The following is a 144,179-nucleotide window of genomic DNA, read 5'->3' as shown; positions in this document are numbered from 1 at the left end:
GATAGGCAGTGGACATTTTGTGGGTAACTCCGTATAGATTCATCAATTTCATAAACTGGGTGTTACAGAAGTGTGTGCCTCTATCACTTATTATAGCGCGTGGAGCTTCGAATCGGCAGAAGTGTCTCTTCAAGAAGTTGGTGACGACGTTGGCATCATTGGTTAGAAATGCTTGGGCTTCGACCCATCTGGAGACGTAATCTACTGCTACGAGGACATATTATTTCCCGTTAGACTTAGAGAATGGCCCCATAAAGTCTAATCCCAATATATCTAAGATCTCGCAAGCTTGGATATTAGTCCGAGGCATCTCATTCTTCATAGAGATAATGCCTTGCCTTTGGCATGCATCACAACACTTTACAAGCTCTTGCACATCTCGGAATATAGACGGCCAATAAAATCCTGATTCGTAGACTTTTCTTGCGGTTAAGTTTGCCCCATGATAACCTCCATTTGTTCTGTGGTGACATTGGTGAAGGATCCATGTTGCTTGTTTCTCATCTGTGCACCTCCTGATTATCTGATCAGGGCAAATTCTAAACAGGTACGGATCTTCTCAGTAGTAGTGCTTAGCGTCCCTGAAGAACTTCCTTCTTCGGGATGCTCTCATTCCTTTTTGTACTACTCTAGCAACTAGGTAGTTGGCTATGTTAGCGTACCAAGGGGTATCAGTAAATTGCGATCGTATGTTAGCTTCTCCTAAGCTCATAAGTTGTTCTTCCAAAAATTTGCCTCTGATATCTTGTTCAGCAAGTTGTTCCATCGATGGGTTCTCCAAATGACTATTTGTAGGAGTAAGATCCATCGTAGGAGTCTCAGTTTAGCATCTTGCTTAGTGAATAGATATTTAAGGGTTGAGTGATCTGTGTAAACCATAGTTTTGGACAGGATGAGATAGGAACAGAATTTGTCGAAGGCGAAAACTACAGCTAGCAGCTCCTTTTTTCGTGGTGGTATAATTCTCCTGAGCTCCAGTCAAGGTTTTGCTGGCGTAATAGATTGGATGAAAGTGTTTATCTTTCCATTGTCCGAGTACAGCTCCAACTGCAAAGTTGCACGCATCAAACATGATTTCGAACGGTAGACTCCAATCAGCAGCAATCATGATGGGTGCATGTGTGAGCTGTTCCTTCAGATAGTTGAATGCTTGCACACATTCTTCATTAAAGACGAACAGAACTTCCTTTCTGAGGAGATGAGTAATAGGTCGAGTGACCTTTGAAAAATCTTTGATGAAGCGTCAGTAGAAACCGGTGTATCCAAGGAAACTCCTTACCGCTTTTACTGTGGTAGGTTTTGGAAGTTTAGCTATGGTCTCAATCTTAGCCTTATCAACTTCTATTCCTGACTTTGAAATCTTATGTCCTAAAACTATACCTTCTTTTACCATGAAGTGACATTTTTTTCCAATTTAGAACTACATTTGAATCTTCACATCGGGTGAGCATCTTGTCAAGGTTAGAAAGGCACGAATCAAAGGTACTACTAAAGACTGAGAAGTCATCCATGAAGACTTCCATACAACGTTCAATCATGCCATAGAATATTGCTATCATGCATCGCTGAAATGTAGCTGGTGCATTGCATAACCCAAAGGGCATGTGTCGATAGGAAAATGTTCCATAAGGACATGTGAAGGTTGTATTTTTTTGGTCCTTTGGATCGAGAGGAATTTGAAAGTAGCCGAAAAAACCGTCAAGGAAATAATAGAATTCATTTCCTGATAGACGTTCCAACATTTGATCGATGAAAGGTAATGGAAAATGATCCTTCCGGGTTGCATCGTTAAGTTTACGTAATCTATGCAAACCCTCTAACCGGTGACCTCCCGTGTTGGAATAAGTTCATTATTCTCATTTTGGATTACAGTAATTCCTCCTTTCTTAGGTACGACTTGAACATGACTGACCCATGGCGAATCGAAAATAGGATAAATCAGACCGGCGTCCAGAAGTTTGATTACTTCTTTCTTGAGGACTTCTTGAATCATAGGGTTGACCCTTCTTTGCCTCTGAACTGATGGTCGGAAATCATCTTCCATGAAGATCTTGTGGGTGCAATAGTTGGGACTGATTCCTTTTATGTCAGAAATCTTCCAAGCAATTGCTTTCTTATATGATTTCAGAACATGAATTAGTTTTGCTTTCTCATGTAGTGTGAGGTCTTTCGAAATGATTACTGGGAGTTGCGATTCTCCTTCTAAGAATGCATACTCCAGATGTTCGGGTAACTTCTTCAATTCCAATTCCGGAGGCTCCTCGATAGATGGCTTCATTCTCGTTATTTCTGCTCTGTCTAACGAGTCATACCTCTCCTAGAATTCTGATTCTTCATCCTTAATAGCAGTCACTGATGCTATCTATTCGTTAGTTCTGGAAATTGTCCTTCTTAATGCTTCTTCTTCAGAAACGTCTTCTTTAGTTTCGAAGATCGGTTCAGGAATCTCCACACATTCCTCTTCTGACTGGGGTTCCTGAAATACCGTAATGAAAACTGTTTCTTCATTTGGTCTTCTCCTTAATAGAGGTAGGGGAATGCCTTGACCTAGTGGTGCTATTTGGATAGTTTTGCCGAGAAAGTTACTTTCAGAGAGGGGAGATTTATTTTGACCAGGATCTATGGCTGAATGGGTGTCGAGATTTTCTTTAGGAGGTGTAAAAAATAGATCCTTAGAAATTTGATCTTGACTGCATATAGCCATGGTATCCTCCAGATATTCGTTGACAAGTTCTTGAAAAGAATCAGTGAGATTGATATCTTCTTCGCGGGGGTGGCTCATGAGTCGATCGACATTGAATGTGACTACTTCACTTCCAACTCTTAATTTCAACCATTTTTCGTGAACATCGATTACGGCCTTGGCAATATTTAGGAATGGTCTGCCAAGTATGAGTGGGACCTTCGTGTCTTCCTCAATATCTATAATGACGAAATCGACGGGGAATGCGAACTTATCCACTCTGACTAGGACATCCTCAGCTATTCCTCGAGGAATCTTAACTGATCTGTCCGCGAGTTGGATAGTCATTCTGGTTGGTCGTAAGTCTTTTAATCCTAGCTTTTTGAATAACGAATAGGGCATTAGGTTTACACTGGCTCCTAAGTCTGTTCACACATTGCTAATCTGGACATCTTGCAGGTAGCAAGGTACCGTAAATCATCCTGCATCTCCTAACTTAGGGGGAATACCATGTTGTAACACTAACGAGCATTCTTCATTTAAGGGCAAGCTAACTATCTCTCTTAATCTCTCTTTGTTTGAAAGTAGTTCTTTGAAAAATTTAGCATAGTTTGGCATTTCAACTAAAGCATCTACTAGTCGTACATTCAAATATAAATTCTTAATAATATCCCAATACTTAGCGAATTGCGCTTCTTATTTTTCCTTCCTAAGCCTACCTGGGAAAGGTATGCGGGTGCGCGGAATGATTTTCGGGGCCTTAGGAGAGATAGGTTCCGGTGGATTGACAACTGGGTCAATTTGCACAGGTTCCTTATCGGAAAAATCTTGTATGGGTATGTTAACAGTTGTTACCTTCCCACCTCTAGTGACTACTAGGGCATCAAACTCACTACACTCTAATTCAACTTTAGTGGTTAATCGTTTAAGCGTAAGCTGAAAATTGATTATTAACTCTTCAAAAGTTTTTATCAAGGTATCAAACTTGTTTTGGCATTCTATGACTTGAAGGTTTATCGTGTATTGCTTTTTTATAAATTCAACTAAAGTTTCCTTAGAGAGGGTAGCAGGTTGGTGTAGTGGGAGGAGTATATTAAAGTCCGAGCTATTCTGCTGTTTATATGCCCATCTAGGTTAAGGATACCTTAGATTGGTTCTATTAGCATTGGTACTTTTAGGAATTGGTAAACTTTGAAGAGTGAGGGTGAGATCTTGTAACCAGGTTTCCAGGAATTCTACCGTATGAGCAAAGACATCATCCTTTTCAGCAGCTTCATTGTTCCAATATTCCTGTTGTGCGGCTATTGTGTCCAAAAGATCCCATGCTTCGTCTGCTATTTGTGACATGAAATTGCCTTGCGAGGCCATGTCTAGGAGAGATTTATCATCCTTGGTAAACCATTGTAGAGTGTGCAGATTATGTCTGCCCGACTTAACAAATGATTCGGACATCTTTTAAGCAACACTTTTACTCTATTCCATACTAGACACAATGACTCGTTTTCTTTTTGAGAAAAGTTGGTGATGTCATTTCTTAAACAGGTTTGCAGGGAAGGTGGATAAAATTTATTTATAAACTTAGTGGCCAATTCTTCACATGAATGTATTGAATTTGGTTTAAGCTCATCAAACAATGTTAGTTTCAAAAGTTTTTTCTCGTTTTCTTCCTTCTTAAAAGAGTCAACCAGACTGATAAATTTGTCTAAGTGAAAGTTTAGATCTTCAGTTTGTAATCCTTGAAATTTACAAGTCATACTGACCAGCTTGATCATAGGTGAACAGATTTCAGGAGTTCCTTTGGTTCCTAAGGTGATCGGTCCTCCTCTTTCTTCTAAGCATGATTTTGCATAGAAGCAAGGGTGTTTTGTTGTTCCATTTTTATGATTTTCTGTTTTAAAAAGAAAGACTCAAAAGTAACTTTTAGAAAATATTAATTGACTAAAAGGAACGATAATTTAATAAAAATAATTATTCTTAAAAGTCGGTCGCTAACCTTATCGATATTCCAATTGATAGGATTTCTTACAGATTACTGAGTATCTAGGTGGCCAGTCCGATTACGGAGAGGCAGGATGCTTTTGGTTCCAATATAATTGGAGGCTGTTCGGAAAATTCAACAATCAAGTTCGCGTATAAATGTCATTCTTAGACACCACTAAATGTTTGTGAATGAGTTTGATAAAAAGCAGTATTATCTGATACCAGTTCCCCGGCAGCGGTGCCAAAAACTTACTTACCTCCTGATACGGCCGAAACGGACGGTTTTATTTGTGCGGTGTCGTTAGGTCGCCACACATCAGAATCAGGCATAAGAAAGGGTAATGGTTTTAAATTTATATTTAGCGGGGCCTAAATCGTACTACTCCTTATTATGAGTAAGGGAAGTATGACCTAAGGTCGTATTTTAAGATATCAGTAGAATCAAACCTATATCTAAAGCATAAGATAATTCTAAGGTGGAGGAGTAGTGGTTACCTAATTTTGGGTTTTTTCTAGTTTATAAGACAGATAAAGTAAATGCATTAAAATTTGTAATTCAGATAAGGTTAAGAAAAGCGCATACTATGATTTCACCAGTTACTCTGCCAGGATTATGGAATGTTGGCTCATGAATAGGTAGGGACCTTGTATTCATTACGCTGGTCCTAAACGCCCCTATCATAAGACATGTCATTGGGTAATGCGATAGGCTTGAAGATTCTGAATAGACAGCAACGTCCTTTACCCCTGACGCCCTTGCAGTCTGACTACAGGCATACACGTTCAGACGGCTCATCTAATTGAGTGACTCGGTTGGGTGACGTATTAACATTCCACAAAGGTCTAAACTTTCTTAAGCATAATGGAATACAGGGTTTTCCGTATTCGAGAGTTGTGATGTGTTTTGATGCTTTCGTTAATGATTGGGTTTAAAAGATAGTTAGGCCCTTAAAAAGACTTCAACCATAAAGAACACCATGGCCAAGTCAAGTTTAACTTCCATGAACACGTTCGGTTATCCTAACGGTCCAATCCTTCATGTGTTTAAACAAACATTTCCTTAATTTTCCAAGAATCCCTCAAACGGGGTGCAATGCTTGAGACCGCATTATGGTGAAGTGTACTAATCAGCACTGACTGTGTTCCATGGCCTTACTTAGCAGAGGTACAGCTTACAACAACTGTTGTGCTTTAGTATGCACGTACGAAGTTTCTATGCTTGGTGACTACCCTAGCATGAGACCGACAATGTACTAGGGGTCTAGTTAGATGTTTCACTACGAAAGAGTCCTCAGTCGAAATCCAAAGCTTGATAGACTTACTACAACCGGTGTGCCTCGGTCGATCTCGCGTTGTATCTGATAGACTTCTCTTACCAAGGGGTGACACAGATAGTGTACTCTGGTTCGGGGTTCGCGACTTCCAAATAACAGAGCCAATAACTACATTCTATTTGTTGGAAAAGCGATTGAGTTTAAAGCATAATCGGAAAGAATCTTGTCAACATACACAAACCATTATATTATTTCGGCATTATAACTGACTACATCATAACATACACTAAAGATAACTACTCGCTAATCATGGTAACAACATCACAAAGCATAATGATGAAAGACATTGTATAAAGATAAAGGATAGAAGTACCAGTAGATTAAATGAGTTCCGAATACAAAAGTGACAACTTCAAACTCCAGACCTCTCCTAATACAATCTTCGACGTTCTTCTCCGGGTACTAGATTTCCCGCACGGAGTCGAATACCTTGAAAGTATGACTAATATTATAGAAAGAGAAAGAAAGAAGTGAATTGAAGTGTGTTTTGAAATGGATGACAAAGACCCTTTAAATAAGACTAAAATTTGCCTACAAACGGCTGGCATGCCGTTTGGCAAGTCGTTTGCCAAGCCATTTGCAGGGTCGGTTTGACCAGATTGCCCATTTGTTGTGTCCGTTTGCTTGGCCCGTGTGGCAAGCCGTTTGCCATAGTGACAGGCCGTTTGGCAGCCCATTTGGCAAGCCGTTTGGCTTGCTGATTTGCTAGATCGTAACTTGATTTCTTGTCTTTCACCATTTTCACTCTAGAATCTCCGTTTTAGCTCCGATTCTCTTGATTATTTTTGCACCGTCTTCATAATTACTTGACTTTCAATTTTAACCGATGGAGCGAATATTTTTGCCGATAAAGTTTGAAACTTTATTATTTTTGGGCCTTTGTACCGAGGTGAAAATGTGACTTTTAGCCGATATCAACCATTCCAGGATGTGCATTTAGTCCCGGAACAAACACTTGACCCCGGACAGGCACGTAGTCCCATAACAAACGCACAAACCAGTTGAACGCTATGTCAGCCCATGAATCTAGGAAAGTTTGTTATACCAATGAAAGGGACAGGTGCCACGTCAGCCCTAGAATCTGGTGAAGTTTTTCATAACCATGAAAGATATATGTGTCACGTCATCATTCCCTCATAACACCTATAATTACACGCATAGGATCATTCATTACACAACACTGGATGCATTAATATTACTCTGCCCAAATTTCTTACAGTAACATTCTCCAGCCAAAAATATAACTCTAATAGAGATTCCGATCGATATCGGAGTTAATCTTTAAGATATTAACTTATTTGATCCAAATCGAGTAAGGTTAATCCCATCGTTTGTTTTACGCCCTTGAAATCCAGATTTCAAATCGGGGTTTGCACAGTTATTGGAGATAAAACATTCGATCCACTCTTTTCCACAAATCAAGCACTCAAATCTAAAATCCACTTCATCAGTTTTGATTTTGGTTTGATCATATACAGATGGAGATTGTAAGTTCATATTTTACTTTTTCACATGTATTATATATTTCTATATGTGATATGTATTTTAACCTATGCATTTATCTTATTTACATAGATTATTCACCTAGCTTTTGCAATAATAATGTATCTAAATCAATACTTTCAAGATGACATTCACTCTGTACACGGATTTGATATTCAGCCTGTGTATAAATTTTTAATTCAATATGTACTCAAAGGAATGACTTTATAATATAAATGTGTTCAAAGTGTTTTCCCCTCTCGGCACGGATTGACATTCAAGCTTTGCACAGATTAACATTCTGTTTACCTTTCTTGTTTTAAAAAGTTTATAGTTTTAGATAAAACGAATTCAAATATATTCACAGACTGAATGTGAAACGGTCAATATGTAATATGTATTTTTAATCTATGCATTTAGCTTATTTCACCTATCTTATGCACTTATAATTGTGTTGTATTATTTGTTCTTATTATGTTCAACTTTGTACATTTATAGGTGTTTATGTCCGAGAAAACTATTGTATTGGTGTTCAATCTTTAAAATCTTATGGTGTAAGATTTTGGACTCCTACTGTTGCTCCTAGTGTTAGACCAGTAGTGGGAATGGTCTTTGATTCTATTGATAGTGTGTTTATATTTTATAAAGAGTATGCTATCTTTGGAGGTTTCGAAGCAATTAAGTCATCTTCAAAATGGTTGACTGATGATTGATGATTCAGGAAATTATTTTTGTTAGTCACCAATACTTTTTGTGTAGCAAACATGGTTTTAAAGAAGATAAAAATAAGAATCCAACAAAAAGACTTGTTATCTAGTGCTGAAGTTTCTGATGTAGACTTTGGGGAAGTGTCAACTCTTAATAAGGATATCAAGAAAAAGAAATGATAGAAAAGGAAAAGTCCATCACAGAAAATTGGTTGTTGTCCTTGTTTTGTCATAAATCTTAATTCTGATAATAAATATCAGCTTTTTAAGTTTTCAAAAAAACAAAACCATATTTTGGTTCCTCCTCAACATATTAAGCATTTGAAATCTCAGACGAGTCTTTTCAATTCTCAATCGGGTATCAGACCTAATGTAGGTTACAGAGTCTTGACCAGTGTTCATGGTAGTCATGAGCTAGTTGGGGCTTCTAAGAATGATTGCAAGAACTTTAAGAGAGATGTTAACAAGTATATTTTGAAAGCGGATGCAGAGATGTTATAGTTGGAAGTCTTAGAGATGAGGAAATGGATACGTAGCTCAAAAATGAAGCGAATGATGAATACGAGGATAACATATATGACAATGGCTATTATGAAGATCTTGAAGAGCATCAACAACAAAAATTGAAGAAGGTTTATTTGTTCTATATTGCTTGATACTTGATTCTTTTTATTATGTTAAATAATGTATTCTAACTTTCATTTTCTTTTACTGTTATATGCATGCCAATTATGCGAGTAAAGAATTAAATGTGAATGATATAAGTTTGAGAGATGAGCAACAAACAAGACAAGAACAAGATGAATCAGGTTATTTTTAATTTTTCTAATTTGATTTATTTATTTGATTTGTATTATTGTAATTGTAATGTGGTGATCAATATTATGTTTTATATTTGATATTTGTTTTGTAAATTAAAATTTTAAAATTATTGTAATTGTATGAATAATACATTGATGCATCAAAAGAAAACTGGATCCGAACTGGGCCCAAAAGGCCCAAATAGTTAAATCAGGCCTGAAAGGCCCAAATGGCTGAATCTAGCCCGTAAGGTCCAAATAACGTTACTGGGCACAAAAGGCCCAGTAAGCTTAAAAGTGGTGACAGGCCCAATTAGCAAAACCGGACCTAAAAGGCCCAATTGTCTGAACTGGAGTCAAAAGGCCCAGTTACCATAACCCGGCCCAAAACCCGAAATGGACTCGCTCCTATTACTTGTTAGGATGCTTTTTTGTGGTACTAAAAAAACATCTACTTATATTAGGACCCCTTTTTGTGGTACTTAGGACCCCCTTTTGTGGTACTAAATTAACATCTAGTTATATTAGGACCCTTTTTGTGGTTGATGTGTCAAAAGTGTGTGCAGTAATGCGTGTCTTTTAATCTAACTTTTAAATTTATAATATCCTAGTTTGCGGTTTACTTTTAACACCCAAATGAGCAACAAAAGTCGATCAGATGTAGTTTATTATTTAGTAAGTTAAGGTTCGTCCCAAGAGAACGAGTAGATTTAGAATATACGCTTTGATTTTAAGACTTGGTTGCTTTAATTAACAATGAAATGAAGAACAAATAAATTGCAATAAATAAATTAAAAAGATAAACAATAATAAATAAAACACATGTTTGAACCTTTCACACCTTGCTCACTGTTTCCTTTTAAATTAAACAAAACTCAGATGTATTAATGACCTAAGAATATCTAATCCAAGACTAGTTGATCATGTTAATCCTAGAATAGATGTCTAGATTGACTGTTTACTTAAGACCTGATAGTAGATTTAGTATGATTAACCAAACCCTAATTATAGTTACCAGCTATAATCCTCACTATTAAAATAATCTGATTTTGTTATATTTAAGTTTACCAAGTTTTAGACCTAGTGATGTTCTAGTTAAAACTTAATAGTAATTGATTAACATAAATTAGACTAATCAAACAATGGTGTTTTAAACAGATATAAGACATAACAAAGAATTCAGAGATTCTCTCAAATTTAACTATTTCTGTAATTATAGGATAAAGCCGGCGGCTTAGTCAACGAAGTTGGTGGCTTCGTTGACTCTGTTGAACAATTTTGCCGAATACTATTTTATTTTATCTGAGTATAAATTACAATCAAATAGCATAATATTATGATAAAGTCGGCGGATCTGGTATATGAAGTCGGCGGCTTCATACACCAGATCCAGTTTTCTGTTTTCTTTTATACAGTTCGAATAGTTAAGCATTGTTCACAAGGTGTTACATAGCTCAAGCATATGTAAGGCTATTAGCGCATAACTAAAGTAAAAACAAATAAAAGACTAGAATTAATAAAACAAATCATACCGACATAAAAGGAATTAAAAAAGAAAATACTTGATTGAATAACTTGAGTGTTTGAAATGAGCAAAGCCCTAACTAATTCGTATTTTGCCTCTGCATGCAGAGTACAAAAATTCTGGAGTGCATAAAACTGACCCCAAAGGCCTCTATTTATGTAACATCCCATTTTCCTTGGATATGACTTAAGGTGCGTAATTAACCTTGTGTACGTTTATTATTGCATCTATGATCGTTTATTTTAGTTTAATGTGTGAAAATATTGGAAAATGGTTTGATTAGGCCTTCTGTCGCGTCTGAGTGAGTTTCATCGCGTCCTGGTGCGTCGCGATACACGTCAAAGTGGGTTGGAACGCGACAGCTCCAGAACCCCCAGTTCTGTCGAGGTTATCGCGTTATGTTGTGGTTTGTCGCGTTTGGACGTCGCGTTACGTGACAGGTTGTCTCGAAACACGACAGATGTCGCTGTTTGACAAATTTGACCCAATTTAAATGGCATCTTTGAGGGTGTTTAAGTCTTTTCACTTGTGGACGGTTTTAGTTCTAGAAAACTGACAAATGAGTTATCCTAACTCATTTAACACATCTTCACCTACACCACATTCAATTTTAGAGAGAGAGAGTTAGGGTTTAGTGAGAGAAAGTTCACTTGGAAAAGAAGGAGACCAAATCTCACCCGAATCCAAGTTTTAAAGTTGTTCCCTACGTCTCTAGCTACGTTGTGATTGTATTGGTAAGTCTTAACTCTATGTTTTGAGTTTTAATTTGTTTAAGCTAGGGTTTGGTTCATGTGGGGTATGTATGACCCATTTGAGGGTAAAATGGGTGAATTTGGGTTATGTTATTGTTATGAAACCCTAATGGCCACAATCTAGGGATTTGGCCTTGTGAATTGAGGTTGTAAGTGTCAATTGGTGTTGTTAGTCACTAATGCACTTTAAGATTTATGAAAGAAGGGTTAATGGGTAAGTTTGACTTGATTGTGAGTTTACGTGAGATAAAATGGGTCAAAATGTACTAGTTGACCTAATGGGATGAAATGGGTAGGGATTACCCTTAGTTTTGTGTTAATTGAAGTTAATAGACTTTAATTCACTAGTCTTAGTGATTAAAGTCGATTCTTGGCCATGTATGGGCGGTTGTGAGCAGTTGAGTCATTTAATGCAATTTGTGTCATTAAATGCTCAAGTGGGAGTATTGTGGTTAATCCCACTAGTTGTGGAATTGAATGTGCACTTAATGATTTAGGTACATTGCATTGAAGCTTGGAAGTACTAGATCATCATCCTTGTGACAAGGTGAGTGGAATAATTATATATGCATGTATATGATTTATTTGCTTGTGGGGTATGGGTTAAAGTTCGATGTTGACGATACCATACCCTAGAGTATATTATGTTGTGGATGAGGGTTTAAAGTTCGTTGTTGACGATACCTCATATGTATGGAATTAAAGTTCGATGTTGACGATGCCATACGACTATTGTAGTGAGTTGATGAGGGTTTAAAGTTCGATGTTGATGATACCTCATATGTGGGTTTAAAGTTCGGTGTTGACGATACCACAATAATGTAGACGAATGGGGTTTAATTTTGATGTTGACGATACCATTCGTTGGGTTAGCCTTGAGATCTTGAGCACTTTGGATGTTGTGAACATCATCGTTATACTTGTATTTTAGCATGATGTATCGTTGTGTTATATGCTATTGTTATACTAGTCTTGTTATCGTGGTACTTAGCGTTATACATGTGAAAGGTATGCTAATTATGTAACTAGTATGTATGCGGATTTGGTAAGTGTTTGCAAGTAAGTAGGTTATATATATGTATGTATAATTGTTACACTCACTAAGCCTTGCTTACCTTCTCGTTGTTTACCATTTTATAGGTTCCGTCTTGGACAAGGGTAAGGGCATACGGTTGGATTAGTTTGTCTCCCGTTTGTGTTGACAGGGGATGCTTTTGGGATAGCTTTTGAAGTGGCCGAACGTTTTGGATAGTTTAGCCCCAAACCATGCTCGAGTGTCGTTTGGATTATAAACTATCATTTGTTGTTGGTCAAACTTGTATCACATTCGTTAATAGGCCTTTGTGCCTTTTTGTAAACATTAAACTCGTAATATGTTTTGACGAATTGTGTGGAATGGGTTACATATTTAATTGGCGCGTAAATGTGTATTATATAAAAAAAATTAAAATTTATCGTACGGAGTACGGGTTGGGTTGTTTCAATTTATAGTTTCTTAAACCATCAACCCAAGCCGGCGACTTGGATAGGAAGCTGGCGGCTTCCCTTGACTTGGATTGGGGCCTACGTAAAACTTGAACTTGAAATAATACGTCGTATCCTTCCGTATAACTTAAGTCGGTGACTTCAGTGTAAAGCCGCCGGCTTGATTTCTTTCGAATCAAGGTGAGAATATCTTTCAATTTTAACTTGAACTTGAACAACACGAAGTTTAAACAGTGTGAATTAAGCCGACGGCTTCAGTGTGAAGCCGGCGGCTTGGCTGTATTTTTCTTGGTCGCCAAGTTCATCAATTTCTGCGATCAAATCTGGAACATTATGAAATTCTGGAGGGAAGCCAGTGGCTTCAGTGCCTTCAGCCCGGCGGCTTCATCATGTTTTCTTGCATTTTTGACTATTTTTGTACCTGTTTGATACATAACTTCAACAAAATATTAAAAATACCTATTTCCCAGTTTTTACCCATTTTAGTGTGTTTTAGAATTAAAATGGCTTTAAAATACCAAGATAACTCCTCAAAATGTTATCAATAAACTGTATAATTTAGGAGTTATCAAATACCCCACACTTGAGCTTTTACTTGTCCTTAAGTAAACTATTAAATCATATCAATTTAAATGGGTATATAAATTTGACGTAAACTGCAAAGTCAAAAAGATTTCTAATTACTTTGAAAATTAGCTTTTATTATTATAAGAACTAGTCTGAACCAGACCAAGGAGCACAAGTGGTCCTAATGTTTATTAATTCAGATTTATACAAGTTGGTCATGATTGGACTCTTTTGTTTTCTAACTATAAATTTTTAAAGTGTATGGTTCTCATTGGAACTCTTTTCTCTGGCTCTCATCACTCTTATTGGCCTTCATTGGACTCTTTTAACTTTTCCAGTTCTTTTGCTTTCATGCTTAGCATTAGCTTTACATTTGGAATTTTTTTTCTAAGTTGGTCCTCATTGGGACTCTTTTGCTGCTTCAGTGGTCCATGCTTATTATGCCATATGGTAGTGGCTATAAGTTTGCAATCGTTTTACAATATTTGGCATTTATTTCCTATCTTAAACAAGTAGTCTGGTCTCGAAGTTGAGAGTAGTTCTATGTATTATTTTAAAGACTAAGTTAGTAAAAAGAAATAAATTTGACTAAGAATTTATACTTCTAAAAAAAATTAAGTTGTACCCATTTTTACATTTGTTTTGGCTGAAAAAATAATTTATTTTTAATCATATCTCCCACCCCACACTTAGAAAGTTGCAATGTCCTCATTGCATAAAAATATATAAAAAGAGATAATAATTATGAGCGAGAAAAGCAAATATCCCCCTTTCAAGCTTTAATGTAATCGAGATGCATCTTTAATTGATTCATCTTTAATTGCTTCATCACCTATCCATTCTTCAAGCATCATCACATACTTATACAACATAATCAACCATAGCAAAATATATATATATATATAATCATAATAAGTTCCACACATACGATAATTAAACATAATCAAAGTTATTACAAACCATCATAATAATGTCTAAAATAAACATAGCATAACATAACCAATGATCATCCTGGGAACCTCCTCATCCCTTCCTCTTCTTCCTCATCATCCTCATTAACAACAGGCTAAATCTGCGCCATAGCATAAGCACGTTTATAACGCGATGGTGGGAATGTAACATCTGGAGCATACGGTGGTGGTGCCTCATAATAGGTAGCGTCAAAAGGTTCGGTACCAGGGTAATGACTAGAAAACCTCTCATCATTATGAACTCCCCACTAAATTGAGTAGTCCATACGCCCCCGCTCATAAGTAGACTCCTTCCTATAATCATCAAACTCAGTTCTATCCTCCTGGCGTTTAGCCATTAACTCATTATGATGAGTCCCCATCCTATCTAACATATCACCCTGACGAGTGTTCAGGGCAGTCATCATCTCAATCACACGAGCCAGATCATCCCATGACCACCTCTACGACTACCCCTAGAACGGATGCTCGAGGCCTCAGTATGAGGCGCATGCTGCGGATGCTCAACATCCATTAACTGACCAACCGACGGATTATATGGAACAAAACTCTCACCCGACCCTCGCTTAGCAACCTTAGCATTCAACCTAATCCTCGCATTAATACGACCAATCTCAGTCGAAAGAGTACCCAAACCAATAAGCGAAATCCCTAACCACCTAGCAATCAAAGTCATAATATGACCACCATAAACAGCACTGCCCTGCGTCCTACCCCTGGCCGAACTACTCAAATAATCGACTACACAATAAGGAATGTTAACTGGCTAATGGTTAAACATCTGAGACAAGTACCAACAATCGGGATGAGTCAAATTCCCAGTATTCTCCTTTCGCAAAGAGATAGTGTGAGAAAGCAAGACATGAAAGTAGCGCATGTAAATAAAAGCAATGTGTTTCCTCCTCAAATCATTATTAAGAAAATAAAGAGTAGGGATACCAATCTGACTCCATGCAGCATTATAATCAAAAGCACCCAGGTTAGGGCTCGAATAGCCCTGTCTAGCAGTACCAGCAAGAAAATCTCCAAACCAAATAGCCTGAACAAAATCCCCATAAATCCCTAAAGCATGAGCAAGATTAAACATACTCATCGACTGCTCACGTCCACCCAGTCGAAACCTGAAGAATGAAGCATTTGTCACACTCTGAGCGTGACAGGAATAAGAAGTAATTGCCAATAACTCATAAGTCAAACTCGGATAGATCGGCACACGAATGTTGAACAAATTAAACCATTCTTCCATCACCACACTCATACCTCCTCCATTGGCCAACGGTACCAAATAGTTAGTCTGCATTACCTCCTTATAGGCAAGAGTTAACCCGACAGAGTTTAGAGTTGACCAATAAATCTCATAGGGAGCTAACATCTCCTTTCGCAACATCCTCTTAAGTTTAAGGGCCATGGTCTGGAACCTAGGGTCGTTCTGCGGAAACCTTAACCACTCATGTAATGAAGCCCAATCAATTCGAATTTCGACTGGCTCAGGCTCCTCCCTGTTTCTAACTCTCTGTGTCACCACAATTCAAACAAACATTAGCAATAAAAAAATTGAATTTTAAGCAGCAATTCCAACCTGTTTAAGCAGCAATTTCTGATTCGTAATTAATTAAAATGATGCCAGCGGCTTAATTACAAAGTCGGCGGCTTTATATGTATAGGAATCATATTCAGATTTTTAGAATTTTGCATTACAATCTTAACAGCAATTATCATAACAGTGATTTCTATGCAATTCTTAGAAATTCCTAAACTAGCAAACTAACAAATATTATCAATTTTAACAGAGGCAAACGAAGGAGGCCGACAGCTTCAATGTAATGCCGGCAGCTTCATGGCATGGTAGAGGAAGTATAACAGTTTTGTAGAAAATAAAAGGATTTGAACAACTCAGAAATAAAAATTGAAACTTACTCTTCCAGCCATGCTTGTTTTGAAGGTAAATGAAGAAAACAATGATTATTTGATTTTGAGAGCATTTTTTGGTGGTTGTAGGTGTAAAAATGAAAAAGTGAGGTGGTTTAGGGTTTAAAATCCATCTGCAGTGTAAGATGGCGGCTTCATTAGCCAATTCGTTGACTTCGTGGTCAAAAAGCATTTATGATTTGACACGGTTACATCTTTTTCTGGCATAATTCGGGCTGGTGGCTTCAGTAGCCAAAGCCAGCGGCTTCCTTTTTAATTTTTTTATTTTTAAATATTTCGAATTTTAAACGGAGTGTATAGCTAATTTACAAACTCTACGGTAATTTGTTTAAATTATCAACCTTTAATGGTAGTAAGGGAAATTACTTCCCCTACTGGTAACGCATCTTTCTCAAAGTAAATTTTTAAACGATGGCCATTTATTTTAAAGGTTTCTCCTTTCTTATTATATAATTCAACATATCCGGTGGGAAAGATTGTTTAACTATAGAAGGGCCCATCCATCTAGATCTTAACTTCCTAGGAGAAAATTTGTATTTGGATTGAAAAATTAGAACTTTATCCCTTGGTTGAAAACTTTTACTATTTTTAATACGAGCATCATGCCATCCTTTTGTTTTCTCTTTATAAGTTATTGAATTTTCATAAGCAAAAAGTCTAACTTCATCAAGTTGATTTAATTGGAGAATTCGATTCTCTCCTGTTTCTTTAGGATTTAAATTACATTGTTTTGAAGCCCAATATGCATGGTGTTCAATCTCAACAGGTAGATGACAAGCTTTTCTATAAACCAACCTAAAAGCAGTAGTTCCTATAGGTGTCTTATATGCAGATCGGAAAGCCCATAATGCATCATCCAATTTTTGAGACCAGAGTTTTGGATTGTTTTCAACTGTTCGCTCGAAAATCCTTTTTAATCCTCGATTAGTGTTTTCAACTTGACCACTCATTTGAGGATGGTAAGCTGTAGAGAAATGGTGATTAACTCCATATCTTTTTAGAACTTTCTCGAGTAGTTGATTAGTGAAATGGGTTTCACGGTCACTAATTAAAGCTTTAGGAAAACCAAATCGACAAAATAGTTTTTTTAGAAAATCAACCACTACTCGTGAGTCATTAGTAGGAAGAGTTTTTGCTTCATCTCATTTAGAAACGTAGTCAACAGTTACAAGAATATATTGGTTTCTCTCGGAAGAGGGGAATGGTCTCATGAAATCAATACCCCACACATCAAATATGTCACATACTTGAATATTTTGACGGGGCATTTCATCACGTTTAGAGATGTTTCCTCCTCTTTGACATGCATCACAAGACTGGAGTAACTTATGTGCATCTTGGAATATGGTAGGCTAATAAAATCCTGCATCTAAAACTTCACGAGCAGTATAGATAGGACCAAAGTGTCCTCCTGGAGCACTACTAAGGCATTCTAATAGGATTTCATGTGCTTCTTTACCATGAATGCAACAACGAATAATTTGGTCAGGACCTACTTTAAATAAGTAAGGATTTTTCCAAAAGTAATGTTTTAAATCGGTGAAGAATTTTTTTCGTTGTTGATATGTTAAATCTTTTCTTAATTCTTTAGCTGCTAAGTAGTTTTCAAAGCCAGCAAACCACAGGTATGACTCATCTGAGATCATCATGAGACATTCGTCAGGGAATGTATCATGAATTTCATCTAAGTTATCTAGATTAGGATTCTCTAAATGTGAAAGATGATCTGCTGCGAGATTCTCAGCTCCTTTATTATCTATAATTTGCATATCAAATTCTTGTAGGAGTAGAACCCATCGTAAGAGTCGAGCTTTAGATCGGGTTTGTTAAGTAAATATTTAAGAGCAGAGTGATCGGTGTAAACTATTACTTTATTCATAGTTAAATATGGTCAAAATTTATCAAGAGCGAAGACTATTGCTAACAGTTCCTATTCAGCGGCTGTATAATTTAATTGAGCACCTGCTAGTGTTTTACTAGCATAGTAGATCGGGTGAAATTTTTTTCTTTTCGTTTCCCTAAGACAACTCCTATTGCATAATCACTAGCGTCACACATGAGTTCGAAAGCTCTTATTGCATAATCACTAGCGTCACACATGAGTTCGAAAGGTTTAGACCAATCGGGTGATATAATAATAGGTGCATTAGTGAGTTTTTCTTTTAAAATAGAAAAAGATTTTTTACAATCTTCATTGAATTCAAAAGAGGAGTCTTTTTCTAAGAGTTTAGTTAATGGTCGAGCAATCTTCGAGAAATCTTGAATAAATCGTCTATAAAATCCATCGTGCCCTAGGAAACTTCTAATTGATTTAACATTAGTAGGTTCGGAAGGTTGGAAATAACATTTTTTTTTGCTTTATCAACTTCAATTCCCTTATTAGAAATTTTATGGCCAAGGACAATACCTTCTTTTTTGTTCAGAAACTAAAATGACTACTGATTCAATGGAAGCGTTAATGAAAGCAGGTCGGGAAGGATTAGGTCATGCTATTACTCAGCCAGTTATAAAAGAAAACTTTGATATTAAAGGTCCTATATTTCACTTGCTTAAGGATAACCAAAAACTGTCACCTTTTAAATTTCTAACTCGATTCTTTCCCGCATCAAAAACTGTCACCCTTCAAATCGAAATTGCTATTTTTCGTCAGAAAACTAACGAGTCTCTTTATTCTGCTTGGGTTCAATTTGGACAAATGCTTAGGGGTTGTCCACAACATGGTTCGCATAAGTTTAAAAAGGTAACTACTTTCTATAATGGTTGTGATATTGCTACAAGAAGAGAGATTGATACATCTGCTGGAGGAAACATTTTGAGTAAAACTGCCGAAGAAGCTGAAACATTAATCAATAAGTTAGCTGCTCATTTCCATGAATGGCATCAAGACTTAGACATTTCTTGTTCGGTAAATTCTGTTAGTTATGATTCTGAAGATATGGTTAAGGCTATGAATGTGCAGTTGGGTAATCTGGGAAGGTAAATTGAAAAGCGTACCAAAGAAATGCATATGATTAAGGTAGGTTGTGAAAAATGCCAAGGTCCTCATGCTACTAAAGATTGTGTTGCTAGTCTTACTATGGAGCAAGTAGAGAATGTTTCTTATGTGAATCAATATCAAGGAAACCCGAATTACCGAAATAATTATAATACACCTTATCCTACTAATAATAAAAATCCACCAGGTTTCTTTCCTGTTAGAGCACCAGTCATTCCAAATTCATCTTCTAATGCTCAAACTGAAAAGAAGTCTAATCTTGAAGAAAGCATCCTAAATTTTATCAAGAATCAAAATGAAGCGAATGATAACATAAAGGCTCAACTTTCCCAAGTGCAAAATAATCATCAAGCGTCCATTCAAAACTTAGAACGTAATGTTGTTAAGTTGTTCAAACTTGTCAAGGGAAAAGTTCCTGCTGAATCCGAAGTTTCTAAGGAAGTTTGTTTTGAAAAGGTGAATGTGATTAGAGAAGTGAATAAGGTTGATATTTATGAACCTGGTTTAAGGTACTTCTAGGAGTTTGAAATGGTAGAGGAAGAATATGATCAAGAAATAAAGAAGTTGACTGCTAATGAAGAAGATAAATCAAAAGGTACTAAAGTACGAGGTCTTGATCGTGATGAGGTAATCTTTATGCATGAGTTATTTGATGAGAAGGAAGAGGGGGTTGATAAAAAGGTTGATGAAAGTGATGAAGTTACTACTGAAAAATCTAAAAAATCAGAGTGTGAAAATAAAGATGATTGGTTAGCTGAAACTATGAAACAGTTGGAAGAAAGAAGAAAAGAAGGTTTCCACCCTCTTTATTCATTCACAATTGATCTCATAGACCCATATGCAGTACCTAAAACTCCTCTTATGCGTACTGATCTCGGGGAATTCCAAATCCCTTGCTTAATTCGTGGTCTCATTCCTATTATTGGATTAGCCGATACTGATTCTAGCATTAACGTTATGCCATTATCTGTCTACAATCGCTTAGGATTGCCATCATTAGAACCTATCAAAGGGAATGTGTGCTTTAAAGATAGTCGTTTACATGAATCGTTGGGGGTTGTTAAAGAAGTTGAAGTTATCATCAGTTATGCTTTCTATAGAATTGATTTTGTGGTTATGAACATGAAAGAAGATCCGATAACTCCTTTAATCTTAGGATCTCTGTTTCTAGCTACTGCTCGTGCCACCATTAACTATGCCGATAATACTTTAACCATTCGTTATGGGGCTATATTTGAATATATTCTGTTAGTCCCGAGATCTAAAGTTCCTCGCTCAAATGTGAAAATGGTTAAAATTGATAAAGAAGATGATGATGAGCTTATCGTTGATAAAATGGTTGTTAGTGCATTTTACATTAGTCCCTAGACATCTTCTGTACGTTTGTGATCAGTACTTTAGTTATCAGGTTACCATGATCACTCGTTGTTATCCTATCTATGTTTACATGCATATATAGGTACTGTAGGAACAAGATATGGATATTTGACTAACTTAGACTCAGTCAGACGTACGAGTGAAGCCTCACTCTATGGATGACAAGCTCATATGCACGTGGGTGCTAAGCTGAGTCACAAACCTAATCTGATGACACTTACACGAGTGAGTGATCAACCGTACGCTTAAGTGTGTCCACTCATACGAGTAAGACCTGACACGCGCAGTTGACTTAACAGCTGAGGTATATAAGTGTTATGTTCTTCATTTTAGGTTAAGCCTCTCATTTGTGTATCACTCAGATCTGGTAACCTGTCCAATTCTCTCTCTGTGTTCAAGCACAAATCCTTGCAAAAGGTGAATAATAGCTCAAGGTGTTCATCTAATCACACAATCCATTGTGTGACTTGACTAAATCAATCCTAAAAGGTAAAACCGATTCACTAGAAGGTTTGATTCACTTGTTCTGCCTTTGTGTGTGTCAAGTCAGTTGGATTCGAAGATTCAAATCATGTTTCATTAGTGGTATCAAAGCATGTGTTAGAACGAGAAGACAAGTTCAGTTTGATGGTCAAGTTGATCCTCATGTGACGGCTGCTGCTTACTTCGAGTACTCATGTCATATTTCCAGAATAGAACTAAAGACAACAAAAGAAGCTTTGAAGCATGTTGATTGGGTTATGGCCATACAAGAAGAGATTCAACAATTCAACCGTTTGGATATTTGGAAGTTGGTTATTAAACCGCATGGAGCCAAATTCATTGATCTCAAGTGGGTTTGCAAGTGCAAATTTGACGAAGATGGCAATGTTATCCGTAACAAAGCAAGATTAGTTGCTAAAGATTATCAGCAAGATCCTAAATTCGATTACGATGAAGTTTTTCTTCCTGTTGCCAGATTGGAAGTAAATCGTATTTTCTTGACTTTCACCTCATTCATAAAGTTCAAAGTGTATCAAATAGATGTCAAGAGTGCATTTCTTTATGGCAAGCTTAATGAAAGAGTATATGTCAGTCAACCACCAGGTTTTGAAGATCATCTTCATCCTGACAAAGTTTACTGTTTACAGAGAGCCATTTATGGACTACATCAAGTCCCAAGAGCTTGGTATGGACGTCTATCAAGTTACCTGATCGAAAAAGGATATCAAATGGGCACGATAGATTGTATCCTGTTTACAAAAGTAAAAGATGATGATATTATCTTAGTCCAGATTTATGTAGACGACATTATTTACGGTTCTACTAAGCAGGAACTCATTGACGAGTTTGAGCAGGTGATGAAGGACGAATTCGAAATGAGCAAATTGGGTCTCTTACAATATTTCCTTGGTTTGCAAGTCGAACAGACTAAAGATGGATTTTTTCTTCACCAAGTAAAATATGTAAATGATATACTCGAAAGTTTTGGTATGACTCAAGAACGTCCTGTGTCAACCCTGCTAGCTGTGAATCACAGAATTTTGCTAGATTGTGAAGGGGAGCCTGTTGATCCTACATACTATCGAGCAATCATCGGATCGCTCACGTATCTCACTGCATCTAGGCCGGATACTATGTTCGCAACATGTCTGTATGCATACTATCAAGTTAATCCGAATACAGTTCATCTTACAGCTTCTAAAAGAATTCTACGTTATCTAATACAGTCTCCAAATCTCGGTATCTGGTATTCGAACGAAGACAAGTTTGATCTTATAGCATACAGTGATTCACGCAGGTTGCAAAATCAACAACAGGTCTACTTCAGAAGGATGTCAGTTTCTAGGTGAAAGGCTGGTGACCTGGCAATGCAAGAAACAAACTGCAGTTGCTCTTTCCACATGTGAAGCTGAATATATTGTTGCTGCTTGTTGCTGTTCGCAAGTTGTCTGGATTCAACAACAACTTCGCGATTACGGACTAAGAATCTCTTTCTCTCCTCTTTATATTGATAATACTACTACTATTGCAATTACTAAGAATCATGTTCAACATTCTAAGACTAAGCACATAGGAGTTAAGTATCACTTTCTTAGAGATTGCCATGAGAAAAAGATAATTGAGGTTAAGAGAATAGGTACTAAGGACCAGAGGGCTGACCTCTTCACTAAGGCTTTTGATAAACCTAGGTTCTTGCTACTATTTGAGATGAATGGCATTGTTGATCGAGACAAAGTAATTTCGGATGTCGTATGTGAGGTTTAATCAAACTTTTAGACTTTGCATGTAGATTGCATGACATATAGATATTTGGTTTATGTTATCTTTATTGCATATTTATATTTGCTGTCTGCATTTCCTTGCATGATCATCTTCATGTTTGCATGCTAATCTGTAGATATTTCCTGTTCAATTTTGTTTAAAATGCTAAAAGTCAAAAAGATTTTATGTTTTAGTATTTTAGGGGGAGTATATGTTTCAACTAGAAAATACTTAAAAAGTGTAAAATGCCTCATCAGAAAATCTTAAAAGTTGAAAATTCCGAAAATGAGCTTGTTTTGATTATTATGTTGGAGATGAAGAAATTACTGTACTGAGAATTGATAATTGACTAATAAGGACTGATTTGAACGTTTATGTTTATCTGTTGTGTGATGTTGTGACTTATGAATTTTTGGCATTAGACAATCATTATAAGAATAACAATTATCTAAGATTTAGAAGTCATGGACGATCTGTAGCGTTTGAAGGTAATCACCTAATTATCTCCGAATCTGTATGAACTGATAATTGTTGAGGAACTCAACAGTCGATTGAGGGTATCCCCTATCATAATTGATAATCGTTAGAGAAAGTTGGTGTTGGATGTCCCCAAGAAATATTCAAACATTGCTCTACCAATTCAGCCTCACAGCTATGATTAGGACATTCAATAGATCATTTAAGGGGATGAGGATTATCTGTTTGGCTGGTGCATACCACGTTGTCACAGGCCTAAGACTTAATAATTGAAACTAAACCCGAAAATACAAAGAACATTAGTGTATGTTGAAGTAGGTATTCCTTCTTGCTCAAAGTTGAAAAGCATGATTCTTTATTGCGGACCGTTCAAACATTTAAGGGAGAATACCTTCGAGTGATCTAAGCACACAACAAATAAACTTGATTTCATGCATAAAAATGGAAAATCCATTCATGATGGCGTTCAAAATCAATATATCAAAAGACAGTGATATGTTGAAAAAGGTAAATATCTAAAGAAAATCAATGTTAATAATAATTGGTGTATCAAGATGGCAAAGACCTGAAAGTATGAAGAATGCTGATTCATAATGTGCTCATAAAGAACTCAGATCATTCTAAGTGTGACACCCCCGTGCAGCCTGAATTGTTTAATCACGACGTTCACACTGAGCTATCAAGATTCTTGTCGTCGGCGATTTAGAGTTATACCCATTAAGACTGTAAGTTGGAAAGATACTTACCTAGATATACTATAAATAACATATAAGTGAAAGTTTAATTTTTGATTCCTTTTTCCATGACAAGTTGAACATAAAGAAGTTAAGAGCCCTGAGATTCATTTCGTGTGACGACTGGTCATCAGGCAAGTCTACTTTAACTGTAGACCAATCCCGTGGTAAATAATGCCCCTATTTAGATAATCCAATATATTCTGAGATCAGCCAAGCCATCTAGATTGAAGATTGTTAACACATTGGTAGAAGCCAAAGGCTAAGAGGATTATTCATAATGCCGTGAGAACCATCCTGTTCAATTTGAATGAAGTACATGGATAGAGATAACAGAAAGTTACTTGTAATGAATTGACAACCTAATAAAAACGCACAATCATAAGTGATGAAAGAATCAAGGATTAATGAACTTAGCGTGATCTGAAAAATCATTGCGCTTTAGTGTTCAAGCAACTAATGCCAACATGATTGTCGAAGTGTCTGGAAAGAATATGTTCATGTTTAATGAGGATAGATATCAGTGATTGTATGATAATAGACATAGACTAGACAATTGGGAATGAACAATGGAAGTTGATTCAATATGTCAGTTCTGATCCATTTTTAAAATTGTTAGTCATGTTGCTCACAAAAAGAATGTGGATTTGTATGTTTTGTTTTACCTTTCTATTGCTTATGTTAAATTGCTTTCATTGAAAACTGTAAAACAACAAAAAGATTTTGGTTTTGCATGTTTTTGCATTTCATGATAGAATGTCTTTCTTTTGCATAATTTTAGTTGCATGATATTATATCTCAAAAAATTTATAAAGATTTTATACTTCACTTATTTTCTAATTATCCTCTGAAAGCGCAATAACATCTGAAAGAACCTTGTTGAGATCAAGATATTTCTGGCTACCAAATCCATAAGATAGAAGTTTATAGAGCTTGTGATTGTTTAAAGGATTTAAATGTTTTTAAGGAGTTAGTTACCTTAAGATGACATTACACTGCAGGATATACCTTTTGTGAAAAATAGTGTATGGAGAAACAACCTCGTTTTGGTTAAGATGTTGGGATTGCCTAAGTGTTAATGTTCATTTCTTGAAGGATTAGTGATTTTTGACTCAAATTGAAGGTGCCAGTTAGCTCTAAGATTGACAAATGAGTCGAAATCCTAAGTTGTAAAATTTTGCAATTGCCAAAGTGGCTCACTCGCACGACTGATATGTGAACCGTACGTGTTACCACAAGTTTGAGGCTAACCATATGCATGACCAAATCTTAGGGTAGTCTTTTAGACTTCTAGGTCAAACGCACTAGTGATAGGTGAGACGCACGGTTGGATAGTGAATCGTTCGCTTAACCGTACGGTTGAGCTTGAGAGTATAAATATATGGAGGATGAACACCGACCTTCAATATTACACTCTACACTCAATTTTACTCTCAAAATCGATCACTGCCATTTACAATTTCCACCGTAGGTTTTGATTAGCATACCTAGCCGACTCTATCGCCACTCTTTTGGTAAGATTTCATCAAGTTTTCGTTAGTTAATTCGTTGTTTAAGTGGACCGAAACCCTAATGGGTTACAAGTCCAATTTTGCACAAATGTGATGTGTTTTGTTTGATATTTGCTGTTGTTTTGTGTTAAATGAACCTTGTATATGCCATCACGATGTAAATCGAGCACTTTAACACTCGACACATGTGACGACCTCCCAATAGGGTCTGGAAGGAACGTCACTAATATCAAAATATACCAACATATTATAATACGAGAACAATTCTAAATGATAAAAAAATAAGCTTTATTGAGTACGCAACGGAAAAAATGAAATGTTGTTACAATAATGGAAATTACAATAAAGTAATTGTTTCAAATGCAAGAGTAATAAATGCGATAGTTCTTGATCCTAAGTCCAAGTAGCATCACATAAGCAGTAGATAAGTATACTTGATCAAACAGCACCTGAGACAAAACATGCTAAAGTGTCAACCAAAAAGGTTGAGTGAAGTTCATAGGTTTAACAAAAGTAGGAATAGTTTTTTTTAGACCACAAGATTTAGTTTGTAAAGTTGATCTCCCGCAGGATCATAAAGTTATGCCAAAGTGTGATATTTAGACTAAACGTTCAAGTTTGCCCCATGATAAGTTGTGTCTGTCCTTGTCGGTTTTAATTTCAATATCAAGTAATACAAAGACTGAGTCAAATGTATCGGGGACGTTACTCCCGATAGGCCTACTCCCAATAATTAAGCATGCAGCAGCAATTAAAAATATCACTGTAGGGACTTAGTCGGACATAGCCGGGTATAGCATAGTTTAACAGTTTGGTACTTCTGTCTAAAGTGTAAAAAGTAAAAACAGCATGTGTCTCACCTCAAGTAAAGTAAGTAAGTTTGCTAGCAGTAAGGAGGGGCTATGAATTCACCTTAGTAAGTAGAGAGAGTTATTTCTCGGAATAGAGAGTTGAACGAGTGAGCAGGAAAGTCAACCTATTGACATTTAAGAGTAGTTAAGTGTTTTGCCCATGTTTGAGTTTAAGTACGTGTTTATGTATAGTTTGTTTCACTAAGTTTCTATTCTTAGTAAGTTTCTATTTTTAGAAAGTTTCCATTTTTAGAAAGTTTCTTATTTTAGTAGGTTCCCTATTTTAGTACGTTTCTATACTTAGAAAGTTTCTACTTAAAGAGTATTTTCCATTTTAGGATACTTGTCGTATTAGATAAGCTTCCAATCACCCCTTTCCCTTCGAATGGCCATTTTAGATCTAGGGGCTTGAGCCATAGGACCCTTTAAATCGAAAATCCAAGCCCTCTGCCTAGAGTCTCGTAGAAACCAATCGTCCAGAAAGTTCAAAGATCTATACATCTCTAATACATATCCCAAAATGTCTTTACGTGTCATAATATAAGTAATATGTTTTAGATGTTAATAATAGTAACAGTGTATACATGTTAATTAATAGTATAAATAGTATTAGGGTTTCATTAATTAGGGTTAGTTAATTAAAGTGGTATTTTAATGATTAGGGTTTGTAATAAATGACTAGGGTTTAATTTAATGTCCTAGGGTTTAGGTTTAATTAATTAGGTTTGGTTAAAGTTAATTTAGAGTTTTAATAATATATGTACAATATATGTGTCGTGTATATATATTGTAAATTTATTTAAACAAGATAACTTTAAAATATAAATTTATTAATTTAATATGTCTAATAGTTATCTTATTAAGTAAGTTAATGATTTTTATAAAAATTTATAAAAAAGTTTGGATTTATTTTATATGGAAACTTCAAAAATTGTTTTAACCATATCTAACTCAATTTTAATCCAAATCGCATGATATTTATATGAATTTTGGTTGGTTTTGAAAGGGGAATCCAAATATGAACTCAAAATAAGAGAATAAGACTTTTTCAATTTCTGAAAAATTAGTGTTCTAATAAATACGAATTTAGTCATACTTAAAACAAGGTTAGCAAGCTTAATAACTAAAGATACTTGGTATACTCTAATTAATTTTAATAAGTGACTATATATTCAATTAATGAGATTTGATTAGGTTTAAATAAATTAGGGTTAGATATTTAGGGTTTGTAGATCATACATTATATATATTTTTTTAATTAACATATATGTATGTATATGTATATATTTTTTTTTACATGAACAATATAATTGTATATGATCTAGTATGAATGTAATTATGAATATAACATGAATTGAAAGTAAACTTTAAGAGTTTTGGATCTAGGGTTTTACCTTGATGAAGATCTATGAAGATTAACAAGAAAAAGTTGATGAACACTTGAAGATGAAGATCAAACCCTTGAAGATTTGAAGAACACCTTGAAGATCTTGATGACCACGAAGAACACGATGAAGATTGCTTGAAAACCCTTGAAGATCTTGTTGAAGAATTTCGATGGTGATGGTTGGGGATTTCGGTCCTGTTGGCCGAAATTAAGAGATAGGGGAGAGAGATTTGGGAGAGAGATTTGTGAATGAGATTTGGTACATGTTTAGCTTTAACCTAGGCCTGTATTTATAGGGAGGATTGGAGCATTCTAGAATTAGGGTTTAGTTAGGTTTTCTTAGGGAATAAGTTAGGGTTAAATGAGGAGGTGGAGGAGGTATTTTGGGCCGAAAATATGGAGGGCAAAAGGGTAATTATACCCCTTAAAATTTCGGCTAGGGTTTAGGGGAATTAGGGTTAACTTTTTGTAACATCCCGTTTTTCATCATACATCTTCGAGGCACGTGATTGATCTTTAGAATGTTCATATTTGGTTGTATAATTGTATAAAGATGATTGTATGATGCGTGTATGAAGGGTACCAAGCATGTATGCGTTGCTTGTTCGAATGTCGAAGAAAACTGGACGTTGATTGAGTTACAAGGTGTGTATGTACCTTTTTAACCCTAAATAAATTTTAGTTAATATTTCAAAACCTTACCATTAGAAAGGAAATCTTGTTACATTTCCAACGATATTTGATTCATCGAAAACGGAGTTACGGTCAAAAAGTTATGGCCAAAACAAGTTTGCTGAAGTTTGGATGAAACAGGCAAATGCCGCGGCACGACCAGAATGGCCACGGCGCGACAAATGCCTATTTTGAAGGTCAGAAATCTTAAAAAAAGTGATCTAAAATCACCCTTTGGGCCACGGCGTGACAAATCTGCTCCGCGGCGCGACAATAGGCACGTTCTGGTACTTTTCAGCCTTTTAATGAGTTAAATGAGGGGCAAAGTTGGTATTTCACATATGGACGGGTCTTTGGCCATAAAACTGATCCTAATCTTATCTAAACCTCATTTTCTTCTCATTTCTTCCCTCCCACTCACACCCCAAACCATAGAGAGAGAGTAAAGGGTTTAGAGAGAGAACGCTCGAATCGGGGATGAAGAAGAGTGATTCGGGTCGGGTCTCAAGAGTTAAAGTTGTTCTCCTCGTTCATGGCTACGTTGTGATAGTAATGGTAAGTTCTAACTCCGAAATTCATCTTTATGATTTGGTATTCAAGTTGGGGTTTTTAGCTTTTTAGTTGTAAAACCCATTTAGATGATGAAGTGGGTTTATGGAAACTAGTTATTTTTGATACATGGCGGGTTTTGGGTTGATTGACATTTAGACCATGATTAGGCTTTGGTTTTGGGTGTAATCACTTAGTTTAGTGATTTTGGAAGCGTTGGAACCCTTTTGGGTGTATTTGAGTTGACTAATTTTGAAATGGGTTAAGATTAGGGTTTATGTGTCAAAATGGGTTTCGAATGATGGAATTATGAGTTTGGGTCTTGCGTGTGTTGGTTAAACGTTAGAACACTTGTGTTGACTTGGTTTTTGGGTGTAAACCCTAATTTAGGTCAAAATGGGTCAAATGGGTATTTCGGGACAAGTAAGCTCGATTCGTTGTCAAATTAAGTTTTAAGTCAAGTTTTGGTAAATCAAGTAGGTAAATACTTGATTTAAGTGTTAGTGGTTGTGTTGGAAATATAATCACTAGTCGTTAGTGATTTTGGGGCGTTTTATGACTTTGGTCAAAATGAGCAATTTGAATTGGGTCAAAATTGAGGATGACACTAATTTGGATTAATTGGATGTTAAACGCTTTTGTTGAGTGTTAAATGATGCTTTTCATGTAATTACTCGCGAGAAGTGATTTTAGGTTAAAATTTGGTGTTTTAGCAATAAAGTCAAACTTGGTCAACCATGGAATGGGTTTTGTGTAAAATACGAGCTAGTATGCGTTTAAAGGTTAAAGTTGACATAATTGGGTATTTCGAGAATGCGGGAACTAGTCTCATTAGTTTTGGACCTTCGGGTAGCGTTAAAAGTGCAAAAGGGTATATTTTGCACTTGTTGTTCATTTGGGCGGGTCGAGAGTCCAAATGGGATTATATGTTGATTATGTGTATACCCATATGCGTATTATAGGTAAAAATCTTGCTCGGTTGCGTGTGGTGAAGATTTCGTGCATGGTTTGTAATGCTCGAGTTCACGAGGTGAGTGGAATGATTATGCATGTGTGTATATAATGTATTTACTTGTACGAGGTTCGATGTGGGTTTAAGTTCAGGCGTTCGATACCACATCGGGTCGATATATGATATGGGTTTAAAGTTCGAGCGTTCGATACCATGTCATATATGTGTGTGTGGGCGTGTAGTGTGGGTTTAAAGTTCAGGCGTTCGATACCACATTACGCGTGACGGGTGAAATGTCCCGTTCTTATTAATTAAAAACGTTCCATATTAATTGATTTCGTTGCGAGGTTTTGACCTCTATATGAGACGTTTTTCAAAGACTGCATTCATTTTAAAACAAACCATAACCTTTATTTCATCAATAAAGGTTTAAAAAGCTTTACGTAGATTATCAAATAATGATAATCTAAAATATCCTGTTTACACGACCATTACATAATGGTTTACAATACAAATATGTTACAACAAAATAAGTTTCTTGAATGCAGTTTTTACACAATATCATACAAGCATGGACTCCAAATCTTGTCCTTATTTAAGTATGCGACAGCGGAAGCTCTTAATAATCACCTGAGAATAAACATGCTTAAAACGTCAACAAAAATGTTGGTGAGTTATAGGTTTAACCTATATATATCAAATCGTAACAATAGACCACAAGATTTCATATTTCAATACACATCCCATACATAGAGATAAAAATCATTCATATGGTGAATACCTGGTAACCGACATTAACAAGATGCATATATTTAAGAATATCCCCATCATTCCGGGACACCCTTCGGATATGATATAAATTTCGAAGTACTAAAGCATCCGGTACTTTGGATGGGGTTTGTTAGGCCCAATAGATCTATCTTTAGGATTCGCGTCAATTAGGGTGTCTGTTCCCTAATTCTTAGATTACCAGACTTAATAAAAAGGGGCATATTCGATTTCGATAATTCAACCATAGAATGTAGTTTCACGTACTTGTGTCTATTTTGTAAATCATTTATAAAACCTGCATCTATTCTCATCCCAAAAATATTAGATTTTAAAAGTGGGACTATAACTCACTTTCACAGATTTTTACTTCGTCGGGAAGTAAGACTTGGCCACTGGTTGATTCACGAACCTATAACAATATATACATATATATCAAAGTATGTTCAAAATATATTTACAACACTTTTAATATATTTTGATGTTTTAAGTTTATTAAGTCAGTTGTCCTCGTTAGTATCCTACAACTAGTTGTCCACAGTTAGATGTACAGAAATAAATCGATAAATATTATCTTGAATCAATCCACGACCCAGTGTATACGTATCTCAGTATTGATCACAACTCAAACTATATATATTTTGGAATCAACCTCAATCCTGTATAGCTAACTCCAACATTCACATATAGAGTGTGTATGGTTGTTCCGAAATATATATAGATGTGTCGACATGATAGGTCGAAACATTGTATACGTGTCTATGGTATCTCAAGATTACATAATATACAATACAAGTTGATTAAGTTATGGTATCTCAAGATTACATAACATTGTATACGTGTCTATGGTATCTCAAGATTACATAAAATAAGTTACAAGTCGTTTTTATAAAGGTAGTCATTTCAGTCGAAAGAACGACGTCTAGATGACCATTTTAGAAAACATACTTCCACTTTGAGTTTAACCATAATTTTTGGATATAGTTTCATGTTCATAATAAAAATCATTTTCTCAGAATAACAACTTTTAAATCAAAGTTTATCATAGTTTTTAATTAACTAACCCAAAACAGCCCGCGGTGTTACTACGACGGCGTAAATCCGGTTTTACGGTGTTTTTCGTGTCTCCAGGTTTTAAATCATTAAGTTAGCATATCATATAGATATAGAACATGTGTTTAGTTGATTTTAAAAGTCAAGTTAGAAGGATTAACTTTTGTTTGCGAACAAGTTTAGAATTAACTAAACTATGTTCTAGTGATTACAAGTTTAAACCTTCGAATAAGATAGCTTTATATGTATGAATCGAATGATGTTATGAACATCATTACTACCTTAATTTCCTTGGATAAACTTACTGTAAAAGAGAAAAATGGATCTAGCTTCAACGGATCCTTGGATGGCTCGAAGTTCTTGAAGCAGAATCATGACACGAAAACAAGTTCAAGTAAGATCATCACTTGAAATAAGATTGTTATAGTTATAGAAATTGAACCAAAGTTTGAATATGATTATTACCTTGTATTAGAATGATAACCTACTGTAAGAAACAAAGATTTCTTGAGGTTGGATGATCACCTTACAAGATTGGAAGTGAGCTAGCAAACTTGAAAGTATTCTTGATTTTATGTAACTAGAACTTGTAGAATATATGAAGAACACTTAGAACTTGAAGATAGAACTTGGGAGAGATCAATTAGATGAAGAAAATTGAAGAATGAAAGTGTTTGTAGGTGTTTTTGGTCGTTGGTGTATGGATTAGATATAAAGGATATGTAATTTTGTTTTCATGTAAATAAGTCATGAATGATTACTCATATTTTTGTAATTTTATGAGATATTTCATGCTAGTTGCCAAATGATGGTTCCCACATGTGTTAGGTGACTCACATGGGCTGCTAAGAGCTGATTATTGGAGTGTATATACCAATAGTACATACATCTAAAAGCTGTGTATTGTACGAGTACGAATACGGGTACATACGAGTAGAATTGTTGATGAAACTGAACGAGGATGTAATTGTAAGCATTTTTGTTAAGTAGAAGTATTTTGATAAGTGTATTGAAGTCTTTCAAAAGTGTATAAATACATATTAAAACACTACATGTATATACATTTTAACTGAGTCGTTAAGTCATCGTTAGTCGTTACATGTAAGTGTTGTTTTGAAACCTTTAGGTTAACGATCTTGTTAAATGTTGTTAACCCAATGTTTATAATATCAAATGAGATTTTAAATTATTATATTATCATGATATTATCATGTATGAATATCTCTTAATATGATATATATACATTAAATGTCTTTACAACGATAATCGTTACATATATGTCTCGTTTAAAAATCATTAAGTTAGTAGTCTTGTTTTTACATATGTAGTTCATTGTTAATATACTTTATGATATTTTTTCTTATCATAGTATCATGTTAACTATATATATATCCATATATATGTCATCATATAGTTTTTACAAGTTTTAACGTTCTTGAATCACCGATCAACTTGGGTGGTCAATTGTCTATATGAAACATATTTCAATTAATCAAGTCTTAACAAGTTTGATTGCTTAACATGTTGGAAACATTTAATCATGTAAATATCAATCTCAATTAATATATATAAACATGGAAAAGTTCGGGTCACTACAGTACCTACCCGTTAAATAAATTTCGTCCCGAAATTTTTAAGCTGTTGAAGGTGTTGACGAATCTTCTGGAAATAGATGCGGGTATTTCTTCTTCATCTGATCTCCACGCTCCCAGGTGAACTCGGGTCCTCTACGAGCATTCCATCGAACCTTAACAATTGGTATCTTGTTTTATTTAAGTCTTTTAACCTCACGATCAATTATTCGACGGGTTCTTCGATGAATTGAAGTTTTTCGTTGATTTGGATTTCATCTAACGGAATAGTGAGATCTTCTTTAGCAAAACATTTCTTCAAATTCGAGACGTGGAAAGTGTTATGTACAGCTGCGAGTTGTTGAGGTAACTCAAGTCGGTAAGCTACTGGTCCGACACGATTAATAATCTTGAATGGTCCAATATACCTTGGATTTAATTTCCCTCGTTTACCAAATCGAACAATGCCTTTCCAAGGTGCAACTTTAAGCATGACCATCTCTCCAATTTCAAATTCTATATCTTTTCTTTTAATGTCAGCGTAGCTCTTTTGTCGACTTTGGGCGGTTTTCAACCGTTGTTGAATTTGGATGATCTTCTCTGTAGTTTCTTGTATAATCTCCGGACCCGTAATCTGTCTATCCCCCACTTCACTCCAACAAATCGGAGACCTGCACTTTCTACCATAAAGTGCTTCAAACGGCGCCATCTCAATGCTTGAATGGTAGCTGTTGTTGTAGGAAAATTCTGCTAACGGTAGATGTCGATCCCAACTGTTTCCGAAATCAATAACACATGCTCGTAGCATGTCTTCAAGCGTTTGTATCGTCCTTTCGCTCTGCCCATCAGTTTTTGGATGATACGCAGTACTCATGTCTAGACGAGTTCCTAATACTTGCTGTAATGTCTGCCAGAATCTTGAAATAAATCTGCCATCCCTATCAGAGATAATAGAGATTGGTATTCCATGTCTGGAGACGACTTCCTTCAAATACAGTTGTGCTAACTTCTCCATCTTGTCATCTTCTCTTATTGGTAGGAAGTGTGCAGATTTGGTGAGACGATCAACTATTACCCAAATAGTATCAAAACCACTTGCAGTCCTTGGCAATTTAGTGATGAAATCCATGGTAATGTTTTCCCATTTCCATTCCGGGATTTCGGGTTGTTGAAGTAGACATGATGGTTTCTGATGCTCAGCTTTGACGTTAGAACACGTCAAACATTCTCCTACGTATTTAGCAACATCGGCTTTCATACCCGGCCACCAAAAATGTTTCTTGAGATCCTTGTACATCTTCCCCGTTCCAGGATGTATTGAGTATCTGGTTTTATGAGCTTCTCTAAGTACCATTTCTCTCATATCTCCAAATTTTGGTACCCAAATCCTTTCAGCCCTATACCGGGTTCCGTCTTCCCGAATATTAAGATGCTTCTCCGATCCTTTGGGTATTTCATCCTTTAAATTTCCCTCTTTTAAAACTCCTTGTTGTGCCTCCTTTATTTGAGTAGTAATGTTATTATGAATCATTATATTCATAGATTTTACTCGAATGGGTTCTCTGTCCTTCCTGCTCAAGGCATCGGCTACCACATTTGCCTTCCCTGGGTGGTAACGAATCTCAAAGTCGTAATCATTCAATAATTCAATCCACCTACGCTGCCTCATATTCAGTTGTTTCTGATTAAATATGTGTTGAAGACTTTTGTGGTCGGTATATATAATACTTTTGACCCCATATAAGTAGTGCCTCCAAGTCTTTAATGCAAAAACAACCGCGCCTAATTCCAAATCATGCGTCGTATAATTTTGTTCGTGAATCTTCAATTGTCTAGACGCATAAGCAATCACCTTCGTTCGTTGCATTAATACACAACCGAGACCTTGCTTTGATGCATCACAATAAATCACAAAATCATCATTCCCTTCAGGCAATGACAATATAGGTGCCGTAGTTAGCTTTTTCTTCAATAACTGAAACGCTTTCTCTTGTTCATCATTCCATTCAAATTTCTTCCCTTTATGCGTTAATGCAGTCAAGGGTTTTGCTATTCTGGAAAAGTCTTGGATGAACCTTCTGTAGTAACCAGCTAGTCCTAAAAACTGGCGTATGTGTTTCGGAGTTTTCGGGGTTTCCCACTTTTCAACAGTTTCTATCTTTGCCGGATCCACCTTAATACCTTCTTTGTTCACTATGTGACCGAGGAATTGAACTTCTCCCAACTAAAATGCACACTTTGAAAACTTAGCGTACAATTCTTCCTTCCTCAATACTTCTAACACCTTTCTCAAATGTTCACCGTGTTCTTGGTCATTCTTTGAGTAAATAAGTATGTCATCAATGAAAATAATGACAAACTTGTCAAGGTATGGTCCACACACTCTGTTCATAAGGTCCATGAACACAGCTGGTGCATTAGTTAAACCAAACGGCATGACCATAAACTCGTAATGACCGTAACGTGTTCTGAAAGCAGTCTTTGGAATATCATCTTCTTTCACCCGCATTTGATGATACCCGGAACGTAAGTCAATCTTTGAATAAACAGACGAGCCTTGTAGTTGATCAAATAAGTCGTCAATTCTCGGTAGTGGGTAGCGGTTCTTGATGGTAAGTTTGTTCAACTCTCGGTAGTCGATACACAACCTGAATGTACCATCTTTCTTCTTGACAAACAAAACAGGAGCTCCCCACGGTGATGTGCTTGGTCGAATGAAACCACGCTCTAAAAGTTCTTGTAATTGGCTTTGCAGTTCTTTCATCTCGCTGGGTGCTAGTCTGTAAGGAGCACGAGCTATTGGTGCAGCTCCTGGTACAAGATCTATTTGAAATTCAACGGATCGATGTGGGGGTAATCCTGGTAATTCTTTCGGAAATACATCGGGAAATTCTTTTGCGACGGGAACATCATTGATGCTCTTTTCTTCAATTTGTACTTTCTCGACGTGTGCTAGAACAGCATAGCAACCTTTTCTTATTAGTTTTTGTGCCTTCAAATTACTAATAAGATGTAGCTTCGTGTTGCCCTTTTCTCCGTACACCATTAAGGGTTTTCCTTTTTCTCGTATAATGCGAATTGCATTTTTGTAACAAACGATCTCTGCTTTCACTTCTTTCAACCAGTCCATACCGATTATCACATCAAAACTCCCTAACTCTACTGGTATTAAATCAATCTTAAATGTTTCGCTAACCAGTTTAATTTCTCGATTCCGACATATATTATCTGCTGAAATTAATTTACCATTTGCTAATTCGAATAAAAATTTACTATCCAAAGGCGTCAATGGGCAACTTAATTTAGCACAAAAATCTCTACTCATATAGCTTCTATCCGCACCCGAATCAAATAAAACGTAAGCAGATTTATTGTCAATAAGAAACGTACCCGTAACAAGCTCCGGGTCTTCCTGTGCCTCTGCCGCATTAATATTGAAAACTCTTCCACGGCCTTGTCCATTCGTGTTCTCCTGGTTCGGGCAATTTCTAATAATGTGGCCCGGTTTTCCACATTTATAACAAACTACATTGGCATAGCTTGCTCCGACACTACTTGCTCCGCCATTACTCATTCCGACACCATTTGTTCCTTTCGTTCTATTAACCCCTGGTCCGTAGACCTCACACTTCGCCGTGCTATGACCATTTCTTTTACACTTGTTGCAAAATTTGGTGCAGAACCCCGAGTGATACTTTTCACACCTTTGGCATAGCTGTTTCTGATTGTTGTTGTTGTTGCAGTTATTCTTGTTGTTGGGATGATTGTTGTAGTTGGTGCTGTTGTTGTTGTTGTTGTTAGGCCGTTTGTTGTAGTTGCGATTGATGTTGCGATTGTTGGGATAATTGTTGCGATTGCTGTTGTTGTTGTATTGGTGATTCTTATCACCATTTTCCTCCCACTTTCTTTTGACTTGCTTCACATTGGCCTCTTCAGCAGTCTGTTCTTTAATTCTTTCTTCAATCTGGTTCACTAGTTTATGAGCCATTCTACATGCCTGTTGTATGGAGGCGGGCTCGTGTGAACTTATATCTTCTTGGATTCTTTCCGGTGATCCTTTCACAAACGCGTCGATCTTCTCTTCCTCATCTTCGAATGCTCCCGGACACAATAGGCACAATTCTGTGAATCGTCTTTCGTACGTGGTAATATCAAATCCTTGGGTTCGTAAACCTCTAAGTTCTGTCTTGAGCTTATTGACCTCGGTTCTGGGACGGTACTTCTCGTTCATCAAGTGCTTGAATGCTGACCACGGTAGTGCGTACGCATCGTCTTGTCCCACTTGCTCTAGATAGGTATTCCACCATGTTAACGCAAAACCTGTGAAGGTATGCGTAGCGTACTTCACTTTGTCCTCTTCGGTACACTTACTTATGGCAAACACCGATTCGACCTTCTCGGTCCACCGTTTCAATCCGATCGGTCGTTCGGTTCCATCAAGTTCCAAAGGTTTGCAGGCAGTGAATTCTTTGTAGGTGCATCCTACACGATTTCCTGTACTGCTAGATCCAAGGTTATTGTTGGTATGTAGCGCAGCCTGTACTGCGGCTATGTTTGAAGCTAGAAAAGTACGGAATTCCTCCTCATTCATATTCACTGTGTGTCGAGTAGTCGGTGCCATTTCCTTCAAAATAGTCAAATGGAACAAGTTAATCATACAGAATATTAAGAGTAGTTAATAGTATTTCGTAGCATAATATGAACTCATTTATAAAAGCTTTTTCTTCATATTAGCGTTTTATAAGTTTAAATTCGGGTAGTACCTACCCGTTAAGTTCATACTTAGTAGCTAATATACAATTCAACTACTACAATTCTATATGAAAAACTGATTATAATAATATTTCGCGTTCAAACTTTTACACAATATTTTACAAACTTACAATACCGCTTATTTTACATATAGCATGAAATATAGCACACAATAAATTTGATACAAGATGGTTGTGAAGATAATTCTAGCTAGTACACAAGTCGTTCAGCAAAGGCAATAAAGACACGTAATTCATACATCCAGAAACAAGTCATGCATTCTGGTTTTACTAGGATTACTTCCCATCCTTGGTCTTGTGGAACATAACCGTTATGGCCGTTGATAAGACAGCGTGTTGTAACGTCGTCAAAGGGACGAGGGTTACGTAATGTCCAACAGTCCCGTAACAATCTAAAAACCTCATTTCTTACCCCAATTACCGACTCCGTCACTTGTGGGAACGTTTTGTTTAATAGTTGTAGCCCGATGTTCTTGTTCTCACTTTGGTGAGAAGCGAACATTACTAATCCGTAAGCATAACATGCTTCTTTATGTTGCATGTTAGCCGCTTTTTCTAAATCACGAAGTCCAATATTCGGATATATTGAGTCAAAATAATTTCTTAACCCATTGCGTAAAATAGCATTTGGGTTCCCCGCAATATATGCGTCAAAGTAAACACATCGTAACTTATGGATTTCCCAATGTGATATCCCCCATCTTTCGAACGAAAGCCTTTTATAAACCAAGGCATTCTTGGAACGTTCTTCGAATGTCTTACAAACTGATCTCGCCTTAAATAGTTGTGCCGAAGAATTCTGACCGACTCTAGACAAGATTTCATCAATCATGTCTCCGGGTAGGTCTCTTAAAATATTGGGTTGTCTATCCATTTTGTGTTTTTATACTGTAAAATAGACAAGAGTTAGATTCATAAAAAAAATACTTATTAATACAAGCAATTTTTACATATATCATAAAGCATAAGCACACTATATTACATATATTACACCACACGAATACAACTATCTTATTCCGACTCGCTTGTTTCTTCTTCTTTGGTTTTGATTCGTTTTGCCAAGTTTCTAGGGATATATGATGTTCCCCTAATACGAGCCGTAATTTTCCACATTGGTTTAGAAAAACCTGGTGGTTTAGAAGTTCCCGGGTCATTGTTACAACTTAAGGACTTCGGGGGTTGACGATACATATAAAGTTCATCGGGGTTGGAATTAGATTTCTCTATTTTTATGCCCTTTCCCTTATTATTTTCTTTTGCCTTTTTAAATTCAGTTGGGGTAATTTCTATAACATCATCGGAATTCTCGTCGGAATCCGATTCATCGGAGAATTGGTAATCCTCCCAATATTTTGCTTCCTTGGCGGAAACACCATTGACCATAATTAACCTTGGTCGGTTGGTTGACGATTTTCTTTTACTTAACCGTTTTATTATTTTCCCCACCGGTTCTATTTCTTCATCTGGTTCCGATTCTTCTTCCGGTTCCGATTCTTCTTCCGGTTCCGACTCTTCTTCCGGTTCCTCTTCGGGAACTTGTGAATCAGTCCACGAATCATTCCAATTTACATTTGACTCTTCATTATTATTAGGTGAGTCAATGGGACTTGTTCTAGAGGTAGACATCTATCACATAATATCAAACGCGTTAAGAGATTAATATATCACATAATATTCACATGTTAAAAATATATAGTTTCCAACAAAATTTGTTAAGCAATCATTTTTCAAGTAAACACGGTCGAAGTCCAGACTCACTAATGCATCCTAACAAACTAGATAAGACACACTAATGCAAAATTCTGGTTCTCTAAGACCAACGCTCTGATACCAACTGAAATGTCCCGTTCTTATTGATTAAAAACGTTCCATATTAATTGATTTCGTTGCGAGGTTTTGACCTCTATATGAGACGTTTTTCAAAGACTGCATTCATTTTAAAACAAACCATAACCTTTATTTCATCAATAAAGGTTTAAAAAGCTTTACGTAGATTATCAAATAATGATAATCTAAAATATCCTGTTTACACGACCATTACATAATGGTTTACAATACAAATATGTTACAACAAAATAAGTTTCTTGAATGCAGTTTTTACACAATATCATACAAGCATGGACTCCAAATCTTGTCCTTATTTAAGTATGCGACAGCGGAAGCTCTTAATAATCACCTGAGAATAAACATGCTTAAAACTTCAACAAAAATGTTGGTGAGTTATAGGTTTAACCTATATATATCAAATCGTAACAATAGACCACAAGATTTCATATTTCAATACACATCCCATACATAGAGATAAAAATCATTCATATGGTGAATACCTGGTAACCGACATTAACAAGATGCATATATTTAAGAATATCCCCATCATTCCGGGACACCCTTCGGATATGATATAAATTTCGAAGTACTAAAGCATCCGGTACTTTGGATGGGGTTTGTTAGGCCTAATAGATCTATCTTTAGGATTCACGTCAATTAGGGTGTCTGTTCCCTAATTCTTAGATTACCAGACTTAATAAAAAGGGGCATATTCGATTTCGATAATTCAACCATAGAATGTAGTTTCACGTACTTGTGTCTATTTTGTAAATCATTTATAAAACCTGCATGTATTCTCATCCCAAAAATATTAGATTTTAAAAGTGGGACTATAACTCACTTTCACAGATTTTTACTTCGTCGGGAAGTAAAACTTGGCCACTGGTTGATTCACGAACCTATAACAATATATACATATATATCAAAGTATGTTCAAAATATATTTACAACACTTTTAATATATTTTGATGTTTTAAGTTTATTAAGTCAGTTGTCCTCGTTAGTAACCTACAACTAGTTGTCCACAGTTAGATGTACAGAAATAAATTGATAAATATTATCTTGAATCAATCCACGACCCAGTGTATACGTATCTCAGTATTGATCACAACTCAAACTATATATATTTTGGAATCAACCTCAACCCTGTATAGCTAACTCCAACATTCACATATAGAGTGTCTATGGTTGTTCCGAAATATATATAGATGTGTTGACATGATAGGTCGAAACATTGTATACGTGTCTATGGTATCTCAAGATTACATAATATACAATACAAGTTGATTAAGTTATGGTTGGAATAGATTTGTTACCAATTTTCACGTAGCTAAAATGAGAAAAATTATCCAATCTTGTTTTACCCATAACTTCTTCATTTTAAATCCGTTTTGAGTGAATCAAATTGCTATGGTTTCATATTGAACTCTATTTTATGAATCTAAACAGAAAAAGTATAGGTTTATAGTCGGAAAATAAGTTACAAGTTGTTTTTGTAAAGGTAGTCATTTCAGTCGAAAGAACGACGTCTAGATGACCATTTAGAAAACATACTTCCACTTTGAGTTTAACCATAATTTTTGGATATAGTTTCATGTTCATAATAAAAATCATTTTCTCAGAATAACAACTTTTAAATCAAAGTTTATCATAGTTTTTAATTAACTAACCCAAAACAGCCCGCGGTGTTACTACGACGGCGTAAATCCGGTTTTACGGTGTTTTTCGTGTCTCCAGGTTTTAAATCATTAAGTTAGCATATCATATAGATATAGAACATGTGTTTAGTTGATTTTAAAATTCAAGTTAGAAGGATTAACTTTTGTTTGCGAACAAGTTTAGAATTAACTAAACTATGTTCTAGTGATTACAAGTTTAAACCTTCGAATAAGATAGCTTTATATGTATGAATCGAATGATGTTATGAACATCATTACTACCTTAATTTCCTTGGATAAACCTACTGAAAAAGAGAAAAATGGATCTAGCTTCAACGGATCCTTGGATGGCTCGAAGTTCTTGAAGCAGAATCATGACACGAAAACAAGTTCAAGTAAGATCATCACTTGAAATAAGATTGTTATAGTTATAGAAATTGAACCAAAGTTTGAATATGATTATTACCTTGTATTAGAATGATAACCTACTGTAAGAAACAAAGATTTCTTGAGGTTGGATGATCACCTTACAAGATTGGAAGTGAGCTAGCAAACTTGAAAGTATTCTTGATTTTATGTAACTAGAACTTGTAGAATATATGAAGAACACTTAGAACTTGAAGATAGAACTTGAGAGAGATCAATTAGATGAAGAAAATTGAAGAATGAAAGTGTTTGTAGGTGTTTTTGGTCGTTGGTGTATGAATTAGATATAAAGGATATGTAATTTTGTTTTCATGTAAATAAGTCATGAATGATTACTCATATTTTTGTAATTTTATGAGATATTTCATGCTAGTTGCCAAATGATGGTTCCCACATGTGTTAGGTGACTCACATGGGCTGCTAAGAGCTGATTATTGGAGTGTATATACTAATAGTACATACATCTAAAAGCTGTGTATTGTACGAGTACGAATACGGGTGCATACGAGTAGAATTGTTGATGAAACTGAACGAGGATGTAATTGTAAGCATTTTTGTTAAGTAGAAGCATTTGGACAAGTGTATTGAAGTCTTTCAAAAGTGTATAAATACATATTAAAACACTACATGTATATACATTTTAACTGAGTCGTTAAGTCATCGTTAGTCTTTACATGTAAGTGTTGTTTTGAAACCTTTAGGTTAACGATCTTGTTAAATGTTGTTAACCCAATGTTTATAATATCAAATGAGATTTTAAATTATTATATTATCATGATATTATCATGTATGAATATCTCTTAATATGATATATATACATTAAATGTCTTTACAACGATAATCGTTACATATATGTCTCGTTTAAAAATCATTAAGTTAGTAGTCTTGTTTTTACATATGTAGTTCATTGTTAATATACTTTATGATATTTTTTCTTATCATAGTATCATGTTAACTATATATATATCCATATATATGTCATCATATAGTTTTTACAAGTTTTAACGTTCGTGAATCACCGATCAACTTGGGTGGTCAATTGTCTATATGAAACATATTTCAATTAATCAAGTCTTAACAAGTTTGATTGCTTAACATGTTGGAAACATTTAATCATGTAAATGTCAATCTCAATTAATATATATAAACATGGAAAAGTTCGGGTCACTACAACGGGTGGGTTTAAAGTTCGGGCGTTCGATACCACCCAGGGGTTAGTGATATAATTCGTTGTACACTGACGGTTGTTGGGAACACCGATGGGAAATTCGAAGTACCATTCCCTTGTACGATTGGTTAACCATGATTATTGTGTTGTAGTGTAGCATACTATATTGTTCGGGTTATATATATGCTATTGTTGTGCTAGCTTGTGGTATTAGAGGTTTATAGCTTTGTATTGTGATGATAAGCTTTTGTGTTGCTAGCATGTATGCGGTATGTGAGTAAGTGTTTGCAAGTAGGTATATTATATATGTATGTGTATAATTATTGCATTCACTAAGCTTTATGCTTACCCCTCTCGTTGTTTACCTTTTTACAGGTATTGTGATTATGAAGCTAGCTAGTTGTAGACTAGATGCTTAGGAGCGCTTGGGCTCGACGGGGTAGCTTTTGGATATTTGGACGCGGATGGGGGATTTGGTAGTCCCCGAGATTATGCTCTTGGTATTGGGTTGGGTTATTGAGTCTTAACCCGTATTTCTTGTGATCGGGTCATTATTACAAATGATTTTGTAAAGTGTAATTTGTGTGCCAAGGGTCATGATAGATTGTTAAACGTATCGTTATGATGTTATGTTTCGATTAAAACAGAGTTGAAAATGTATTATATTAATGGGACCTAACTAAAAAAAAAATGTACTCCGTTTTTGGTTAAACGGATTTGGGTTGTTACAAGTGGTATCAGAGCATGGTCTAAGGGAATTAGGTGACCTTGGAATAGGTGCCTAGTCTTAGACTTATTGATAGTGGTGCGTTAATTGCGGGACTTGTAGGATTACGGGTCGGATTGAGATTTGTTAGTGCCTTAGAGTAGGTGACTAACTAGGACTTGTGATTGTCTAATGTGAAATTTAGTGGGGCCCTATTTCGTGTGTAAATTAGTGCCTTAGATCGCTAGTGCCTAATGTAAGAAGAACTTAGATGTTGTTTTAGTGATAGTCACCTAGGTTGTGGGTTGACTTGTTGTTGTGGTGTACTTGTGTACGTTTATTATTATTGTATATTGGTGTATATATACAGGTATCTTTTGGTGCGGTGTCCTAGGGACGAATCTATTGTAGAGATTCACATGTTTGGTGGTTTGAGTGATCAAGTTCACAGTAAGGACTTGGGTCATTCGGGTACTAGGAGTTATCGCGTGTTATTTTGTGTGAATGTTGCGTCAGTCCGGGTAAAGTACTTTGCATGACCATGTGGAAATGGTAAGGTACGAATTTGTAATAGTGATTGATCACCATTATTACGAAAGTGTATCTTGACATCGAGCATGACATGACGGGTACCGAGCGGAGGAAACGTGGCATGGTTGAGGTAGATTCGGGATGAATGGGGAATCTTTTAATGGTTCCTAGGTTATAGTTGTCTCGGGTGATGTGTGTAGTGACCCGAACTTTTCCATGTTTATATATATATTAAATGAAATTGTTATTTACATGATTAAGTGTTTCCAACATGTTAAGCAATCAAACTTGTTAAGACTTGATTAATTGAAATAGGTTTCATATAGACAATTGACCACCCAAGTTGACCGGTGATTCACGAACGTTAAAACTTGTAAAAACTATACGATGACATATATATGGTTATATATATAGTTAACATGATTTTATTATAAGTATGTATCTCATTAGGTATTTTAACAATGAGTTATATACATAAAAATGAGACTATTAATTTAAGAAACTCGAAAACGATATATATAACGATTATCGTTATAACAACGTCTTACTAGGTACATATGAATCATATTAAGATATTGATACACTTGGTTAATTATGTTAAATTTTAAGTAAATATATTATTAAGTGTATTAACAATGAAATACATATGTAAAAATAAGACTACTAACTTAATGATTTCGAAACGAGACATATATGTAACGATTATCGTTGTAACGACATTTAACTGTATATATATCATACTAAGATATATTATATATCATAATATCATGATAATATAACAATTTAACATCTCATTTGTTATAATAAATAATGGGTTAACAACATTCAACAAGATCGTTAACCTAAAGGTTTCAAAACAACATTTACATGTAACGACTAACGATGACTTAACGACTCAGTTAAAATGTATATACATGTAGTGTTTTAATATGTATTCATACACTTTTGAAAGACTTCAAGACACTTATCAAAATACTTCTACTTAACAAAAATGCTTACAATTACATCCTCGTTCAGTTTCATCAACAATTCTACTCGTATGCACCCGTATTCGTACTTGTACAATACACAGCTTTTAGATGTATGTACTATTGGTATATACACTCCAATGATCAGCTCTTAGTAGCCCATGTGAGTCACCTAACACATGTGGGAACCATCATTTGGCAACTAGCATGAAATATCTCATAAAATTACAAAAATATGAGTAATCATTCATGACTTATTTACATGAAAACAAAATTACATATCCTTTATATCTAATCCATACACCAACGACCAAAAACACCTACAAACACTTTCATTCTTCAATTTTCTTCATCTAATTGATCTCTCTCAAGTTCTATCTTCAAGTTCTAAGTGTTCTTCATAAATTCCAAAAGTTCTAGTTTCATAAAATCAAGAATACTTCCAAGATTGCAAGTTTACTTCCAAGTTTTCTAAATCCTTTCCAAGTAATCATCCAAGATCAAGAAACCTTTGTTACTTACAGTAGGTTATCTTTTTAATACAAGGTAATAATCATATTCAAACTTTAATTCAATTTCTATAACTATAACAATCTTATTTCGAGTGAAAATCTTACTTGAAATTGTTTTTGTGTCATGATTCTACTTCAAGAACTTTCAAGCCATCCAAGGATCCTTTGAAGCTATATCTATTTTTCTCATTTCCAGTAGGTTTATCCAAGGAACTTGAGGTAGTAATGATGTTCATAACATCATTCGATTCATACATATAAAGCTATCTTATTCGAAGGTTTAAACTTGTAATCACTAGAACATAGTTTAGTTAATTCTAAACTTGTTCGCAAATAAAAGTTAATCCTTCTAACTTGACTTTTAAAATCAAATAAACACATGTTCTATATCTATATGATATGCTAACTTAATGATTTAAAACCTGGAAACACGAAAAACACCGTAAAACCGGATTTACGCCGTCATAGTAACACCGCGGGCTGTTTTGGGTTAGTTAATTAAAAACTATGATAAACTTTGATTTAAAAGTTGTTATTTTGGGAAAATGATTTTTATTATGAACATGAAACTATATCCAAAAATTATGGTTAAACTCAAAGTGGAAGTATGTTTTCTAAAATGGTCATCTAGACGTCGTTCTTTCGACTGAAATGACTACCTTTACAAAAACGACTTGTAACTTATTTTTCTGACTATAAACCTATACTTTTTCTGTTTATATTCATAAAATAGAGTTCAATATGAAACCATAGCAATTTGATTCACTCAAAACGGATATAAAATGAAGAAGTTATGAGTAAAACAAGATTGGATAATTTTTCTCATTTTAGCTACGTGAAAATTGGTAACAAATCTATTCCAACCATAACTTAATCAACTTGTATTGTATATTATGTAATCTTGAGATACCATAGACATGTATACAATGTTTCGACCTATCATGTCGACACATCTATATATATTTCGGAACAACCATAGACACTCTATATGTGAATGTTGGAGTTAGCTATACAGGGTTGAGGTTGATTCCAAAATATATATAGTTTGAGTTGTGATCAATACTGAGATACGTATACACTGGGTCGTGGATTGATTCAAGATAATATTTATCGATTTATTTCTGTACATCTAACTGTGGACAACTAGTTGTACGTTACTAACGAGGACAGCTGACTTAATAAACTTAAAACATCAAAATATATTAAAAGTGTTGTAAATATATTTTGAACATACTTTGATATATATGTATATATTATTATAGGTTCGTGAATCAACCAGTGGCCAAGTCTTACTTCCCGACGAAGTAAAAATCTGTGAAAGTGAGTTATAGTCCCACTTTTAAAATCTAATATTTTTGGGATGAGAATACATGCATGTTTTATAAATGATTTACAAAATAGACACAAGTACGTGAAACTACATTCTATGGTTGAATTATCGAAATCGAATATGCACCTTTTTATTAAGTATGGTAATCTAAGAATTAGGGAACAGACACCCTAATTGACGCGAATCCTAAAGATAGATCTATTGGGCCTAACAAACCCCATCCAAAGTACCGGATGCTTTAGTACTTCGAAATTTATATCATATCCGAAGGGTGTCCCGGAATGATGGGGATATTCTTATATATGCATCTTGTTAATGTCGGTTACCAGGTGTTCACCATATGAATGATTTTTATCTCTATGTATGGGATGTGTATTGAAATATGAAATCTTGTGGTCTATTGTTACGATTTGATATATATAGGTTAAACCTATAACTCACCAACATTTTTGTTGACGTTTAAAGCATGTTTATTCTCAGGTGAATACTAAGAGCTTCCGATGTTGCATACTAAAATAAGGACAAGATTTGGAGTCCATGTTTGTATGATATTGTGTAAAAACTGCCTTCAAGAAACTGATTTCGATGTAACATATTTGTATTGTAAACCATTATGTAATGGTCGTGTGTAAACAGGATATTTTAGATTATCATTATTTGATAATCTACGTAAAGCTTTTTAAACCTTTATTTATGAAATAAAGGTTATGGTTTGTTTTAAAAATGAATGCAGTCTTTGAAAAACGTCTCATATAGAGGTCAAAACCTCGCAACGAAATCAATTAATATGGAACGTTTTTAATCAATAAGAACGGGACATTTCAGTTGGTATCCGAGCGTTGGTCTTAGAGAACCAGAAAATTTGCATTAGTGTGTCTTATCGAGTTTGTTAGGATGCATTAGTGAGTCTGGACTTCGACCGTGTTTTCTTTAAAAATGATTGCTTAACATTTTTGTTGAAAACTATATATTATTAACATGTATATATTATGTGATATATTAATCTCTTAACATGTTTGATATTGTGTGATAGATGTCTACCTCTAGCACAAATCCCATTGACTCACCTAATAATAATGAAGAGTCGAATATATATTGGACTGATTCACAAGTTCCCGAAGAGGAACCGGAAGAAGAATCAGAACCGGAAGAATAATCAGAACCGGAAGAGGAGGAACCGGAGGAGGAAATAGAACCGGTGGAGGAAATAATAAAACGGGTAAGTAAAAGAAAATCCTCAACCAACCGACCGAGGTTAATTATGGTCAATGGTGTTTCCGCCAAGGAAGCAAAATATTGGGAGGATTACCAATTCTCCGATGAATCGAATTCCCACGAGAATTCTGATGATGTTATAGAAATTACCCCAACTGAATTTAAAAAGGCAAAATAAAATAATAAGGGAAAGGGCATAAAAATAGAGAAATCTAATTCCAACCCCGATGAACTTTATATGTATCGTCAACCCCCGAAGTCCTTAAGTTGTAACAATGACTCGGGAACCTCTAAACCACTAGGTTTTTCTAAACCGTTGTGGAAAACGACATCTAGTATTAGGGGAACATCATATATCCCTAGAAACTTGGCAAAACGAACCAAAACCGAAGAAAAAGAAACGAGCGAGTCGGAATAAGATAGTTGTATTCGTATGGTGTAATATATATAATATAGTGTGCTTATGCTTTATGATATATGTAAAAATTGCTTGTATTAATAAGTATTTTTTTATGAATCTAACTCTTGTCTATTTTACAGTATAAAAACACAAAAATGGGTAGACAACCCAATATTTTAAGAGACCTACCCGGAGACATGATTGATGAAATCTTGTCTAGAGTCGGTCAGAATTCTTCGGCACAACTATTTACGGCGAAATCAGTTTGTAAGACATTCGAAGAACGTTCCAAGAATGCCTTGGTTTATAAGAGACTTTCGTTTGAAAGATGGGGGATATCACATTGGAAAACCCATAAGTTACGATGTGTTTACTTTGACGCATATATTGCGGGGAACCCAAGTGCTATTTTACGCAACGGGTTAAGAAATTATTTTGACTCAATATATCCAAATATAGGACTTCGTGATTTAGAAAAAGCGGCTAACATGCAACATAAAGAAACATGTTATGCTTACGGGTTAGTAATGTTCGCTTCTCACCAAAGTGAGAAAAAGAACATCGGGCTACAACTATTAAACAAAACGTTCCCACAAGTGACGGAGTCGGTAATTGGGGTAAGAAATGAGGTTTTTAGGTTATTACGAGACTGTTGGACATTACGTAACCCTCGTCCCTTTGACGACGTTACAACACGCTGTCTTATCAATGGCCATAACGGTTATGTTCCACAAGACCAAGGATGGGAAGTAGTCCTAGTAAAACCAGAATGCATGACTTGTTTCTGGACGTATGAATTACGTGTCTTTATTGCTTTTGCTGAACGACTTATGCACTAGCTAGAATTATCTTCACAACTATCTTGTATCAAAGTTATTGTGTGCTATATTTCATGCTTTATGTAAAATAAGCGGTATTGTAAGTTTGTAAAATATTGTATAAAAGTTTGAACGCGAAATATTATTATAATCAGTTTTTCATATAGAATTGTAGTAGTTGAATTGTATATTAGCTACTAAGTATGAACTTAACGGGTAGGTACTACCCGAATTTAAACTTATAAAACGCTAATATGAAGAAAAAGCTTTTATAAATGAGTGCATATTATGCTACGAAATACTATTAACTACTCTTAATATTCTGTATGATTAACTTGTTCCATTTGACTATTTTGAAGGAAATGGCACCGACTACTCGACACACCGTAAATATGAATGAAGAGGAATTCTGTACTTTTCTAGCTTCAAACATAGCCGCAGTACAGGCTGCGCTACATACCAACAATAACCTTGGATCTAGCAGTACAGGAAATCGTGTAGGATGCACCTACAAAGAATTCACTGGCTGCAAACCTTTGGAATTTGATGGAACCGAAGGACCGATCGGATTGAAACGGTGGACCGAGAAGGTCGAATCGGTGTTTGCCATAAGTAAGTGTACTGAAGAGGACAAAGTGAAGTACGCTACGCATACCGTCACAGGTTCTGCGTTAACATGGTGGAATACCTATCTAGAGCAAGTGGGACAAGATGATGCGTACGCACTACCGTGGTCAGCATTCAAGCACTTGATGAACGAGAAGTATCGTCCCAGAACCGAGGTCAATAAGCTCAAGACAGAACTTAGAGGGTTACGAACCCAAGGATTTGATATTACCACGTACGAAAGACGATTCACAGAATTATGCCTATTGTGTCCTGGAACGTTCGAAGATGAGGAAGAGAAGATCGACGCGTTTGTGAAAGGATTACCGGAAAGAATCCAAGAAGATATAAGTTCACACGAGCCCACCTCCATACTACAGGCATGTAGAATGACTCACAAACTAGTGAACCAGATTGAAGAAAGAAATAAAGAACAGACTGCTGAAGAGGCCAATGTGAAGCAAGTCAAAAGAAAGTGGGAGGAAAACGGTGATAAGAATCACCAATACAACAACAACAGCAATTACAACAATAATCGCAACAACTATCCCAACAATCGCAACATCAATCGCAACTACAACAAACGGCCCAACAATAACAACAACAACAACAACAACAACAACTACAATAATCATCCCAACAACAATAATAACCGCAACAACAACAACAATCAGAAGCAGCTATGCCAAAGGTGTGAAAAGTATCACTCGGGGTTCTGCACCAAATTTTGCAACAAGTGTAAAAGAAATGGTCATAGCGCGGTGAAGTGTGAGGTCTACGGACCAGGGGTTAACAGAACGAAAGGAACAAATGGTGTCGAAATGAGTAATGGCGGAGCAAGTAGTGTCGGAGCAAGTTATGCCAATGTAGTTGGTTATAAATGTGGAAAACCGGGCCACATTATTAGAAATTGCCCGAACCAGGAGAACACGAATGGACAAGGCCGCGGAAGAGTTTTCAATATTAATGCGACAGAGGCACAGGAAGACCCGAAGCTTGTTACGGGTACGTTTCTTATTGACAATAAATCTGCTTACGTTTTATTTGATTCGGGTGCGGATAGAAGCTATATGAGTAGAGATTTTTGTGCTAAATTAAGTTGTCCATTGACGCCTTTGGATAGTAAATTTTTACTCGAATTAGCAAATGGTAAATTAATTTCAGCAGATAATATATGTCGGAATCAAGAAATTAAACTGGTTAGCGAAACATTTAAGATTGACTTGATACCTGTAGAGTTAAGGAGTTTTGATGTGATAATCGGTATGGACTGGTTGAAAGAAGTGAAAGCAGAGATCGTTTGTTACAAAAATGCAATTCGCATTATACGAGAAAAAGGAAAACCCTTAATGGTGTACGGAGAAAAGGGCAACACGAAGCTACATCTTATTAGTAATTTGAAGGCACACAAACTAATAAGAAAAGGTTGCTATGCAGTTCTAGCACATGTCAAGAAAGTACAAACTGAAGAAAAGAGCATCAATGATGTTCCCGTCGCAAAAGAATTTCCCGATGTATTTCCGAAAGAATTACCGGGATTACCCCCACATCGATCCGTTGAATTTCAAATAGATCTAGTACCAGGAGCTGCACCAATAGCTCGTGCTCCTTACAGACTCGCACCCAGCGAGATGAAAGAACTGCAAAGCCAATTACAAGAACTTTTAGAGCGTGGTTTCATTCGACCAAGCACATCACCGTGGGGAGCTCCTGTTTTGTTTGTCTAGAAGAAAGATGGTACATTCAGGTTGTGTATCGACTACCGAGAGTTGAACAAACTTACCATCAAGAACCGCTACCCACTACCGAGAATCGATGACTTATTTGATCAACTACAAGGCTCGTCTGTTTATTCAAAGATTGACTTACGTTCAGGGTATCATCAAATGCGGGTGAAAGAAGATGATATTCCAAAGACTGCTTTCAGAACACGTTGCGGTCATTACGAGTTTATGGTCATGCCGTTTGGTTTAACTAATGCACCAGCTGTGTTCATGGACCTTATGAACCGAGTGTGTGGACCATACTTTGACAAGTTTGTCATTGTTTTCATTGATGACATACTTATTTACTCAAAGAATGACCAAGAACACGGTGAACATTTGAGAAAGGTGTTAGAAGTATTGAGGAAGGAAGAATTGTATGCTAAGTTTTCAAAATGTGCATTTTGGTTGGAAGAAGTTCAATTCCTCGGTCACATAGTGAACAAAGAAGGTATTAAGGTGGATCTGGCAAAAATAGAAACTGTTGAAAAGTGGGAAACCCCGAAAACTCCGAAACACATACACCAGTTTTTAGGACTAGCTGGTTACTACAGAAGGTTCATCCAAGACTTTTCCAGAATAGCAAAACCCTTGACTGCATTAACGCATAAAGGGAAGAAATTTGAATGGAAGGATGAACAAGAGAAAGCGTTTCAGTTATTGAAGAAAAAGCTAACTACAGCACCTATATTGTCATTGCCTGAAGGGAATGATGATTTTGTGATTTATTGTGAGGCATCAAAGCAAGGTCTCGGTTGTGTATTAATGCAACGAACGAAGGTGATTGCTTATGCGTCTAGACAATTGAAGATTCACGAACAAAATTATACGATGCATGATTTGGAATTAGGCGCGGTTGTTTTTGCATTAAAGACTTGGAGGCACTACTTATATGGGGTCAAAAGTATTATATATACCGACCACAAAAGTCTTCAACACATATTTAATCAGAAACAACTGAATATGAGGCAGCGTAGGTGGATTGAATTGTTGAATGATTACGACTTTGAGATTCGTTACCACCCGGGGAAGGCAAATGTGGTAGCCAACGCCTTGAGCAGAAAGGACAGAGAACCCATTCGAGTAAAATCTATGAATATAATGATTCACACTAACCTTACTACTCAAATAAAGGAGGCGCAACAAGGAGTTTTAAAAGAGGAAAATTTAAAGGATGAAATACCCAAAGGATCGGAGAAGCATCTTAATATTCAGGAAGACGGAACCCGGTATAGGGCTGAAAGGATTTGGGTACCAAAATTTGGAGATATGAGAGAAATGGTACTTAGAGAAGCTCATAAAACCAGATACTCAATACATCCTGGAACGGGGAAGATGTACAAGGATCTCAAGAAACATTTTTGGTGGCCGGGTATGAAAGCCGATGTTGCTAAATACGTAGGAGAATGTTTGACGTGTTCTAAGGTCAAAGCTGAGCATCAGAAACCATCAGGTCTACTTCAACAACCCGAAATCCCGGAATGGAAATGGGAAAACATTACCATGGATTTCATCACTAAATTGCCAAGGACTGCAAGTGGTTTTGATACTATTTGGGTAATAGTTGATCGTCTCACCAAATCAGCACATTTCCTGCCAATAAGAGAAGATGACAAGATGGAGAAGTTAGCACGACTGTATTTGAAGGAAGTCGTCTCCAGACATGGAATACCAATCTCTATTATCTCTGATAGGGATGGCAGATTTATTTCAAGATTCTGGCAGACATTACAGCAAGCATTAGGAACTCGTCTAGACATGAGTACTGCCTATCATCCACAAACTGATGGGCAGAGTGAAAGGACGATACAAACGCTTGAAGACATGCTACGAGCATGTGTTATTGATTTTGGAAACAGTTGGGATCGACATCTACCGTTAGCAGAATTTTCCTACAACAACAGCTACCATTCAAGCATTGAGATGGCGCCGTTTGAAGCACTTTATGGTAGAAAGTGTAGGTCTCCAATTTGTTGGAGTGAAGTGGGGGATAGACAGATTACGGGTCCGGAGATAATACAAGAAACTACCGAGATTTTCATCCAAATTCAACAAAGATTGAAAACCGCCCAGAGTCGACAAAAGAGCTACGCGGACAGTAAAAGAAAAGATATAGAGTTTAAAATTGGAGAAATGGTCATGCTTAAGGTTTCACCTTGGACATGCGTTGTTCGATTTGGTAAATGGGGGAAACTAAATCCAAGGTACATTGGACCATTCAAGATTATAGATCGTGTCGGACCAGTAGCTTACCGACTTGAATTACCTCAACAACTCGCAGCTGTACATAACACTTTCCACGTCTCGAATTTGAAGAAATGTTTTGCTAAAGAAGATCTCACTATTCCATTAGATGAAATCCAAATCAACGAAAAACTTCAATTCATCGAAGAACCCGTCGAAATAATGGATCGTGAGGTTAAAAGACTTAAGCAAAACAAGATACCAATTGTTAAGGTTCGATGGAATGCTCTTAGAGGACCCGAGTTTACCTGGGAACGAGAAGATCAGATAAAGAAGAAATACCCGCACTTATTTTCAGAAGATACGTCAACACCTCCAACTGCTTAAAATTTTGGGACGAAATTTATTTAACGGGTAGGTACTGTATTGACCCGAACTTTTCCATGTTTATATATATATTAAATGAAATTGTTATTTACATGATTAAGTGTTTCCAACATGTTAAGAAATCAAACTTGTTAAGACTTGATTAATTGAAATAGGTTTCATATAGACAATTGACCACCCAAGTTGACCGGTGATTCACGAACGTTAAAACTTGTAAAAACTATACGATGAAATATATATGGTTATATATATAGTTAACATTATTTTATTATAAGTATGTATCTCATTAGGTATTTTAACAATGAGTTATATACATAAAAATGAGACTATTAATTTAAGAAACTCGAAAACGATATATATAACGATTATCGTTATAACAACGTCTTACTAGGTACATATGAATCATATTAAGATATTGATACACTTGGTTAATTATGTTAAATTTTAAGTAAATATATTATTAAGTGTATTAACAATGAAATACATATGTAAAAATAAGACTACTAACTTAATGATTTCGAAACGAGACATATATGTAACGATTATCGTTGTAACGACATTTAACTGTATATATATCATACTAAGATATATTATATATCATAATATCATGATAATATAACAATTTAACATCTCATTTGTTATAATAAATAATGGGTTAACAACATTCAACAATATCGTTAACCTAAAGGTTTCAAAACAACATTTACATGTAACGACTAACGATGACTTAACGACTCAGTTAAAATGTATATACATGTAGTGTTTTAATATGTATTCATACACTTTTGAAAGACTTCAAGACACTTATCAAAATACTTCTACTTAACAAAAATGCTTACAATTACATCCTCGTTCAGTTTCATCAGCAATTCTACTCGTATGCACCCGTATTCGTACTTGTACAATACACAGCTTTTAGATGTATGTACTATTGGTATATACACTCCAATGATCAGCTCTTAGTAGCCCATGTGAGTCACCTAACACATGTGGGAACCATCATTTGGCAACTAGCATGAAATATCTCATAAAATTACAAAAATATGAGTAATCATTCATGACTTATTTACATGAAAACAAAATTACATATCCTTTATATCTAATCCATACACCAACGACCAAAAACACCTACAAAAACTTTCATTCTTCAATTTTCTTCATCTAATTGATCTCTCTCAAGTTCTATCTTCAAGTTCTAAGTGTTCTTCATAAATTCCAAAAGTTCTAGTTTCATAAAATCAAGAATACTTCCAAGATTGCAAGTTTACTTCCAAGTTTTCTAAATCCATTCCAAGTAATCATTCAAGATCAAGAAACATTTGTTACTTACAGTAGGTTATCTTTTTAATACAAGGTAATAATCATATTCAAACTTTAATTCAATTTCTATAACTATAACAATCTTATTTCGAGTGGAAATCTTACTTGAAATTGTTTTCGTGTCATGATTCTGCTTCAAGAACTTTCAAGCCATCCAAGGATCCTTTGAAGCTAGATCTATTTTTCTCATTTCCAGTAGGTTTATCCAAGGAACTTGAGGTAGTAATGATGTTCATAACATCATTCGATTCATACATATAAAGCTATCTTATTCGAAGGTTTAAACTTGTAATCACTAGAACATAGTTTAGTTAATTCTAAACTTGTTCGCAAATAAAAGTTAATCCTTCTAACTTGATTTTTAAAATCATCTAAACACATGTTCTATATCTATATGATATGCTAACTTAATGATTTAAAACCTGGAAACACGAAAAATACCGTAAAACCGGATTTACGCCGTCGTAGTAACACCGCGGGCTGTTTTGGGTTAGTTAATTAAAAACTATGATAAACTTTGATTTAAAAGTTGTTATTCTGGGAAAATGATTTTTATTATGAACATGAAACTATATCCAAAAATTATGGTTAAACTCAAAGTGGAAGTATGTTTTCTAAAATGGTCATCTAGAAGTCGTTCTTTCGACTGAAATGACTACCTTTACAAAAACGACTTGTAACTTATTTTTCCGACTATAAACCTATACTGTTTCTGTTTAGATTCATAAAATAGAGTTCAATATGAAACCATAGCAATTTGATTCACTCAAAACGGATTTAAAATGAAGAAGTTATGAGTAAAACAAGATTGGATAATTTTTCTCATTTTAGCTACGTGAAAATTGGTAACAAATCTATTCCAACCATAAATTAATCAACTTGTATTGTATATTATGTAATCTTGAGATACCATAGACACGTATACAATGTTTCGACCTATCATGTCGACACATCTATATATATTTCGGAACAACCATAGACACTCTATATGTGAATGTTGTAGTTAGCTATACAGGGTTGTGGTTGATTCCAAAATATATATAGTTTGAGTTGTGATCAATACTGAGATACGTATACACTGGGTCGTGGATTGATTTAAGATAATATTTATCGATTTATTTCTGTATATCTAACTGTGGACAACTAGTTGTACGTTACTAACGAGGACAGCTGACTTAATAAACTTAAAACATCAAAATATATTAAAAGTGTTGTAAATATATTTTGAACATACTTTGATATATATGTATATATTATTATAGGTTCGTGAATCAACCAGTGGCCAATTCTTACTTCCCGACGAAGTAAAAATCTGTGATAGTGAGTTATAGTCCCACTTTTAAAATCTAATATTTTTGGGATGAGAATACATGCAGGTTTTATAAATGATTTACAAAATAGACACAAGTACGTGAAACTACATTCTATGGTTGAATTATCGAAATTGAATATGCCCCTTTTTATTAAGTCTGGTAATCTAAGAATTAGGGAACAGACACCCTAATTGACGCGAATCCTAAAGATAGATCTATTGGGCCTAACAAACCCCATCCAAAGTACCAGATGCTTTAGTACTTCGAAATTTATATCATATCCGAATGGTGTCCCGGAATGATGGGGATATTCTTATATATGCATCTTGTTAATGTCGGTTACCAGGTGTTCACCATATGAATGATTTTTATCTCTATGTATGGGATGTGTATTGAAATATGAAATCTTGTGGTCTATTGTTACGATTTGATATATATAGGTTAAACCTATAACTCACCAACATTTTTGTTGACGTTTAAAGCATGTTTATTCTCAGGTGAATACTAAGAGCTTCCGCTGTTGCATACTAAAATAAGGACAAGATTTGGAGTCCATGTTTGTATGATATTGTGTAAAAACTGCATTCAAGAAACTGATTTTGATGTAACATATTTGTATTGTAAACCATTATGTAATGGTCGTGTGTAAACAGGATATTTTAGATTATCATTATTTGATAATCTACGTAAAGCTTTTTAAACCTTTATTTATGAAATAAAGGTTATGGTTTGTTTTAAAAATGAATGCAGTCTTTGAAAAACGTCTCATATAGAGGTCAAAACCTCGCAACAAAATCAATTAATATGGAACGTTTTTAATCAATAAGAACGGGACATTTCAATGTGATTGTTGTCACGTCGAGTTCATTGCGATTCGGGAAGTGTTACGGTGGATCTGGTTAGCTAAGGTGTGTGAGCAACTCACGAGTTTGGTACGTGCTTAGTCACCCTAAGTAGTGGGTGCACTGTTGAGATTGTTATTGGTTTTAGTTACCCATCGTAACTAGGATGACCGATTTATTGTATGCGTGTGTGTGCGTCAAGGATTTAAATTCCGTAATAGAATGCGACAAGTCTAATGATTGTAGTTTTGAGTTACACTCGGTAGAGTGTGTGGTTAGAGAATCGTGTTAGGATTCTAGTTGTGAGTCGCCTTGGAATTGGCGAATCGAGAAGTCTTCGGGTCGTTAAACTCATTGGAGTGGGACCCGTATGATGATGATTGTGTTAGTGTGTTGTGGCTTATAAGGTAACATTCCTAATGGAATATCCCTTGTAGTAGTGGTTTTTTTTTTGAGATGTGCGGAAGAGTGTAAGACTTGGTGTTTCCAAGCATCTCTTTAGCGTTAGATGAAAGGTTTCGTGTGGCTATATCGTTTGGCCTTGCAGAAATTGCGGGTAGCGTGTGATCGCTAGGAAATTTCGATAAGATGATAAACCGTAAGGTTTTGTCAGGTGGATATGACTTCGGGTCATTACTATAGAGAGATAGAGGACATCGGGTGTATGGAACCTAAAGGTCGAGTTTCTAAAATTCGGTTGATTATGGTGGGAGTCTGCATGACACGGCGTCAGGTGCCTTCTTATACCTGCTAGTGTAATGATCAACTCCGGTGATGGTGTGATCACTTTGTGCTTAGGGTGCCTGTGAGATACCCTTTGGAAGCATCAAAGATTTTAAATAGTGATCGACGGGTGAGAGTAATTCGACGGTTGCAAAAGTCGAAGTTTAGGAGCATTGCAGTAAATACTTCTTATGAAGTGGCAGATGAGCGAATCTTGTTGCCCTTATGTGATGGACGAGTAAGGATGACCGGTGAGCCGGTGATGGGCTTAATGGGCGATTAGGTCGAAGGTTATGATGAAGCGTTGATATTGCGGTCGATGCAATTATTGTGTCGGATTGGTCACTCTTCCCCATGAGAGTGAGCAATTGTTGATAATGGTTCGTTGCGTAGAAGGTCGGGTGATCTCGACTGTGATGCACGACTGATTAAGCGGAGTGGCATATGCCTAGTCATAGAGGCGTGTGTGGGACTTTGGTGGAGTTCGCTTTGTGAACGATGAAGAGCTATAAATTATGATTTGTGGTATGACGGTGCGATGTCGTCGCGTGTACGACGTCTCAAGTGTTAGTACATGTCGGCTCTAAGAGCCTAAAGTGAATTTCCGGTGATTTGATGTTTATGACCAACGGTGAGAATGGTCAGGTGTGACGTGAAATTAAAATTCCGCGGGATGTTATCATCTTGGCGGTGAGAATGTGAAGATGAATCCTAAGTGGGGGAGTTTTTACTGTCGCCCGAGGAATCTCCGGTGGTGTTAGATCAAGTGAAGCGTAAGTCTTCTTGTATAAGGTGGTCGTGCAGTACCAAGTGCGGTATGAGACCAAGTGTGAAGTTTGAGATCACGGACGTGAGAGAAGGTAACTGTCATTGCGGGTGCTCTTGTGAAAAAAAAAAAAATTTGGGTTGGTGCAAAACCCGGATAGTGCTGTTGAGTAGGTACGAGTTCGATTTCGGTATGGATACTATATATTCCCTTTCGGGAAACGTGATCGTGGAAATCGTCAGTGGATTATTCCATTTTATGGACGATTGTGAGGCGTGGAGTGCCGGTTCCGATTGTCTCACATAGAGACACGCGGATATTGTTTCTTTGCGGGGGTGTGTTCCCTAGTGATGTGACGTGTTGGTTGCATTGAAATGTCGAGGCTATCCTTAACGGACGGTCTAGGTAAGAGGATTTACCGAGTGTTGGTGAATACTTTTGAAGGTCACGTGACGAATTGCGAATTATTGGGATGATAATTCGCTATTGACAGGATTCTAGTACACAAATAGTTTCCATGCTAGTGCTAGGAAGCCGTTTTGTATGGATGTGTTGTTGGGTTTAGGGGAGAAACCCTGTGTCGAGTGTTGATGTTTTGTTTAGCACGTGGTGTATTATTGTTGTCCTGGATTAATCCAAAGACTGATGATCGTGTACGGATTAATTCATGGGAAAGTTTGTATCCCTAGTGTGATTAGTTGGTGATACCGAGATTTCTTCATTGAAGAAATGACCTGGTGGTGCAGACAGGGGAAGTTGGTTCTTGATTCGGAGAACATTCATGATTGACCGGTTGAGTGATGTGTTTATGAACCAACGAAGTACGGAGTTTTAATGAGGCCTGGATCCTTCTCGATTGGATTAATGCAAGACTTAGTTCATGGCGTAGTGAATTTAGTAGATCGCGTTGGGTGATATGGTTATGGATGTAGCTTGTTGTGAGTTGTAACCGGGAGAATTTGATGGAATATAATGGTGTTTTCCGTATTTTGACGTTGAGTGTATGAGATACCGCTGGTTGCGGTAATGCACGCTAGTGATTATTAGCGTGTGGGGAAATTTTTCAGATTACGGAAGATATTATAGATGACGAGCGTGGTTATGTTTCGTAGGATCGTAGGGCGTGGTCCCTGTTGTATGTAAGGGTTATTGGGATTTGTTATGGACAACGAGTTTAGAGGGTGTCGGAGGACCGTTGGGTGTAGGTCTGGATTAGTTAAGTAACGAGGATCACGAGGACGTGATCGAAATAAGTGGGGGAGAGTTGTAACATCCCGTTTTTCATCATACATGTCCGAGGCACGTGATTGATCTTTAGAATGTTCATATTTGGTTGTATAATTGTATAAAGATGATTGTATGATGCGTGCATGTACGTGTTGCTTGTTCGAATGTCGAAGAAAACTGGACGTTGTTTGAGTTACAAGGTGTGTATGTACCTTTTTAACCCCAAATAAAGTTTTAGTTAATATTTCAAAACCTTACCATTAGAAAGGAAATCTTGTTACGTTTCCAACGATATTTGATTCATCGAAAACGGAGTTACGGTCAAAAAGTTATGGCCAAAACAAGTTTGCTGAAGTTCGGATGAAACAGGAAAATGCCGCGGCGCGACCAGAATGGCCACGGCTCTACAAATGCCTATTTTGAAGGTCGGAAATCTTAAAAAAAAGTGATCTAAAATCACCCTTTGGGCCACGGCGCGACAAATCTGCTCCGCGGCGCGACAATAGGCACGTTCTGGTACTTTTCAGCCTTTTAATGAGTTAAATGAGGGGCAAAGTTGGTATTTCACATATGGACGGGTCTTTGGCCATAAAACTGATCCAAATCTTATCTAAACCTCATTTCCTTCTCATTTCTTCCCTCCCACTCACACCCCAAACCCTAGAGAGAGAGTAAAGGGTTTAGAGAGAGAAAGCTCGAATCGGGGATGAAGAAGAGTGATTCGGGTCGGGTCTCAAGAGTTAAAGTTGTTCTCCTCGTTCACGACTACGTTGTGATAGTAATGGTAAGTTCTAACTCCGAAATTCATCTTTATGATTTTGTATCAAGTTGGGGTTTTTAGCTTTTTAGTTGTAAAACCCATTTAGATGATGAAGCGGGTTTATGGAAACTAGTTATTTTTGATACATGGCGGGTTTTGGGTTGATTGACATTTAGACCATGATTAGGCTTTGGTTTTGGGTGTAATCACTTAGTTTAGTGATTTTGGAAGCGTTGGAACCCTTTTGGGTGTATTTGAGTTGACTAATTTTGAAATGGGTCAAGATTAGGGTTTATGTGTCAAAATGGGTTTCGAGTGATGGAATTATGAGTTTGGGTCTTGCGTGTGTTGGTTAAACGTTAGAACACTTGTGTTGACTTGGTTTTTGGGTGTAAACCCTAATTTAGGTCAAAACGGGTCAAATGGGTATTTCGGGACAAGTAAGCTCGATTCGTTGTCAAATTAAGTTTTAAGTCAAGTTTTGGTAAATCAAGTAGGTAAATACTTGATTTAAGTGTTAGTGGTTGTGTTGGAAATATAATCACTAGTAGTTAGTGATTTTGGGGCGTTTTATGACTTTGGTCAAAATAAGCAATTTGAATTGGGTCAAAATTGAGGATGACACTAATTTGGATTAATTGGATGTTAAACGCTTTTGTTGAGTGTTAAATGATGCTTTTCATGTAATTACTCGCGAGAAGTGATTTTAGGTTAAAATTTGGTATTTTAGCAATAAAGTCAAACTTGGTCAACCATGGAATGGGTTTTGTGTAAAATACGAGCTAGTATGCGTTTAAAGGTTAAAGTTTACATAATTAGGTATTTCGAGAACTCGGGAACTAGTCTCGTTAGTTTTGGACCTTCGGGTAGCGTTAAAAGTGCAAAAGGGTATATTTTGCACTTGTTGTTCATTTGGGCGGGTCGAGAGTCCAAATGGGATTATATGTTGATTATGTGTATACCCATATGCGTATTATAGGTAAAAATCTTGCTCGGTTGCGTGTGGTGAAGATTTCGTGCATGGTTTGTAATGCTCGAGTTCACGAGGTGAGTGGAATGATTATGCATGTGTGTATATAATGTATTTACTTGTACGAGGTTCGATGTGGGTTTAAGTTCGGGCGTTCGATACCACATCGGGTCGATATATGATATGGGTTTAAAGTTCGGGCGTTTGATACCATGTCATATATGTGTGTGTGGGCGTGTAGTGTGGGTTTAAAGTTCGGGCGTTCGATACCACATTACGCGTGACGGGTGGGTTTAAAGTTCGGGCGTTCGATACCACCCAGGGGTTAGTGATATAATTCGTTGTACACTGACGGTTGTTGGGAACACCGATGGGAAATTCAAATACCATTCCCTTGTACGATTGGTTAACCATGATTATTGTGTTGTAGTGTAGCATACTATATTGTTCGGGTTATATATATGCTATTGTTGTGCTAGCTTGTGGTATTGGAGGTTTATAGCTTTGTATTGTGATGATAAGCTTTTTGTGTTGCTAGCATGTATGCGGTATGTGAGTAAGTGTTTGTAAGTAGGTATATTATATATGTATGTGTATAATTATTGCATTCACTAAGCTTTATGTTTACCCCTCTCGTTGTTTACCTTTTTACAGGTATTGTGATTATGAAGCTAGCTAGTTGTAGACTAGATGCTTAGGAGCGCTTGGGCTCGAAGGGGTAGCTTTTGGATATTTGGACGCGGATGGGGGATTTGGTAGTCCCCGAGATTATGCTCTTGGTATTGGGTTGGGTTATTGAGTCTTAACCCGTATTTCTTGTGATCGGGTCATTATTACAAATGATTTTGTAAAGTGTAATTTGTGTGCCAAGGGTCATGATAGATTGTTAAACGTATCGTTATGATGTTATGTTTCGATTAAAACAGAGTTGAAAATGTATTATATTAATGGGACCTAACTAAAAAAAAAAATGTACTCCGTTTTTGGTTAAACGGATTTGGGTTGTTACACTTTTTCACTCTAGTCCTTGTACTTTAATTTAGCTTAAATGGTTCCTTAATTATCCCAATTTAATTATTTAAATGTACAAAGTTTAAGGTTATTTATTTTATTCACAAAGGTTTATTAACCCTTTATTTTTGTCTTTTATTAACTTGTCGTTTATCACACAAAGTTAATTATACATTTTTATAATTTTTTTAACGCTTAACGGTTATTGATTATAGTTAAATCGTTAAGTTTAATTATATTGTTTGGGCAAATTAAATGATGAAAGGATATATAAATGTTGGAAATTTGAGGGTCGTTATAGTACCTCCCCGTTATTAGAAACTTCTTCCCGAAGTTTTAGGTAAAGCTCTCGTTTGCATCAACAGTTGAGAATAGATAGAGGTATTTCCGTATTGTTTGCTCTTCGCGTTCCCATGTATGTTAGGGGCTGCTAAAAGAATCCCAATGGATTTTAATAGAGTTTGATTTTCACGTTCCCTGGTACAATCGGGGCCCTTTCGTGAATTCCAATGAGTGTTAACAATAAGTATATTGTTTTGTTTACACGTTTGATCTCATGATCCTTAACCTTATTAGGTCGTTTACAAAGTGCATTAAATGCGGAGATTTTTCCAAGGAATAACAAGAGTGTCGTCTTACTAGTTTTCCTTTAAAAGGAAAGATGATGCTATATCAGCATGAAATGTATCGTTGAGCTAATTAAGATTTTGAGTTTTTATGCCGCAATAGTAAGGCATATAAAATAGAGTAGAGTACGTAAAGATTTTAGTTACGTGGTTTGATGTATGGCTGGTGTTTGTTAGAGATAGTACCAGCTTCAAGTTGCAAAAGGTAACCATAATACCTTTAGTTTTCAAGAGATGTCTAATAGATAAATGAGACATTAGTTGAGGATTCATTGACCTCAGGATAATACGAGTGATTAAATGAAAGACATCATTCAGTATACATGAGAACTTGTCTTTAGAAATTGTTTCAAAATGTAGCTTCAAGATTTATGATTTTAGCTTCATGTCGAATCATAGATCTAGACTTTACTAGAATAACATCTAGTTGCAATCCAAGAAGGAAGAAATGTGTAGAGTATCTTCATAAATGTTTAAGGTAACTCCTTCAGAGTAAGAAAAGTGTTTTCGCACAAATGGCGAGCCAGTCTATTATTTACTTACGAGTTTAAACGCGGATTCGAATAAATGTGAATCATTATTTATAGGATGAAGGAACCTCTGCTTCTTTGTTCGAAAGATCGTAGAATTGATGTTTACGAGAGCGTTGTAGTTTATCCATGAAATACTGGAAGTAGAAACTTCTTAATGATTAGTATAGCAAGGAAGAGATGACGTATGTAAAGAGGTAAGTCTCGTTCTTGCAGGGAGAATGAGAATAAAGGTGATCCAAACGCATTGGAGAGCAATACGAAAGTTTTAATAATGAGCCAAAGTAATTTTTGAAAAGTTGTGACGTTCGATATAACAATATAAATGAAGCGGAGCTATTAGTAAGACTTGAGTTATGTACATCACGTACTATTTACGTGAAATAATTTGAACAATACGAAAAAGAGTTGATTAAAAGAATGTTTAATTTGATAAAACAAAGGTAAATTGATAAAAATGTGAAAGTGTTTATATAATTAGTGAAGGTAATTTTAGAGGAGTTGACGAAATGATGTTCGTAGTAAAACTAGGGTTACGTAAAATTTGTAAAGTAATTTTGATTTAATCAAAGTGGAAATTTGTAGAAGCGAAAGTATAATTTGATATGTACTAGTCAAAGTACGTAAAGTTAAATTTATGTATAAGATTTTATAAATCGCATAAGTGAAAAATCATTTTTATAAATTCCGAGATAGCTTGAAAATAAAGACTCGTGTAAGAAATCTTTGGAAAACAGGATATTTGTATTGATTGAAGATTTTAAAATTCCGGAGGATAAATGTGTAATAATTGTTTCGAGGTAGTGAAAACTAATGAATTGACTTTTATCAGGGTATGAGTCCTTGGACTCAGAATGTTAACGTTAAAGTAAGAAGGATGATAATGTGATTATCATCAAATGAGTAAATCCCTCGGATTTAGAGTTATGTATGAAAGGATTTCAAATAAGATTTACAACTTTGAATCGTTCGAGTGATAGTGAGAGTTCGAGAACTCGGCATGAGAAATCTGACAGTCGTATAGTCAGGTATAAATAAATGCTAAAGCAGTGGCTTTCAACTATGTAATGATCGTTTGAATTCAGCCGTAATCGGCACGAGAGGAGGATACGTTAAAGTATGATGGAATCATTTCAGTTGCTACAACAGTTCTTCAGAGGTAGTGGTTATAGCTCAAGTCACAACTTGAGATGGTGTATTTCACCCTTGATTTTCGAGTTGACAATAATTGGTTATTGTTTAAGTATGACACCATTACTTGCATGGTGCCAAGTAGTCTATTATAAGCGCACGAGTGCAGAAGTTTCTTGACTATGATAGTCAAACGTTACACATATGGAGATTCTATTCTTCAAATAGAAATTGTAATAGCGAACATGGGGTTTGTGATATCGACGTTTGAGGGTTCAAAAGTCGTACCAAAAGTGTAAGGATAGAGAGGATCTGGATTTAACAAGTGATGATTAAGTATCCATGATCAGGAGATATTCATTTAGGATAAATGAATGTAAAATTTCAAGATTTGTTTGTTTACAATTTTCATGGTACATGAAAGTTTGTTAAATGAGTATGAGATAGATATATAGTTTGATTAGAATGTATCTACTAATATCAAGATGATCATTTTTCTCCTTTCATGCCCTTGCATTTGGGTTTATGGACAGATAGCTTGAGAGTTTTTCTTTGATTCACTTTCTATTCCATACGTCATGATATTGGAATATTCCTATGAATTACCGGAATATAATCACGTTGGCCACCGTCATTATATTTCACTAATTCATATTTCCATTTCAATATCACTTCATAAGGTCAGGATATGTGATCAATGATGATTTATAGTGTGTTAAGGATAGCAGTAATCTTAGCTCGATCGACAACATGTCGGTTTTAAGCCAAAACTTGCACTTGGAAAAGTTTGCGTATAGTTGTTATTTTTCTTAAGAGTTCAAGAATAAATTTGCAAATGTTGCTCATGTTCCTTCTCACTCTTGGAGTAGATCGAAATGTCATCCATGAACACAGTTACGAACTTGTCGAGTTATAGTTGGCTAGTTTTAAGTTGCAGTCTTTATAGACTTGGTCAACCTTCATATCTTTGAAAGTTATGGAAGTCGTGAAAGTTAGGAAATGGACGTAGTTAGACATCGTGGTAAGAGTTGGTGCAGTTGGGCGAACCATGATTCTTCACTACATAAGGGTGTATAGAAGTTTGATAAATCTGATAGGTCATAAGTTTGAAAATTTTTTAAGCGAGATAAAGATGAATATGATATTAACAAAACACTTTATTTTATTAAGAACGAGGCATTAAATAAGCCTTTATTACATGAGTTGGAAATAGGAATAGTTAAGGCATAGCCTTTACATGGATAAGATTTTGGAAAGATAACTTAGGAAATATTAATATTGAAGTAGTCTTCATATTCCTTCTTCTCGTCCTCAACCTTTTTCGTAAACTTCTCAACTTTCTCATTCTTCGCCTTTTGTTTCTCATGCAGGAACTCGAGATTATCATAAAGATTAGAAACTTCATTGTTGATTACATGGTAATTGTGGTCCTTTATAGAAAGTCGATTATTCACGTGGTTTTCCTCCATCATTAATCTAAGGTTAACATCTTCTCTTAGGTAGGAGAGAGAATGCTTCCCCCATCGGGTATTTATATCACCTTCATACTTCACCAACTTTATCTCTTTCTTTAATTCAACATTTTCCTCCATGAACTTCTTGATTGCTAGGTCTTTTTCCTTTATTTGAACATCGATCCTTGCAATATGACGAATTAGGTCATCGGTAGTTTTTCGCAGATTCATGAGCTCGTACTTGGCATCAACTTCATCGTAGGAAGGAGATCGGGGTCTTTTCTTTGACGGGCCGGTTTCTTCAAGACGTTTCCCCTTGCCTTCCGGTCTTGGAGTCAGGTGGTGATCTGGAGAATTAGGTAAAGTATCCGGACTATAGTTTGGTGAGGGAGGACCACCAAAGCCATAAGGTGGACTTTGGACTGGTCTTTCAGTGGAAGACCTTTCAGTATCTTTTTCGGTTGGCTTGAAAAGATTCATTTTGGTCGCTTGGTAAGAATTAGACATCCTAACATTAGGAAGGAGATTTTTGATCAGTTTTAAGATAAGATTGTAAAGCATATGTTTTAAGATTACAAGGCAATCCTAAGTGCTTTAAAGTCTAAGGCAGGAAAGGTTATAGTTTCCTAGATTTCTAAGGCACCCTAGCTAACAAGTAAGGCACACATAAAAATGCAATCCTGCTTCTCTATAACAGCCTGTTTATGCTCTGATACCAATCTGTGAAGACCTCCCAAGAGGGTCTAGAAGGAACGTCACTAATATCAAAATATACCAACATATTATAATACGAGAACAATTCTAAATGATAAAAAAATAAGCTTTATTGAGTACGCAGCGGAAAATGAAATGTTGTTACAATAATGGAAATTACAATAAAGTAATTGTTTCAAATGCAAGAGTAATAAATGCGAGAGTTATTGATCCTAAGTCCAAGTAGCATCACATAAGCAGTAGATAAGTATACTTGATCAAACAGCACCTGAGACAAAACATGCTAAAGTGTCAACCAAAAAGGTTGAGTGAAGTTCATAGGTTTAACAAAAGTAGGAATAGTTGTTTTTAGACCACATGATTTAGTTTGTAAAGTTGATCTCCCGCAGGATCATAAAGTTATGCCAAAGTGTGATATTTAGACTAAACGCTCAAGTTTGCCCCATGACAAGTTGTGTCTGTCCTTGTCGATTTTAATTTCATTATCAAGTAATACAAAGACTGAGTCAAATGTATCGGGGACGTTACTGCCGATAGGCCTACTTCCAATAATTAAGCATGCAGCAGCAATTAAAAATATCACTGTAGGGACTTAGTCGGACATAGCCGGGTATAGCATAGTTTAACAGTTTGGTACTTGTGTCTAAAGTGTAAAAAGTAAAAATAGCATGTGTCTCACCTCAAGTAAAGTAAGTAAGTTTGCTAGCAGTAAGGAGGGGCTATGAATTCACCTTAGTAAATAGAGAGAGAGTTATTCCTCGGAATGGAGAGTTGAACGAGTGAGCAGGAAAGTCAACCTATTGACATTTAAGAGTAGTTAAGTGTTTTGCCCATGTTTGTGTTTAAGTACGTGTTTATGTATAGTTTGTTTCACTAAGTTTCTATTCCTAGTAAGTTTCTATTTTTAGAAAGTTTCCATTTTTAGAAAGTTTCTTATTTTAGTAGGTTCCCTATTTTAGTAAGTTTCTATACTTAGAAAGTTTCTACTTAAAGAGTGTTTTCCATTTTAGGATACTTGCCGTATTAGATAAGCTTCCAATCACCCCTTTCCATTCGAATGGCCATTTCAGATCTAGGGGCTTGAGCCATAGGACCCTTTAAATCGGAAATCCAAACCCTCTGTCTAGAGTCTCATAGAAACCATTCGTCCAGAAAGTTCGAAGATCTATACATCTCTAATACATATCCCAAAATGTCTTTACGTGTCATAATATAAGTAATATGTTTTAGGTGTTAATAATAGTAACAGTGTATACATGTTAATTAATAGTATAAGTAGTATTAGGGTTTCATTAATTAGGGTTAGTTAATTAAAGTGGTATTTTAATGATTAGGGTTTGTAATAAATGACTAGGGTTTAATTTAATGTCCTAAGGTTTAGGTTTAATTAATTAGGTTTAGGTTAAAGTTAATTTAGAGTTTTAATAATATATGTACAATATATGTGTCGTGTATATATATTGTAAATTTATTTAAACAAGATAACTTTAAAATATAAATTTATTAATTTAATATGTCTAATAGTCATCTTATTAAGTAAGTTAATGATTTTTATAAAAATTTATAAAAAAGTTCGGATTTATTTTATATGGAAACTTCAAAAATAGTTTTAACCATATCTAACTCAATTTTAATCCAAATCGCATGATATTTATATGCATTTTGATTGGTTTTGAAGGGAAATCCAAATATGAACTCAAAATAAGAGAATAAGACTTTTTCAGTTTCTGAAAAATTAGTGTTCTAATAAATACGAATTTAGTCATACTTAAAACAAGGTTAGCAAGCTTAATAACTAAAGATACTTGGTATACTCTAATTAATTTTAATAAGTGACTATATATTCAATTAATGAGATTTGATTAGGTTTAAATAAATTAGGGTTAGATATTTAGGGTTTGTAGATCATACATTATATATTTTTTTTAATCGACATATATGTATGTATATGTATATTTATTTTTTCTTACATGAACAATATAATTGTATATGATCTAGTAAGAATGTAATTATGAATATAACATGAATTGAAAGTAAACTTTAAGAGTTTTGGATCTAGGGTTTTACCTTGATGAAGATCTATGAAGATTAACAAGAAAAAGTTGATGAACACTTGAAGATGAAGATCAAACCCTTGAAGATTTGAAGAACACCTTGAAGATCTTGATGAACACGAAGAACACGATGAAGATTGCTTGAAAACCCTTGAAGATCTTGTTGAAGAATTTCGATGGTGATGGTTGGGGATTTCGGTCCTCTTGGCCGAAATTAAGAGAGAGGGGAGAGAGATTTGGGAGAGAGATTTGTGAATGAGATTTGGTACATGTTTAGCTTTAGCCTAGGCCTCTATTTATAGGGAGGATTGGAGCATTCTAGAATTAGGGTTTAGTTAGCTTTTCTTAGGGAATAAGTTAGGGTTAAATGAGGAGGTGGAGGAGGTATTTTGGGCCGAAAATATGGAGGGCAAAAGGGTAATTATACCCCTTAAAATTTTGGCTGGGGAATTAGGGTTAACTTTTTCACTCTAGTCCTTGTACTTTAATTTAGCTTAAATGGTTCCTTAATTATCCCAATTTAATTATTTAAATGTACAAATTTAAGGTTATTTATTTTGTTCACAAAGGTTTATTAACCCTTTATTTTTATCTTTTATTAACTTGTCGTTTATCACACAAAGTTAATTATACATTTTTATAATTTTTTTAACGCTTAACGATTATTGATTATAGTTAAATCGTTAAGTTTAATTATATTGTTTGGGCAAATTAAATGATGAAAGGATATATAAATGTTGGAAATTTGAGGGTCGTTATAACACATGTGATTTAGAATTTTTGAAAAACTCATTTAATGGTTTTCGTTCAGGCATGCACGAGTGACATCCACTCGCACGCGTGATACATGACTCGCACGAGTCAGTGTACGGTTGATGCTCAACCGTGTAAACACTTGTGCTTACTCGTGTAATTATGCTTGGTGTTTTTTTGGTTGCTTACTCGTACATCTGAGCTGACACGTGTTCTTAAACGCATGAGTCATCACACGGTTGACCTTCACTCGTCTGAGTATTACCTCAACCGTATACCTTGTCTGAGTCATATGTTCTTGCTCAAATGTGTTAACAGTGACACGAGTGACCTTATGAACCTCACGTCTGACTTGTTAGCCGCACGTGTGACCATGTTACTCACACGTTTTGTCCTGTTAATTTGATTATAACACTTTGTTGCAAATGTTTTGATTATTTAAAGTATCTGGTTTCTGTTTCTAACTTTTCTGTTAAAATTTCAGTTTGTTAAGATTTTCATTGATGGCAGAACCACAACCAAATGCTTCGGTAGTTAATCCAGAAGCTCAGGGGGAGTACATTCAGAATCCTCCAGTTATCCAGTCAATCCACCTGTTCAACCCGAAATTATTTTGGAGATGGGAAAACAGAAAAATCAGGTTGCTTTGTACAATACAGAACTTGAAGAAGGAAGCTACTTTGTGGAGATAATCAAGTTTCTTAAACGATCAAGGATTCATACTACTATCTCTACACCGTGTACAGCTTACTACAGTCATCAAAGAGAGTTCTGGAACCGAGTACAGTTTGATGTGTCTGATACTGAAGCTAAATTGATCAGTTCAGTTGGTGGTAATGAAGTTATTGTCTCGAAGTCTGTAATTAGAAGAATACTGGGTTTCAATGATGAAAACTGTTCCCTCATGACCTTGAATAGAGAAAGGATCCACGGTTGTTTTAAACGATGTAGATATTCTGGTGCCTTGATAGGAAATTCTGAGTTGATGAAGACACTACTGCCACCTCAATACAGATATCTTGCTCATGTATTGATACATTGTATTAGAGAAAGAAAAGCCGGTTTTGATAAGCTGAATGAGAAGATGCAGAGCATGTTCACTGCTCTTGTACTTAAGGCTCCATATGACTTCTCTAGCTTTGTGTTTCACTACTTCAAGGCCAACCACTTCAGCACAACACAAAAATATATCATCTACGCAAGATTTCTTCAGCTAATCATTGATGATGCTGCTCCTAGTCTACCAAAACTTGAATTTGATGTTATTCTGTTGGAACCGATGAATGTTGTGACCTTTAAGAGAATGAGGCAGACCAGGAATGAAGATCTAAGGCCTGATTTCAATCGAGTGCTTTTCTGTCATCTGATTAAGAAGAATTACAGGTGTCCTCCAGGTAATGCGTGGAGAAATGATAACTCTGATTCTGACTATGAGGTGACTGATGTAGAAGAGGAGGAATGAGACAATTAAAGAAATGTTAGTGGAACTCAAGAAGGTAACCAAGGTGATGATGATAATGATGATGATGATGAAGCTACTGAGGAAGATACAGGTTTGGTTCGAAGTAAGAGAAAGGGGAAGCAGCCCCTATCATCTGAGCAACCCAAGAAGAAAGAAAGAAGAACCAAACACCACAATGACTCACCAAAAGATCATCAAATGGAGGTTCTAGGCAACAAACTCAATGCCAACCTTCCGGTTTCATGAAAGATGCTAGAGCTGCTATTACACCATCTCACGTTACACCATCTGAATTCAAGACACAGCAAAACCATTTAATGTTGTTGATTACCAAGATAACTAATCTTGAGAATCAAGCTGTTGAGGAGAGGAAGGCGAGTGCGGATAAGATTGAGTTGTTGGAGGAGGATAATAAGAAGTTGTGAAGGCGTGTTAATCGTGAAAAGGAAAAGATGGAAAAGTTGAAGAAATAAATTGTTAAAGTTAAAAGTGAAAGTGAAATCAAATTGAAGGAAATGAATGATAATATCAAACAACTCACGTCTATTAAAACAAAGTTCATTACCGATGGAAGAGAACTAGTTCTCTCTGATTTGGGAAGTGATGATGAGCGTGATCCTGAGAGTGAGGAACCCTCTTTTGAATATCCGTTAGTTCTACCTATTCGAAGTTCAATGAATATGGTGAGGTGTTTACTGCTGAATATTATATGAATTATTCAAATATTTTTTATTATGCAGAAAAGGGGGATCTTCCACCAAGTGATTTCTCGACAGAACAACTTACTGCACTGGCATACAATAGTGATTATGATACAGAGGATGCAGGTGCATTTGAAGCTGGAGACAAAGCTCCACAAGAAGAGCCAGTTGATGAAGTTACTCCCGAATCAATCCAAAATATCGATTTAAGTGATGTGGAAAATCTGTTTGAAGATGAAAAGGGCCAACGTTCTGTTGGTGAAGAAAGTTTGAAGGAAGATGTTATTATTAAATCTGAAGAAGTTGAGATTGTTATACCTTCGCTCGAGCCATACTCGAATCCATCACTCAATACTTTAAGTGACTTCTTTAATTTGAGTAGTGAGGTGAAAAAGAAGAATTTGATTGAATTAGAAAAGGTAAGGAAGGTATACAAGAGAAAAATTAAGAAAGTTGATAATTTGATGGAGAAAAACATGAGAATCTGACATAAGAAACTGCTTCATGAAAGAGAGAAAAAGGAATTTGAGAAGAAAAGAAAGAAAACTCAATCCGAACAAGCTAAAGCCGAGGGATGGGAAGAGATTAAGCATTGGTTTGATTATGTTGATAGGGTTAAAGTGAGTCAGAATGTTAAGGAAGATGAAAGCCGACAAAGCTGGTGGAAACAAAATGTTGTAAACCCTGATCAAGTCAACAAGCCTGAACTCGAGGCAAAGTTTGTCAGTTTCTATGAGAAAGGAAAGAGAACCAAGAAGTATGCCAAGGATAAGATTTTGATCTGGGGCTATTTTAAAGAGATTAATTGTTTTGCGATCAAAAGGGAAGGAGGAGTTGACAACATGGCTTGGCCAAGTCACTTCAAAATTCTACCTTACTTTGAGATCATGCAACTTGCGAAGCTGAAAATGTTGAACGCTGAGGATAGTGACATTTCCAGATGGTTTCAAAGAAAACTCAGAAGTGAGTACAAAACAGGGAAGTGAGATGTCTTCAAGTCAACAGCCGCCAGGTTTTCCATGCACCCGACAAAGCTAAACTCTAAAGGTGGACCTGTTCATGTTGTTAAGTTCCGTCTAGCTAAGTATATGAAACAATCTCCTTTGATGCCATTACCCAAGGACATTTGCAGAAACTTCAGATGGTGGTTCTATGATGAGTTGTCGGAAGAAGCAGTGATTCTTACTGCAATTGAAAAGGATGATGGAAACATACAGTTCAACAATGTTAGGATCTTGGATCCTATGTGGCTGAGGAACTTGTCGAGATTTAATGTGGAGATACTTCACCGCCATCACATTACTTTTAGAGAAGATAAGAGAGAGGAAGCTATGAGATATCAGCGTGTGATCGATGTCTACTATGCCTACCTCAACAGAGAAAGTAATGCTCAAAGCTCAAATCAAGCTTAAGTCAACTGAAACATATCTGATACTGTGTTGCATGTTTGTATTTTGTTTGTGTTGTTTTTTATGTGAGAGAGAGTTTCTGGATATGTAATGATGTTAAACTGATGTTACTTTTGAACTTTTATTTTTCACGAACATTTACTTAATTGTAATAGATGTTCTAGGTCCTAGGGGGAGTTGTTAGTGCATTTTGCATTAGTCCCTAGACCTCTTCTATACGTTTGTGATCAGTAATTCAGTTATCAGGTTACCATGATCACACATTGTTATCTTATCTATGTTTAAATGCGTATATAGGTACTGCAGGAACAAGATATGGATGTTTGACTAACTTAGACTCAGTCAGATGTACGAGTGAAGCCTCACTCGTACAGATGACAAGCTAATACACACGTGTGTGCTGAGCTAAGTCACAAACCTAATCTGATGACACTTACACGAGTGAGTGATCAACCGTACGCTTAAGTGTGTCCACTCGTACGAGTGAGACCTGACACGCGCGGTTGACTTAACAGCTGAGGTATATAAGTGTTATGTTCTTCATTTTAGGTTAAGCCTCTCATTTGTGTATCACTCAGATCTGGTAACCTATCTGATTCACTCTTTGTGCTTCAAGCCCAAATCCTTGCAAAAGGTGAATAATTCCTCAAGTTGTTGATCTAATCACACAATCCATTGTGTGGTTTGACTAAATCAATCCCAAAAGGCAAAACTTATTCTCTAGAAGGTTTTATTCACTTGTTCCGCCTTTGTGTGTGTCAAATCAGTTGGATTCGAAGATTCAAATTATGTTTCATCAATAGTGTCCGAATTCATAAAAGAGCAATATAAACTTAGCACCGAAGTGAGAAAGCAAATCCATGAGTTAAATGTCACATTTGAAATGTCTTTTCATAGAGGTCTTGACACCACATTGAATATCTTACAACAAATTAAGATGTTAAATGAGTATGAAAATAATAAGTCTGGGGAGAATAAGCCTGAGTAGTGATCCCGTCAGAAGATTGAGTCGCGCAACCAACTCTATAATCTAAACTACCTATCCCTATATATTTATTAAGATTATGTTTTTCTAAGTGTTTTATTATTTGGTTATTTGTTTAATTATGAATGTAAGAGCAATATAGCTCCCAAGTGTTTAAGTGTTTAAGTGATGAAAGTTATTAATAAAATATTATGTTTGTCTTATATTTTGTATTGTTTAATAATATCTGGTCGGTTATTTATATTCAATTCAACAGAAGTCCGCAAAGTGCTCTGTAGTCGTTCTATGATCCTACAATCAAGTAACATCACTCTTTCCCTTATTTTATAATTATGTCTTTCATTTATTTCTATCTTTTATTATAAATGCAATGAGGACATTGCATAATCTAATTGTGGGGAGGGGAGTGATTACTCACTTAAAAAGATTAAAATATACTTTAATTTTCCCGAAAAAGTTGAAAAATGGATACAAATTAATTTTTTTAAGTATAAATTCTTAGTCAAACTTATGTCTTTTTAACTAATTTAATCTTAAAAGTAATAATAGAACTACTCTCAATTTCGAGATCGGATTACTTGTTTAAAATAAGAATTTGAAAGCTAAAAATTGTGAAACTATTACAAACTTATAGCTACTACTATATGGCATAATAAGCATGGACCACTGAGGCAGCAAAATAGTCCAAATAAGGGCCAATTTAGAAAAAATTGCCAAGTGTAAAGCTAAATGCTAAGCATGGAAGCAAAAGAAATAAAAAGGTAAAAGAGCCCAATGAAGGCCTACAAAATAAAAAGGTAAAAGAGCCCTTGAGGATAAGTAAAGTTTTAAGCGTGGGGAATTTGATAACTCCTAAATTATACAGGTTTTTGATAAATTTTGAGGAGTTATCTTCGTATTTTAAAGGCATTTTAATCCTAAAACACACTAAAATGGGAAAAAGGTAATTCTAATGATTTTATCAAAGTTATGTATCAAACAAGATCAAAAACAAGGGAAATTGTAGAAAAGGCTATGAAGCCGCCGGCAAGGGTTCATGGAAGCCGCCAGCTTTGTAGTGAATGTGCCAGAATATTCTAGAATTGCTCGCTGAATTGGATGAACTTGTTGACCAAGCAAAAAACATGTAAAGCAGCCGGCTTCACCCTAAAGCCGCCGGCCAATGGACACGATTTCTTTACTTGTCGACCAAGTTCAAGTAAAAATGGAAACAAAATCAAAAAGATTGCAGGCTTCACCAGTCCAAGCCACCGGCTTGACTGGAACAATGCCGTCGGCTTCGTGTGCTTTATTCGTACAGTTTCTGGTTATTTTCCAGATCTGTATGGTCGAGTTTCTGTAATGATGTTTGAACTATTTTGAATCTGTTTTGCTTTAATATACTTATTTGTCATGCTTAATGAATAAATAACATTATTTTAGGATTGATTAGTACTTGATCCGATGATCTATTATTCGATTCATGCTACTTGTTTAGATCTAGTCCATAAAACTTGTCAAATTGAATTGCATGCAACTAGGTTAAACAGCATAATAGTGATAAACTTGTTTAATTGGAATTACGCTTATATAATAGAGTTTGGTATTGTTAGGCTTAATCGAAGAACCTTCGTTTGGATTTGTTTAATTAATGATTGCATGAGAACTTAGTAGTAATTGACTTTCAGCTAGTAACTTGAGTTGATCTACTTGGTGTTTAATAGCTTATATAATTTGTTAGTCTATTTGCATGTTGATCCTCATCACAAGATTGATATGTATCATGTAATTGAATTAAATATGAAGAATTGAAATGTTAGTCATGCACATCATGTGTCTAGCATATGCTTTAAGTTCTACTTGTTGAATGATATGCAACACTTAGCTTAAACCTATTAAGGGATAATAGTTGGTGTATGATTGTTATTCTGGTTTGTGTTAATGTAAGTTATGAAACTTGGCTAATATGATTCCCATATGAGTTATTTGTTCATGTAACTGCTTTCACTTTTATCTAGTTATTTTGAATCTTCAATTCATTATTTTGTTTTATTATTTTGTTTATCTTTAAAGCATCTCTTTCCTAAGAGATAAGAATCTATCTTATAAAAGACATAAAAATCTATCTTTAATAAGGATTAAACTATTTAAATAAAATAAATCTTATCCGCATCTACGCTCTCTTGGGATGATAACCTAAAATACTACATCTGATCGGGTTTTGTTGCTCGTTAGGGTGTTAAAGTGTAATAATAAATGTTTTATAAATTTAAAAGTTGAAATAAAAGATTAAGCACTACTACACACACTTTTGACACATCAAGTTTTTGGAGCCGCTGCTGGAGAGCGCGGTAAATACGAAAGTTGGATATACTTTGGTTATTGATATTTCTTGAAAACGGGTGATGACTGTCTTCCTTTAGGGGAGGGTTGCTGGGGTTCTGATTTAAAGGCTCCTGCCAGAACCTAGACGCTAACGGGACACTTAAGTATTGAAAGATTCAATAGGCCGTGTATGTTTGATTATTCGTTGTTATGCGATAATAGTTGTTACTTAATATTTATATTATTAATTATGTCATTCATTAATCATTATTATTATATTTATCAATTTAAAATTTATTAATATACTAACATACTTCCTAAATATAAAAAAACGAATTAGAATAAATTTAAAATTAAATTATATATATCCGTTTCGGTCTAAAACATTTTCTCCTAAAATATTTCTTTTTATGATTTTAGATCACATGAATACCCGATCCAAGAAACCCATCTTACAAGACATGTTACCAAATCCCGATATATTATTTAAACCTTCTAAGGATTCGAATATTGTTAAAAAATTAAATTTCGATGAAGGAACTACTTCTAATGATAACTCATTATCTAGTCCACCGTCTAGTCCAGATTCTAAATTGGGATCTCGTTTTGGTTCAGAAACTGAAATGACTACTAATTCAATGGAAGCATTAATGAAAGCAGGTAGGGAAGGATTAGGTCATGCTATTACTCAGCCAGATATAAAAGAAAAGTTTGATATTAAAGGTCCTATATTTCACTTGCTTAAGGATAACCAATTTAGGGGCACTGAAAAAGAAGAGGCTAATGCTCACATTCAGAATTTTAAAGATATTTGTAATCTGTTTAATATTAATAATGTGGAAAGTAATGTCATTTATCTTCATTTGTTTCTGTGGTCCATAAAAGATGAAGCTAAAGAGTGGTTAAATTCGTTGCCCGAAGGAGATATTACTAGTTGGGATACTATGGTTGAAAAATTTCTAACTCGATTCTTTCCCGCATCAAAAACTGTCACCCTTTAAACCAAAACTGCTAATTTTTGTCAGAAAACTAACGAGTCTCTTTATTCTACTTGGGTTCGATTTGGTCAAATGCTTAGGGGTTGTCCACAACTTGGTTTGGATAAGTTTAAAAAGGTAATTACTTTCTATAAAGGTTGTGATATTGCTACAAGAAGAGAGATTGATACATCTGCTGGAGGAAACATCATGAGTAAAACTGCCGAAGAAGCTGAAACATTAATCAATAAGTTAGCTACTCATTCCCACGAATGGCATCAAGACATAGACATTTCTCGTTCGGTAAAATCTGTTAGTTATGATTATGAAGATATGGTTAAGGTTATGAATGAGCAGTTGGGTAATCTGGGAAGGCAAATTGAAAAGCTTACCAAAGAAATGCATATGATTAAGGTAGGTGGTGAAAAATGCCAAGGTCCTCATGCTACTAAAGATTGTGTTGCTAGTCTTACTATGGAGCAAGTATAGAATGTTTGTTATGTGAATCAATATCAAGGAAACCCGAACTACCGAAATAATTATAATACACCTTATCCCACTAATAATAAAAATCTACCTGGTTTCTTTCCTGTTAGAGCACCCTTCATTCCAAATTCATCTTCTAATGCTCAAACCAAAAAGAAGTCTAATCTTAAAGAAAGTATCGTAACTTTCATCAAGAATCAAAATGAAGCTAATGATAACATAAAGGCTCAACTTTCCCAAATGCAAAATAATCATCAAGCGTCCATTCAAAACATAGAACGCAATGTTGTTAAGTTGTTCAAACTTGTCGAGGGAAAAGTTCCTGCTGAATCTGAAGTTTCTAAGGAAGTTCGTTTTGAAAAGGTGAATGTGATTAGAGAGTGAATAAGGTTGATATTTATGAACCTGGTTTAAGGTACTTATGGGAGTTTGAAATGGTAGAGGAAGAATATGATCAAGAAATAAAGAAGTTGACTGCTAATGAAGAAGATAAATCAAAAGATACTAAAGTACGAGGTCTTGATCGTGATGAGGTAATCTTTATGCATGAGTTATTTGATGAGAAGGAAGAGGAGGTTGATAAAAAGGTTGATGAAAGTGATGAAGTTACTAGGGAAAAATCTGAAAAATCGGAGTGTGAAAATAAAAATGATTGGTTAGCTGATACTATGAAACAGTTGGAAGAAAGAAGAAAAGAAGGTTTCTGCCCTCTTTATTCATTCACAATTGATCCCATAGACCCATATACAGCACCTGAAATTCCTGTTATGCGTGCTGATCCAGGGGGATTTGGCAAATCCCTTGCTTAATTTGTGGTCTCATTCTTATTATTGGATTAGCCGATACTGGTTCTAGCATTAACGTTATGCCATTCTCCGTCTACAATCTCTTAGGATTGCCATCATTGGAACCTATCAAAGGGAATGTATGCTTTGCTGATAGTCGTTTACATGAACCGTTGGGGGTTGTTAAAGAAGTTGAAGTTATCATCGGTTATGCTTTCTATAGAATTGATTTTGTGGTTATGGACATGAAAGAAGATCTGATAACTCCTTTAATCTTAAGATCACCGTTTGTAGCTACTGCTCGTGCCACCACTAACTATGCCGATAATACTATAACCATTCGTTATGGTGCTATATTTGAATCTATTCCATTAGTCCCGATATCTAAAGTTCCTCGCTCAAATGTGAAAATGGTTAAAACTGATAACGAAGATGATGATGAGCTTACCGTTGATAAAATAGTGACCGATTTCATGAAAGAGCAATATAAGCTTAGCAACGAAGTGAGAAAGCAAATACATGAGTTAAATGTCACATTTGAAATGTCATTTCGTAGAGGTCTTGACACCACATTGAATTTCTTACAACAAATTAAGATGTTAAATGAATATGAATAAGTGTGGGGAGAATAAGCCTAAGGAGTGATCTCATCAGAAGAATGAGTCAAGCAACTAACTCTATAATCAAAACTACCTATCCCTATATAATTATTAAGATTATGTTTTTGTAAGTGTTTTATTATTTGGTTATTTGTTTAATTATGAATGTAAGAGAAATATAGCTCCTAAGTGTTAAAGTGATGAAAGTTATTAATAAAATTATGTTTGTGTTATATTTTGCATTATTTAATAATATCTTGTCGAGTTATTTATATTCAATTTAAAAGAAGTCCTCAAAGTGCTCCGCAATCATTCTATGATCCTACAATCAAGTAACATCACTCTTTCTCTTATTTTACAATTATGTTTTTCATTTATTTCTATCTTTTATTATAAATGCAATGAGGACATTACATAATCTAAGTGTGGGGAGGGAAGTGATTACTCACTTAAAAAGATTAAAAGATACTTTAATTTTCCCGAAAAAGTTGGAAAAATGGGTACAAACTAATTTTTTTTTTAAAGTATAAATTCTTAGTCAAACTTTTGTCTTTTTAACTAACTTAATCTTAAAAGTAATAATAGAACTACTCTCAATTTCGAGATCGGATTACTTATTTAAAATAAGAATTTAAAAGCCAAAAATTGTGAAACGATTGCAAACTTATAGCCACTACCATATGGCATAATAAGCATGGACCACTGAGGCAGCAAAAGAGTCCAAATAAGGGCCAATTTAGAAAAAAATTGCCAAGTGTAAATCTAAATGCTAAGCATGGTAGCAAAAGAAATAAAAAGGTAAAAGAGCCCAATGAAGGCCAACAAAATAAAAGAGTTCCAAGGAGAACCATACACTTATAAAAGCTTTAGTTAGAAAACAAAAGAGTTCAATGATGACCAATTTGTATAAATTTGACTTAATAAACATTAGGACTACTTGTAATCCTTGGTCTGGTTCAGACTAGTTTTTACGAATAATAAGTTTTTACGAATAATAAAAACTAACTTCTTATTAAGATATATTTTTGACTTTGTAAATTTTACTTTAACTGTATACCCATTTAAAGTGATATGATTTATAAGGTTTACTTGAGGACAAGTAAAGGTTTAAGTGTGGGAAATTTGATAACTCCTAAATTATACAGTTTTTTGATAACATTTTGAGGAGTTATCTTAGTATTTTACAGGCAGTTTAATCCTAAAACACACTAAAATGGGTAAAATGTGAAAAAAGGTAATTCTAATAATTTTTCAAAGTTATGTATCAAACAGGATCAAAAACACGGGAAATTGCAGAAAAGGCTATGAAGCCGCCGCCAAGGGTTCAAGGAAGCCGCCGGCTTTGTAGTGAATGTGCAGAATATTCTAGAATTGCTCACAGAATTGGATGAACTTGTTGACCAAGCAAAAAGCTTGTAAAGCAGTCGGCTTCACCCTAAAGCCGCCGGCCTAATGGACACGATTTCTCGACGTGTCGACCAAGTTCAAGTAAAAATGGAAACAAAATCAAAAAGATTGCCGGATCACTGAAGCCTCCGGCATGCTATCAAAGCCGCCGGCTTAATTATGACGGTTACGCATTTTATGCTTGCAGATCAAAGTTTACTTGCAAAAGGTACTGACCTAAGGAAGCAGCCGGCTTAACCCGAAGCCACCGGCTTGGCCACCGATTTTAAATGGTATAAATAGAGGGCTCATGTTACTGTTTTCAATGTACAACTCAATAAAATTCAGTTTAGTTTCGTTTTTCTTTTAGGGTTTTCTCTAAAACCCTTAGATTAGATTTATTTTTCATTGTAATCAAGATTCAATCAAGTTAATTATTCAAGTTCTTTTCATCTACCTTTTTAAGGTATGATTCTATCTTTACTTTATTGTTTAGTCTATTTTATTTACTTTTACTATTTATGTTCGTCTTCTGTTATGAGCTAAACGTTCACAGTGGTTACGTGGACAAAAACTGAAATTCATCTGGGAATCAGATTTTCATACCTCGTCCTAATCCATCTGGACGAAGTCACCAACATCTGGTCCCATTGCGATGATCGACTCCAAATGATGTTTTTTAAAATGAGCAAATGCACAACGGATGATTTTATTTCATACCTGAGAATAAACATGCTTTCAAGTGTCAACCAAAATGTTGGTGAGTTCATAGGTTTATCATAAAACAATAAAATTAATCATTTTGATAGACCACAAGATTTAAATCCTGCATGGTACAAATGGGCCCGAATCCTATACCCACCTGTAATGTACATGCGATATCTTTTAAATACAGTACACCTTTCTCGTGTACGAAATTATCTTTCATAAATCTTACTAACCGTACACATATCTCGTGCACAAAAATAACATACACATAACATGGGTATAAAATCATTCTCTCGATACATAACTTTCACTTTTCATTGCTTTCATAGCTTGGCTTGGTAACCGACCTTGACATATAATGCGCATAATAATATCCCCAAAACAGAACATCTCGTCTGTATAATAATCATATAAACTTCGAAGTACTAAACACCACGCCCACTAGCCCTTCCGTCTAGTGAACATTCTGGGTGAGGGTGTTAAACTCGGTAGCTACCTTTAGGATTCGCGTCAATTATGAAATGTCCCGTTCTTATTGATTAAAAACGTTCCATATTAATTGATTTCGTTGCGAGGTTTTGACCTCTATATGAGACGTTTTTCAAAGACTGCATTCATTTTAAAACAAACCATAACCTTTATTTCATCAATAAAGGTTTAAAAAGCTTTACGTAGATTATCAAATAATGATAATCTAAAATATCCTGTTTACACACGACCATTACATAATGGTTTACAATACAAATATGTTACAACAAAATAAGTTTCTTGAATGCAGTTTTTACACAATATCATACAAGCATGGACTCCAAATCTCGTCCCTATTTAAGTATGCGACAGCGGAAGCTCTTAATAATCACCTGAGAATAAACATGCTTAAAACGTCAACAAAAATGTTGGTGAGTTATAGGTTTAACCTATATATATCAAATCATAATAATAGACCACAAGATTTCATATTTCAATACACATCCCATACATAGAGATAAAAATCATTCATATGGTGAACACCTGGTAACCGACATTAACAAGATGCATATATAAGAATATCCCCATCATTCCGGGACACCCTTCGGATATGATATAAATTTCGAAGTACTAAAGCATTCGGTACTTTGGATGGGGTTTGTTAGGCCCAATAGATCTATCTTTAGGATTCGCGTCAATTAGGGTGTCTGTTCCCTAATTCTTAGATTACCAGACTTAATAAAAAGGGGCATATTCGATTTCGATAATTCAACCATAGAATGTAGTTTCACGTACTTGTGTCTATTTTGTAAATCATTTATAAAACCTGCATGTATTCTCATCCCAAAAATATTAGATTTTAAAAGTGGGACTATAACTCACTTTCACAGATTTTTACTTCGTCGGGAAGTAAGACTTGGCCACTGGTTGATTCACGAACCTATAACAGTATATACATATATATCAAAGTATGTTCAAAATATATTTACAACACTTTTAATATATTTTGATGTTTTAAGTTTATTAAGTCAGCTGTCCTCGTTAGTAACCTACAACTAGTTGTCCACAGTTAGATGTACAGAAATAAATCGATAAATATTATCTTGAATCAATCCACGACCCAGTGTATACGTATCTCAGTATTGATCACAACTCAAACTATATATATTTTGGAATCAACCTCAACCCTGTATAGCTAACTCCAACATTCACATATAGAGTGTCTATGGTTGTTCCGAAATATATATAGATGTGTCGACATGATAGGTCGAAACATTGTATACGTGTCTATGGTATCTCAAGATTACATAATATACAATACAAGTTGATTAAGTTATGGTTGGAATAGATTTGTTACCAATTTTCACGTAGCTAAAATGAGAAAAATTATCCAATCTTGTTTTACCCATAACTTCTTCATTTTAAATCCGTTTTGAGTGAATCAAATTGCTATGGTTTCATATTGAACTCTATTTTATGAATCTAAACAGAAAAAGTATAGGTTTATAGTCGGAAAAATAAGTTACAAGTCGTTTTTGTAAAGGTAGTCATTTCAGTCGAAAGAACGACGTCTAGATGACCATTTTAGAAAACATACTTCCACTTTGAGTTTAACCATAATTTTTGGATATAGTTTCATGTTCATAATAAAAATCATTTTCTCAGAATAACAACTTTTAAATCAAAGTTTATCATAGTTTTTAATTAACTAACCCAAAACAGCCCGCGGTGTTACTACGACGGCGTAAATCCGGTTTTACGGTGTTTTTCGTGTTTCCAGGTTTTAAATCATTAAGTTAGCATATCATATAGATATAGAACATGTGTTTAGTTGATTTTAAAAGTCAAGTTAGAAGGATTAACTTTTGTTTGCGAACAAGTTTAGAATTAACTAAACTATGTTCTAGTGATTACAAGTTTAAACCTTCGAATAAGATAGCTTTATATTTATGAATCGAATGATGTTATGAACATCATTACTACCTTAAGTTCCTTGGATAAACCTACTGGAAAAGAGAAAAATGGATCTAGCTTCAACGGATCCTTGGATGGCTCGAAGTTCTTGAAGCAGAATCATGACACGAAAACAAGTTCAAGTAAGATCATCACTTGAAATAAGATTGTTATAGTTATAGAAATTAAATCAAAGTTTGAATATGATTATTACCTTGTATTAGAATGATAACCTACTGTAAGAAACAAAGATTTCTTGAGGTTGGATGATCACCTTACAAGATTGGAAGTGAGCTAGCAAACTTGAAAGTATTCATGATTTTATGTAACTAGAACTTGTAGAATTTATGAAGAACACTTAGAACTTGAAGATAGAACTTGAGAGAGATCAATTAGATGAAGAAAATTGAAGAATGAAAGTGTTTGTAGGTGTTTTTGGTCGTTGGTGTATGGATTAGATATAAAGGATATGTAATTTTGTTTTCATGTAAATAAGTCATGAATGATTACTCATATTTTTGTAATTTTATGAGATATTTAATGCTAGTTGCCAAATGATGGTTCCCACATGTGTTAGGTGACTCACATGGGCTGCTAAGAGCAGATCATTGGAGTGTATATACCAATAGTACATATCTCTAAAAGCTGTGTATTGTACGAGTACGAATACGGGTGCATACGAGTAGAATTGTTGATGAAACTGAACGAGGATGTAATTGTAAGCATTTTTGTTAAGTAGAAGTATTTTGATAAGTGTATTGAAGTCTTTAAAAAGTTTATAAATACATATTAAAACACGACATGTATATACATTTTAACTGAGTCGTTAAGTCATCGTTAGTCGTTACATGTAAGTGTTGTTTTGAAACCTTTAGGTTAACGATCTTGTTAAATGTTGTTAACCCATTGTTTATAATATCAAATGAGATTTTAAATTATTATATTATCATGATATTATCATGTATGAATATCTCTTAATATGATATATATACATTAAATGTCTTTACAACGATAATCGTTACATATATGTCTCGTTTAAAAATCATTAAGTTAGTAATCTTGTTTTTACATATGTAGTTCATTGTTAATATACTTAATGATATGTTTACTTATCATAGTATCATGTTAACTATATATATATCCATATATATGTCATCATATAGTTTTTACAAGTTTTAACGTTCGTGAATCACCGGTCAACTTGGGTGGTCAATTGTCTATATGAAACATATTTCAATTAATAAAGTCTTAACAAGTTTGATTGCTTAACATGTTGGAAACATTTAATCATGTAAATATCAATCTCAATTAATATATATAAACATGGAAAAGTTCGGGTCACTACAGTACCTACCCGTTAAATAAATTTCGTCCCGAAATTTTAAGCTGTTGAAGGTGTTGATAAATCTTCTGGAAATAGATGCGGGTATTTCTTCTTCATCTAATCTTCACGCTCCCAGGTGAAATCGGGTCCTCTACGAGCATTCCATTGAACCTTAACAATTGGTATCTTGTTTTGCTTAAGTCTTTTAACCTCACGATCCATTATTTCGACGGGTTCTTCGATGAATTGAAGTTTTTCGTTGATTTGAATTTCATCTAACAGAACAGTGAGATCTTCTTTAGCAAAACATTTCTTCAAATTCGAGACGTGGAAAGTGTTATGTACAGTCGCGAGTTGTTGAGGTAACTCAAGTCGGTAAGCTACTGGTCTGACACGATCAATAATCTTGAATGGTCCAATATACCTTGGATTTAATTTCCCTTGTTTACCAAATCGAACAACGCCTTTCCAAGGTGCAACTTTAAGCATGGCCATCTCTCCAATTTCAAATTCTATATCTTTTCTTTTAATGTCAGTGTAGCTCTTTTGTCGACTTTGGGAGGTTTTCAACCGTTGTTGAATTTGGATGATCTTCTCGGTAGTTTCTTGTATAATCTCCGGACCCGTAATCTGTCTATCCCCCACTTCACTCCAACAAATCAGAGACCTGCACTTTCTACCATAAAGTGCTTCAAACGGCGCCATCTCAATGCTTGAATGGTAGCTGTTGTTGTAGGAAAATTCTGCTAACGGTAGATGTCGATCCCAACTGTTTCCGAAATCAATAACACATGCTCGTAGCATGTCTTCAAGTGTTTGTATCGTCCTTTCTCTCTACCCATCAGTTTGTGGATGATAGGCAGTACTCATGTCTAGACGAGTTCCTAATGCTTGCTGTAATGTCTGCCAGAATCTTGAAATAAATCTGCCATCCCTATCAGAGATAATAGAGATTGGTATTCCATGTCTGGAGACGACTTCCTTCAAATACAGTCGTGCTAACTTCTCCATCTTGTCATCTTCTCTTATTGGCAGGAAGTGTGCTGATTTGGTGAGACGATCAACTATTACCCAAATAGTATCAAAACCACTTGCAGTCCTTGGCAATTTAGCGATGAAATCCATGGTAATGTTTTCCCATTTCCATTCCGGGATTTTGGGTTGTTGAAGTAGACCTGATGGTTTCTGATGCTCAGCTTTGAGCTTAGAACACATCAAACATTCTCCTACGTATTTAGCAACATCGGCTTTCATACCCGGCCACCAAAAATGTTTCTTGAGATCCTTGTACATCTTCCCCGTTCCAGGATGTATTGAGTATCTGGTTTTATGAGCTTCTCTAAGTACCATTTCTCTCATATCTCCAAATTTTGGTACCCAAATCCTTTCAGCCCTATACCGGGTTCCGTCTTCCCGAATATTAAGATGCTTCTCCGATCCTTTGGGTATTTCATCCTTTAAATTTCCCTCTTTTAAAACTTTTGTTGCGCCTCCTTTATTTGAGTAGTAAGGTTATTATGAATCATTATATTCATAGATTTTACTCGAATGGGTTCTCTGTCCTTCCTGCTCAAGGCATCGGCTACCACATTTGCCTTCCCCGGGTGGTAACGAATCTCAAAGTCGTAATCATTCAATAATTCAATCCACCTACGCTGCCTCATATTCAGTTGTTTCTGATTAAATATGTGTTGAAGACTTTTGTGGTCGGTATATATAATACTTTTGACCCCATATAAGTAGTGCCTCCAAGTCTTTAATGAAAAAACAACCGCGCCTAATTCCAAATCATGCGTCGTATAATTTTGTTCATGAATCTTCAATTGTCTAGACGCATAAGCAATCACCTTCGTTTGTTGCATTAATACACAACCGAGACCTTGCTTTGATGCGTCACAATAAATCACAAAATCATCATTCCCTTCAGGCAATGACAATATAGGTGCCGTAGTTAGCTTTTTCTTCAATAACTGAAACGCTTTCTCTTGTTCATCATTCCATTCAAATTTCTTCCCTTTATGCGTTAATGTAGTCAAGGGTTTTGCTATTTTGGAAAAGTCTTGGATGAACCTTCTGTAGTAACCAGCTAGTCCTAAAAAATGGCGTATGTGTTTCGGAGTTTTCGGGGTTTCCCACTTTTCAACAGTTTCTATCTTTGCCGGATCCACCTTAATACCTTCTTTGTTCACTATGTGACCGAGGAATTGAACTTCTTCCAACCAAAATGCACACTTTGAAAACTTAGCGTACAATTCTTCCTTCCTCAATACTTCTAACACCTTTCTCAAATGTTCACCGTGTTCTTGGTCATTCTTTGAGTAAATAAGTATGTCATCAATGAAAACAATGACAAACTTGTCAAGGTATGGTCCACACACTCGGTTCATAAGGTCCATGAACACAGCTGGTGCATTAGTTAAACCAAACGGCATGACCATAAACTCGTAATGATCGTAACGTGTTCTGAAAGCAGTCTTTGGAATATCATCTTCTTTCACCCGCATTTGATGATACCCGGAACGTAAGTCAATCTTTGAATAAACAGACGAGCCTTGTAGTTGATCAAATAAGTCGTTGATTCTTGGTAGTGGGTAGCGGTTCTTGATGGTAAGTTTGTTCAACTCTCGGTAGTCGATACACAACCTGAATGTACCATCTTTCTTCTTGAAAAACAAAACAGGAGCTCCCCACGGTGATGTGCTTGGTCGAATGAAACCACGCTCTAAAAGTTCTTGTAATTAGCTTTGCAGTTCTTTCATCTCGCTGGGTGTGAGTCTGTAAGGAGCACGAGCTATTGGTGCAGCTCCTGGTACAAGATCTATTTGAAATTCAACAGATCGATGTGGAGGTAATCCCGGTAATTCTTTCGGAAATACATCAGGAAATTCTTTTGCAATGGGAACATCATTGATGCTCTTTTATTCAGTTTGTACTTTCTCGACGTGTGCTAGAACAGCATAGCTGTAGTGACCCGAACTTTTCCATGTTTATATATATTAATTGAAATTGATGTTTACATGATTAAATGTTTCCAACATGTTAAGCAATCAAACTTGTTAAGACTTGATTAATTGAAATAGGTTTCATATAGACAATTGACCACCCAAGTTGACCGGTGATTCACGAACGTTAAAACTTGTAAAAAAAAACTATATGATGACATATATATGGTTATATATATAGTTAACATGATATTATGATAAGTAAACATATCATTAATTATATTAACAATGAACTACATATGTAAAAACAAGACTACTAACTTAATGATTTTGAAACGAGACATATATGTAACGTTTATCGTTGTAATGACATTTAATGTATATATATCATATTAAGAGATATTCGTACATCATAATATCATGATAATATAATAATTTAAAATCTCTTTTGTTATTATAAACATTCGGTTAACAACATTTAACAAGATCGTTAACCTAAAGGTTTCAAAACAACACTTACATGTAACGACTAACGATGACTTAACGACTCAGTTAAAATATATATACATGTAGTGTTTTAATATGTATTTATACACTTTTGAAAGACTTCAATACACTTATCAAAATACTTCTACTTAACAAAAATGCTTACAATTACATTCTCGTTCAGTTTCATCAACAATTCTACTCGTATGCACCCGTATTCGTACTCGTACAATACACAGCTTTTAGATGTATGTACTATTGGTATATACACTCCAATGATCAGCTCTTAGCAGCCCATGTGAGTCACCTAACACATGTGGGAACCATCATTTGGCAACTAGCATGAAATATCTCATAAGATTACAAAAATATGAGTAATCATTCATGACTTATTTACATGAAAACAAAATTACATATCCTTTATATCTAATCCATACACCAACGACCAAAAACACCTACAAACACTTTCATTCTTCAATTTTCTTCATCTAATTGAACTCTCTCAAGTTCTATCTTCAAGTTCTAAGTGTTCTTCATAAATTCCAAAAGTTCTAGTTTCATAAAATCAAGAATACTTTCAAGTTTGCTAGCTCACTTCCAATCTTGTAAGGTGATCATCCAACCTCAAGAAATCTTTGTTTTTTACAGTAGGTTATCATTCTAATACAAGGTAATAATCATATTCAAACTTTGGTTCAATTTCTATAACTATAACAATCTTATTTCAAGTGATGATCTTACTTGAACTTGTTTTCGTGTCATGATTTTGCTTCAAGAACTTTGAGCCATCCAAGGATCCATTGAAGCTAGATCCATTTTTCTCTTTTCCAGTAGGTTCATCCAAGGAACTTAAGGTAGTAATGATGTTCATAACATCATTCGATTCATACATATAAAGCTATCTTATTCGAAGGTTTAAACTTGTAATCACTAGAACATAGTTTAGTTAATTCTAAACTTGTTCGCAAACAAAAGTTAATCCTTCTAACTTGACTTTTAAAATCAACTAAACACATGTTCTATATCTATATGATATGCTAACTTAATGATTTAAAACCTGGAAACACGAAAAACACCGTAAAACCGGATTTACGCCGTCGTAGTAACACCGCGGGCTGTTTTGGGTTAGTTAATTAAAAACTATGATAAACTTTGATTTAAAAGTTGTTATTCTGAGAAAATGATTTTTATTATGAACATGAAACTATATCCAAAAATTATGGTTAAACTCAAAGTGGAAGTATGTTTTCTAAAATGGTCATCTAGACGTCGTTCTTTCGACTGAAATGACTACCTTTACAAAAACGACTTGTAACTTATTTTTCCGACTAGAAACCTATACTTTTTTTGTTTAGATTCATAAAATAGAGTTCAATATGAAACCATAGCAATTTGATTCACTCAAAACGGATTTAAAATGAAGAAGTTATGGGTAAAACAAGATTGGATAATTTTTCTCATTTTAGCTACGTGAAAATTGGTAACAAATCTATTCCAACCATAACTTAATCAACTTGTATTATATATTATGTAATCTTGAGATACCATAGACACGTATACAATGTTTCGACCTATCATGTCGACACATCTATATATATTTCGGAACAACCATAGACACTCTATATGTGAATGTTGGAGTTAGCTATACAGGGTTGAGGTTGATTCCAAAATATATATAGTTTGAGTTGTGATCAATACTGAGATACGTATACACTGGGTCGTGGATTGATTCAAGATAATATTTATCGATTTATTTCTGTACATCTAACTGTGGACAACTAGTTGTAGGTTACTAACGAGGACAGCTGACTTAATAAACTTAAAACATCAAAATATATTAAAAGTGTTGTAAATATATTTTGAACATACTTTGATATATATGTATATATTGTTATAGGTTCGTGAATCAACCAGTGGCCAAGTCTTACTTCCCGACGAAGTAAAAATCTGTGAAAGTGAGTTATAGTCCCACTTTTAAAATCTAATATTTTTGGGATGAGAATACATGCAGGTTTTATAAATGATTTACAAAATAGACACAAGTACGTGAAACTACATTCTATGGTTGAATTATCGAAATCGAATATGCCCCTTTTTATTAAGTCTGGTAATCTAAGAATTAGGGAACAGACACCCTAATTGACGCGAATCCTAAAGATAGATCTATTGGGTCTAACAAACCCCATCCAAAGTACCGGATGCTTTAGTACTTCGAAATTTATATCATATCCGAAGGGTGTCCCGGAATGATGGGGATATTCTTATATATGCATCTTGTTATTGTCGGTTACCAGGTGTTCACCATATGAATGATTTTTATCTCTATGTATGGGATGTGTATTGAAATATGAAATCTTGTGGTCTATTGTTACGATTTGATATATATAGGTTAAACCTATAACTCACCAACATTTTTGTTGACGTTTTAAGCATGTTTATTCTCAGGTGATTATTAAGAGCTTCCGCTGTCGCATACTTAAATAAGGACAAGATTTGGAGTCCATGCTTGTATGATATTGTGTAAAAACTGCATTCAAGAAACTTATTTTGTTGTAACATATTTGTATTGTAAACCATTATGTAATGGTCGTGTGTAAACAGGATATTTTAGATTATCATTATTTGATAATCTACGTAAAGCTTTTTAAACCTTTATTGATGAAATAAAGGTTATGGTTTGTTTAAAAATGAATGCAGTCTTTGAAAAACGTCTCATATAGAGGTCAAAACCTCGCAACGAAATCAATTAATATGGAACGTTTTTAATCAATAAGAACGGGACATTTCAGTTGGTATCCGAGCGTTGGTCTTAGAGAACCAGAAAATTTGCATTAGTGTGTCTTATCGAGTTTGTTAGGATGCATTAGTGAGTCTGGACTTCGACCGTGTTTTCTTTAAAAATGATTGCTTAACATTTTTGTTGGAAACTATATATTTTTAACATATGAATATTATGTGATATATTAATCTCTTAACGTGTTTGATATTATGTGATAGATGTCTACCTCTAGAACAAGTCCCATTGACTCACCTAATAATAATGAAGAGTCAAATGTAAATTGGAATGATTTGTGGACTGATTCACAAGTTCCCGAAGAGGAACCGGAAGAAGAGTCGGAACCGGAAGAAGAATCGGAACCGGAAGAAGAATCGGAACCGGATGAAGAAATAGAACCGGTGGGGGAAATAATAAAACGGTTAAGTAAAAGAAAATCCTCAACCAACCGACCAAAGTTAATTATGGTCAATGGTGTTTCCGCCAAGGAAGCAAAATATTGGGAGGATTACCAATTCTCCGATGAATCGGATTCTGACGAGAATTCCGATGATGTTATAGAAATTACCCCAACTGAATTTAAAAAGGCAAAAGAAAATAATAAGGGAAAGGGCATAAAAATAGAGAAATCTAATTCCAACCCCGATGAACTTTATATGTATCGTCAACCCCCGAAGTCCTTAAGTTGTAACAATGACCCGGGAACCTCTAAACCACCAGGTTTTTCTAAACCAATGTGGACAACGACGGCTCGTATTAGGGGAACATCATATATCCCTAGAAACTTGGCAAAACGAACCAAAACCGAAGAAGAAGAAACGAGCGAGTCGGAATAAGATAGTTGTATTCGTGTGGTGTAATATATGGAATATAGTGTTCTTATGCTTTATGATATATGTAAAAATTGCTTGTATTAATAAGTATTTTTTTTATGAATCTAACTCTTGTCTATTTTACAGTTTAAAAACACAAAATGGATAGACAACCCAATATTTTAAGAGACCTACCCGGAGACATGATTGATGAAATCTTGTCTAGAGTCGGCCAGAATTCTTCGGCACAACTATTTAAGGCGAGATCAGTTTGTAAGACATTCGAAGAACGTTCCAAGAATGTCTTGGTTTATAAGAGACTTTCGTTTGAAAGATGGGGGATATCACATTGGGAAACCCATAAGTTACGATGTGTTTACTTTGACGCATATATTGCGGGGAACCCAAATGCTATTTTACGCAACGGGTTAAGAAATTATTTTGACTCAATATATCCGAATATTGGACTTCGTGATTTAGAAAAAGCGGCTAACATGCAACATAAAGAAGCATGTTATGCTTACGGATTAGTAATGTTCGCTTCTCACCAAAGTGAGAACAAGAACATCGGGCTACAACTATTAAACAAAACGTTTCCACAAGTGACGGAGTCGGTAATTGGGGTAAGAAATGAGGTTTTTAGATTATTACGTGACTGTTGGACATTACGTAACCCTCGTCCCTTTGATGACGTTACAACACGCTGTCTTATCAACGGCCATAACGGTTATGTTGCACAAGACCAAGGATGGGAAGTAGTCCTAGTAAAACCAGAATGCATGACTTGTTTCTGGACGTATGAATTACGTGTCTTTATTGCCTTTGCTGAACGACTTGTGTACTAGCTAGAATTGTCTTCACAACTATCTTGTATCAAAGTTATTGTGTGCTATATTTCATGCTTTATGTAAAATAAGCGGTATTGTAAGTTTGTAAAATATTGTATAAAAGTTTGAACGTGAAATATTATTATAATCAGTTTTTCATATAGAATTGTAGTAGTTGAATTGTATATTAGCTACTAAGTATGAACTTAACGGGTAGGTACTACCCGAATTTAAACTTATAAAACGCTAATATGAAGAAAAAGCTTTTATAAATGAGTTCATATTATGCTACGAAATACTATTAACTACTCTTAATATTCTGTATGATTAACTTGTTCCATTTAACTATTTTGAAGGAAATGGCACCGACTACTCGACACACCGTGAATATGAATGAAGAGGAATTCCGTACTTTTCTAGCTTCAAACATAGCTGCAGTACAGGCTGCGCTACATACCAACAATAACCTTGGATCTAGCAGTACAGGAAATCGTGTAGGATGCACCTACAAAGAATTCACTGCCTGCAAACCTTTGGAATTTGATGGAACCGAAGGACCGATCGGATTGAAACGGTGGACCGAGAAGGTTGAATCGGTGTTTGCCATAAGTAAGTGTACTGAAGAGGACAAAGTGAAGTACGCTACGCATACCTTCACAGGTTCTGCGTTAACATGGTGGAATACCTATCTAGAGCAAGTGGGACAAGATGATGCGTACGCACTACCGTGGTCAGCATTCAAGCACTTGATGAACGAGAAGTACCGTCCCAGAACCGAGGTCAATAAGCTCAAGACAGAACTTAGAGGGTTACGAACCCAAGGATTTGATATTACCACGTACGAAAGACGATTCACAGAATTGTGCCTATTGTGTCCGGGAGCATTCGAAGATGAGGAAGAGAAGATCGACGCGTTTGTGAAAGGATTACCGGAAAGAATCCAAGAAGATATAAGTTCACACGAGCCCGCCTCCATACAACAGGCATGTAGAATGGCTCACAAACTAGTGAACCAGATTGAAGAAAGAATTAAAGAACAGACTGCTGAAGAGGCCAATGTGAAGCAAGTCAAAAGAAAGTGGGAGGAAAACGGTGATAAGAATCACCAATACAACAACAACAGCAATTACAACAATAATCGCAACAATTATCCCAACAATCGCAACATCAATCGCAACTACAACAAACGGCCCAACAACAACAACAACAACAACAACAACAACAACAACAACAGCAACTACAACAATCATCCCAACAACAATAATAACCGCAACAACAACAACAATCAGAAGCAACTATGCCAAAGGTGTGAAAAGAATCACTCGGGGTTCTGCACCAAATTTTGCAACAAGTGTAAAAGAAATGGTCATAGCGCGGCGAAGTGTGAGGTCTACGGACCAGGGGTTAATAGAACGAAAGGAACAAATGGTGTCGGAACGAGTAATGGCGGAGCAAGTAGTGTCGGAGCAAGTTATGCCAATGTAGTTTGTTATAAATGTGGAAAACCAGGCCACATTATTAGAAATTGCCCAAACCAGGAGAACACGAATGGACAAGGCCGTGGAAGAATTTTCAATATTAATGCGGTAGAGGCACAGGAAGACCCGGAGCTTGTTACGGGTACGTTTCTTATTGACAATAAATCTGCTTACGTTTTATTTGATTCGGGTGCGGATAGAAGCTATATGAGTAGAGATTTTTGTGCTAAATTAAGTTGTCCATTGACGCCTTTGGATAATAAATTTTTACTCGAATTAGCAAATGGTAAATTAATTTCAGCAGATAATATATGTCGGAATCGAGAAATTAAACTGGTTAGCGAAACATTTAAGATTGATTTGATACCAGTAGAGTTAGGGAGTTTTGATGTGATAATCGGTATGGACTGGTTGAAAGAAGTGAAAGCGGAGATCGTTTGTTACAAAAATGCAATTCGCATTATACGAGAAAAAGGAAAACCCTTAATGGTGTACGGAGAAAAGGGCAACACGAAGCTACATCTTATTAGTAATTTGAAGGCACAAAAACTAATAAGAAAAGGTTGCTATGCTGTTCTAGCACACGTCGAGAAAGTACAAACTGAAGAAAAGAGCATCAATGATGTTCCCATTGCAAAAGAATTTCCCAATGTATTTCCGAAAGAATTACCGGGATTACCCCCACATCGATCCGTTGAATTTCAAATAGATCTTGTACCAGGAGCTGCACCAATAGCTCGTGCTCCTTACAGACTCGCACCCAGCGAGATGAAAGAACTGCAAAGCCAATTACAAGAACTTTTAGAGCGTGGTTTCATTCGACCAAGCACATCACCGTGGGGAGCTCCTGTTTTGTTTGTCAAGAAGAAAGATGGTACATTCAGGTTGTGTATCGACTACCGAGAGTTGAACAAACTTACCATCAAGAACCGCTACCCACTACCGAGAATCGACGACTTATTTGATCAACTACAAGGCTCGTCTGTTTATTCAAAGATTGACTTACGTTCCGGGTATCATCAAATGCGGGTGAAAGAAGATGATATTCCAAAGACTGCTTTCAGAACACGTTACGGTCATTACGAGTTTATGGTCATGCCGTTTGGTTTAACTAATGCACCAGCTGTGTTCATGGACCTTATGAACCGAGTGTGTGGACCATACCTTGACAAGTTTGTCATTGTTTTCATTGATGACATACTTATTTACTCAAAGAATGACCAAGAACACGGTGAACATTTGAGAAAGGTGTTAGAAGTATTGAGGAAGGAAGAATTGTACGCTAAGTTTTCAAAGTGTGCATTTTGGTTGGAAGAAGTTCAATTCCTCGGTCACATAGTGAACAAAGAAGGTATTAAGGTGGATCCGGCAAAGATAGAAACTGTTGAAAAGTGGGAAACCCCGAAAACTCCGAAACACATACGCCAGTTTTTAGGACTAGCTGGTTACTACAGAAGGTTCATCCAAGACTTTTCCAGAATAGCAAAACCCTTGACTGCATTAACGCATAAAGGGAAGAAATTTGAATGGAATGATGAACAAGAGAAAGCGTTTCAGTTATTGAAGAAAAAGCTAACTACGGCACCTATATTGTCATTGCCTGAAGGGAATGATGATTTTGTGATTTATTGTGACGCATCAAAGCAAGGTCTCGGTTGTGTATTAATGCAACGAACGAAGGTGATTGCTTATGCGTCTAGACAATTGAAGATTCACGAACAAAATTATACGACGCATGATTTGGAATTAGGCGCGGTTGTTTTTGCATTAAAGACTTGGAGGCACTACTTATATGGGGTCAAAAGTATTATATATACCGACCACAAAAGTCTTCAACACATATTTAATCAGAAACAACTGAATATGAGGCAGCGTAGGTGGATTGAATTATTGAATGATTACGATTTTGAGATTCGTTACCACCCGGGGAAGGCAAATGTGGTAGCCGATGCCTTGAGCAGGAAGGATAGAGAACCCATTCGAGTAAAATCTATGAATATAATGATTCATAATAACATTACTACTCAAATAAAGGAGGCGCAACAAGGAGTTTTAAAAGAGGGAAATTTAAAGGATGAAATACCCAAAGGATCGGAGAAGCATCTTAATATTCGGGAAGACGGAACCCGGTATAGGGCTGAAAGGATTTGGGTACCAAAATTTGGAGATATGAGAGAAATGGTACTTAGAGAAGCTCATAAAACCAGATACTCAATACATCCTGGAACGGGGAAGATGTACAAGGATCTCAAGAAACATTTTTGGTGGCCGGGTATGAAAGCTGATGTTGCTAAATACGTAGGAGAATGTTTGACGTGTTCTAAGGTCAAAGCTGAGCATCAGAAACCATCAGGTCTACTTCAACAACCCGAAATCCCGGAATGGAAATGGGAAAACATTACCATGGATTTCATCACTAAATTGCCAAGGACTGCAAGTGGTTTTGATACTATTTGGGTAATAGTTGATCGTCTCACCAAATCAGCACACTTCCTACCAATAAGAGAAGATGACAAGATGGAGAAGTTAGCACGACTGTATTTGAAGGAAGTCGTCTCCAGACATGGAATACCAATCTCTATTATCTCTGATAGGGATGGCAGATTTATTTCAAGATTCTGGCAGACATTACAGCAAGCATTAGGAACTCGTCTAGACATGAGTACTGCCTATCATCCACAAACTGATGGGCAGAGCGAAAGGACGATACAAACGCTTGAAGACATGCTACGAGCATGTGTTATTGATTTCGGAAACAGTTGGGATCGACATCTACCGTTAGCAGAATTTTCCTACAACAACAGCTACCATTCAAGCATTGAGATGGCGCCGTTTGAAGCACTTTATGGTAGAAAGTGCAGGTCTCCGATTTGTTGGAGTGAGGTGGGGGATAGACAGATTACGGGTCCGGAGATTATACAAGAAACTACCGAGAAGATCATCCAAATTCAACAACGGTTGAAAACCGCCCAAAGTCGACAAAAGAGCTACGCTGACATTAAAAGAAAAGATATAGAATTTGAAATTGGAGAGATGGTCATGCTTAAAGTTTCACCTTGGAAAGGCGTTGTTCGATTTGGTAAACGAGGGAAATTAAATCCAAGGTATATTGGACCATTCAAGATTATTGATCGTGTCGGACCAGTAGCTTACCGACTTGAGTTACCTCAACAACTCGCGGCTGTACATAACACTTTCCACGTCTCGAATTTGAAGAAATGTTTTGCTAAAGAAGATCTCACTATTCCGTTAGATGAAATCCAAATCAACGAAAAACTCCAATTCATCGAAGAACCTGTCGAAATAATGGATCGTGAGGTTAAAAGACTTAAGCAAAACAAGATACCAATTGTTAAGGTTCGATGGAATGCTCGTAGAGGACCCGAGTTCACCTGGGAGCGTGAAGATCAGATGAAGAAGAAATACCCGCATCTATTTCCAGAAGATTCGTCAACACCTTCAACAGCTTAAAATTTCGGGACGAAATTTATTTAACGGGTAGGTACTGTAGTGACCCGAACTTTTCCATGTTTATATATATTAATTGAAATTGATGTTTACATGATTAAATGTTTCCAACATGTTAAGCAATCAAACTTGTTAAGACTTGATTAATTGAAATAGGTTTCATATAGACAATTGACCACCCAAGTTGACCGGTGATTCACGAACGTTAAAACTTGTAAAAAAAAACTATATGATGACATATATATGGTTATATATATAGTTAACATGATATTATGATAAGTAAACATATCATTAATTATATTAACAATGAACTACATATGTAAAAACAAGACTACTAACTTAATGATTTTGAAACGAGACATATATGTAACGTTTATCGTTGTAATGACATTTAATGTATATATATCATATTAAGAGATATTCGTACATCATAATATCATGATAATATAATAATTTAAAATCTCTTTTGTTATTATAAACATTGGGTTAACAACATTTAACAAGATCGTTAACCTAAAGGTTTCAAAACAACACTTACATGTAACGACTAACGATGACTTAACGACTCAGTTAAAATATATATACATGTAGTGTTTTAATATGTATTTATACACTTTTGAAAGACTTCAATACACTTATCAAAATACTTCTACTTAACAAAAATGCTTACAATTACATTCTCGTTCAGTTTCATCAACAATTCTACTCGTATGCACCCGTATTCGTACTCGTACAATACACAGCTTTTAGATGTATGTACTATTGGTATATACACTCCAATGATCAGCTCTTAGCAGCCCATGTGAGTCACCTAACACATGTGGGAACCATCATTTGGCAACTAGCATGAAATATCTCATAAGATTACAAAAATATGAGTAATCATTCATGACTTATTTACATGAAAACAAAATTACATATCCTTTATATCTAATCCATACACCAACGACCAAAAACACCTACAAACACTTTCATTCTTCAATTTTCTTCATCTAATTGAACTCTCTCAAGTTCTATCTTCAAGTTCTAAGTGTTCTTCATAAATTCCAAAAGTTCTAGTTTCATAAAATCAAGAATACTTTCAAGTTTGCTAGCTCACTTCCAATCTTGTAAGGTGATCATCCAACCTCAAGAAATCTTTGTTTTTTACAGTAGGTTATCATTCTAATACAAGGTAATAATCATATTCAAACTTTGGTTCAATTTCTATAACTATAACAATCTTATTTCAAGTGATGATCTTACTTGAACTTGTTTTCGTGTCATGATTTTGCTTCAAGAACTTTGAGCCATCCAAGGATCCATTGAAGCTAGATCCATTTTTCTCTTTTCCAGTAGGTTCATCCAAGGAACTTAAGGTAGTAATGATGTTCATAACATCATTCGATTCATACATATAAAGCTATCTTATTCGAAGGTTTAAACTTGTAATCACTAGAACATAGTTTAGTTAATTCTAAACTTGTTCGCAAACAAAAGTTAATCCTTCTAACTTGACTTTTAAAATCAACTAAACACATGTTCTATATCTATATGATATGCTAACTTAATGATTTAAAACCTGGAAACACGAAAAACACCGTAAAACCGGATTTACGCCGTCGTAGTAACACCGCGGGCTGTTTTGGGTTAGTTAATTAAAAACTATGATAAACTTTGATTTAAAAGTTGTTATTCTGAGAAAATGATTTTTATTATGAACATGAAACTATATCCAAAAATTATGGTTAAACTCAAAGTGGAAGTATGTTTTCTAAAATGGTCATCTAGACGTCGTTCTTTCGACTGAAATGACTACCTTTACAAAAACGACTTGTAACTTATTTTTCCGACTAGAAACCTATACTTTTTTTGTTTAGATTCATAAAATAGAGTTCAATATGAAACCATAGCAATTTGATTCACTCAAAACGGATTTAAAATGAAGAAGTTATGGGTAAAACAAGATTGGATAATTTTTCTCATTTTAGCTACGTGAAAATTGGTAACAAATCTATTCCAACCATAACTTAATCAACTTGTATTATATATTATGTAATCTTGAGATACCATAGACACGTATACAATGTTTCGACCTATCATGTCGACACATCTATATATATTTCGGAACAACCATAGACACTCTATATGTGAATGTTGGAGTTAGCTATACAGGGTTGAGGTTGATTCCAAAATATATATAGTTTGAGTTGTGATCAATACTGAGATACGTATACACTGGGTCGTGGATTGATTCAAGATAATATTTATCGATTTATTTCTGTACATCTAACTGTGGACAACTAGTTGTAGGTTACTAACGAGGACAGCTGACTTAATAAACTTAAAACATCAAAATATATTAAAAGTGTTGTAAATATATTTTGAACATACTTTGATATATATGTATATATTGTTATAGGTTCGTGAATCAACCAGTGGCCAAGTCTTACTTCCCGACGAAGTAAAAATCTGTGAAAGTGAGTTATAGTCCCACTTTTAAAATCTAATATTTTTGGGATGAGAATACATGCAGGTTTTATAAATGATTTACAAAATAGACACAAGTACGTGAAACTACATTCTATGGTTGAATTATCGAAATCGAATATGCCCCTTTTTATTAAGTCTGGTAATCTAAGAATTAGGGAACAGACACCCTAATTGACGCGAATCCTAAAGATAGATCTATTGGGTCTAACAAACCCCATCCAAAGTACCGGATGCTTTAGTACTTCGAAATTTATATCATATCCGAAGGGTGTCCCGGAATGATGGGGATATTCTTATATATGCATCTTGTTATTGTCGGTTACCAGGTGTTCACCATATGAATGATTTTTATCTCTATGTATGGGATGTGTATTGAAATATGAAATCTTGTGGTCTATTGTTACGATTTGATATATATAGGTTAAACCTATAACTCACCAACATTTTTGTTGACGTTTTAAGCATGTTTATTCTCAGGTGATTATTAAGAGCTTCCGCTGTCGCATACTTAAATAAGGACAAGATTTGGAGTCCATGCTTGTATGATATTGTGTAAAAACTGCATTCAAGAAACTTATTTTGTTGTAACATATTTGTATTGTAAACCATTATGTAATGGTCGTGTGTAAACAGGATATTTTAGATTATCATTATTTGATAATCTACGTAAAGCTTTTTAAACCTTTATTGATGAAATAAAGGTTATGGTTTGTTTAAAAATGAATGCAGTCTTTGAAAAACGTCTCATATAGAGGTCAAAACCTCGCAACGAAATCAATTAATATGGAACGTTTTTAATCAATAAGAACGGGACATTTCAATAGCAACCTTTTCTTATTAGTTTTTGTACCTTCAAATTACTAATAAGATGTAGCTTCGTGTTGCCCTTTTCTCCGTACACCATTAAGGGTTTTCCTTTTTCTCGTATAATGCGAATTGCATTTTTGTAACAAATGATCTCTGCTTTCACTTCTTTCAACCCGTCCATACCGATTATCACATCAAAACTCCCTAACTCTACTGGTATCAAATCAATCTTAAATGTTTCGCTAACCAGTTTAATTTCTCGATTCCGACATATATTATCTGCTGAAATTAATTTACCATTTGCTAATTCGAGTAAAAATTTACTATCCAAAGGCGTCAATGGACAACTTAATTTAGCACAAAAATCTCTACTCATATAGCTTCTATCCGCACCCGAATCAAATAAAACGTAAGCAGATTTATTGTCAATAAGAAACGTACCCGTAACAAGCTCCGGGTCTTCCTGTGCCTCTGCCGTATTAATATTGAAAACTCTTTCGCGGCCTTGTCCATTCGTGTTCTCCTGGTTCGGGCAATTTCTAATAATGTGGCCCGGTTTTCCACATTTATAACAAACTACATTGGCATAACTTGCTCCGACACTACTTGCTCCGCCATTACTCATTCCGACACCATTTGTTCCTTTCGTTCTATTAACCCCTGGTCCATAGACCTCACACTTCACCGCGCTATGACCATTTCTTTTACACTTGTTGCAAAATTTGGTGCAGAACCCCGAGTGATACTTTTCACACCTTTGGCATAGCTGCTTCTGATTTTTGTTGTTGTTGCGGTTATTATTGTTGTTAGGATGTTGTTGTAGTTGCTGTTGTTGTTGTTGTTGTTGTTGTTGTTGTTGTTGGGCCGTTTGTTGTAGTTGCGATTGATGTTGCGATTGTTGGGATAATTGTTGCGATTATTGTTGTAATTGCTGTTGTTGTTGTATTGGTGATTCTTATCACCGTTTTCCTACCACTTTCTTTTGACTTGCTTCACATTGGCCTCTTCAGCAGCCTGTTCTTTAATTCTTTCTTCAATCTGGTTCACTAGTTTGTGAGCCATTCTACATGCCTGTTGTATGGAGGCGGGCTCGTGTGAACTTATATCTTCTTGGATTCTTTTCGGTAATCCTTTCACAAACGCGTCGATCTTCTCTTCCTCATCTTCGAATGCTCCCGGACACAATAGGCACAATTCCGTGAATCGTCTTTCGTACGTGGTAATATCAAATCCTTGGGTTCGTAACCCTCTAAGTTCTGTCTTGAGCTTATTGACCTCGGTTCTGGGACGATACTTCTCGTTCATCAAGTGCTTGAATGCTGACCACGGTAGTGCGTACGCATCGTCTTGTCCCACTAGCTCTAGATAGGTATTCCACCATGTTAACGCAGAACTTGTGAAGGTATGCGTAGCGTACATCACTTTGTCCTCTTCAGTACACTTACTTATGGCAAACACCGATTCGACCTTCTCGGTCCACCGTTTCAATCCGATCGGTCCTTCGGTTCCATCAAATTCCAAAGGTTTGCAGGCAGTGAATTCTTTGTAGTTGCATCCTACACGATTTCCTGTACTGCTAGATCCAAGGTTATTGTTGGTATGTAGCGCAGCCTGTACTGCGGCTATGTTTGAAGCTAGAAAAGTACGGAATTCCTCTTCATTCATATTCACGGTGTGTAGAGTAGTCGGTGCCATTTCCTTCAAAATAGTCAAATGGAACAAGTTAATCATACAGAATATTAAGAGTAGTTAATAGTATTTCGTAGCATAATATGAACTCATTTATAAAAGCTTTTTCTTCATATTAGCGTTTTATAAGTTTAAATTCGGGTAGTACCTACCCTTTAAGTTCATACTTAGTAGGTAATATACAATTCAACTACTACAATTCTATATGAAAAACTGATTATAATAATATTTCGCGTTCAAACTTTTACACAATATTTTACAAACTTACAAGACCGCTTATTTTACATATAGCATGAAATATAGCACACAATAAATTTGATACAAGATGGTTGAAAAGATAATTCTAGCTAGTACACAAGTCGTTCAGCAAAGGCAATAAAGACACGTAATTCATACGTCCAGAAACAAGTCATGCATTCTGGTTTTACTAGGATTACTTCCCATCCTTGGTCTTGTGGAACATAACCGTTATGGCCGTTGATAAGACAGTGTTTTGTAACATCATCAAAGGGACGAGGGTTACGTAATGTCCAACAGTCCCGTAACAATCTAAAAACCTCATTTCTTACCCCAATTACCGATTCCGTCACTTGTGGGAACGTTTTGTTTAATAGTTGTAGCCCGATGTTCTTGTTCTCACTTTGGTGAGAAGCGAACATTACTAATCCGTAAGCATAACATGCTTCTTTATGTTGCATGTTAGCCGCTTTTTCTAAATCACGAAGTCCAATATTCGGATATATTGAGTCAAAATAATTTCTTAACCCATTGCGTAAAATAGCATTTGAGTTCCCCGCAATATATGCGTCAAAGTAAACACATCGTAACTTATGGGTTTCCCAATGTGATATCCCCCATCTTTCGAACGAAAGTCTCTTATAAACCAAGGCATTCTTGGAACGTTCTTAGAATGTCTTACAAACTGATCTCGCCTTAAATAGTTGTACCGAAGAATTCTGACCGACTCTAGACAAGATTTCATCAATCATGTCTCCGGGTAGGTCTCTTAAAATATTGGGTTGTCTATCCATTTTATGTTTTTATACTATAAAATTGACAAGAGTTAGATTCATAAAAAAAAATACTTATTAATACAAGCAATTTTTACATATATCATAAAGCATAAGCACACTATATTACATATATTACACCACACGAATACAACTATCTTATTCCGACTCACTTGTTTCTTCTTCTTCGGTTTTGGTTCGTTTTGCCAAGTTTCTAGTGATATATGATGTTCCCCTAATACGAGCTGTCGTTTTCCACAACGGTTTAGAAAACCCTGGTGGTTAAGGGCTTCGGGGGTTGACGATACATATAAAGTTCATCGGGGTTGGAATTAGATTTCTCTACTTTTATGCCCTTTCCCTTATTATTTTCTTTTGCCTTTTTAAATTTAGTTGGGGTAATTTCTATAACATCATCGGAATTCTGGTCGGAATCCGATTCATCGGAGAATTGGTAATCCTCCCAATATTTTGCTTCCTTGGCGGAAACACCATTGACCATAATTAACCTTGGTTGGTTGGTTGAGGATTTTCTTTTACTTAACCGTTTTATTATTTCCCCCACCGGTTCTATTTCTTCATCCGGTTCCGATTCTTCTTCCGGTTCCGATTCTTCTTCCGGTTCCGACTCTTCTTTCGGTTCCTCTTCGGGAACTTGTGAATCAGTCCACGAATCATTCCAATTTACATTTGACCCTTCATTATTATTAGATGAGTCAATTGGACTTGTTCTAGAGGTAGACATCTATCACATAATATCAAACGCGTTAAGAGATTAATATATCACATAATATTCACATGTTAAAAATATATAGTTTCCAACAAAATTTGTTAAGCAATCATTTTTCAAGTAAACACGGTCGAAGTCCAGACTCACTAATGCATCCTAACAAACTCGATAAGACACACTAATGCAAAATTCTGGTTCTCTAAGACCAACGCTCTGATACCAACTGAAATGTCCCGTTCTTATTGATTAAAAACGTTTCATATTAATTGATTTCGTTGCGAGGTTTTGACCTCTATATGAGACGTTTTTCAAAGACTGCATTCATTTTACAACAAACCATAACCTTTATTTCATCAATAAAAGTTTAAAAAGCTTTACGTAGATTATCAAATAATGATAATCTAAAATATCCTGTTTACACACGACCATTACATAATGGTTTACAATACAAATATGTTACAACAAAATAAGTTTCTTGAATGCAGTTTTTACACAATATCATATAAGCATGGACTCCAAATCTCGTCCTTATTTAAGTATGCGATAGCGGAAGCTCTTAATAATCACCTGAGAATAAACATGCTTAAAACGTCAACAAAAATGTTGGTGAGTTATAGGTTTAACCTATATATATATCAAATCATAATAATAGACCACAAGATTTCATATTTCAATACACATTCCATACATAGAGATAAAAATCATTCATATGGTGAACACCTGGTAACCGACATTAACAAGATGCATATATAAGAATATCCCCATCATTCCGGGATACCCTTCGGATATGATATAAATTTCGAAGTACTAAAGCATCCAGTACTTTGGATGGGGTTTGTTAGGCCCAATAGATCTATCTTTAGGATTCGCGTCAATTAGGGTGTCTGTTCCCTAATTCTTAGATTACCAGACTTAATAAAAAGGGGCATATTCGATTTCGATAATTCAACCATAGAATGTAGTTTCACGTACTTGTGTCTATTTTGTAAATCATTTATAAAACCTGCATGTATTCTCATCCCAAAAATATTAGATTTTAAAAGTGGGACTATAACTCACTTTCACAGATTTTTACTTCATCGGGAAGTAAGACTTGGCCACTGGTTGATTCACGAACCTATAACAATATATACATATATATCAAAGTATGTTCAAAATATATTTACAACACTTTTAATATATTTTGATGTTTTAAGTTTATTAAGTCAGCTGTCCTCGTTAGTAACCTACAACTAGTTGTCCACAGTTAGATGTACAGAAATAAATCGATAAATATTATCTTGAATCAATTCACGACCCAGTGTATACGTATCTCAGTATTGATCACAACTCAAACTATATATATTTTGGAATCAACCTCAACCCTGTATAGCTAACTCCAACATTCACATATAGAGTGTCTATGGTTGTTCCGAAATATATATAGATGTGTCGACATGATAGGTCGAAACATTGTATACGTGTCTATGGTATCTCAAGATTACATAATATACAATACAAGTTGATTAAGTTATGGTTGGAATAGATTTGTTACCAATTTTCACGTAGCTAAAATGAGAAAAATTATCCAATCTTGTTTTACCCATAACTTCTTCAATTTAAATCCGTTTTGAGTGAATCAAATTGCTATGGTTTCATATTGAACTCTATTTTATGAATCTAAACAGAAAAAGTATAGGTTTATAGTCGGAAAAATAAGTTACAAGTCGTTTTTGTAAAGGTAGTCATTTCAGTCGAAAGAACGACGTCTAGATGACCATTTTAGAAAACATACTTCCACTTTGAGTTTAACCATAATTTTTGGATATAGTTTCATGTTCATAATAAAAATCATTTTCTCAGAATAACAACTTTTAAATCAAAGTTTATCATAGTTTTTAATTAACTAACCCAAAACAGCCCGCGGTGTTACTACGACGGCGTAAATCCGGTTTTACGGTGTTTTTCGTGTTTCCAGGTTTTAAATCATTAAGTTAGCATATCATATAGATATAGAACATGTGTTTAGTTGATTTTAAAAGTCAAGTTAGAAGGATTAACTTTTGTTTGCGAACAAGTTTAGAATTAACTAAACTATGTTCTAGTGATTACAAGTTTAAACCTTCGAATAAGATAGCTTTATATGTATGAATCGAATGATGTTATGAAAATAATTACTACCTTAAGTTCCTTGGATAAACCTACTGGAAAAGAGAAAAATGGATCTAGCTTCAACGGATCCTTGGATGGCTCGAAGTTCTTGAAGCAGAATCATGACACGAAAACAAGTTCAAGTAAGATCATCACTTGAAATAAGATTGTTATAGTTATAGAAATTGAACCAAAGTTTGAATATGATTATTACCTTGTATTAGAATGATAACCTACTGTAAGAAACAAAGATTTCTTGAGGTTGGATGATCACCTTACAAGATTGGAAGTGAGCTAGCAAACTTGAAAGTATTCTTGATTTTATGTAACTAGAACTTGTAGAATTTATGAAGAACACTTAGAACTTGAAGATAGAACTTGAGAGAGATCAATTAGATGAAGAAAATTGAAGAATGAAAGTGTTTGTAGGTGTTTTTGGTCGTTGGTGTATGGATTAGATATAAAGGATATGTAATTTTGTTTTCATGTAAATAAGTCATGAATGATTACTCATATTTTTGTAATTTTATGAGATATTTCATGCTAGTTGCCAAATGATGGTTCCCACATGTGTTAGATGACTCACATGGGCTGCTAAGAGCTGATCATTGGAGTGTATATACCAATAGTACATACATCTAAAAGCTGTGTATTGTACGAGTACGAATACGGGTGCATACGAGTAGAATTGTTGATGAAACTGAACGAGGATGTAATTGTATGCATTTTTGTTAAGTAGAAGTATTTTGATAAGTGTATTGAAGTCTTTCAAAAGTGTATAAATACATATTAAAACACTACATGTATATACATTTTAACTGAGTCGTTAAGTCATCGTTAGTCGTTACATGTAAGTGTTGTTTTGAAACCTTTAGGTTAACGATCTTGTTAAATGTTGTTAACCCAATGTTTATAATATCAAATGAGATTTTAAATTATTATATTATCATGATATTATCATGTATGAATATCTCTTAATATGATACATATACATTAAATGTCTTTACAACGATAATTGTTACATATATGTCTCGTTTAAAAATCATTAAGTTAGTAATCTTGTTTTTACATATGTAGTTCATTGTTAATATACTTAATGATATGTTTACTTATCATAGTATCATGTTAACTATATATATATCCATATATATGTCATCATATAGTTTTTACAAGTTTTAACGTTCGTGAATCACCGGTCAACTTGGGTGGTCAATTGTCTATATGAAACATATTTCAATTAATCAAGTCTTAACAAGTTTGATTGCTTAACATGTTGGAAACATTTAATCATGTAAATATCAATCTCAATTAATATATATAAACATAGTAAAGTTCGGGTCACTACAAATTAGGCGTGCACTAATTCTCAAAATTAGTGATGTTCTCTAATTCTTAGGTTACCAAGCAATAATAATCAGGGGAAAAATATTCATATCAATTGTGGCAATTTTCACGTCCACATAATTCAATGGTGGCAATTATCACGTCCATATAATTCATTCGAGGAATGTTTTGCTTGTGTCTATCTCGTCAAACATTTATAAAAACATTTCATGTATTCGCAGTTCAAAATGTACTTCAAAAGCATTTAATAAAGCAGTTGTAAAAGTAACGCATGTATTCTCAGTACCAAAAATGTAAAGAGTAAAAGGGAATCAAATGAACTCACATATTGTATTTTGTAATAAAAATACATATTACGACATTGAACAACTGAACAATGCAGGGTTGGCCTCGGATTCACGAACCTATATCAATTGTGTATGTATTAAAACATTTAATGGAATCACATAATTTCCTTTATTAGTATGTATTATTTATATATATATTTTTAGTTATATAGAATTTATATTGAATTCCATTAAAAACAAATATTCATATTATGTCTTAAATTATAGGTTATATATATTTATGTTGTGTATATATTTAGAATGTTTAATATTTATATATTTAGTTATATTAATATATCTATTTATATATGGTTAGTAATATATAAAAAAAGAATCATTAGTTTGTTTTATATAAGTATTTATATAGATAATGTTAATATGTTTGATAATAAACTATTAGTATAATTATAATATATGTATTAAGTATATTTTAGATACAAAGTATTTATTTGTAAAAAAATGATAGTTTTGATAATAATGATTTACTAATAATAATAACTTTCTTGATATCGGTGATACTATAATAATATTGATATTAATAATTACAAAAATGATATTAATACTAATATTAGTGAAAATAATAACAACTTGTATTATTTTTATAATAACAATAATAATAATCCTAATCATAATCATAATAATAATAGTAGTACTACAATGATAAATTAATAATGATAATAACATTAATAATACTTATAGTAATAATAATGATAATAATTATAACCTTAATAATAACAATACTAATAAATGTTCCTAAATCTTGTATTAGTAGTTATAACAATAATAATAATAATAATATTACTAATAATAATAACATTAAAAATAATAATTATAACAATAATAGTAATAATAATAATTATAAAAAAATGAGTTTAGAGAGTATACCCTTTTAAAAATGCTTTTATAAAAAGAATGACCCAAACGAGTCTCGAACTTGAGACCACCTGATTAACCACAACACCTCATAACCATCCCTCCATGTCTGTTTCTCTGAAATATAACCCTTTCAAATGTTTATAACCCGAATTTCATGTATTTCATCTTCTTCATACAACTTAATCGCCATCACTAGGTTTCAACCTCCTCTTCAAAATTTGATACTTTAATTAATTATACATCTAACATCACTTATTTGTTTTAATAGATTTCAAGAAAAATAAAATAAATAAAAAAAAAATTGCTCACAGCTCGTCGCTGTTTATAAAAAATAATAATAATGATTTTTGAATTATAAAACGTTTTACAGAAATGATTTATAAAACTTCAATTTGATGGATGAACACAGGTTTGACTTTTTGACAAAATAGCTTTGACTCTCAAATTAGAACTCAAGAAAAGGAATTGAAGCCTCAAACTTTGTTGATAGTTTACATAATTGAATCCTATCATAACTGCATTTTTACATTTTGCAAAATCATTTGAAATCATGATTTGAGTAAAAAGGTTGGCGTATAGAGGAAACAAACCTGTTTCATTTTTTTTATTTAATAGATAAATGCAATTACAATTGATAATTGATATTTGATGCTATAAGTTGAATGTATGTATTATGACACAAGCTATTTGATTTATCATGGTTTATGAATTCGGCAGCTAAGTTGAACCAAGGAAGAGCAGACAAAAAAATTAAAGTGGAGAATGACCCCTAACAGAATTTGTTTCATAGTTGATGTGAATTCAATATAGAGTAGATATCGTACCAATCATGAGCAGAAAACTAAAATAGATTGATTGTGATAGATAAAGAATTAGCCATTTTATTATATTTGTATTTTATATGTAACTATATTTATTCATTTATTTATCTGATATATATTTATACATATCTGTTATACATATTTGTTATAACTGTATTTATTTATTTATTTGTTATATATAGCTGTATATATATTATATCTGTATTTATATAACTTGTTTATATATGTATGTATATATCAATTTCATATCTATAGATTATATATTTTTAAGTAATAATATTAATAACACTAATACTGATATTAATAACGACATTATTATAACACTATTTTATAATTAAATTTAATATAATAGTATTACATATGATTGGTTATGTAATATAACTATATATTATATAATAACTTATTTTGAGTATTAAATTTTTATATAAATTAACATGTATTACAATATACATATAGTTATATATAGCATTCTTCTATTTATATACAAATTTATTGTAACTACAACTTAATTATTTTATATTATATTTTACATATTTAGTTTTAATATTTAAATTATATTGTATTATTTCTATTTGTTATTATATGCATACTTTCATTTATATTTACATATTTAATTACATACAATTGTTCGTGAATCGTCGGGAATATTCGTAGGGTAAATGAATTTATATAAACAGTTCAAAAGTTTTTGAGACTCAACATTACAGGCTTTGCTTATCGTGTCGGAATCATATAAAGATTAAGTTTAAATTTGGTCGGAAATTTTTGGGTCGTCACAGTACCTACCCGTTAAAGAAATTTCATCGCGAAATTTGATTAGGATGGTCATTGCTAACAATAAATATGTTTTCATGACTCATACGAGCTGGAATTTAGAGTTTTATCATCATTGAGTAATAAGGATAAAATAATTCGATTATTTGAAGAATACTAATGAAGTTATCACAAAAGATTGAGATAGAGATTTAACTTTTGATGTAGTCAGGGTTGAATTTAGAAAATAAGATGCATCTTAAATTTTGTCGTTGTCTTGGTTGAATTCCAAAATTCAAGGGATATAAAGAAAATCTTCGAAATCTAAAAGATTTGATTCTTCGGTGAGTAAGGAAATTAAGATCTCTTTAATTAAATGCGATCTTCTGCCTCGATTACTCTGTCTGATATTTCGATTATAATTTAAACTCTTCCGTTCCATTATTCTCACCATTCCTATAGTTTATTTCTTAGTTTATACATCCAAAAGATTGTGAAAATGCTTAATCCAGTTCTAATCCTTGATATTTTCCTAATTATCATTTTTGTCATCCATCTTTTCAATCTTCCATCAGACAAATCTGTTTACTTCCACTATTACCTTGGGTGATACTATTCTTAATTATATCGTGTCTTTATATTTCTATTCGTATTAATATCCACGATTTGTAACCTTCGTGTTGTTATTGGCCTTTAAATTTCTCTTATATTTTGGATCTCTTTACCTTTTTATTCTCTTCTCAACCTATAGTAAAGCGAGTAATGATCCCGAATTCGTACGTATGGAAATTCGAATGAACTTAATGTTTTAAACATGAAAGAACGTAATAGCACGATTTGATTTGTCAAGTTATCAGAATCACTGAGAATAGAACTATCAAGAATATACTTTCTTGATATGTTCAGAAGTTAAGCAGAATGAATGAGTTCTGTAACATGGCACATGATGACGTTATGATCTGTGAATCATCATGTCCCATTAGAAACTCAGCATGACTTACTGTAATATAATCACGTTGATCAAGTTTCATTATATTATACTAACTCATGCTTCAGTCCCCAACACTACTTCAAAAACATTCATAATTTAAACTAGAAAGTTTACAGAATATAGAAACTAAACAGTTTCTTATATGATGTAACACTGACAACGCGAAGAGTTAAATGATTTTAAATAAGAATAGTTATGAAAATATCTTCAGAATTATCGAGGATATTTATAATGAAAGATACGATGATATCTTAGAATTTCTAATATCGATGGATGATGAAGAAAATCTGTCCGCAAGAGTTTAGAGTCAGAAACATGGTATTCGTTAATGACTTCAGCAGGTACTGAATCATTTGGATTCTTTGAGGGCAGATTTAGTCTTTGTGATTTGTCCACAGCCTCCTTCATGGTTTGCTTAATCCGTTTTCCAGTTCCAACTTTTCTGAGCTTTTGCCAACACACTTATTCTTTATCTTTATACCTTCAACTGTTAAGGTCGTGTACAGTTTTTGCTGCTGTATTAAGCTTTTTCAGAATTCGGAGTATTGATTCGTAGACTTGGTGTTTTTCAGAATTCCAGGATGGAAGATCATAATTCTAAAAGATACATGTTATATGTATACATATAACTGTTGATGTAGAAACGCTGCAAGATTCAAAGTACTGATTGCTAATTCCCGGTAGCTGGTATGGCAATTATTGTTACAAAATGTGGATAAGTACATGATAGGGTTTTAATGAATAAGTATAGTGATTGTTCGGAGAGGCTTGAAGATCAATAAAGTTGTTGGTAAGTTTACTGCTAATGTGGCGAGATATAAAAGGTTTCCCGGTAACAATGATGAAAGGCAAACTTAGATATCACGATTATAATAAGGCTAATCCGAATAAAAGTCGAAGTTGACTTGCTAGAGCTGTGACAAAATTGGCTACTTTGGAAAGGGATTGCAAAGTGATTTTCGGTAATAACAACGCCAAAGGAGGTAGTACATATACGTGTTAAATGTTTACTCAGGTTCCGAGTGTTTTCAGGTGCATAACTATGTGTATCAATCTTTTCTTTCGTAGATGAAGTGCGGTTGGTTCATCCTCTAGATTGAGGTATTTTCAAGAATCATGAAAGGTTTGAACGCAGATTGTAATCGTCAAGATACAAATGAGGTTTAAGATGAAATCAAGTGGCAAACTTGAAGAAATGTTTAGTTTCATATGTTATAATCAATATTTTAATTCATTTTAATTGTCCAATGTCATTAGTCCATAGTTAGGATTCCACAATTTGTAGTTCAACAATTTATATATAGTTTAATATATAATACTCGAATTAATTAATACGTATCGTGACCCGTGTACATGTCTCAGACTCGATCACAACTCAAAGTATATATATTATTGTAGTTCAACCTCAACCCTGTATAGTTAACTCCGGCATTACTGCATATAGAGTGTCTATGGTTATTCCAAATAATATATATAGATGCGTCGATATGATATGTCAAAACCTTGTATACGTGTCCCGATATTTAAAGTGCGTAAAATAAATAACAGAAATTAAATGACGATAAATAAAATTGTGAGAATATAAATTGCGATAAATAAAATGTAATCAGTTAGCTAGGAACAGTTAGCTAGGAACAGTTAGCGTGGATTCTTAACAAAAATTTTTCTCATAATTAATTTGTTTGTTTCTAACAAATTTTATTTTGTCCAATGTTTTCTTCATTATGCCACTTGTTGAATTCTGATAGGTCAAAATCCAAATATGAAATTGAATGAAAATGGTTATTCTGTGATGAACGGATTCGTACTTCTGTGGTTGTAAGTAGGATAGTAAATGACTATTGAAACAGATTCGAAGATTGTACAGTGTAACTTATTAATGTGAAATCTAAATATTCCTCGGGTATTACCTACCCGTTAAAATATTTTCACCATTAACAGTTTGTACAAAAGAATTTTTAATTACAATCTTTATGAAAATATACTTACATATATATATTTTCCTAAGATGTAATCATGGATTTAATGAGTTAATATGATATTAAACTCATCTGATTTATGGCTAGAATTAGAGTACATAATCTCTAAAACATTAGAGATTACATAATCGCCATGAAAAACGAAGATAATTTTTGTAGAACGATAAGTAGAATGATGATTATACTCGAGGTACAGAATGAGATGTTGAGGCATGGATTGTTGATGGTACTGGTGCTATTACTGATGGTACTGTTGGTGCCGGTGACGTTGCTGAAGCTGGTAAATTTTGCACCATATTCTCCAAATTGATTACTCGAGCTCGAAGTTCGTTGACTTCTTCTATTATTCCGGGATGATTGTCGGTCGAAACGAGGGGATGAATAAGGTTTAGAATTTTTAGATAGAATATAATCGTGGCGAGATATTCAGAAAATGCGAGTGAAATGGTATTACGAATAGGTTCGCCGGTAAGTGCTTCAGGTTCTTCGCCAAGAGGTGATTTCGGTTGATGGAAAGGATCACCTTCTTCTTGTCTCCATTGATTAAGTCGACTACAAACCCATCCCCAATTCATCCAGAATTGATGATGGCTAAATGGTTGATCCATTCCGGTCTCACTTCTTTCGGAGTTTGAGTGGAAATTCATATCGGAAAAGCTGTCGGAATCCGAGGGATTTGAACTAGTTGCGAGTTCCATCTCGTATGATAGAGTAAAGGATTTTTAGATATGAAATGATTTTTCGAATATTGGAAGATATTCTAACTACATAGTTTATCTATATATATAGTACTAAAGATTTTGTAGACTATGGAGGAATTTACGACATATGTCAGGCAAGTCTACAGTAACAGATGCGCTAAGATATGAATTATTAGATACGCTAAGATATGAATTTTATCTAAACACTATTCATGCAGTCAATGCAGTAAAACGTGTCTAGACTAAGAATGATAAGCAGGTAATTTCTTAAGGATGATAAGCAGGTAATTTTCGACACAAAATGATAAGAAAAACTTTTGACATGCAGGCACGGTCGAAGTCCAGACTCACTAATGCATCCTAACGACTATCAGTTAGACATACTAATGCAGACCTGGTTCACTAAGACCACCGCTCTGATACCACATGTCATACCCCGTCCTAATCCATCTGGACGAAGTTACCAACATCTGGTCCCATTGCGATGATCGACTCCAAATGATGTCTTTTCAAATGAGTAAATGCACAGCGGATGATTTCTTTCATACCTGGGAATAAACATGCTTTTAAGTGTCAACCAAAAAGTTGGTGAGTTAATAGGTTTATCATAAAACAATAAAATTCATCATTTTGATAGACCACAAGATTTAAATACTGCATGGTACAAATGGGCCCGAATCCTATACCCACCTGTAATGTACATGCGATATCTTTTAAATACAGTACACCCTTCTCGTGTACGAAATTATCTTTCATAAATCTTAGTAACCGTACACATATCTTGTGCACAAAAATTACATACACATAACCTGTGTATAAAATCATTCTCTCGATATATAACATTCACTTTTCATTGGTTTCATAGCTTGGCTTGGTAACCGACCTTAACATATAATGCGAATAATAATATCCCCAAAGCAGAACATCTCGTCTGTATAATAATCATATAAACTTCGAAGTACTAAACACCACGCAAACTAGCCCTTCCGTCTAGTGAACATTCTGGGTGGGGGTGTTAAACCCGGTAGCTACCTTTAGGATTCGCGTCAATTAGGCGTGCACTAATTCTCAAAATTAGTGATGTTCCCTAATTCTTAGGTTACCAAGCAATAATAATCAGGGGAAAAATATTCATATCAATTGTGGCAATTATCACGTCCACATAATTCAATGGTGGCAATTATCACGTCCACATAATTCATTCGAAGAATGTTTTGCTTGTGTCTATCTCGTCAAACATTTATAAAAGTATTTCATGTATTCGCAGTTCAAAATGTATTTCAAAAGCATTTAATAAAGTAGTTGTAAAAGTAACGCATGTATTCTCAGTCCCAAAAATGTAAAGAGTAAAAGGGAATCAAATGAACTCACATATTGTATTTTGTAGTAAAAATACATATTACGACATTGAACAACTGAACAATGCAGGGTTGGCCTCGGATTCACGAACCTATATCAATTGTGTATGTATTAAAACATTTAATGCAATCACATAATTTCATTTATTAGTATGTATTATATATATATATATATATATATATATATATATATATATATATATATATATATATATATATATATATATATATATATATATATATATATATATATATATATATATATATATATTTAGTTATATATAATTTATATCGAATTCCATTAAAAACAAATATTCATATTATGTCTTAAATTATAGGTTATATATATTTATGTTGTGTATATATTTAGAATGCTTAATATCTATATATTTAGTTATATTAATATATCTATTTATATATGGTTAGTAATATATAAAAAAATAATTAGTTTGGTTTATATAAGTATTTATATAGATAATGTTAATATGTTTGATAATAAACTATTAGTATAATTATAATAAATGTATTAAGTATATTTTTGATACAAATTATTTATTTGGAAAAAAATGATAGTTTTGATAATAATGATTTACTAATAATAATAACTTTCTTGATATCGGTAATACTATAATAATATTGATATTGTTAAAAATAATACTTATGTTAAAAATAATAAAAGTATTACATTATTACTAATAATTACAAAAATGATATTAATACTAATATTAGTGAAAATAATAACAACTTGTATTATTTTTATAATAACAATAATAATAATCCTAATCATAATCATAATAATAATAGTAGTACTACAATGATAAATTAATAATGATAATAACATTAATAATACTTATAGTAATAATAATGATAATAATTATAACCTTAATAATAACAATACTAATAAATGTTCCTAAATCTTGTATTAGTAGTTATAACAATAATAATAATAATATTACTAATAATAATAACATTAACAATAATAATTATAACAATAATAGTAGTAATAATAATTAAAAAAAAATGAGTTTAGAGAGTATACCCTTTTAAAAATGCTTTTATAAAAAGAATGACCCAAACGAGTCTCGAACTCGAGACCACCTGATTAACCACAACACCCCATAACCATCCCTCCATGTCTGTTTCTCTGAAATATAACCCTTCCAAATGTTTATAACCCGAATTTCATGTATTTCATCTTCTTCATACAACTTAATCGCCATCACTAGGTTTCAACCTCCTCTTCAAAATTTGATACTTTAATTAATTATACATCTAACATCACTTATTTGATTTAATCAATTTCAAGAAAAATAAAATAAACAAAAAAAATAAAAAAATTTTGCTCACAGCTCGTCACTGTTTATAAAAAAAATAAATAATGATTTTTAAATTAAAAAATGTTTTACAAGTTTGTTACAACATAAAATAAGTTTCAAATGATTCATAAAAACTTTTCCAATCATTAATTTCGACAGAAACGATTTATAAAACTTCATTTTGATGGATGAACACAGGTTTGACTTTTTGACAAAATAGCTTTGACTCTCAAATTAGAACTCAAGAAAAGGAATTGAAGCCTCAAACTTTGCAGATAGTTTACATAATTGAATCCTATCATAACTGCATTTTTACATTTTGGAAAATCATTTGAAATCATGATTTGAGTAAAAAGGTTGGCATACAGAGGAAACAAACCTGTTTCATTTTTTTTTATTTAATAGATAAATGCAATTGCAACTGATAATTGATATTTGATGCTATAAGTTGAATGTATGTATTATGACACAAGCTATTTGATTTATCATGGTTTATGAATTCGGCAGCTAAGTTGAACCAAGGAAGATAAGATAAAAAAAATTAAAGTGGAGAATGACCCCTAACAGAATTTGTTTCATAGTTGATGTGAATTCAATATAGAGTAGATATTGTACCAATCATGAGCAGAAAACTAAAATAGATTGATTGTGATAGATAAAGAATTAGCCATTTTATTATATTTATATTTTATATGTAACTATATTTATTCATTTATTTATCTGATATATAATTATACATATCTGTTATCCATATTTGTTATAACTGTATTTATTTATTTATTTATTATATATAACTGTATATATATTATATCTGTATTTATATAACTTGTTTTTATATGTATGTATATATCAATTTCGTATCTATAGATTATATATTTTAAGTAATAATATTAATAACACTAATACTGATATTAATAACGACATAATTATAACACTATTTTATAATTAAATTTAATATAATAGTATTACATATTATTGGTTATGTAATATAACTATATATTATATAATAACTTAATCTGAGTATTAAATTTTTATATAAATTAACATGTATTACAATATACATATAGTTATATATATATTTCTTCTATTAATATACAAATTTATTGTAACTACAACTTAATTATTTTATATTATATTTTACATATTTAATTTTAATGTTCAAATTATATTGTATTATTTCTATTTGTTATTATATGCATGCTGTCATTTATATTTACATATTTAATTACATACAATTGTTCGTGAATCATCCGGAACAGTCGTAGGGTAAATGAATTTATATAAACAGTTCAAAAGTTTTTGAGACTCAACATTACAGGCTTTGCTTATCGTGTCGGAATCATATAATGATTAAGTTTAAATTTGGTCGGAAATTTCCGGTTCGTCACACAGATGAAGCCGCCGGCTTCACTAGTCCAATCCACCGGCTTGACTGGAACAAAGCCGCCGGCTTCGTGTGCTTTATTCGTACAGTTTATGGTTCTTTTCCGGATCTATATGGTCGAGTTTCTGTAATGATGTTTGAACTGTTTTGAATCTGTTTTGCTTTAATATACTTGTTTGCCATGATTAATGATTAAATAACATGATTTTAGGATTGATTAGTACTTGATTCGATGATTTATTATTCGATTTATGCTACTTGTTTAGATCTAGTTCATCAAACTTGTCAAATTGAATTGCATGCAACTAGGTTAAACAGCATAATAGTGATAAACTTGGTTAATTGGAATTACGCTCATATAATAGAGTTTGGTAATGTTAGGCTTAATTGAAGAACCTTCGTTTGGATTTATTTAATTAATGATTGCATGAGAACTTAGTAGTAATTGACTTTCAGCTAGTAACTTGAGTTGATCTTCTTGGTGTTTAATAGCTTATATAATTTGTCAGTCTATTTGCATGTTGATCCGCATCACAAGATTGATATGTATCATGTAATTGAATTAAATATGAAGAATTGAGATGTTAGTCATGCACATCGCGTGTCTAGCATATGCTTTAAGTCCTACTTGTTGAATGATATGCAACATTTAGCTTAAACCTATTAAGGGATAATAGTTGGTCTATCCTATAAAAGACATAAAAATCTATCTTTAATTCTTTAATAAGAATTAAACTATTTAAACAAAATAACTCTTATTCGCATCTACGCTCTCTTGGAAGGATAACCTAAAATACTACATCTGATCGAGTTTTGTTGCTCATTAGGGTGTTAAAGTGTAATAATAAAGGTTTTATAAATTTAAAAGTTGAAATAAAAGATTAAGCACTATTGCACACACTTTTGACACATCACTACTTCAGCCATGTTAGGATTTAAATGTCTTTGTCTTTGAATCACGGGTTTTGAGTTTTCTTCTAATAGAATTTTATGAGTACAGAAAGTGGGGTCAATTCCTGGAATATTAGAGGTTTTCCAAGCGAAAGCCTTTTTATGTTTTGTCAAGATTTCTAAGAGTTGTTCCTTTTAATTTTTAGATAATTCGGAGGAAATGATTACGGGAAGTTCGGAATCATCTTTTAGAAATACATATTCTAGATGAGAAAGTAACTCTTTTAGTTCTAGTTTTGGTGGTGCTTCGAGAGAGTGTTTTATTCTTAATTCATCAGTTATATGTTCATGTTCTTCTTCTATTAGTTCATTCATTTCATCTTTCATTAATTCTTCAAATTCATCATCAAGGTTTTCTTCTTTTATTTCACACACAAATTCATCTATATCCATTAATAAAAATTCATCAAATTCTTCTTCAATACATGTTTCTACATATTTTATCGTTGAGCAAGTGAGATCTAGTTCAAGTTGATTATTTAGAGTGATCCTATCATCACCTATTCCTAAACTATATGTATTAGTTTGCATTTGAAATTCAAAAGCATCAGTTCTTAAAAATGGTCGACCTAATATTATTGAAATTTTATCATTTTCTTTCATTTCTAGGATAACGAAATCAACGCGAAAAGTGAGTTGTCAATTTTTATGGGTATATTCTCGGCTATTCCTATCGGATAATTAAAAGAACTATCGGCCAAACAGATAGACATTCTAGTGGGAGTTAACTCTCCTAGACCTAGTCTTTTATATAGAGAATATGGCATTAAATTTAGACTAGCGTCTGGATCTGATAATGCTTGATAAATTCTAGAGTTATTAAATGAGCATGGGACGGTAATACTTCCTGAATCTCCTAATTTTTCGGGTATGTCATATTTTTGAAATATAGCTTTACATTCTTTTATTATGAACCTAGAAGAATTTTTTGCGTCTTTACCTTTATTAGATAATAAAGTTTTTAAGCATTTCCCATAATGTGGATTTTCTTTTAGTAAATCTATTAAAGGTATATTAACATTTATTTTGTTAAACATATTAGCGAAATTCTCTAAACATTTTTATTGCTTCTCTTTCCTAAGTTGTTGAGGGTATGGAACGGGTTCTAAGGGTTTATCAATCTTAGGGGGTGTAGCTTTTTTGGCAGGAGTGTCATCAATACCTTTTTCATTACTAGTATCATTAAGTAGTTCATGATTTTCCTCTTGACTAGGCATAAGAGGATCTTGTGTTGTTTTACCACTCCTAATGTATTAGATGGTAACGTTCTGATTTCTCTAATAGCTAATTGTTTGGATAAGGTTCCTAAATCTTTTTCTAGGTTAAGTATCAAGTTTTGATGATTATGGTATGGCTCAAAAATTTTATATAGAATAACATTATTTAATTCAGTTTGATTATAAATATATCCTCGCATCATTTTTGCTAATCCTTTACTTATAGTTTCTTTTTGTAAGATGTGAGATACATTTTGTTAGGATCCCGAAGTTGTATAGTGTTAATGTGAAATAAGCTTAAATGATGGTTCCTTAGAAGAGGGCTATATAAGGAACCTAAGTAGTCCTTATTAGATAGCCATTGCATTGAAATTGAGTTCTAGAAGCTGTGGAATATAAATCTTGTTGATTCTCTCTCATACCGAGTCTCCTTCACACTTACCGAATCTCATTCTAACTTGTCTTTTCTTCTAATCTCAACATGATCTGACCTATCATTTGGTATCAGAGCTTCTAGGGAGTGATATTACATCACTAGATTGATCCAGAGATTGAAGAATATAGAATCTGAGCACTCTCGGTATATTGAATCAGATTCGGTATAATCGAATCTGATAATTTGACGTTCAGATTCTTGTGATAAGTTCAGCGAAGGTGTATTAGGTTGATTAGAAAGTTTCAATCATCATTACAGCTTTTTAACATCAATTATAAAGAATCAAGTTGATTTTTAGAGTTTGTGGCTAAAACTCACGGTATTCATCATTTCCAGCTTGATTCTGTAGTTTAGTAAAGGTTTGAGGTTTCAGTTGTGATCGTGAGGTGTTTAATCACATTTCTGAAGGTTTAATTTCATCAGTTCTTCAAGTTTTGAAGATTTGATCTACATTCGGTATCGTAACTGCCATACCGAATCTGCTTCAAAGTTAATAATTCTTAATCGGTGTTGCAGATTGTGGTGTGTTTGTGAATCTATCACATTCGGTTTGGTCATACGCAACTAATAGGTGTGATTTGAGAAAGGATTCATTTGAATTCTAAGTTTTCATACTTAGACTCGGTATTGTCAACTGATAGAGTTGACATTTGGTATTCTATACATTCGGTATCTTTGATATTTTATGTGATACTAACTTGTTTCCTTGTGCAGCAAGGTTACAGATTCTAATTCAAAGGAATTGAATTGTGTTTGAATTTAAATTCATATAGAATCTGACTACCGAGTCAGATACCGAATTAGAATCTCGGTATCACTTAATTCATTGGTTTTAAGTGTTCTCAGGCTACAAATCTTGTGGTTACCGAATCTATACTGAATCTGGGTGTGTTACTTGTATTTCTGATCAGTTTCTGATACAGAATCTGGTTTACTGAATCTGCTACAGTACATAATATGTATCGAATCTGCTACAGTACCGAATCAGATACCAATTCTGATATTTGTGTTAGATTGTTGTGATTTTTCATCCTAGATTTGTGTAATACCGAATCTTTACCGAATCTACCTCATTTTCAAGATGTCTACTCAAGATACTTTGATCATTGGATCAGATTCCCGTCCTCCAGTATTGTTTGATGGCAAGTATACTCAGTGGCTTCACCGTATCACTCAATACATAGACTACAAGGGTGAGAAAGCAAAGTATATATGGGCTTCTCTGAGAGATGGTCCAGTTGTAGATTATCATCCGAATACTGGTATGCCAATTCCAGTCTATGAACTTTCTGGTGATAAACGTGAGAGAGCTCAGGGTGACATAGAGGCAAAGAACATTGTTATACAAGTTATCCCGTATGAGTTGTTTGAAAATGTTGATAGCAACACCACAGCAAAAGATATATGGGATGAGATCAAACGACATCAAGAAGGTTATGACATGTCAGATGTTACTAAACTGAATAAGGCTCTGGGAATTTTATGAAGATTTCAAGCAGGAACCCGATGAACTACTCAAGGATACCTACCGTCATTTCAATGGTGTTCTCAATGAGTTGAAAAGGTGCAAGATCATAAAAGTAAATGCTGAAGTCAACATGAAATTTCTCAAAAAGCTCAATGTTGATTGGTTTCCTTATGGAACCATAGTTCGATCTACCAAAGAGATTGAAAAGTTGACTATTCATGAGCTTGTTGGAGTTCTTATGCATTACCAACCTGAAGTGTCTAAACTTCAAGAAGGAAGGAAAGAGTCATATCCAAGTGATCCTCTTGCTCTCATTGCTAAAAAGAAGAGCAAATCACTTACGACTTCCAAAAGCTTGTCCAAGAAAGTGCTTGTTGAAGAATCAACTGATTCTGAAGAGTTGAATCTTTCTGATGTTGATGATTCTCACCTTGAATTAGTCAAAATGGCAGCTATGTTCACAAAAGCCTTGAACAAACACAAGTTCAAAGGCAAATCAAGCAATCAACACAAGAACTCATCGTCTTCCTCGTACTACAAGAAAGCTGATCAATCAAAACAACAACAACGTGCTGATGATTCCAAGAAGGATGAATCAATCTGTTTCAATTGTGGTAAAGTAGGTCATTACTCTCGTGAGTGTAAGATGCCTAAGAAGAAGGATGCAGCTTACTACAAGAAGAAAATGTTGATGGCTAAGATTGTAGAAACTGGGGGAGAGCTTAAACCGGTTGATGATACTTGGTTTAACTGGACTGATGATTCAGATTCAGAGGTGGAACATGCAAATGTTTGCAAGGTGACTAAGCTCATCAAAGCTAAGGAAGCAATGGAGAATTCTAACTCAGCATCTGATGACGATGAGGTACAATCATCTAAAATTTCATCTGATTTTATAAAAGTGCAAAATGACATGATGAAGAATTTGGTCTCAATGTCAAAAGAAGTCAAAGGTTTAAAATCTAAAAACAAGGTTTTCAAAGATAAAATCAAACTTTCTGAGACCAAACCATCTTCATCTAAATTAAAATTGGAATTGTAAAGATTAACTGTCCAACTCAGCTCCACGAAAACTGAGTTGGAAGATCTTAAAAATCAATTCATCCGATTAAAGTCGAAAGGACAGATTATCGTCTAAAATAGGAACGACTTGCAGAAAAAGTTCAATTTTTAGAAAAAGATCTTTCTGATTTGAAAACTCAACATGAACCCACACTTTCAAAGCTAAACAGGAAAATTATTCAATTAGAAAACACCATAATTGAAAAGAACTCTGAAATTTCTTCATTGTCAAAAGAGTCTTTTCAATTGAAAGCACAACTTGCTCGATATGAGGAAAAACTCTATCGAACAGAGCAATCCAAAGCTATCATGAATATAGAACTTTCAAAACAAATGATTTTCATGAATATACCAAAACCGATTCATGGTGAAAAGTGGGGTTGGGTTATGATGATCCTAAGATCTTAGATAATGCTTCCAAAAAGATTCCAGGATTATATCATTCTGATTACTTTCGAGCTAGTTTGCCATCTCATTTTCTGCATGCTTCTGATGCTGATTTTGATGATATTATTGTTAATCGCAAATCTAGGAAATACCATCAAATTAGCTTAATGTATGAGAAAATCAATGCTAAAATAGGTAAATCAAATCCTGATTTCTTGAAGGAACTTGTTGAAACTGAAAAGAATATGCAACATGAAAATTATGTGCCTAAGTGTAGACTGGTTTATATCCCAACACTCATGCTAGAGAAATACATTTTAATGCTTGAGAATGAAGTGTTTAACAAACCTAGTTCTAGCATTATTGTCATAGATGAGGTGTTTGATGAACCAACTTTTGATGTGAAACCAATACTACCAGCCTTACTTGCATGTTCTGATAATGTTTCCTGTGAAGACCTAGCACATGAATTAACTGTCTTATTTGAGACAGAATCCCTAGGTCAAACTAATTTAGATGTCAAGGTAGATCCTCGAGATGAACCAACTGTTGAAAACTTGATAGAATTTGACACAACAATTGATCCTTTGAATCAATTTTACGCAAACATACCTGTTGTACGAAACTTGAAACGTTTATTAGGTATAGTTGGACAGGCAAATGTTGATTTGCAACTTAAGTGTCAATCACTAGAACAAATGCTTGCTTTGTGTGATAACTTACCTCCACTTCCTAAGAAATAATGTACTTATGATTTTAAGGAAGGTGAAGTGCTATTTTCTGCAGAGGAATTATGTCTTGAAATTAAGAGCTTAAAATAAAAAATAATTCAACTGAAACAGGCTAACACACATAAGCAATCATCTACTGTTGAAACCAATGTGTCTGAATATGTTGGTGGGATTAATAAGAAGGGAAGGGAACAACAACATCTACGGATCAAAATCCATTACTATTCTTAAAAACCCACTACGTTATCAATTTAGTAAACGTGTTTCAAAAGTTGCACCTTCAACCCAATTTGTTGTCAAGAGAGTTCATTCTCAAAATGGTTCTGTGTTAACTGAAAAGATTCCTATGATTCCAATATCAAATCAATCAAAGGAAAGTTTTTTAACGAAATCAGTCAAGTCAACACAACACACGAGTCCAAAACCTGATTTGAGTGAGTATGATGCAAAGGAACGTAAAATCAAATTAGAAATTTTACAAAATCAATCATCTCATGGGTCACCTGAAAAGTTTGGATGTCTAACTAACAGAGGCGTTTTTCGTGTCACAGGTCATAATCCAAATTTGACTTACAAGTCTATATGGGTTCCTAAGTCCACGACTAAGAAAGTAGCAACCAAACCAAAGCAATCTGCTAGTCGACTTAGGAAATCATCTAATATCTTTCAATTTTCGTCTGTGAACAGAACATCTACTTGGAATAAGTTGTGTCTTAAGAATTCTGATAATGATGTAAAACTTGATATTGCATATGATGCTTCATGTAATGTGATTTTAAATGATGCTTTATTGTCTAAATTGCATGTTGCTTTACGTGATTATCTCGTCGTTGATCCAAAGTTTATTGTTGGTACTAACCGTAGAGGACCCAAGAAAATTTGGGTACCTAAACTCTAGGAAATTAACGTTTACAAGGTTTCGACGTCTGTGTTTGGTATATCGATTCCGGTTGCTTTCAACACATGAAGGGCGATAAATCCTTGCTTGTCAATTTCGTTGACAAATTCCTAGGAATGGTTACTTTTGGAAATGATGAGATTGCAGCAATAACGGGTTATGGAGATTTTGTGAAAAATGGCATAACGATCAAACGGGTCTCATATGCTGAGGGTTTAGGGTGCAGTTTATTTAGTGTCAGCCAATTTTATGACGGAGATCTCAAGGTTTTGTTTGAATGTCATCAACGCTCGGTGCAATCCACCGATGGAAATGATCTCCTTGTTGGTAAACGTTGTGCTTCACTTTATATTATTGACCTCAATGATGCACCATCACATGAAACCATGTGTTTGGTTACTCGTTCAACAAAGGAAAATTCATGGTTATGGCATCACCGGATGTCACACCTGAATTACAAGGGTATTAATCGACTAGTCTCTAAAGACTTAGTTGATGGTATTCCAAGCTTTCAATATGATAAGCATCATGTGTGTCCATTATGTGTGATGGGTAAGTTGAAACGGACTAATCATCCGCTTAAGCAAAACCCCGGTACTTCATCGCCCTTGCAATTATTGCATATGGACTTATGTGGACCCATGAGGATTTCTAGCCTTGGTGGCCGGAAACATGTGCTTATCATTGTTGATGACTATACCCGATTTACATGGATTTTCCTTCTAAGGACTAAGTCAGAAACCCCCGCCATTATCATTGAGTTCATTAAAAAGACTCAACGCTCTTTTAACAAACATGTTAAGAGTATTAAGAATTTAAGAATGACCTGCTTGATAGTTATTTGAGAGACCAAGGCATTGAACATCAGTTCTCTGCTGCACGAACCCCTCAACAGAATGTAGTAGTCGAACGATGTAATCGTACGTTGTGTGAAGCAGCTCGCACGATGCTTGCTTACTCCAAACTACCTCCGAAAATGTGGGGGTAGGCCATTTTCACTGCATGTTATACCCAAAATCTCTGCATCATTAATAAACGTTTTGATAAAACTCTTTATGAGTTACTATATGGTAGACGTCCGAATGTCAAATATTTCCGTGTCTTTAGTTGTATATGCTATGTGCTTAACAATTTTGACAGCCTCGGAAAGTTTGATCCTCATGGCGATCAGGCTATATTTCTCAGTTATTCTTCGAACAAAGTTGCCTATCGTGTCTATCATAAACGGACAAAGATGATCAAGGAAAGCATTAATGTAAGGTTCGATGAGTTATCGGGAATGGCTTTTGAACAACTCAGTTCAAAACCCGATCCTAACCTGACTACTACTTCTTCTGCGCAAAACTCAATTTTCTTAAAGAAGGGCGTTCCTACGGTAGCAACAGAGGAACTGGATATCTTGTTTGATATTCTTTATGCTCCTCAACGTAATTCAAATGTTCAAGCCGTACTGGTTACACCATCACAGTCAACTACTGTGGAGACTCAACTGTAGTGACCCGAACTTTTCCATGTTTATATATATTAATTGAGATTGATATTTACATGATTAAATGTTTCCAACATGTTAAGCAATCAAACTTGTTAAGACTTGATTAATTGAAATATGTTTCATATAGACAATTGACCACCCAAGTAGACCAGTGATTCACGAACGTTAAAACTTGTAAAAACTATATGATGACATATATATGGATATATATATAGTTAACATGATACTATGATAAGTAAATATATCATTAAGTATATTAACAATGAACTACATATGTAAAAACAAGACTACTAACTTAATAATTTTTAAACGAGACATATATGTAACGATTATCGTTGTAAAGACATTTAATGTATATATATCATATTAAGAGATATTCATACATGATAATATCATGATAATATAATAATTTAAAATCTCATTTGATATTATAAACATTGGGTTAACAACATTTAACAAGATCGTTAACCTAAAGGTTTCAAAACAACACTTACATGTAACGACTAACGATGACTTAACGACTCAGTTAAAATGTATATACATGTAGTATTTTAATATGTATTTATACACTTTTGAAAGACTTCAATACACTTATCAAAATACTTCTACTTAACAAAAATGAAACGTCCGCGACTAATCCTCCCGGACGGAATCTTCAACAGTTGATCCCATAGCGATGGTCGACACCAAGTACTGTTCTTAACATGAGCAAATGCACAGCGGAAGACTTAATTCGTACCTGAGAATAACATGCTTTAAAAAGTCAACATAAGGTTGGTGAGATATATAGGTTAGATGCTAGCAGCGTTATAACTATGGACCACAAGATTTCATATTTAAAAATATAATACACTCGCAAGTGTATGAAAAGCATTTCCAATCAGTGAGCACCCGGTAACTAGCCTTAACAAGAGTGTGTACCCCTGAGTTATAATAATATGTGCACCGAATCAAGTGCGTTCCGTTAACTTCGAAGTACTAAACACCCGTTCTTCTAGTTTACTAGAACAACATCTGGGTGGGGGTGTAAAACCCGATAGATCTATCTTTAGGATTCGCGCCTACCAGTTCATAAACCAATAGTTAAAGTTACCAAGCTAGGGGATTTTTGATTCAAACCCATGTAGAACGTAATTTTAGTCACTTGTGTCCATAACGTAAATCATTTATAAAAATAGCGCATGTATTCTCAGCCCAAAATATTTAAAGTTTAAAAAGGGATCTATATACTCACCTAATGTATTTTGTAGTAAAAATACATATAACATCATTGATCAAGTATAATGTTGGCCTCGGATTCACGAACCTATATCATTTATATATATTAAAACATTTAATAATAATCAAATAAGTTTACATATTGATATTAGTAATATACTTGTTATTTTAGTATGTCATATGTATTAAATATAATTTTACGTAACTAATTATTATTTGGTACAATAATATTAATAATAATAAATAAAAAGTTGTGTTGTCTTATAATAATAATAATAATAGTAATAATAATGTTAAAAATAATAATAATGATAATAAAAATATTGTGAATAAAAAATAGTAATGATAATAAAAATAATGATATTTATAATGATAATAGTAGTTTTTAAATAAAGTGATAAGTTTAATAATATCGATAATGAAAATACTAATTTTTATAAATATACATAATACTTAGTAATATTAATAATAAATTTGGTGATAATAATAATAATAATAATAGGATAATAGTAATAATAATAATAAAAAAAATACTAAGAATACTACCTTAAGTGTGTAACTTTCATGGTTAATAAAAAAAAATTAAGTGTTGCTGCTCAGACTCGAACCAATGACCTCTTGTTTAATAACCACACCCCTAACCATTGCACTGCTTGTGTCTTTCTGATTAACTTCTCGGATTAAATTCTTTTAACCCCCGCTTATCTGTATTTTTCTTCTTCATTCTCTAATTTTTATTTTTAACTATCGTCATCATCTTTTTCTTTATTACTTAACATCATTATGATCACTTAATCAAACCATCATTATCCTAACCATACGTATCCATAACCATCTGTTATTTTAAGTGTCACGACTATCCTAATCGTGAGCTTATTATCAACAAGTATTAACAGATACATAATAGTCGTGATTGTTTAACAGAACCAGGAAGTAAGCAGCAAGGAGAGGTTCGAATAATAGGGTATACAGCAATTAAACGGTATGTAGCAGGTGGGTTTTATAGGGCCCAACATCTCGATTTATGAAGCCCAATTACAGCCCCTTTCTATCGAAAATCTGATCAAGTTATGGAAGCCCAAGAACTAATTTACGTCCAGTTTGTTTTATATTCGTTTTATGTCTCGTGAAATAAACAGCTGGCAGTGGGGTTCGTCTGGGTCACAAATGCATCATCAAATCATCATCATCTTATCATCTTCCATTATCATATTTGTAATAGACAGGCTACCAACTAAAATAATAATACTTGTTATAACTCATAAGTTTCACTTCCTTTACAGCTCATAATCAACCCTAGTTGCTTTATTGTTTCTATACCGGATTCCCCGTAAGTATCATCATGTCTTTGTATTTCGTTATCATAGCTGCATTAGCAGTGGTGGAGGTGAGCGGTTATGGTGATTCCCGATGGGTGGTTCAAGGTTGTGGGTGATTCTTGGTGACGGCTGAAACAGAAAACGGCTGTAGCAACAATAAATAGTTTATAGTGATGGTTTAAGGTGTCGGTTTGTTTGCAACAGAATCCGAAGAAAGATAGAGAGATGAGAGAGAGAGATTATATGATGGTGTTTGTGGTGGTTTCGAAAGAAAACAGAAACATAAATACTGATGATGGTGGTGTGATAGTGTTGCTCATGGATCGTGAAGGTGAAGGTTCCATAGTGATGGCGGTTTGGGTTGTAAGTTCACGGTGGTTGGGTGGTGGTCACGGAGTGAACAAGAATTAGAAATAATGGCGGTAATGGGGTTTTGATAAACTCAATTGGGTGTGGTTCTAAACAGGAAGAATAAATTGATATCAACAAGTTGTTTTTTTAAAAAAAAAATGATAATGATCGATGAAGGTGGTTTAGGGTGATGACCTTCGATGGTCATTATGGTTGTTCAAACAAATGGTTGTTCAAACCAAACACAAACAGAAAGATACTTAGCAATAGCAATAGCTATATTGGATATTATAAAGGTGGGGTTAATGGAGATAACTTGTGGTTCTTGTTGTTGCCTTGAAAAAAAAATATGAAGATGGTTGTTCATGGGTGATAGTTTATGGTGGTGGCGTGAGGGTTACAGGAGTTAACTCTAGGTGATCCGTGATGTTGCCAGAAGAAACAAGTGATGATGGCTTAGGTCTCGGTATAAATAGAAAAAGAAAGTGTGATCGACGGTTGTGGGTATTAAAGATGTTTCTAAGGTGATCATAAGTTAAGAAAATAAGGAAGCAAGAGGATTTGAGTAGTAAGCTGAAAAATATATGAATTGTATTCCCTAATCATGCCTATAGATATTATATAAGATAGAAGATAGATGACAAACAAATACAGCAACTTCCATTCAATAATTTAACTTATATTATAATTTAAAGAATTAACACGTGCACTAATTTGAAAACAGGAAAGCCATCGTTTCCTATTCAGTTGATTTAAGATTTAGGGTATTATTTCGTGCTCCATTGATTATTAGTGCCGGATAAAAGTCTACGGAAAAATCTCAAATTTTATATTAAATATTTTTAACTATATTTATTTATTTATTTACAATAAGAGGTTCGTGAATCGTTGGAAGTGGTCAATGGTAACTAGTCATCTGATATAGATTTCAAACTTTCTAGACTCAATATTACAGATTTTTGCTTATCGTGTCGGAAACATATAGAGATTAGGGTTTAAATTCGGTCGGAAATTTCCGGGTCGTTACAGTACCCACCTGTTAAAGAAATTTCGTCCCCGAAATTTGGTAGAGGTTGTCATAAATAACAATAGGAATGTTTTTATGACGAATATGAGGTAATAATAGAGTTTTATCATTATTGGGAAATATGGATAAAACGATTTGATCATATGAAGCGTACGAGTGAAGCTATCACAAAAGAGTGAAATGAGTAATATGGTATTGTTTTAACTGATGACGTGGTTATGATTGATTTCCGAAATTCACGAGATTTAAAGGAAATCTTTCATAATAAGATTTGGTTCTTCGGCGATTTAGAAAACAGGATCTCCTTTGATTTAATGCGGCAAATCTGTTGTGATTTCTTTGTCGGATATTTCACTTATAAAACTATCCCCTTTGTTCCCTTATTTCCATATCCCACATCTTCTACTCTTTCTCCTACTTGCTGCAATTTATACTCTAGTTTCTATTTTGGAGCTTCATTCTTTCATTTCCTCTTCCCGTCCTCAAGCCAAGCGAGCAATGGTTCGGAATTCGTAGGTATAAAATTTGGAATGAACATGGCTAAGGTTCTCAGAAAGGAATGGTAATGGCATAATTTGATTTGTCAAATTACCAGAATATCCAGGAAAATAGAACTATCAAGATGATTTGTTCTTAACACGTTTCGGAATTAAATAGAATGTAAGAGTCGTGTAACATGGCACATGATGACGGTACTGTGAATCATCACATTCCATTAGAAACTCAACATGACTTACTGTAATATAATGAAGTTGATCAAGTTTCATTATATTATACTAATTCATGCATCAGTTCCCAACACTGCTTCAGAACATTCCTATTTTAAACTCGAAGGTTTAGAACTTAGAAACTAACACAGTTTCTCTTATGTTGTAATGCAGATGTTACGGAGAGATAAATGATCTCAGATAAGAATAGTTGTGAAAATATCTCTAGAAATACGGAGAATATGTATAACGAAAGATATGAAGATATCTTATAATATCTAAGATAAGATGATGATGATGAATATTATCTGGAAAGGTTTAGAATAAGGAGTAGGGTTCTTACTAACGGTTTCAGCAGGCACTGAATCGTTTAGATTCTTTGAAGGCAGGTTCCATTCTTTGTGATTTATTCACAACCTCTTTCATATTTTGCTCAATCCATTTTCCTTTTCTTTTTATGAGCTTTACCAACTCACTGTACTTTATTGTCACACTTTTGACTGTTACAGTCGTTTATAGTTTTTGCTGCTTTTTCAGCATTTCAAGAATTATCTGTGGTTCAAGATGTTTTTCAGAACTTCATATTTGAAGTATGAAATTCTTAGGGATAAACGTTATAGGTATAACTGGAGAAGTTCTGCGAGATTTTCAGAATACCGATTGTTGATTCCGCAAAAGGGATGACGAGCTGCTGGTACATCTGCTGATAATGTCGTGAAATATGAAAGATTCTCCGATAACGACGACGAAAGGATGATGTACATATATCGAGATGATAACAAGGCTAGTCTTTCTGAGAAGTCGAAGTGGAGCTGTGATAAAAGTGGCTAATTTGGAAAGAAATTGTAATGTTATTTTGGGTAATAATAACACTAAAGGAATTTACACTGCTACGTGTTGACTCGGTTTCCGAGAGTTTTCAGGTGCATAACCATATGCATGAATCTTTCTTCCGTAGACGAGGTGCGACTGGTTCAACTTCTCGATCGAGGCGTTTTCAAGAATTATGAAAAGTTGTGAATGCGAATTGTAATCGTCAAGATACGAATGAGGTTTAAGATAAAATCAAGTGGCAACTTGAAGATTAATTTAGTTTCATATGTTATAATCAACATTTTAATTCATTTTACTTGTCCTTAGTTAGCAATCTATTAGTCCGATTGTCCAATGGTCTAATAAATTCATATATAAATTAAATATATAATATTCGAATTAATTAATACGTATCGTAACCCGTGTACCAGTCTCGGTGTCGATCACAACTCAAAGTATATATATATATTTTGGAATCAACTCCAACCCTGTATAGCCAACTCCCACCTTCACATATAGAGTGTCTACGGTTGTTCCGAAATATATATATAGATGGGTCGATATGATAAGTCGAAACCTTGCATACGTGTCCCGTTATCTGAAGTGCGTAAATATAAATAACAGAATAAAAATGACGATGAATAAAATTGCAAGAATGTAAATTGCGATAATGTAAATTGCGATAAAATGTAATCAGTTAGCTGGGAACAGTTAGCCGGAACAGTTAGCGTGAAATCCTTAACAGATTTTTAATTAGTTAATTCGTGTGTTTCTAACAATTTTTAATTTGTCCCATGTTTCTTCTTTATGCCACTTGTTGGATTCGGATAGATGAAAATCCAAATATGAAATTTGAATGGAAATGGTATATCTGAGGTGAACGGATACGTATATCGGTGATTGTAAGTAGGATAGTAAATGATCGTTGAATCAGATTCGAAGAGTGTACAATGTAACTTATTAATGTGAATTCTAAATATTCCTCGGTACTACCCACCCGTTAAAATATTTTCATCATTAACAGTTTGTACCGAAAGAATTTTAATTACAATCTTTATGAAAATATACTTACATATATATTTTCTTCGGATGTAATTATGAATTTAATGAGTCAATAAGATATTAAACTCATTTGATTTATCGTTGATACTAGATTACATAATCTCTAAAATATTAGAGATTACATAATTGCCATGTCGAGCGAAGGTAAATGAGGTAGAACAGTACGTAGAACGAAATTAATTGATGTAGAACGATATGTAGAACGAAGATCATACTCGAAATACAGATGGTAATATTGAGGCGTAAAATGTTGATATTCGAGGTACAGGTTGTGATGTTGAGAGTTACGGCGCGGTTATGGTTGGGGTGTTAAGAGTATTGTCGGCGTTGATGAGGATGATACGGATTATGCTGCCGGTGCTGCTGCTGGTGTTTGTAACCTCCTCACCAGATTCTCCAAAGCCATTACTCGAGCACGTAGTTCGTTGACTTTTATATTATGTTGGAATGATTGACGATTGAAACGAGCGGGTGAGTAAGATTCAAAATATAGGATAATATATAATCGTAACGGAATATTTCTAGAAATGAGAGGGTAAATGGTTTCTCGAACAGATTCGCCGGTAAGTGCTTTCAGGTTCATTGCCAAGAGGGCAATTTGGTGGATGGAATGGATCTTCGACGTGAAATGATTTTCAGATATCGGATGATATTCTAACTTCATAGAATATCTATATATTTGGTACTAAAGATTCCGTAAACTACGGAGAAATTTACGGCATATGACAGGCAAGTCTACAGATGCGCTAGGATATGAATTTTTGTCTATACACTATCGATGCACTAAATGCAATAAGACGTGTCTAGACTTATGAATGATAAGCAGGAAATTCCCTAGGGATGATAAGCAGATGATTTCCGACTAGAATGATAAGCAAAACTTTTTGATAGGCAGACACGGTCGAAGTCCAGACTCACTAATGTATCCTAACAACTACCAGTTAGAGACACTAATGGGAGACCTGGTTCGCTAAGACCAACGCTCTGATACCAACTGAAACGTCCGCGACTAATCCTCCCGGACGGAATCTTCAACAGTTGATCCCATAGCGATGGTCGACACCAAGTACTGTTCTTAACATGAGCAAATGCACAGCGGAAGACTTAATTCGTACCTGAGAATAACATGCTTTAAAAAGTCAACATAAGGTTGGTGAGATATATAGGTTAGATGCTAGCAGCGTTATAACTATGGACCACAAGATTTCATATTTAAAAATATAATACACTCGCAAGTGTATGAAAAGCATTTCCAATCAGTGAGCACCCGGTAACTAGCCTAAACAAGAGTGTGTACCCCTGAGTTATAATAATATGTGCACCGAATCAAGTGCGTTCCGTTAACTTCGAAGTACTAAACACCCGTTCTTCTAGTTTACTAGAACAACATCTGGGTGGGGGTGTAAAACCCGATAGATCTATCTTTAGGATTCGCGCCTACCAGTTCATAAACCAATAGTTAAAGTTACCAAGCTAGGGGATTTTTGATTCAAACCCATGTAGAACGTAATTTTAGTCACTTGTGTCCATAACGTAAATCATTTATAAAAATAGCGCATGTATTCTCAGCCCAAAATATTTAAAGTTTAAAAAGGGATCTATATACTCACCTAATGTATTTTGTAGTAAAAATACATATAACATCATTGATCAAGTATAATGTTGGCCTCGGATTCACGAACCTATATCATTTATATATATTAAAACATTTAATAATAATCAAATAAGTTTACATATTGATATTAGTAATATACTTGTTATTTTAGTATGTCATATGTATTAAATATAATTTTACGTAACTAATTATTATTTGGTACAATAATATTAATAATAATAAATAAAAAGTTGTGTTGTCTTATAATAATAATAATAATAGTAATAATAATGTTAAAAATAATAATAATGATAATAAAAATATTGTGAATAAAAAATAGTAATGATAATAAAAATAATGATATTTATAATGATAATAGTAGTTTTTAAATAAAGTGATAAGTTTAATAATATCGATAATGAAAATACTAATTTTTATAAATATACATAATACTTAGTAATATTAATAATAAATTTGGTGATAATAATAATAATAATAATAGGATAATAGTAATAATAATAATAAAAAAAATACTAAGAATACTACCTTAAGTGTGTAACTTTCATGGTTAATAAAAAAAAATTAAGTGTTGCTGCTCAGACTCGAACCAATGACCTCTTGTTTAATAACCACACCCCTAACCATTGCACTGCTTGTGTCTTTCTGATTAACTTCTCGGATTAAATTCTTTTAACCCCCGCTTATCTGTATTTTTCTTCTTCATTCTCTAATTTTTATTTTTAACTATCGTCATCATCTTTTTCTTTATTACTTAACATCATTATGATCACTTAATCAAACCATCATTATCCTAACCATACGTATCCATAACCATCTGTTATTTTAAGTGTCACGACTATCCTAATCGTGAGCTTATTATCAACAAGTATTAACAGATACATAATAGTCGTGATTGTTTAACAGAACCAGGAAGTAAGCAGCAAGGAGAGGTTCGAATAATAGGGTATACAGCAATTAAACGGTATGTAGCAGGTGGGTTTTATAGGGCCCAACATCTCGATTTATGAAGCCCAATTACAGCCCCTTTCTATCGAAAATCTGATCAAGTTATGGAAGCCCAAGAACTAATTTACGTCCAGTTTGTTTTATATTCATTTTATGTCTCGTGAAATAAACAGCTGGCAGTGGGGTTCGTCTGGGTCACAAATGCATCATCAAATCATCATCATCTTATCATCTTCCATTATCATATTTGTAATAGACAGGCTACCAACTAAAATAATAATACTTGTTATAACTCATAAGTTTCACTTCCTTTACAGCTCATAATCAACCCTAGTTGCTTTATTGTTTCTATACCGGATTCCCCGTAAGTATCATCATGTCTTTGTATTTCGTTATCATAGCTGCATTAGCAGTGGTGGAGGTGAGCGGTTATGGTGATTCCCGATGGGTGGTTCAAGGTTGTGGGTTATTCTTGGTGACGGCTGAAACAGAAAACGGCTGTAGCAACAATAAATAGTTTATAGTGATGGTTTAAGGTGTCGGTTTGTTTGCAACAGAATCCGAAGAAAGATAGAGAGATGAGAGAGAGAGATTATATGATGGTGTTTGTGGTGGTTTCGAAAGAAAACAGAAACATAAATACTGATGATGGTGGTGTGATAGTGTTGCTCATGGATCGTGAAGGTGAAGGTTCCATAGTGATGGCGGTTTGGGTTGTAAGTTCACGGTGGTTGGGTGGTGGTCACGGAGTGAACAAGAATTAGAAATAATGGCGGTAATGGGGTTTTGATAAACTCAATTGGGTGTGGTTCTAAACAGGAAGAATAAATTGATATCAACAAGTTGTTTTTTTTTAAAAAAAATGATAATGATCGATGAAGGTGGTTTAGGGTTGTAGTGACCCGAACTTTTCCATGTTTATATATATTAATTGAGATTGATATTTACATGATTAAATGTTTCCAACATGTTAAGCAATCAAACTTGTTAAGACTTGATTAATTGAAATATGTTTCATATAGACGATTGACCACCCAAGTTGATCGGTGATTCACGAACGTTAAAACTTGTAAAAACTATATGATGACATATATATGGATATATATATATATAAAGTTAACATGATACTATGATAAGAAAACATATCATAAAGTATATTAACAATGAACTACATATGTAAAAACAAGACTACTAACTTAATGATTTTTAAACGAGACATATATGTAACGATTATCGTTGTAAAGACATTTAATGTATATATATCATATTAAGAGATATTCATACATGATAATATCATGATAATATAATAATTTAAAATCTCATTTGATATTATAAACATTGGGTTAACAACATTTAACAAGATCGTTAACCTAAAGGTTTCAAAACAACACTTACATGTAACGACTAACGATGACTTAACGACTCAGTTAAAATGTATATACATGTAGTGTTTTAATATGTATTTATACACTTTTGAAAGACTTCAATACACTTATCAAAATACTTCTACTTAACAAAAATGCTTACAATTACATCCTCGTTCAGTTTCATCAACAATTCTACTCGTATGCACCCGTATTCGTACTCGTACAATACACAGCTTTTAGATGTATGTACTATTGGTATATACACTCCAATGATCAGCTCTTAGCAGCCCATGTGAGTCACCTAACACATGTGGGAACCATCATTTGGCAACTAGCATGAAATATCTCATAAAATTACAAAAATATGAGTAATCATTCATGACTTATTTACATGAAAACAAAATTACATATCCTTTATATCTAATCCATACACCAACGACCAAAAACACCTACAAACACTTTCATTCTTCAATTTTCTTCATCTAATTGATCTCTCTCAAGTTCTATCTTCAAGTTCTAAGTGTTCTTCATAAATTCCAAAAGTTCTAGTTTCATAAAATCAAGAATACTTTCAAGTTTGCTAGCTCACTTCCAATCTTGTAAGGTGATCATCCAACCTCAAGAAATCTTTGTTTCTTACAGTAGGTTATCATTCTAATACAAGGTAATAATCATATTCAAACTTTGGTTCAATTTCTATAACTATAACAATCTTATTTCAAGTGATGATCTTACTTGAACTTGTTTTCGTGTCATGATTCTGCTTCAAGAACTTCGAGCCATCCAAGGATCCATTGAAGCTAGATCCATTTTTCTCTTTTCCAGTAGGTTTATCCAAGGAAATTAAGGTAGTAATGATGTTCATAACATCATTCGATTCATACATATAAAGCTATCTTATTCGAAGGTTTAAACTTGTAATCACTAGAACATAGTTTAGTTAATTCTAAACTTGTTCGCAAACAAAAGTTAATCCTTCTAACTTGACTTTTAAAATCAACTAAACACATGTTCTATATCTATATGATATGCTAACTTAATGATTTAAAACCTGGAAACACGAAAAACACCGTAAAACTGGATTTACGCCGTCGTAGTAACACCGCGGGCTGTTTTGGGTTAGTTAATTAAAAACTATGATAAACTTTGATTTAAAAGTTGTTATTCTGAGAAAATGATTTTTATTATGAACATGAAACTATATCCAAAAATTATGGTTAAACTCAAAGTGGAAGTATGTTTTCTAAAATGGTCATCTAGACGTCGTTCTTTCGACTGAAATGACTACCTTTACAAAAACGACTTGTACCTTATTTTTCCGACTATAAACCTATACTTTTTCTGTTTAGATTCATAAAATAGAGTTCAATATGAAACCATAGCAATTTGATTCACTCAAAACGGATTTAAAATGAAGAAGTTATGGGTAAAACAAGATTGGATAATTTTTTTCATTTTAGCTACGTGAAAATTGGTAACAAATCTATTCCAACCATAACTTAATCAACTTGTATTGTATATTATGTAATCTTGAGATACCATAGACACGTATACAATGTTTCGACCTATCATGTCGACACATCTATATATATTTCGGAACAACCATAGACACTCTATATGTGAATGTTGGAGTTAGCTATACAGGGTTGAGGTTGATTCCAAAATATATATAGTTTAAGTTGTGATCAATACTGAGATACGTATACACTGGGTCGTGGATTGATTCAAGATAATATTTATCGATTTATTTCTGTACATCTAACTGTGGACAACTAGTTATAGGTTACTAACGAGGACAGCTGACTTAATAAACTTAAAACATCAAAATATATTAAAAGTGTTGTAAATATATTTTGAACATACTTTAATATATATGTATATATTGTTATAGGTTCGTGAATCAACAGTGGCCAAGTCTTACTTCCCGACGAAGTAAAAATCTGTGAAAGTGAGTTATAGTCCCACTTTTAAAATCTAATATTTTTGGGATGAGAATACATGCAGGTTTTATAAATGATTTACAAAATAGACACAAGTACGTGAAACTACATTCTATGGTTGAATTATTGAAATCGAATATGCCCCTTTTTATTAAGTCTGGTAATCTAAGAATTAGGGAACAGACACCCTAATTGACGCGAATCCTAAAGATAGATCTATTGGGCCTAACAAACCCCATCCAAAGTACCGGATGCTTTAGTACTTCGAAATTTATATCATATCCGAAGGGTGTCCCGGAATGATGGGGATATTCTTATATATGCATCTTGTTATTGTCGGTTACCAGGTGTTCACCATATGAATGATTTTTATCTCTATGTATGGGATATGTATTGAAATATGAAATCTTGTGGTCTATTGTTACGATTTGATATATATAGGTTAAACCTATAACTCACCAACATTTTTGTTGACGTTTAAAGCATGTTTATTCTCAGGTGAATATTAATAGCTTCCGCTGTTGCATACTAAAATAAGGACAAGATTTGGAGTCCATGTTTGTATGATATTGTGTAAAAACTGCATTCAAGAAACTGATTTCGATGTAACATATTTGTATTGTAAACCATTATGTAATGGTCGTGTGTAAACAGGATATTTTAGATTATCATTATTTGATAATCTACGTAAAGCTTTTTAAACCTTTATTTATGAAATAAAGGTTATGGTTTGTTTTAAAAATGAATGCAGTCTTTGAAAAACGTCTCATATAGAGGTCAAAACCTCGCAACGAAATCAATTAATATGGAACGTTTTTAATCAATAAGAACGGGACATTTCAAGGGTGATGACCTTCGATGGTCATTATGGTTGTTCAAACAAATGGTTGTTCAAACCAAACACAAACAGAAAGATACTTAGCAATAGCAATAGCTATATTGGATATTATAAAGGTGGGGTTAATGGAGATAACTTGTGGTTCTTGTTGTTGCCTTGAAAAAAAAATATGAAGATGGTTGTTCATGGGTGATAGTTTATGGTGGTGGCGTGAGGGTTACAGGAGTTAACTCTAGGTGATCCGTGATGTTGCCAGAAGAAACAAGTGATGATGGCTTAGGTCTCGGTATAAATAGAAAAAGAAAGTGTGATCGACGGTTGTGGGTATTAAAGATGTTTCTAAGGTGATCATAAGTTAAGAAAATAAGGAAGCAAGAGGATTTGAGTAGTAAGCTGAAAAATATATGAATTGTATTCCCTAATCATGCCTATAGATATTATATAAGATAGAAGATAGATGACAAACAAATACAGCAACTTCCATTCAATAATTTAACTTATATTATAATTTAAAGAATTAACACGTGCACTAATTTGAAAACAGGAAAGCCATCGTTTCCTATTCAGTTGATTTAAGATTTAGGGTATTATTTCGTGCTCCATTGATTATTAGTGCCGGATAAAAGTCTACGGAAAAATCTCAAATTTTATATTAAATATTTTTAACTATATTTATTTATTTATTTACAATAAGGGGTTCGTGAATCGTTGGAAGTGGTCAATGGTAACTAGTCATCTGATATAGATTTCAAACTTTCTAGACTCAATATTACAGATTTTTGCTTATCGTGTCGGAAACATATAGAGATTAGGGTTTAAATTCGGTCGGAAATTTCCGGGTCGTTACAAAAAATGCTTACAATTACATCCTCGTTCAGTTTCATCAACAATTCTACTTGTATGCACCCGTATTCGTACTCGTACAATACACAGCTTTTAGATGTATGTACTATTGGTATATACACTCCAATGATCAGCTCTTAGCAGCCCATGTGAGTCACCTAACACATGTGGGAACCATCATTTGGCAACTAGCATGAAATATCTCATAAAATTACAAAAATATGAGTAATCATTCATGACTTATTTACATGAAAACAAAATTACATATCCTTTATATCTAATCCATACACCAACGACCAAAAACCCCTACAAACACTTTCATTCTACAATTTTCTTCATCTAATTGATCTCTCTCAAGTTCTATCTTCAAGTTCTAAGTGTTCTTCATAAATTCCAAAAGTTCTAGTTTCATAAAATCAAGAATACTTTCAAGTTTGCTAGCTCACTTCCAATCTTGTAAGGTGATCATCCAACCTCAAGAAATCTTTGTTTCTTACAGTAGGTTATCATTCTAATACAAGGTAATAATCATATTCAAACTTTGGTTCAATTTCTATAACTATAACAATCTTATTTCAAGTGATGATCTTACTTGAACTTGTTTTCGTGTCATGATTCTGCTTCAAGAACTTCGAGCCATCCAAGGATCCATTGAAGCTAGATCCATTTTTCTATTTTCCATTAGGTTTATCCAAGGAACTTAAGGTAGTAATTATGTTCATAAAATCATTCGATTCATCCATATAAAGCTATCTTATTCGAAGGTTTAAACTTGTAATCACTAGAACGTAGTTTAGTTAATTCTAAACTTGTTCGCAAACAAAAGTTAATCCTTCTAACTTGACTTTTAAAATCAACTAAACACATGTTCTATATCTATATGATATGCTAACTTAATGATTTAAAACCCGGAAACACGAAAAACACCGTAAAACCGGATTTACGCCGTCGTAGTAACACCGCGGGCTGTTTTGGGTTAGTTAATTAAAAACTATGATAAACTTTGATTTAAAAGTTGTTATTCTGAGAAAATGATTTTTATTATGAACATGAAACTATATCCAAAAATTATGGTTAAACTCAAAGTGGAAGTATGTTTTCTAAAATGGTCATCTAGACGTCGTTCTTTCGACTGAAATGACTACCTTTACAAAAACGGCTTGTAACTTATTTTTCTGACTATAAACCTATACTTTTTCTATTTAGATTCATAAAATAGAGTTCAATATGAAACCATAGCAATTTGATTCACTCAAAACGGATTTAAAATGAAGAAGTTATGGGTAAAACAAGATTGGATAATTTTTCTCATTTTAGCTACGTGAAAATTGGTAACAAATCTATTCCAACCATAACTTAATCAACTTGTATTGTATATTATGTAATCTTGAGATACCATAGACACGTATACAATGTTTCGACCTATCATGTCGACACATCTATATATATTTCGGAACAACCATAGACACTCTATATGTGAATGTTGGAGTTAGCTATACAGGGTTGAGGTTGATTCCAAAATATATATAGTTTGAGTTGTGATCAATACTGAGATACGTATACACTGGGTCGTGGATTGATTCAAGATAATATTTATCGATTTATTTCTGTACATCTAACTGTGGACAACTAGTTGTAGGTTACTAAC

Source organism: Rutidosis leptorrhynchoides, chromosome 10, assembly GCF_046630445.1.
Source record: "Rutidosis leptorrhynchoides isolate AG116_Rl617_1_P2 chromosome 10, CSIRO_AGI_Rlap_v1, whole genome shotgun sequence".
NCBI lineage: Eukaryota > Viridiplantae > Streptophyta > Magnoliopsida > Asterales > Asteraceae > Rutidosis > Rutidosis leptorrhynchoides.
Note: the sequence above shows the minus strand (reverse complement) of the source record.